General features: G+C 38.9%; 11 protein-coding genes across 30 annotated transcripts in view; 6 read left to right on the top strand and 5 right to left on the bottom strand.

Annotated features, from left to right (window-relative positions):
• Positions 1–250: 250 nt before the first annotated feature.
• On the top strand, positions 251–8,142 carry LOC103696721 (65-kDa microtubule-associated protein 1-like). 4 transcript variants are annotated; one of them, XM_008778423.5, is made up of 12 exons: positions 251–412; positions 1,377–1,479; positions 1,556–1,644; positions 1,727–1,930; positions 3,970–4,227; positions 4,302–4,517; positions 4,766–4,921; positions 5,055–5,366; positions 6,001–6,088; positions 7,059–7,207; positions 7,302–7,639; positions 7,825–8,142. In XM_008778423.5, exons 3-11 carry the CDS (start codon positions 1,573–1,575, stop codon positions 7,614–7,616), a joined length of 1,770 nt encoding a protein of 589 aa, XP_008776645.4. In that variant the 5' UTR covers positions 251–412; positions 1,377–1,479; positions 1,556–1,572; the 3' UTR covers positions 7,617–7,639; positions 7,825–8,142. The 4 variants fall into 4 exon arrangements, with proteins under 4 accessions (XP_008776645.4, XP_088572485.2, XP_017695993.4 ...); XM_088716359.2 differs by having other exon boundaries at positions 255–412; positions 1,539–1,644; XM_017840504.5 differs by lacking the exon at positions 251–412 and adding an exon at positions 415–719.
• Positions 8,143–28,528: 20,386 nt separating this feature from the next.
• On the top strand, positions 28,529–30,777 carry LOC103696722 (mavicyanin-like). Its single transcript, XM_008778424.6, has 2 exons — positions 28,529–28,930; positions 30,239–30,777. The coding sequence occupies exons 1-2, from the start codon at positions 28,723–28,725 to the stop codon at positions 30,586–30,588; spliced, it is 558 nt and encodes a 185-aa protein (XP_008776646.3). The 5' UTR covers positions 28,529–28,722; the 3' UTR covers positions 30,589–30,777.
• Positions 30,778–34,025: 3,248 nt separating this feature from the next.
• LOC103696723 (fumarylacetoacetase) lies at positions 34,026–47,228 on the top strand. Of its 2 annotated transcripts, none has more exons than XM_008778425.6 (14): positions 34,026–34,524; positions 35,348–35,426; positions 36,818–36,876; positions 36,959–37,083; positions 39,524–39,598; positions 42,195–42,270; positions 42,572–42,671; positions 42,762–42,821; positions 42,934–43,004; positions 43,196–43,258; positions 43,457–43,521; positions 45,325–45,421; positions 45,553–45,678; positions 47,030–47,228. In XM_008778425.6, the coding sequence occupies exons 1-14, from the start codon at positions 34,288–34,290 to the stop codon at positions 47,090–47,092; spliced, it is 1,296 nt and encodes a 431-aa protein (XP_008776647.4). In that variant the 5' UTR covers positions 34,026–34,287; the 3' UTR covers positions 47,093–47,228. The 2 variants fall into 2 exon arrangements, 1 of the variants encoding a protein (XP_008776647.4); XR_015975519.2 differs by having other exon boundaries at positions 34,100–34,524; positions 45,524–45,678.
• A 1,120-nt stretch (positions 47,229–48,348) lies between these two features.
• Positions 48,349–53,222, bottom strand: IQD33 (IQ-domain 33). Of its 4 annotated transcripts, XM_088716357.2 has the most exons (7): positions 53,055–53,222; positions 51,972–52,259; positions 51,442–51,645; positions 49,599–49,712; positions 49,146–49,520; positions 48,535–48,692; positions 48,372–48,417 (listed from the first exon to the last, which is right to left on the bottom strand). In XM_088716357.2, the coding sequence occupies exons 1-6, from the start codon at positions 53,136–53,138 to the stop codon at positions 48,558–48,560; spliced, it is 1,200 nt and encodes a 399-aa protein (XP_088572483.2). In that variant the 5' UTR covers positions 53,139–53,222; the 3' UTR covers positions 48,372–48,417; positions 48,535–48,557. The 4 variants fall into 4 exon arrangements, with proteins under 4 accessions (XP_089785107.1, XP_008776653.4, XP_008776651.4 ...); XM_089928981.1 differs by having other exon boundaries at positions 48,349–48,692; positions 53,055–53,221; XM_008778431.6 differs by having other exon boundaries at positions 48,349–48,692; positions 52,761–53,217.
• Positions 53,223–55,001: 1,779 nt separating this feature from the next.
• Positions 55,002–63,825, bottom strand: LOC103696726 (serine/threonine-protein phosphatase PP-X isozyme 2). 2 transcript variants are annotated; one of them, XM_008778432.5, is made up of 8 exons: positions 63,338–63,825; positions 60,087–60,239; positions 57,315–57,377; positions 57,152–57,237; positions 56,997–57,072; positions 56,648–56,916; positions 55,519–55,597; positions 55,002–55,444 (listed from the first exon to the last, which is right to left on the bottom strand). In XM_008778432.5, exons 1-8 carry the CDS (start codon positions 63,476–63,478, stop codon positions 55,394–55,396), a joined length of 918 nt encoding a protein of 305 aa, XP_008776654.1. In that variant the 5' UTR covers positions 63,479–63,825; the 3' UTR covers positions 55,002–55,393. The 2 variants fall into 2 exon arrangements, with proteins under 2 accessions (XP_008776654.1, XP_088572484.1); XM_088716358.1 differs by lacking the exon at positions 60,087–60,239 and having other exon boundaries at positions 63,338–63,722.
• A 1,520-nt stretch (positions 63,826–65,345) lies between these two features.
• On the bottom strand, positions 65,346–70,573 carry LOC148714804 (uncharacterized). The gene is made up of 4 exons (XM_089928160.1): positions 68,151–70,573; positions 66,472–67,247; positions 65,437–66,291; positions 65,346–65,354 (listed from the first exon to the last, which is right to left on the bottom strand). Exons 1-4 carry the CDS (start codon positions 69,241–69,243, stop codon positions 65,346–65,348), a joined length of 2,733 nt encoding a protein of 910 aa, XP_089784286.1. The 5' UTR covers positions 69,244–70,573.
• Positions 70,574–74,385: 3,812 nt separating this feature from the next.
• Positions 74,386–84,039, top strand: TAFII59 (TATA BOX ASSOCIATED FACTOR II 59). The gene is made up of 12 exons (XM_039127343.3): positions 74,386–74,736; positions 74,828–74,914; positions 75,803–75,904; positions 75,994–76,102; positions 78,957–79,063; positions 79,184–79,321; positions 79,406–79,501; positions 79,917–80,041; positions 81,565–81,697; positions 81,774–81,899; positions 82,006–82,117; positions 83,429–84,039. Exons 1-12 carry the CDS (start codon positions 74,611–74,613, stop codon positions 83,800–83,802), a joined length of 1,635 nt encoding a protein of 544 aa, XP_038983271.1. The 5' UTR covers positions 74,386–74,610; the 3' UTR covers positions 83,803–84,039.
• A 251-nt stretch (positions 84,040–84,290) lies between these two features.
• On the bottom strand, positions 84,291–90,422 carry LOC103713553 (cell division protein FtsZ homolog 1, chloroplastic-like). Of its 4 annotated transcripts, XM_026807141.4 has the most exons (7): positions 90,011–90,422; positions 87,314–87,413; positions 86,730–86,959; positions 85,767–85,934; positions 85,404–85,637; positions 84,894–84,997; positions 84,291–84,818 (listed from the first exon to the last, which is right to left on the bottom strand). In XM_026807141.4, exons 1-7 carry the CDS (start codon positions 90,257–90,259, stop codon positions 84,812–84,814), a joined length of 1,092 nt encoding a protein of 363 aa, XP_026662942.4. In that variant the 5' UTR covers positions 90,260–90,422; the 3' UTR covers positions 84,291–84,811. The 4 variants fall into 4 exon arrangements, with proteins under 4 accessions (XP_026662942.4, XP_017699880.4, XP_008798743.4 ...); XM_017844391.5 differs by lacking the exon at positions 84,894–84,997 and having other exon boundaries at positions 85,348–85,637; XM_008800521.6 differs by lacking the exon at positions 84,894–84,997.
• Positions 90,423–91,570: 1,148 nt separating this feature from the next.
• On the top strand, positions 91,571–97,563 carry LOC103713554 (protein FLUORESCENT IN BLUE LIGHT, chloroplastic). Of its 9 annotated transcripts, none has more exons than XR_003386869.4 (6): positions 91,571–91,728; positions 92,558–92,772; positions 94,307–94,466; positions 95,718–96,038; positions 96,873–97,101; positions 97,222–97,563. XR_003386869.4 is itself a non-coding variant. In XM_008800522.5 (5 exons), exons 1-5 carry the CDS (start codon positions 91,641–91,643, stop codon positions 97,422–97,424), a joined length of 987 nt encoding a protein of 328 aa, XP_008798744.1. In that variant the 5' UTR covers positions 91,571–91,640; the 3' UTR covers positions 97,425–97,563. The 9 variants fall into 9 exon arrangements, 7 of the variants coding, with proteins under 7 accessions (XP_008798744.1, XP_089785103.1, XP_089785106.1 ...); XR_015975518.2 differs by having other exon boundaries at positions 96,778–97,101; positions 97,222–97,362; XM_008800522.5 differs by lacking the exon at positions 96,873–97,101.
• A 3,368-nt stretch (positions 97,564–100,931) lies between these two features.
• Positions 100,932–109,619, top strand: LOC149768315 (uncharacterized). Its single transcript, XM_089928159.1, has 2 exons — positions 100,932–104,253; positions 109,102–109,619. The coding sequence occupies exons 1-2, from the start codon at positions 100,932–100,934 to the stop codon at positions 109,617–109,619; spliced, it is 3,840 nt and encodes a 1,279-aa protein (XP_089784285.1).
• Positions 109,620–114,398: 4,779 nt separating this feature from the next.
• The window catches only part of LOC103713556 (DNA topoisomerase 1 beta-like), a 12,164-nt gene continuing 4,666 nt past the window's right edge, over positions 114,399–121,896 (bottom strand). The window contains exons 3-16 of the mRNA XM_039127365.3: positions 121,700–121,894; positions 120,818–120,898; positions 119,765–119,824; positions 119,469–119,563; positions 119,172–119,328; positions 118,719–118,844; positions 116,563–116,643; positions 116,376–116,466; positions 116,156–116,292; positions 115,587–115,655; positions 115,416–115,505; positions 115,217–115,320; positions 114,970–115,138; positions 114,399–114,694 (exon numbers count right to left, since the gene is read on the bottom strand). Coding sequence (XP_038983293.3) covers positions 114,626–114,694; positions 114,970–115,138; positions 115,217–115,320; positions 115,416–115,505; positions 115,587–115,655; positions 116,156–116,292; positions 116,376–116,466; positions 116,563–116,643; positions 118,719–118,844; positions 119,172–119,328; positions 119,469–119,563; positions 119,765–119,824; positions 120,818–120,898; positions 121,700–121,894 — 1,524 coding nt within the window. The 3' untranslated portion in view covers positions 114,399–114,625. The remainder of the gene's footprint in view (positions 114,695–114,969; positions 115,139–115,216; positions 115,321–115,415; positions 115,506–115,586; positions 115,656–116,155; positions 116,293–116,375; positions 116,467–116,562; positions 116,644–118,718; positions 118,845–119,171; positions 119,329–119,468; positions 119,564–119,764; positions 119,825–120,817; positions 120,899–121,699; positions 121,895–121,896) is intronic.

The following is a 121,896-nucleotide window of genomic DNA, read 5'->3' as shown; positions in this document are numbered from 1 at the left end:
TTTAGTATTAGTGTTATGGGGGGCAAAAAGGAAGTATACGGGGAAAAAAAAACCTAAAGGTCGTACGTAGTGGTATCACTTTTCTAGCATTTATTAAACTCTAGGGAGTTATTCGTGAAATAAAAGAAAGAGAGGGAGTTGCATGCAAATTAATGAAGGTAAAGTTTTCATGAAGGTAAGCGTACTGGTAGGTGACCGCATCCACAATTTTCACAGACGGATAAAAGGCCCCACGGAGACAGCTGCATTCGATTGTATTGGTCCCTGGTTTCTCTTCTGTCCTTTGTTGAAGAAAGAAGCAGTGGACTCTCTCTCCTCTCTCTGGGAGGGCGCGGGTGAAGTACCGAGTGGAACACTGGAACCTTCAGATCTCCTCAGAAGTTCTCAAAACGCTAGCGCTCCGGCGCCGCAGGTAAGCCCTCTGTCTCTTTTCCTCGCGTTTCCTTTCACATTTCTTGCTGGAGCTCCCTACTTCTCTGTGATCTCGGGAGGAACGCCGTTCTTTTTGACTTCTTCGCGCTGGAACGGCCTCGATTTGATGGAAATCGGGATCTTGGGCTTTAGGAGTCAGGACTGGGGGGGACTCCCGGTGAATGCGGGTTTCTTGGCCGGATTGATTGTGGTTTGGTAGGAATGAGGGTTTCTTGATGTCTTTCTCTGGTCAAGTGCGCGGACGCTGTGGTTCTTGGCATCGATTCCCTGAGATTGAAACAAACTAGGTGAAAGAAGTGGTTAGCTAGAGAAATCTTGAAGCTTCTAGAGCTGTCACATCATTCTTTCTTCATCCTTTTTCTTCCGCGGGCAAAACTTTGGTGGGCTTGGTGTGGTTTTGAGTTTCCAGGGGTTTAGGGCTTTGGTCTGGTGCCGTCTATGTTTCTCCTTATTTCCCTGTCTTTCTCTACAGGGGCAGCTTAAATTTTGGGATTTTGAGTTGAAATCTTATCTTTTTTGCTTAATATACCCACTTTCTGGAGCAAGAGAGACACAGCTCGTATTGCTGTTGAATTGTTATACGATCATTATGCCTTGACTAAAATCCAACTTTTCCGGCAATATGGTGGTTGTATGTTTAAAAAATAGTTTTTTTTTTTGCAGTTACTTTTCCACGTGGTAGATGTAGTGTGAAATTGTGGATGCTAACTGCACGGGTGATGGTTACCAGTTAACTGATTGGTTATTGCCGTATACTACCCTGGCTAGCCATCTATTCACAAATGCACAATTTTTGTTGAAATTATTAAGATTTTAATGTTATCCTTGCATACCGAAATTTCCCCTACTATCTTAGCACTTGATTCAACTCATGTACGTGGAATACCATTGCATTTGTTTCATCCTGTTGTGATGTAACTCACTGATCTTTTAAATTCTGACAGCACTCTAGCAACTCAGCTGATCTGATATATTTAAGTCCACCAAAAGATAAGTGACAACAACGGCATTTGCTGCATCAATCTCCTGAAGGGCACCGACTTTAAGGTCTGTTTCCTTGATTCACATTCTCTACCATCATGCAACCACAACACATCCAGTTATAGAGTCTTTTTCTGTGTAGATTGTCTTGAGCTACAAATGGCCATCACAGGAACCAAGAATCCATTATTAGGTGAAACCACATGTGGTTCTTTGCTGCAGCAGTTGCAGGTATTTCATTTATTATATGCAACTTTTGCTTTCAATGGAAGAAACAATACAGCGTACTAGATGCATGATCTCTTTGTTTTAGTTAATATGGGATGAGGTTGGTGAGAGCGACGAGGAACGTGACAAAATGCTGCTTCAGCTAGAACAGGAGTGCCTGGATGTTTACAAGAGGAAAGTTGATCAGGCATCAAAATCAAGAGTTCTCCTTCTTCAGGCCTTGGCTGATTCTAGAGTGGAGCTTGCTAGATTTCTTTCTGTGCTTGGAGAAAACTCTTTCATTGACATAGTGAGTTTTTACATTATTACTAATGCTCTAGCAAACATTAACTGTTTAAATGGTGTTTTTATTTCTTGAAGGCCACCTTTAGAAACTTCATGAGATGATTATAACTCACACTTCATTTTGCTATGCCATAATGAAGCATTTGTATGAGCTATCACTTGCTGCTTATGAGTGAGAAATTCTATTTCACCAAGAAAAAATAACTAGAATTAGAACAATAAGAATTTAATTATTTATAGTTGATGTGATTTCTGCTGAAGTTGTCGCTTTATAAAAAATAATAGCTTATGCTTGGAAAAGAAAAACTATTAGTTTCAAGATGTTAATTTTGAATTTTCATAGTTAAGCTTCAGCCTCTCCATATAGACTAAGTTATAATATATTGCATTTTAATTATTGATAATAATTTTATCAAATGCTTCATAGAGATTTGAACTAGGATATATAATTTAAGGTGTAGAGCAGGAGATATATTACCCATTCAGATCATGATTTCAAAAACCCTCGAAGCGGGATGGTATGTTTGGTATCGTACCATTCTAGCACAAAAAATGGCCGAATTACAGGTGTCGAAATGCTGAAACAGCTGTACTAGTATATACCAGATGTATCAGTCCATGCTGGTGTGTATTAGTGTGTACCGGCTGGTACATTTTTTCAATTATTTGGAACATGTTATCATACCAACACTTTATCGTTTCTATGGAAAAATGTTTTAGGCTTTGGTACTAGTATTTAAAACCTTTATTTGAATTTATAATTGAAAACGTTCATGGGGAGGGTGGCTTTTAGTGCAACGGTAAGGTTGCTCTATTGTGACATGGAGGTCACAGGTTTCAAACATGGAAACAACTTCTTCTTGTGCAAGGTAATGTTGCACCCTCCTTGGAACTTGCAACAGCGGGAGCTCAATGCTCATGCACGCCAAAAATATTTGTGGAGAGAAAAAGAGCATACTTTCTCTGTATATAAATATGTTGACTGTGAAAGCCCCTCTTTACCCCTGCCATCCACTATCTCCTTCTTAAATACTTAGACGCGTCTTCTCGTGCGACGTAAGGCTGCACCCTCCCTGGAACCTGCAACAGCGGGAGCTCAATGCTCATGCACATTAAAAATATTTGTGGAGAGAAAAAGAACACACTTTCTCTGTATATAAATATGTTAGACTGTGAAAGCCCCTCTTTACCCCTGCCATCCACTATATCCTCCTTAAATACTTAGACCCACTTCATCCTCCTTAAACACCAAAAAATACCACCTTTGACCACTACTTTTGCTGCCTCCTCATCTTCCTACTTTGTTGTCTATCGACAACTATCCCATCTTCTTCCATTGCTTAGGGCTATTGCCGCCTTCTTAATTCATCTACAACCCACCATTTGCTATTTCAACCATCCAAACATACTGCTTTATCCTTACTCCATTTCTTAAACCTCCTTACTCTATTAGTCAAACCTACCATCCCACTTCTTCCTTGATCCCTTTCACCTGCTGTCCTTGCCCTCTAACCATACTTTCTTGTTCATTTAGCCACCATGACTTGCCCCCAACTCCAGTTTGGTATGTATTTGCTTGTGTGCATGCATTTGAAGGTATGCGTAGCCAGTATACCTTGTATATAAGGATCCGTGTTTTGGGTCTTTTGGAGATGCCGTGTTTAACACTTAAGTATCCCTGAGTAGCTGAAATATTACTGAAGTGCATATTGACATGGAAAGCAACTTTCTACTTGTAGTCAATATAAAGTGCAGTTCACTTCTCTTTGCTGTGCAAGCTCCTCATGCACAGATAAGTGGCTTATCGAGTTCTTGCATTGTTCTATGTGATATTACTAACAATCTGTTTATTAGTGAATCAAAGTAGGAAAACACTGACTGTATTTTAGACAATGTGGTATGTGACTCTGAACGCTATAACATATACATGAAAATAACAAGTTTCTTTTGGAGAATGTAGTTGCAAAAGTTACTTTTATGAGGTCGGTTTTTGTATCGTTGCAAATTAGGTTGCCCTTGATTAAAGTCTTTGGTGTTCTACAGCCCGATAAATCATCTGGCACAATCAAGGAGCAACTAGCAGCTATAGCACCAGCACTGGAACAATTACGCAAGCAGAAAGAGGAGAGAATAAAGGAGTTTGCTGACGTGCTTTCACAAATTCATAAAATACGGGGTGAAATTACTGGAACTTTAAAAATTGGTGAGCAGAAGGGGACACCAGCAGTTGATGAGGAGGATTTGTCCCTGAAGAAGTTGGATGAGTACCACTCTCAACTCCAAGAACTTCAGAAAGAAAAGGTTGCTATAGAAATTGATCATGCTAATTTTGAAACCACTACACCCATACTAACATTTGTGGTGCTTTTTGGCAGAGTGATAGGCTGCATAAGGTTCTTGACTTTGTCAGCACAGTGCATGATCTTTGTGCTGTCCTAGGGATGGATTTCTTCAGTACTATAACTGAGGTTCATCCTAGCTTAAATGATTCTGTTGGCGTGCAGTCCAAGAGCATTAGCAATGATACCTTATCGAAGCTTTCTAAAATGGTCATGGCACTTGAAGAAGATAAGAAAATGAGACTGCAAAAGGTAATTCTTGTTCTGCAATATTATGTTGCTAGTTCTTCAACCATCAACAGGAACTGCATAATATCTGTACAATTGATATAATTGACGACACGAGATCTTTCTGAACAGAAGATGTAGCAACATGTATCACCTAATTATTTTGCGTGCTTGTGTTTATATTTTTTTTAGTCCTCAACTGCGAAATTTTTTGTAATTTTCTTTTTTTTTTTAATGGATGCAACAAGTGATTTTCATTCTTTTCTCCTCAGCTTCAAGAGCTAGCTGCTCGGTTGACTGATCTTTGGAATCTAATGGATACCCTTACGGAGGAGCGGAGTTTGTTCAATCATGTTACTTGTAATATCTCTGCAACAGTGGATGAGGTCATGGTTCCTGGAGCCCTTGCCCTTGATCTGATTGAGCAGGTTGGTCAGTTGCACCAATTTTGAGCTTTTCAAACCATTTAGTTTTTTGTTCCCTGGGTAAATTTTTGAATAAAACGTGAATTCACTTGGCATGCTCTAACTTTTCTTTTTAAAAAACTTTCTTTACACAAAGGCTGAGGTTGAAGTTGAAAGGTTAGATGAACTAAAGGCCAGCAAGATGAAGGAAATAGCTTTGAAGAAACAGACTGAGCTTGAAGACATATATGCTCGTGCTCACATTGAGATAGATTCTGCAGCCGCTCGAGAGAAAATCATGTCTCTAATTGACTCTGAGAATGTCGAGCCTTCAGAATTACTAGCAGACATGGATAATCAGATATTAAAAGCCAAAGAAGAGGCCCTATGCAGAAAAGAAATTTTGGAGAAGATTGAGAAATGGATGTCAGCATGTGAAGAAGAGAGCTGGCTTGAAGACTATAATCGGGTACCGAATTTACTTCTTCTCTAATATAGATTATATGTTCTGAATTCACTTCTCTAATCTAGATTATATTTTATCTTTTTCAACTCTCAGTTCAGTTGGGTTTCTTCCATTGGTGTTGGCTTGTGGAATTTGCGTGTTCAATATTACCATGTGATGGTGATGACGGATAAAGATACTGACCTTGTTAACCTGGATTAACTGTCATACAACTCTTGTTCTTTTAATTGACCTTGTTGGAGATTAATCATCCTAGTCATCTTTCAGCAATAGTTGCTTCCAAACTAATTTTACCAGAAGGGGCATCTTTGCAGCTAGGACCATTAGAATACAAGCTGCTTAAATATTATGTTTATGTATTTTGTGTTCAAAAAGTTGACATATAACTGTTGAATTTCAAACCTCACATGTATGTTCCATGTGCCTTTCTGAAACCTACCCTGCGATGTTTTGCTTGGCCTTGTCATTTGGAAATCATGCATATTTTGGAATTTATTTCAACACTTTGTGAGAAAATTATTAGCACAGAGGATAAACTATCCAGAGAAGAGTCATTTTTCAGGTGCAAATAATTTTCCGAATACATGCATGCGGACCTCCTAATTTAAACCTTCTGATGCTATCCTTTCTTTTTCAGGATGAAAACAGATATAATGCGAGTAGAGGTGCACACTTAAACCTCAAGCGTGCGGAGAAAGCTCGTATATTGGTAAATAAAATTCCAGGTATGTTTAAACAACTTCGTCAAAGTTCCTTAATATCCTTTGCTTGTTAAGACTTGACTTTCAAAGGTACAAAGATCAGCTTTTGTAAATTAACTGGCAAGGTTCACACATATGTATATGTCAAGCACTAGGAGGGGTTGCAGTGCTTGCATGCCCAGCAATATCAGAACAGAACCAGTTCCACTTAAAAATGTGACGCAAAAACATTTACTCTTCTATTCATATCAGGGCCCATTACTTTTAAATACTATCTATTGCTGTACCAGGGTGCCCGCCCTGCTGGCTTTATTAATTTATATTTGTGTGCTTCCAGTCGTAATTTTTAAAATGGGTTGGCTAATGTGACCGCACATGGAGGTTCTTAGGAGCCCACACGCTTAAATGTTACGCTATCAATAATTTTCTCCACCATAATAGCTCTCTCTGGATGCTAGGGAAATAAAGAAAATGACAGTGGCGTCCCAAGTTTAGGCACTCTAGGCACAATTATCGCTTAATAGGAAAAATCAGCTCCCATTCTCTCATTTTTATTTCCTTTGCATTTCCCCCTTCCCCTGCATCCAGCCTGAGTCAGCCAGACTTCTGAAAAGGTGAAATATTTTTAGTATGATAGAATTCAGGAAGTTCAATTGCTAGAGAAATTGTGACGATTGCTTTTTTAAAAATAAATGATATCAAAGTATACCTGTTTCATCATTTTTGAATATACTCTCTGCTGCATTGCACATCAATTTGATACTATAATCATTTTTTGTAGATTCATGGCACTAGATAATCAAAAGCTGAATATGCTACTTAAACATTAAAATTGGATCTGCAATCATGTATTTGATGGTTGACGGAACATTTTATCAACGTTGGGTTTGCAAAAGATGTTTCTTTTCCATGAATTTGCAAGAAAAGTTATACTTGATGGTGGATTAAACATTCTGGCATTGGTGCCTGGCTAAATTTTGGTTTGTGGTTCTAGCTCTTGTCGATACACTGACGGCCAAGACTCGGGCATGGGAGGAGGATCGGGGCACGTCGTTCGTGTATGATGGCGTTCCTCTTCTTGCAATGCTGGATGAGTATACCATGCTAAGGCAGGACAGAGAGGAAGAGAAGCGAAGACTAAGGGTATTTTATTTTGGCCCTTTCATGATCAATTGCAGCTGTCAACCCTACCTCTCTTTTTTAACCTCTCTCCCTTCTTGTGCTACCTAATTTGCAGGACCAGAAGCGGTTCCACGAGCAGCTGAACACGGAACAAGAAGCCTTGTTCGGCTCCAAGCCCAGCCCAGCCAGACCGCTCGGCCCAAAGAAGGTGGTGGGCCCTCGTGGCAATGCTGGAGCATCAAATGGAACCCCTAGCAGGAGGCTTTCTCTCAGCACCCATCACAGTAGCAGCAATGGTGTTCGATCTGCGAGCAGGGATGGGAAGAGGGAAGCTAACCGGCCTTCTGCTCCAGTAAACTACGTAGCCATTGCAAAAGAGGATGCAACCCCTGCTGTGCCCGGCAGCTACCCAGCTCCTGCTTCTCCGTGACATCACGTGGAAACATATATGGGGTAAGTTATTCTTGCTATTCTTATTGTTGCAGTTTGTGTTAGGCTTAATGTGATAAATACTACGGTTGACTTGTCCCACGAAGTTCTATTCTTGATAAATTAATATTAAACGGAGAAGCTTTTATGTGATAAATACTGGTCTTGCGATGCAAATTAATCTTTTGTAATGTTGTCGCTGGTTGTAGATATTTTGTTGAGGCAAAAGGCGGCCGTTCTGTCATTCACTTTGACCTGGGCGACTCCCAAACAAACGGTGTGTTTCACGACTCTTTAGCAGACTCGAGCAAGTGTATTCCGTTGCTGTCTTCACGAGTTCTTGTAGCCAGATTACCTCCACTATGAAGTGGAACGGCCTGTATAATAATAGCGTTGTGGTTCTCTGTTGACCGGGCATTTGATCGTGTAGTTTTCTGTTAAAACAAAATACCCGAAGATCGCTTTCCTTCGTGTCTGAAAACCAAGATGATGGTGGTCGTGAATGACAATCAACATTGCATGCTTGAGCTTCTGGATTTTAAGCTTGCTAGTTAATTGTTTAGCCAACCAGGTCCGAGTCAGGTCATCATGAGCTTAAAAACGTATGATGGCTATCCAACGATGCTTGGATAGGATAGACACAGAGGGATAACGTGGTGGCAATAGGCTGGATGGTTCTGGATCTGGGATTAATTTTGAAGTCTAGAAAATCCAGCAGGGTTGTGCTAAGTTTTTTTATAAAAATCAGGTCTGTTGGGTTATTCAACTCTTTTTTTTTTTTTTGACAAATTCATTCTAATTTTAGCATAAATTCTAATGTTGGTTTGTTGGTCTGCAGTGGAAAAAAAATTATAAATCTTTTTTTCTTTCTACAGGATTTTTATTGGAAAGGTATCTGATTGATATAATCTACTAGAACAGACTGAATCCAATAGAAAACGCAGCCCGATCCAGCTGAGTTCTCTAAACAGGCTTTTAATTGAATTTAATCAAATTCCTAACCTTGACCCCTAGGAGTTAGACCTCATAGCTTAAGCCAGAGGAAAGTACTTCTGGTGCTGTTTGGGGGTATTTGGTAACTTCTCAGTCCCTTGTTTGGTGCTAACTTATTTAGATCCGGTTTGGGGGAGCTTTTGGAGAGCCAAAAAGTACTTTTTGATCCTCCAAAAGTATTTTTAGGTAAAAAAATGGGTTTTGGTAAAATTTTGGAAAAGCTGTTTCAGTTTTTTCGGAAAGCTGAAAACAGCTTTTTGGCATAAGCTTCATTTTGAAGCTTTCTGAAAATATTATTTTCAGCTTTGTCGGGAAGTTCTATTTTCGACCAAAATATCTCCATTTAAAAGTTTCTTTTTTCTTCCAAAAATTTTAATCCCACCGTCTCTTTCTCTCTCACCATCCCTCCTCTCTCTCTCTCTTCCTCTCTATCTCCTTCTCCTCAATGCCGCTAGCTCTCCCTTTTTTTTTTTTTTTTTTGGGAGGCAGCTTGTGGCTGTCCACGGTGGCAGTTACCACGCCGGCCACCCGTGGCCGCACTCCCCAGCCGCCGCTGCGACTTGTCACAGCAAAAAAAAAAGGAAGGGGAGGAAGGGGCCGCCATGGCCGCTGCCTCCCGGACAAGCGCTGCGGCCCGCTGTCCCGGCCCCCTCCCGAGGCCCCTCTCCCCCACGGTCGCCGCGGCCCGCCGTCCCGGCCCCCTCCCGAGCCCCCCTCTCCCCGCGGTCGTCGGGGCCCGCCGTCCCAGTCCCCTCTCGAGCCTCCTCCCGTGGCCGCCGCGGCCTGCCATCTTGGCCGCCACAGCCCGGCCCCCTTCTGGCATCGCCGGCCTCGCGGGAGAAGAAGAAAGGAGAAGAAGGAAAGAGGGGAAGGAAGGAGAAGAAGAGAAGAAAAAAGAAAAAAGAAAAGAAAAAAAAAGAAGAAGAAAAGGAAAGAAAAAAAAGAAGAAAAAAAAAGAGAAAAGGAAAGAAAAAGAAAAAAAAAGAAATAAATAAATATGTATATAAATGAACGAATAAATAAATAAATAAATAAATAAATAAATAAAATAATAAATAAATATATTTCAATGAAATAAAATAATAAATAAATAAAAATATTAATAATTATTTAACTAATTCTTTCACCTAGCTAGAAAATTTGTTAGAGAAATAAATGATCATCAAAAGAGTGAAAAGTTAATGTATACTAATAATTATAATATTTTATACATTTATTATTATATTATACTATAAATATAATATAATATTATATTATGTTATGTTAAATAATTTAATATTATATTAAATTATTATCCTATAGTATACAATGTTATAGTACTATATTATAATAATATTATATTACATTACATTAATATTATACTATATTATATATTTAGGTATTAATATATATTATATTTTATTATGCACTATTGTATAATACTAGTAATGTCCTTTATGGTCATTTTGTCATACAAAAGTACTTTTTTCAGTTAGTTTATCAAACAAATGTTAAAGCGCCACAACACTTTAGAAATGTAGTTAGCAAACAGTAAACAACTTTTTATAAAAGATTTACTTCCAACAGTTCTACTTCTAACGGCTCTACTGCCAACAGCTCTCCCAAACAGGATCTTAGTCTCTAGCAAATGAATAAAACAATAACGTGGCATAAGTCTATGCAAGACTGCCACCACAAGCATAAGTGCGTAAAAAATGCCTCCATTGTTTAAATGGTTTGTCGAGACACTTGCTCCAAGAGATGTGCATACATATTGAGATTGCTTGGCTCCAATTTGGATGATGGTTGGGACTCATTACTCATCAATATTTTGTTACATCTTTGGTTCTCATGACATATTATCTCGATATCCAATTTCTGAATTGTTTCTTACCGTTTGGTTGTCCTCAAAAAGTTGTTAATTCTTTAGAACAGAAACAAAATTAGTTTATTGCCGGCTATAAATTGTAGTAGCTTCACGAGGGGGTGACTTTGAAAGCTTTTTGGGAAAAATTCCGAAAGAAGAAGATTCCTAGTTAGTATTACCCATCAGTTCCATATATAAAAGAAAGAGGCACTTTGGTCCGGATTATGGAGCTCACGGGTTTGGAACTGCTGTGGAGGAAATGAATAAAAGACTTACTTTGTTCCAGATTAAAAGTTTTCTTTTTTTTTTTTGGTATTGATGGGGAACAAAATGGATCGTCCTGCACAAAATAGGAGATCACCCCGTTCCGGCCAAGCAGACCTCAGTACCGACCGCACTACACCTCGGTTCCACTGAGAGCCAGTCCTATATTGGACCTCGCCGAAGGCCAAACCGTCCTCGGCCAGATCTCTCCATTGTTACGACCTGTAGCAGGCGCCTTTGGAGTCTACAACGATGATGCACCCCGGCCAAGTTCGGGGCACTCTATACGACGCGCCCTGGCCCGAACTCGGGGCACCCTGCTGTTCGGACCTCAAAGTCAAGGAGGCTAGGCCGATCTCAGGGCCCGCCAAGTCGACATTGTCAAACATATTGTGGCTCCCAAGTCGGCTCGACCTCAACGCCTAATGAGCCGACCTCACCGAATATTTGTCGTGGCCCCCTATGTTGGCACGGCCTCAGCACCCTTCCAAGCAGGTAAGACCGACCTCGGCCCCCGCCAAAGGCCGAGCTAATCTCGCCCAGTGCATGCTGCGGCCATGCCTTGCAGTAACCTCACCGCGCCATACATTGCTTGATGGCCACGCCCAGACACGTCAATAAAGGACTACGCTTTGCTGCCCCAGTTATGCCTGCTGACAAGGGTCATGCCTTGCGGCACATGCCAGCACCATACCGAGCGCAGGGACAATTGAAACCGTGTGCCTCAAGCAAGCCGTGGCCCACGCCACCTGGTCAGCACCATCTCCTTCCATGATGAGGGCAGGCCATACCTTCACCACCTGGGCACCTCCTTGGAGACTATAAATAGCCCTCTCAGGTAATGCCTAAAAAACTTTTGGCCAACAAATACTCCACGCTAACTTAAGCATCGGAGGGTCCTCACTGGAAACACCGGTGAGGCTTTGTGCAGGTACGTTGATGCACGAGAGGTAGCATCCTTCCTCCGCCTCGATCGGCAGCTTCTCCGACTCCTCCGACATGGTCATCCTCAGGCCAAATTTGAACCACAAAAGGTACATCGGCTACTTACACTAATCTTACATAAGCACAGCTAGCTGAATCACTAGAAAGTAGACTACACAGTGGCGAAAAAAATAAAAGCATACCCAGTCCAGATTAAAAGCCTTCGCCTGCCATATTGTATGGTCCCCTAATCCATATATAATAATAACCACCACAGAGCATCCACCAGCTATGCTCTCCAATGGAATACATGGGTAGAAAAAAAAATTATGATATATACTTTTTAATCCTTGCTGCAGAACCATGTCTAGCGAGGCACATCCACGTGCAGGCTGAAGCCGAAAGAAGCAGCAGCAACATTTTGGAATTGCTGCTGCAGTCGAGCAAGTTTCGGAATCCCAAGGTTTCCCTTCTGCCAAAGATTTTGGAACTGGGAAGTTTAATTAGCTTTTTCCCAAACAAGTCCTCAGTGAATCTTCCTCCCACTTCGATGCCATCATTAAGGCCCTGTTTGGGGAGCTTTTGGAGGGCCAGAAAGCACTTTCTAGCCCTCCAAAAGTACTTTTAGATGAAAAACTGTATTTGGTAAATTTTTTAAAAAGCTGTTTCAGCTTTTGCGGAAAGCTGAAAACAGCTTTTGGGAGGAAGCTCCAATTTGGAGCTTTTGGGAGGAAGCTGTTTTAGCTTTTTCGGAAAGCTATATTTTTGACCAAAATACCCCCATTTAAAAAAAAAATTCCTCCCCCAAAACTGTCTCACCGCCTGTTCCTCTCCCCTCCTGTTCCTCTCCCAACCCACCTCCCAACCCACCCGCACCCCCCCCCCCCCCCGCCGCCCGCCTGTTCCTCTCCCAACCCACCTCCCAACCCACCCGCACCCCCTCCCCCCCCGCACCGCCGCCGCCGCCGCCGTTGCTGTGCCTCCCTCTCCCCCGCCGCCGCACCCCCCCTCTCTCCCACACCGCCGCACCCCCTCCCTCTCCTACGCCGCCGCTGCAGTGCCTCCCTCTCCCCCGCCGCCGCATCCCCTCCCTCTCCCCCGCCGCTGCAGTGCCGCACCCCCTCCCTCTCCCCCGCCGCCGTAGTGCCGCACCCCCTCCGGCGCCGCCGGCCACCGAGACTGCCGCCGGCCATGGCTCGGCCCCCTCCCGCGGCCGTCGCGGCCTGGCCCCCTTCCGGTGCTGCCGGCCGCGCGGGAGGAGAAGAACGGAGAAGGGGGCAGAGGAAGGAAGGAGAAGAAGAGAAGAAAAAAAGAAAAGGAAAAAAAAGAAGAAAAGAAAATAAAATAAATGAAAAGAAAAGAAAAGAATAAATAAATAAATAAATAAATAAATAAATAAATAAATAAATATTTATATAAATGAATGAATGAATGAATGAATGAATAAGATAATAAATAAATACATTTCAATGGATAAAATAATAAATAAATAAATGCATAAATAAAAATATATATACGAATGAACGTATAAATAAATAAATAAAAAGAAAAATAATGAGTGAGTGGCAAATAATCTGATCCTTATGATATTGATAAGTATAGTGAATTTGTCGCCATTGCAAATAGTTAAATAAAGAGATAATCTATTAAACAGATAAATGGTTATTTATTGTTGTATTATACTATAAATATATTATTATATTACATTATATCATAATACATTAATATGTAATGTTAAATAATTTAATATTATGTTATATTATGAGAAATTAATTTATACTAATAATATATTATTTTATACCTTTATTATTGTATTATACTATACATATTATATTATATTACCTTATATCATAATACATTAATATGTTATTTTAAATAATTTAATATTATATTATATTATGAGAAATTAATTAATACTAATAATTATAATATTTTATATCTTTATTATTGTATTATACTATAAATATAATATATATTACATTATATCATAATACATTAATATGTTATGTTAAATAATTTAATATTATGTTATATAATAGAAAATTAATTTACTCTAATAATTATATTACCATTATGCTATGCTATGCAATATCATATTACTATATTATAATAATAATATTTTATATTACAGTAATATTATACTATATCGTATATTATGTATTAATATATGTTATGTTTTATCATGTTCTATTGTATAATACTATGCAATGTCCTTTATGGTAATTTTGTCATATAAAAGTACTTTCTCAGTTTGTTTACCAAACATATGTTAAAGTGCCACAGCACTTTAAAAATATAGTTACCAAACAACAAACAGCTTTTTATAACAGCTCTACTTCAGACAGCTATACTTCCAACAGCTCTACTTCCAACAGCTCTACTGCCAACAGCTCCCCCAAACAGGGCCTAAATACTCTGGGGTTGGGGGGTCGATAAGAAGCAATTAGCTCTAGAAATCGAGTTGTGCTCTGGCCATAGCAATTAAATGTCCCTTTTCCATGCATTGCCAACTTTGTCCTCTTTTCTTTCATTAGAGCTGATCCGTCTATTTCGCCATTTCACGTTTTTCTCTTCTTTTTCCCCCCCTTTTTTGTCCATGATGATTAGATCAGAGGAGTCCTTCAGAACCTGGAACTAGTCTGGGGGAGAGCCCCTATTTGTCAATTAATCTGCTTTTAATTAAGTTATTCTAAATTTCAAAAATTTTCACCATAATTTATCTCCAAGAATTTGACGCTATCTGAAAACTCATATCATTATTTTTTTTTCAATTATTTTCTACCAGATGTAATAATTATTATTATTTTAATACAACAACGTCAAATCACAAAAAGGACTAGATAATGGTGATTTTAAATTTGAAGTACCGTAAAATTCGTGGCAATCTTTAGTTTGAATCTACTATAATAGAATATTGTGTGCGTGCATGCGCGCGCATGTTTTCGGGGGGCGGGGTTGTAGTATTTTTTTTTTGTTGTTGGTATAGCGGCTATTTATATCATTCTAGTATCAGTGCAACCAATAGAATCAGAGCGAGAAGATGATGAAGCAGTGTAGGAGCGGCCCCTTGACAAGACTAGAGAACTTTTTCAGAATGCTGGACAACAAAGGAGGCAACTCAGTTAGCGGCCATATTCGCCTCCCGGTATATGTGCATGCTTGGATGGCGTTACGGTCCTCCACCATCTAAAGAATGTCATACAACAGAGGGTTCTTATCTCCCTATGCCCCCAATCCCGTATCCACTCGATCATCATAGTTGAGTTCCCTTCGATGATGATACGCTCAGTATCCATCACTCGCCTAGCATAAGTGATGTCTTCCAATGCTGCCCTAAGCTACACCCCTGTGGCTGTCAATCCAACGGTGCTTCGCCCCCCAGCAGCAATCAGTCTAGCATTATGACTCCTAATCACAAATCCCACACCTGCTCTGACTCCGTCACCGTAAGCACTACCGTCAAAATTCACCTTGAGATGGCTAGGGGGTGGAGCCTCTCAAGAAACAAGGACGAATCAGGGAGCTATAACAGTAGAGTGGAGGTCCCAGATGTCCCTGGCCATCCTACATGAGGTCTCCAAGGTAGCCCTCGTGAGCTCAATGACCTGGATAAAGGCTCTCTCTACTACACTCCTCAAGGAAACCTACTTGTTTTTAAAGACCTACGTATATCTGTCTAACTATATGTGATACGCCAAGTAGGCACAGGTGATGCCCCACTCTGTCGTCCTCAGGCTTCGCATGGCATCTCTCATTTGGCATAGCAGATCATCAGCATAGCGGATGGATTGAGACATGGGGAACGAGGCCCTCCTCCATATTTGTGCTGCTTGCGGGCATCTACGCAGAACATGACTAATAGACTCCTCCATGTCAGGACACAATCTGCAGATCGGGGCTGTTGCCCAGTAGATACAACCCAAGAGGGGGGGTGAATTGGGTCTTTTAAAACTTTTAAACTACTTCCAGTACTTTTTGATTAATTATGCTAAGTTGTATATATGCGCAATGAAAGTTAAACTTAGCAACAGTTTGATGTATAGAATGTGACTTGATTAAATATGCTTGCAACTAAAGGATGTCCAGATAAGAGTTAAGCAAGCAGTTTATCTAAGTAAGTGAGTGTGTTAGTTAGACAATAAGCAGAAGCATTACAAACACAACAAACATATAGTGGTTCGGTGCACCCCAGCACCTACATCCACTCCCCAAGACTTCTTGGGAATTTCACTATAATCCTACAGATTACAGCCGGTTGTTTTACAAGCTCACAACCCAACTTGTTGTTTTACGAGGTCACAACGAACTCGGTCGGTTTTCCCAGGCTCACCGACTAGAACCTCCCCGATTGTTTTCCCGGGATCACAATCAAACCCTTACACGTTGGTTTTACCCTCGGCTCACCAACAAACCTATCACCGTTGGTTTTTCCCTTTGGCTCACCAACAAACCTTAACACCGTTGGTTTTTCTTTGGCTCACCAACAAACCTTAACCCCTTGATTCAATCCCTTGATTGAATCAAGTTACAAGATATTAAAACAAAGTATAAAACAAAACAAAGCTTCTTAAACAAGTAAATATGACAATATAAACAAATAGAGTAAAGAGAAGCCCTCAAACGAGTTTTGAAGATGGAGGAGCTCGGCTTCTTCTTTACTTGATCCTCCTCTGATTTGGCATGAAGTAGAGGATCCCCGAGGCAGCACACGGATGGAGAGGAAGCTTTCGGATTCACTTGGATGCTCTTCTTCTCTCTATTTCGTTTTGGATGGCCCTTTTGTGCTTATGGGAGATTTCCTTTGTAATCTCTTTGAGATCTCTTTCCTAGATGATCTCTCCCACTTCCATGCATTCTTCCCTAGCTCTCTTCTTGTTTTTATAGCTTTAGATGGAGTGGAAACAAGAATATAGCCGTTAGAGACAAAAATAGAGCCGTTGGAACCAGTCTGCAGCTCCTGACAATATGACCGTTGGGTTTGGAGTCGACTCGCGCGATCAGGAGTCGGCTCGGCTGTAGCAGGAGTCGACTCGAGCTTTTCCGGAGTCGACTCGGCAACTGTTCCAAGTTTGAATTAAAGTTGCCGTCTTGACTGGGAGTCGACTCGACTTAACCCGGAGTCGACTCGCCAACTTCTGGCGCTGACCTGGCAATTTTGGAGTCGGCTCATCCTCTGTAGTCCGTGGATCCAAATTTGAATTTTGTCCACTCGAGTCGACTCGACTGTCCTGGGAGTCGACTCGAATCTCAGAGCCCGAACTCCCGATTCTCTGTCTTTTGGCTCATCCAGTCTTGGAGTCGACTCGAACTTCCTTGGAGTCGACTCGGCTCTCAGTTTCCGAAAGTTGGTCTTCTGCCATCTTAGTGTAGCGCTGCCTTGGAGTCGACTCGAGCTGTCTGGGAGTCGACTCGAATCTCAGAGTCGGAAAACTGATCCTCTGTATTTTGGAGCCGCGCTGCCTTGGAGTCGACTCGACTTGTCTTGGAGTCGACTCGCCTCTCAGAGACGAAAATACCGTCTTCTGTCTTGGGGTTGCGCTGTCTTTGGAGTCGACTCGGACTTTGTGAGAGTCGACTCGAATCTCAGTGTCCAAAAACTGCTTCTCTGAGTTTTTCCTTGTGTACCACTGAGAGTCGACTCTCGCTTTCTTTGGAGTCGACCCGGCAACCATTGGAGTCGACTCGAATTCCTCAGGAGTCGACTCGAAGACTATTCTTTTGAATTTTCCTTTGAATTTGCTCCTCCAATTTGAATCTTTTGAACTTTAAAGTTGGGCCAATGAATTGTAGCTTTCTTCTAACTTTTCTTGAGTGCTTTTGGAGGCCTTCTTGTGTTCTTCCAACTTGCTATGTTCCTTGCAAAATAAATATCTTTCTCCTTGCAACATAAACATTAGTATCTATACTTCAAGGTGTTGTGATCATCAAAATCAATCTATGAATCAATCTTTGGGTCATCAATCTCCCCCTTTTTGATGATGACAAAACTTGGAGTATATGCAATATAAAAGATATTGTTTTCTAGAAGTAATGCATAGCAAAGTTGCATGAAGTAGACAACATGTATATTTAAAACAAAACATACTTCATGATAATGCTTTAGATTTAATCAGCTTAACACAATCAATATATTTCAGTTCAAGCTGATTATCACAAAGCATTATAAGCATATACTTAGATATTTCTCCCCCTTTTTGACAGCATCAAAAAGATAGTGAAACATTAAGCACAAAGATCAGAACACTCAAATATTTCTTTCCCTTACTGTACTCTGGTTTGAATGTTATATTATTGCCAGGATATGAATCATTTAACTCAAGGCAATAATATTGGAATCAGATTAGTGAGCACAGATCAGAGCCAATTAAGATAATTTCAGAGCAGAACACATTGAATGTGATTTCAAGAAGTTTTCTAATTTGATACCACAGATAGTTTTCTAATCAAGTGTAGGTGGAATCTTCCTTAGGTTATGAGTGGAAATCTAACCTCTCTTTAATAATAAGTGTGAAAGCTTGTTCATTTAAGATCTTGTGCCCAATCTATTAAGTATTTTATCAATCATGAGAGCAATTTAATTAATTTTCAGAGTAAAAGATCAAAACTTATATATTTGGAAAAACATATCATCATGTTGGATCATTAATTCTTAATGACTTCAAAGTTCTTTTATGATAATAAGAGCATTGGGGCACAAATACCAAAATATGAGTTTATGCAATTTTTGATACATCTTTGAGCTCTTTTAAAGACTTTCTTTTATTTCTTTAGAAAATAAGTACAATTTGATACATAAAATAATGAATTTGCATAAAATTGAAGTTCCAAAAAAGCAAGCCAATTAGAGCTCATTAATGAAGTTCCAAAAATAGATTTTCTAAGAGATACTCAAGAAAATTTAACACATTATTCTCCCCCGTTTTCATTAAATTAGAGGCTCTTAAGATTTGCAATTTGGTTCAAGAGTGATGCATGAGATATACTAACCAAATAACACGCCTCAAGGTGTATCATACAGATTTTCAGATTTAAATTTCAGATGATACATATTGGAGAGTATTAGAATCACTTTTCATTTAGTGTTCTTTCTCTCTCCTTTAGTTATAGATTTATGCGATTAAGTTCCATAAGACCTCTCCTTCTGAAATTTTCTTTCTCCCCCTCAATTGATCATTCCATTTAAGAGTTTAGAATCCTAAGATAATGTTCAATAAGATTGTCAATCTCAAAAATATATTTCAGCTTATTTTCATAAGACTCAAGGTTTGAGATAAGACAACCTTTATAGAACTCATCTCAAGGAAATTAAAGCATGTCTTGCAATATAAGGAGGTTCATCAAAATCAATCCATAAAATTCAAAGTATGCATCAAAATAAAGTGTCTTTGGGATAGGATACTGAATATCTAAAGCTCCCCCTCAAAAGATGCATTCTTCTTTAATCATTTTAAATTGTTGAATTTCAGATTTTAGTGATAAACATGAATAACACTGAAATTCTGTAATATCGAGAATGTAGAGTAATCTAGTATTATTCCAAAATTTGTAGTAATTACTCTTTCTAATCCTTTACGAACAAGTTATGCTTTCTCTTAATCTTAGAGAAAATGTATAGAAATATTAATCAGAAAATGATTCATTTGAAGCTCAATTTCTTTCAAAAGCATTTGCATTTTCTTTCTTTTAGAGTCATTTGAGTGAACTGAAATATTTCTAGTTTTAAGATCATTCACTCTATTGATGGAAGTCTTTAATAATGTAGGAGAGAAAAACATATAGATGATTATTGAAGTATATCTATTTATAGAACTCAATTTCTTAATTATAGTTTTTCTGCAATGGATACATGAAGCATACTAAATCTTCTTAATATCATTTCTGCAATGGATCTTTCAAAATTATAGTATATCTATTTGTATTTATGTTTAGCACATTATATACCAAGGTTTGAAGGATAGAACAAACTCAATTCATTTTGCCTAAATAGAAATATCCTTCTCTTCTCCTTTTTACAAATTTATTCACCTTTCAGATTTTAACGATGATTGTGAATGACAAATCTGAAATTTTTTTTTAACAATACAAAAAAAATTTATATAGTATTCCAAATATTCAATCAAATTATCCAAGCATGAAGCATTGTAAAACATTGAGAACCCATAAATCAAGACATCATACCATATGCACACTATATTAAGTGTTAAGTCATACATTAAAATAATAAGAACAAGCATGTCAAGGATCAAAATCAATTCTTTTCAAATAAACTCCTCCTATTTAAATATTATCTTGCATTGATTTCATCCTTAAATTATGTTTTCAAGTGAAAAAAAAAAACTTGATTCTTCTTATATACTTTCATTTACTTTGTCTTTCATTTTTACTTTCTTATGCTCTATACTCTATGTGCTCCCTATCCGGTGGAGTTGGGAAGAGGCACGAGGTACTACCACTAGCCTCCCTCTTGTGCCGTCCCTAATATGCCCTACACCGAATAGTTGGGTCAAATAGTGCCGGGTACTACCACTAGCCTCCCCATTGGCACCATCCCTATGATGAGCAATATAGAAAGGTTAAAATGTTTACTTCAAACTCTTCCTGTTTGAGTGTAATTAATTATAGATTTTATCCCTTCCAAATGTGCCGAATATATTATGCTTGTTTTGCTTTTCCTTAAGATTGAAGTACTTGCCTTTGCTCAGATTTTTCATCTCTTGAACGATGTCCATTTTCTTTTCTTTATCTCTCTCTCTTTTTGTTATTCTCAAGTAATCTACATGAAAGAGCAGAATAAAGAAATAATGAAATGTATCGTATAGAGGTATATCATGCAAACACTATTTTCATTATGCCCAAGAATTCGTAGCTTCTCACAAGTCATTCTAAATCAGAGTTTTAATCATATACTTGTGTATTTCATGGTTATGATACAGCCATAGAAATATTTTAGATTGAGCAAACCATGAAACAATTTCTAAACGTATAAGTCAGTCAATACACATATAGACATGATATCAAAAATTAATAATTAAAGAATTTAATCATGCCATAATAAGATTTAAGTTATTGACTTTGCTCAATTAATTTGTGAGAAAGGTATCTAAAATTACCTATTCATTATATGTTCTTCTAGCCAAACTAGATTTCTTATGTGTGAACTTTTGGCTGAAGAAGATCCTCTCTCTTGTTTGCATGTGAATGTTTAGTGTATCTTACATGAAGGTCATTAGTTTCTTTAAGATACAAAGCATTCATCCAACATATATATATTTTTTAATTAGATGACTCAATATGAGATATGACAATAGTTGCATGTTGAGTCACTTTATTCAAGAGATTGCCTAAATATAAGCAAGCACATATCACTTGAACTAAAGAGATAGATTCATTAACCAAGATAGTTCAAGGACAAGCATGTGAGGCAATAGACAGATTTATCAAGGTCAAATCAATTTAGTTTAGATTCTATTTGCTTAAGATAATTATCAATAAGATGTGTTAACTAAGTTTTAATCAACTTATCTTAAACGTTTGTTTCTATCGAAATTCAGATTATGACGTATTTGTTATCGATAAAATATGATTAATTAAAGTTAGATTGAAGTCTTGCACAAGGTCACATAATGAGCATACAATCTGGTCTACTAGCTGTATGATAAAATAATTATTCTATCATGCTTCAATACAGTTTTAAACAATAGATCTACTTTGCTCATCCTTTACAATTTCTACAAGATGGGGTCATAGATATACCTTCTTCACGCCAATCTTCTATAAGACTAACGTTGGTCAATGAAGATCCCCTTTCCTGTTTGTCTTAATTTGGAGTTTGAGAGAAGATGTTAATTCATTCATCATATTTCAAACTCACTTTGCAATATAACTCTTCATTAGTAGAACCAAAAATGATGTCATCAATGTGTGCTATGAGCAAGCAAGATATCATAGATTCTTCTTTTTGATGCATAGATTTATCACTATCTGTCGAAAAGGTTGCTTAAGCTTTTATAACACGCTTTTGATGCTTGCTTCAAATCATATATTGCTTTATCATATTTATAATGAGTGTTTTCAAATATGGTGGTTATTTAACATATATCTTCTTTTTAATGAAATAACCACATAGGAGTGCATTCTACACATTCATTTGATAGAGAATAAAGCTCATTAAGCAAACAAATGATAATGGTGATTTTTACTTTTAATTATGCAAGAAACTTATCAAGATCTATTTCATTTTTTCTTGATTTAGTCTTTTAACAGTCATCACTTTTTCTTCATTAAGAGTATATCTGAAAAATCCAAGTTGGTTCTAATTATTAACAAGTTTTTCAGATTGTTATATGTAAAAGATTAACCATATACATACATAATTTAATTTTAGTATCTTGATAATAAATCATTAGTCTCATAAAGAATAAAATACTTTGATATTTTTGCAACTAAAAACTTTTCATTGAATACTCTATATGCATTGCTTGATGAATGATATCCAAGGATAGACATATCTCTATCAGATTTGGCATTATTTTCATAAGAGCATATCAAGCATAACATGTACGACTGAAAAATATGAAAGATATGCAATGGTTCATTTTTCATTTTTTTTTCAGAAGATCAAAATTTTCATCAGAAATAGATCTAATAGAAATCATATGTATGACAAGCAGTGATGATAGTCTTTTAAAAATTATTTAAGTAGATGACTATCATACATAATTGTCTTTTTCATTTCTTCAAGAATTCTATTAACCCCTTTTTACTTATGATGTCCATGGAGCTGAAATAATTGAATTTAATACTATTTTCTGTATAACCTTAATCTGGATTTTGGTTTTCAACACTGTGCCATGATCTTCACAGTTTGGAAACCTTTTTCATTTGAAACGCTTCTACAAGATTTAGTAAATACAGAAAAATACTTCAGTTTTATTCTCCAAGAACAAGTCCAATGTAAGCTTTTGAAGACTTAGAGATGGAAACAACATCTTTAGATTTAGAAATGATTTTTGTTTGTTTCCTTAGTTAGCATGCATAGCAAAACTTTGACCTTTAAGTAGATAATCTAAGCAAGCCTATGGCAAGGTCTTTTGAGATTAAGTACATACTAGCATGAGTTGATTCTATGTGCCAAGGATGGTTTCTTTAATCTTGGTATTCATAGTGCATATATTCAAAAGCATACCAAGTACACATTATCATATTGATGATCAATAAAAATAATGTCATGGATAAAAATTCTTAATCAAGCATATAGAGGGTTCATAGAGTTATTTTTAATAAATTGTTTAATCATTTAGCAACTTATCCAATAGTGAGTAAAGTATACTATAAAATGAAATGATTTGATTATATTTCCAAAAGTATTTTCTATATCACAAAATTGATCAATACTAGCAATTCATATCAAATATTAAAGCAAAAATAATGATGAGATGCAAGGATTACTGATTTCATTATTATTATTATTTCATTTAAAATTACTTTTCATAAGTATATTTTAAGTTTCATTTTTGATGTGTGTCTAGAGCACCCATTTGTATGAAGGTTCTATTTGTTCCATGGGTATCTTGGCACATCTATGTCTACATCCTCATATTTTCATTTTGGGTACCCAAGCTTGCTTGGGTCCTTGAGAGTTAGGACATATGGTTCCTTTTGGAACCCATATCTGTTTAATAGTAATAACCTTACCATTTGATTTAATTATACTAGAACGATAGGTAAAGTTGTTATTCCCACCCTTTTCATTTTTGAAATAAGTTATCTTATTTAATGGTTTGTTTGGTGAATTAATAACCTTTTTCTCTAAAGATTTATTGTTAAGTAAAGAAGTCAAGCCAAGTTTTGATTTATCATAAGTAACATATTGGCTTTCAAACATCATTTTTAATCGTTCTGAACTTACGGTGAATTTGTTAATAAAAGATTTTAATTGGTTAATTTCTTTACTTAAGTTTTGATTTTCTTTAATTAAGCTATGATTTTTCTGAATCAATTCTTCTGAAAATGACCTTAAGCTTTCTTTTTCAGAATTTAGTTTCTTAAGATTTTTATTCTTTACAGTTAATTTTCTACATTCACTATACAAATCATGAAAAGCATTTAATAATTCATCATAAGAGAATTCTTCTTGAAAATCATTTGAGGTAAGAGTAGATTCAGATTTTACCTTGTCTTCTTGTGCCATAAAGCACAAGTTGGTAACCTCTTGTAGTTCCTTGGAGCTGATATCATCATTGTTGCTCCTAACTTCTATTTTCTTGCTAGACTCTTTCTTGGTCAAGGCTCTCTTCCTTTTTACCTCTTTCTTCCTTTCTTCTTGCTTCCTCTTCTTTTTTGTCTTTAGGAAGCTGATTTGCCTCGGAGTCGACTCGGACCTTATTGGAGTCGACTCGGTGAACTTGAGAGTCGATTCTGAGATACTTGGAGTCGACTCGACTGAGGGAGATTCAACACCCTTTTCTGCAGTCTCATTGTTAGTATATAATTGAAGCACATGTGAGCTAGTCTGAGATTTATCATAAACATTTTCTAAAGTATCCCAGATCTCCTTAGCAGATAAGCATGCAGAAATTTCATTAAAATTTGTTTCTTTAATAGCACAGTATAATATGTTCATAGCATTAGCATTCAACTGTGCTAAGTCCTTTTCATTAAAAGTTTGAGAGAGTGTGTGAAGGTCATTTATTATGATTTTCCATAAGTGATAGTTTTGTGATTGAATAAAAACGCGCATGCGTATTTTCCAATGTGTATAGTTTAAGCCATTAAATAGTGGAGGTGTATCAATTGATTGTCCTTCTCCTAGAAAACTATCTATTTGAGTTGTCATGATCTTTGGCTCTAGTCGGTTAAGACTACAAATAATATTTGAGCACCTGCTCTGATACCACTTGTTGCCCAGTAGATACAACCCAAGAGGGGGGGTGAATTGGGTCTTTTAAAACTTTTAAACTACTTCCAGTACTTTTTGATTAATTATGCTAAGTTGTATATATGCGCAATGAAAGTTAAACTTAGCAACAGTTTGATGTATAGAATGTGACTTGATTAAATATGCTTGCAACTAAAGGATGTCCAGATAAGAGTTAAGCAAGCAGTTTATCTAAGTAAGTGAGTGTGTTAGTTAGACAATAAGCAGAAGCATTACAAACACAACAAACATATAGTGGTTCGGTGCACCCCAGCACCTACATCCACTCCCCAAGACTTCTTGGGAATTTCACTATAATCCTACAGATTACAGCCGGTTGTTTTACAAGCTCACAACCCAACTTGTTGTTTTACGAGGTCACAACGAACTCGGTCGGTTTTCCCAGGCTCACCGACTAGAACCTCCCCGATTGTTTTCCCGGGATCACAATCAAACCCTTACACGTTGGTTTTACCCTCGGCTCACCAACAAACCTATCACCGTTGGTTTTTCCCTTTGGCTCACCAACAAACCTTAACACCGTTGGTTTTTCTTTGGCTCACCAACAAACCTTAACCCCTTGATTCAATCCCTTGATTGAATCAAGTTACAAGATATTAAAACAAAGTATAAAACAAAACAAAGCTTCTTAAACAAGTAAATATGACAATATAAACAAATAGAGTAAAGAGAAGCCCTCAAACGAGTTTTGAAGATGGAGGAGCTCGGCTTCTTCTTTACTTGATCCTCCTCTGATTTGGCATGAAGTAGAGGATCCCCGAGGCAGCACACGGATGGAGAGGAAGCTTTCGGATTCACTTGGATGCTCTTCTTCTCTCTATTTCGTTTTGGATGGCCCTTTTGTGCTTATGGGAGATTTCCTTTGTAATCTCTTTGAGATCTCTTTCCTAGATGATCTCTCCCACTTCCATGCATTCTTCCCTAGCTCTCTTCTTGTTTTTATAGCTTTAGATGGAGTGGAAACAAGAATATAGCCGTTAGAGACAAAAATAGAGCCGTTGGAACCAGTCTGCAGCTCCTGACAATATGACCGTTGGGTTTGGAGTCGACTCGCGCGATCAGGAGTCGGCTCGGCTGTAGCAGGAGTCGACTCGAGCTTTTCCGGAGTCGACTCGGCAACTGTTCCAAGTTTGAATTAAAGTTGCCGTCTTGACTGGGAGTCGACTCGACTTAACCCGGAGTCGACTCGCCAACTTCTGGCGCTGACCTGGCAATTTTGGAGTCGGCTCATCCTCTGTAGTCCGTGGATCCAAATTTGAATTTTGTCCACTCGAGTCGACTCGACTGTCCTGGGAGTCGACTCGAATCTCAGAGCCCGAACTCCCGATTCTCTGTCTTTTGGCTCATCCAGTCTTGGAGTCGACTCGAACTTCCTTGGAGTCGACTCGGCTCTCAGTTTCCGAAAGTTGGTCTTCTGCCATCTTAGTGTAGCGCTGCCTTGGAGTCGACTCGAGCTGTCTGGGAGTCGACTCGAATCTCAGAGTCGGAAAACTGATCCTCTGTATTTTGGAGCCGCGCTGCCTTGGAGTCGACTCGACTTGTCTTGGAGTCGACTCGCCTCTCAGAGACGAAAATACCGTCTTCTGTCTTGGGGTTGCGCTGTCTTTGGAGTCGACTCGGACTTTGTGAGAGTCGACTCGAATCTCAGTGTCCAAAAACTGCTTCTCTGAGTTTTTCCTTGTGTACCACTGAGAGTCGACTCTCGCTTTCTTTGGAGTCGACCCGGCAACCATTGGAGTCGACTCGAATTCCTCAGGAGTCGACTCGAAGACTATTCTTTTGAATTTTCCTTTGAATTTGCTCCTCCAATTTGAATCTTTTGAACTTTAAAGTTGGGCCAATGAATTGTAGCTTTCTTCTAACTTTTCTTGAGTGCTTTTGGAGGCCTTCTTGTGTTCTTCCAACTTGCTATGTTCCTTGCAAAATAAATATCTTTCTCCTTGCAACATAAACATTAGTATCTATACTTCAAGGTGTTGTGATCATCAAAATCAATCTATGAATCAATCTTTGGGTCATCAGGGGCGATCCTGATACCTCTTCCAGCCAACACACTCTTGGTCGGCAAACAACCTCAAGCCACCTTCCATATGAATAAGGCCACTCGGGGTTGAACATGCATCCTCCAAATTCATCCACCGTCCATCTGCTGGGCAACTCCCCCTCCGATTGCCGCCTATAGGTCTGTGGCCCGCACCTTGGCCCTATCTGTGGTTGCCCATACCAATCTGTCCGACGTCCTCCTAGTAGATAGCAAGATATCCAGAATCCTCTCAACTAACTACTCCTCGAAGGCCTCCCTAGTCAGCACCTTGTTCCACCTTCTCTCTCCCGGGATGATATAGTCACTGATTCTGTAGCTCGCCAGCTTTGCTAAATCAATCAAGGTCAGCACTCGATAGAGCGGTTGTTTGGACACCTAGCTATCCTCCAAGACATCAATGGATTGGTCATTGCCAATCACCCATCTAATTTCAGTAAGCACCATCGAGGTATGGGAGCAGATCTCCTTTCAAATGAAGGAGCAGTGACGCCCTACCTGGAAGCTCGTCGCCACTGTATGGGCACCATACTTGGCCCTTAGAAGTGCACTCCACAAACTGTTAGGCTCCAAGATGTACCTGGTCGCATGCCTCGTTACCAGCACCTCCTGTCGCTCTGTGAGTGAATGGATCCTTAGACCCCTCTGTCTGATCGGCTGACGGACCACCTCCCATGCCAACAAGTGAATGCCCCTCTGCCCTCCCATCAACCTAGATGAAGTTCCCTAAACATCTGCTCCAGGGACCTCAACAACGACACCGGCACAACGATGCTCAACAACAAATAAACCGGTATCCAACTGGGGACCGACCGGACCAAGGTCGCTATGCTCATCATTGACAGCGTAACCATCTGCTATCCTTCAAGCCTATGTCTGATACTCATCTCAACGTTGGAGCAGTCTTTGCATCGAAGGCAGTGGTCGGTGATGGGAACTCCCAGATACCTTTAGTGCCCTCCTTCTCTTCCACATCCAATATCTCTTTGATGGATGCTTTCACCTGCGGCTTGGTTTTCAGGCTGAAGTTGATGGTAGACTTGGGCAAATTAACCCACTGATTGGAGGTTGCATAGTACTCCTCAAGAATCCTCTGTATCACCCTTGCTGCTCGCCTCGTAGCCCTCACTAAGAGCATGCAATCATCAGCGAATAGAAGATGCAATATCTGAACAGACGCCAACACCAGTCTATAGGTCTCCAAAATCTGGATCTCCGCAGCACCCCGAAGGGCTCTGGATAGCACATCCGAACATAGGATGAAGAGGCCAAATATTTAATTTTGGGTAAGGTTGGGTTAATCAAACCCAAGAAGGAGACACTCGATTCATAAATCTAGGGTTTACACATCTTTTTCTTGATTTGAACAAGAATTTTTTTTTTTAAAAAAATTCATAGGTCTCTTTCATGAATTTTGTAATGCGCCGGTAATGGATGGGTAGGTACATCGTAATGAGAGAATTTCCAACCGTGGGGAAAGTCAAAAGAAAATATCGGATAGAAAAAAAGAAACCCTAGATCCAATGGCCAGCATCATCCAATCGAGCCATGTCCATAAGAAAACCTAGATCCCGAGGCTTCGGCTCAGGATCAGGACCGACGTGTCTCTATATGAGTTCACCCATCCATAAACAGCTACGGCAGCAACTAGCTATTTTATATCTAATTAAAGGAGTCCACCTTCCAATTTCATTAACGCTAACTGAAACGTGTCCCTTATACTTAAAACAATAACCGCCGAAGACACCCAGAAATTTTGGCCAGAGGTATGTGTGGGGTCCACGCGATAGAATGCGACGGCTCGGGTGTGAACGTGACGCTTGCGATAAATCGTTGGTCTCTTTAGTATTTCTTATAGACCTATACAAATGATAAAGCTTTCTCTGGGCTCTCTCGATGGGTTAGGACTCTGGCCTCTTTCTCGACAAGCTGGGCTCCGTGCCCTGCACCGTTGCACACATAACGAAGAAACCAACACTCTTTTTGGGACTGCAGGTTGTGAAGGGTGGGAGAAGGGAAAGAGACAGAGCCTCTTTCCTTCATTTTCCGTCTTACCTTCTTTCAAAACTCTGTGTCTCTGTCTCTCTCTCTCTCTCTCTGTCATGGCTAGGTTGGTAAGGGGCTATGTTGGTGTTGTTGTTGGAGTGGTGGTGCTAATAGCTATGGGATGTGGAGAGGGAGGAATAAGGAGGTGTGAGGCAGCAGAAGGGGTACTGCACCATGTTGTTGGAGGTGATCAGGGGTGGGATGCTGCTTCTGATATGGCTGCTTGGTCCCTTGACAAGCTCTTCAGGGTTGGAGACAATCTCTGTGAGACTTCTTTTTCTTCCTTCTTCGTTTTCTTTTCCCCCTTCTTCCCCTTCATGTTCTTCTCTAAAATGTAAATGTAGATACATTAGAGTTTTGTTTTCCCAAAAGAAAAAGTTCAAGAAGTTTAAGGATTGTTTTAGTTTCAGATGGAGTAGTTCCATGCCAAAAGGTTCTAAGTTGATTTTGTTGTTTGGTGTCATATGCTCATGCAGCAATACTTGTGGTAGGTTGGTAGGTAGTACTTTGCTATAATCAAATTTCTTCTTAAGTATGATTAGTTTACAATTTACATCTTGTTTTTTAATACTATCCTCTAACTGATGTCATGCCTTGTACTAATACATGCCCTTCATGATTTGTCATTAGATAAAAGATATGCATTTAATGTGCTTTATAGAGAGCAAGGGATGTCATTTTTTTGGTTGCAAAGATATTTCATGAAGTCTCACTTAGTTCAAAGAGAGAGATTTTCTAAGATGCGGAACCATGAATGGGGTGGTTAAAGACTTAAAGGTTCTATCAAACTATCAACAAATATCTTTATATATATATATATATATATATATATATATATATATATATATATATATATATATATATATCGTCATGGGGTCTTCTAATCACGGCCAGTGATTAATTGAAACCATCATAGGAGCAAAGATATCTTGTAGTCAGCAGATGTATTCTGCTAGTGAATTTATGATGCCAATTTATTATAGACATGGTACTGCACGAGGTATATTTAAAGAGCAAGGAGACGAGCACCAGAATTCCATGCTCAGTTGTCCTGCTGTTCCCGCTATCATCCAAAGATCTCTCATCTGCACAAACAAAATAATACATTTAATTTGATTAAAAGCATATCAAATACTTTATTAAAAATTCTTTTTTATTTGTCAAACATGAGGATCTCGTCAGAGTTAACGGCCAAGTTTGGCCCAAGAATTTGGAGGGATTCAGTCCTTCCATTCAAACTTCAAGGATTTGTTTGATTCTAAATCTATAGGCTACAAATGCAAGACTCGAGTATTTGAAAGTTCATCCTAGTTGGTTGGACTCGAATGGCTGCTGACCGAAGAACTGAAGATTTTCAATCTATATTTGAGTGCCCTAGCGAAAGAAAAAAAAATAGAACGCTAAAATGACTTCTAAAAATAGAATAGAAAGATTATTTTCGTTTATTTATTGTTACGTATCAATATATATTCTTTATTTTGCACACTATATGGAGAGGATCCATATCCAACTAATTTATCAAGAATTCAGCCTGATCAATAGCTAATTGATGGTGTTCATATGTCATTGCAGGGTTCACATACCCTGCAGCCCGGGGGAGCATCATGGAGTTAGGGAGCAGCAAAGAATTTGAGTCCTGCGACCTCAGCAACCCAATTAGGATGTACAGTAGTGGGCTCGACCGGGTGAGCCTCGACGCAGCCGGTGCGCGCTACTTCAGTAGCGGCAAGCTCGAGGATTGCCGGAATGGGCTCAAATTGCATGTCCAGGTGGTGCCCCAAGTCGAAGCCGGCGAGCAAGATAAGCAGCTCGTAGGTGCTCAAGAATTGGCATTAGGTCCCCAACCATCTGGCTCAAGCTATATAACAGCATCAACTTTGATCTTGATTGGGCTGATTCTGATCTGTGCTATGGGATTCTAATGGGCTTCAACTCATGTGGGCTGCTGTTCTTGTTTCATCTTTCACTTTTGTGCTTGTGTTTCACTTGGTTCCCAGTGTGCTTGTTTTTGGATGTTAGGAGGATCGTTTGAACATCTTGTGTTTCACTATCCTTGCTAAAGAGTCTTTAATTTGGAGGAAAAAAAGGAGCAACTCCCATGCTTTTAGTCTTTTCGCATAAGTTTATGAAACCTTTTAGGGTGATGATATCTTCCTCCATATCTTTGCTTTGGTTTGTCATTGTATGGATCTTGGATTACATTGTTGAACCCATTCTGGAACTCCCTTTCAGCTCACTCTTATCTTTTGTTTTTATTTCGTTTTGGATTTTGAACAGCATGCATATTTTAGATTCACATACGAAAGAGGCAAATAAGAAACAAGCGAATGAGCATAAAATTGTTAAGCCAACTTTATCTGATCATGATGATCAGGAGTTTGAATCCTCTAAAATTGTTTGTTCATTCATCGGGTGCTTATAATCTATAATGATCCAAAATCTCAGCCAAAAAGACTAGTCAAAAGATATTTTTTGAATTTTTTGGTTCTGTATAAAGAACCGAGATCTTCTCAGTGAATAATCGATGTGGGACTAAATATACGCCTGCACATGTTCTCACATACTTTTTTCATTTAATCTAAGAATTTAAATCCATTCAAATCTAATCACAAGTATCACGATCGGTCCATAGTCAATCTTAATGAGCTCGTGCTGCCGTGTTTTCTAGTCCATATAAGCTCAGGTCAGGTCGGCTCTGGTATTACTTTATAATCATTAAGGACCTCGCACAAAAAGTTTTGGGGTTCCTTAGTTTTAGGTATTTGTCTTGTATAAATACCCAAGAGCTTCTCGACGAATAATCAATGTAGGACTAAATATATGCTACCATGAGGCTTTACATAATCCGATGATCTTTAGGGAGCAACTCGTTATTTTCTCAGAGCAGCCGGACTCTCTCCGACCGTAGCTGCAGCTAAGAGAACAAAAAAAATTTGTCGAAATCCTTCTGTGATCAGATGTCATTAATTTACAGATGGTCTGATAGCTCTACATTTGATACTAATTAGTACTTAAACAGGAATATGTTTCTTTTATTTTCGAGGCATCGCATGTCATAATTAGATTTAAAACAAACACACATCTATGGTTACCGAAATATTCCTCAGACAAAATTGCATTCATTATTCCTATGCTATTACTTTCAGGGAATTGCTCCACCAACACTTAAATCTACATGCCTTCGAGTGACTCAAAGGAGATGCAAATAAGAGATGCACTCTCTAATTCTTTTGGCCTGGATGGAACTAATGAATCCCAGCTGTTTGCCCAACCTCCTTATCTAAATAGATGATAAAATTAAAATTCTTTCCTCCGAATGGATGAAAAGGTTTTAGGAGCAGAGATTAAGCTGAGAGGGCTGGCTCGTGCTCTGAAATTTTCATTTATTTATTTTTTATTTATTCATCAATAAACAGTAAATTATAGGGAGCTTTAGGCAAAATAATCGGCTATACATGAGGCCACTCAATCTATGGCTCTATTAACTTTTCTATAAATATACTTGACTTAAGAGAGCCATGCCGCCGCTAAGTATGTCTCTTAGTTTTATTTTTTTCTCTGATAACTTTTTTGTGTATTCTGAGCTATAAAACATTGGCCGGAGATTTTGTTTTTTGTTTTTTTTGGTAAAAGAATAGGAGGGGAGGGGGAGGGACCAGCCCACCCGCATAGCAGCCCCCCACTAAGCCCCCTTTCCACCAGGAAATATTCGATACAGGTCGCAGGTTTTCGCGTGTCTTTTCCGACCCGTGGGCTCACTCCACTAGGCTCACCGCCTCACGTGTGGGTACGTCATCCAGCACCACCTTGGTACAGATAGAAGGAAAGCATATCTGCTAGGGAGCCATCCAGGCATGGAGCATCCGGTCTTCTAATTTAATCGACGTTCCCGCGTTTCTAATCTGGACAACTCGAGTGGAATTATTGCCCCCTTACTACTAGGTTACCATCTTGGTCGCTTGGCCAGAGGTTTTTGGTTCGCATTTTCTATTCCAGGGACGGCCAGGGATGGAGCCCACTTTTTGGTCGTTCATGAGTGCATCTTCTGACGGTATCTCCTAGACTATGCCCATTTTATTAGATAAAGTTATTCAAATGCTTTTGTAGCCATCATCATTGTTCACCAAATTAACTGAGGGCCACTAGTTATATATATCACCTACCCCAGGGCTGCCGGCGTGCGGGAGTTAGGTTTGAAACTGAGCTGATCGTTTACAAAAATTGCTGAAAACCATCTCAAAAAATTCAGCTCGATTCGGTTTGGTTTATTGTGCCAAAGTTCAATAGATTGGGCAAATGAATCGGACTACAACTAAGCATAAAAATTCTATTTTACATAGGATCGATATTCAATAAATAAATTTAAATACATAAATTTAATTATGTATACATATAATAAAAAATAAGAAATTGAATTATATATATACTTATGATCTGGTTGGGTCTATATATATATATATATATATATATGGGTCGAGTTGAACTGAAAAGATGGATTCGAGCCGGATTCAGCCTTTTTTTTTTTTTTTTTTTTTCTCATGCTCCTAGTGCTAAGCTACCATTATCAATCACCACAAGAAATAAAAACAAAAAAGCAAAAAGAAAAAGTTGAGACTTTAAACTTATTTGTGCTGACATTTAGCTGTCTTCAATATTGTTTTCTATTGGAATATTAAACAGCACTCATGGCACAATTAAGGTCCATGGAGATCAAAGAGCACACACCCATGCGTCAGCAAAAGCTGTCACAAAAAGAAAATGCTTTAAGCATAGATACTTAATAATTTTTTTAAGGTAAAAAAGCAAATATTTAAAAATATTTAACCGAACATTGCCGAAGGCCTATAAATAATGTCGCCATCTATATTAACAATCAAAAGTATAATCAATTTGTAGCTTATAATTTTATCTGTCTCATTCGTACGATATAAACTCTATAAAACACGGCCTTTTAATTTTCAATGCCAATGTCAATAATTATCTTTTTTTTTTTTACCGAGGATGCTTAACGGCGAAACATTTCTTTAAAAGTTAACCATAGTCCTTCAAAATTATTGTGTAAGTTGATAATATTCATCTGTAATTTTTTAAAATATATTTATATGATTAGACTGAAAATCCTATAAAATTAAGCTAGATCTATATCCATAAATATTCCGAAGTAATTTAGAGTGAGCCTATTTGAATTCCATTGGAAGAAAAAAAAAATCTAATACTTACAAATTTTATAAAATTTTCAGCCACCCTCAGAGCTTGGATTAACAATATCATCAAAACCATAAAGCCTGTGTGACTACGAGAGTTTGGGCTATCAACGTCATTCAAACCACATAGACAGTGTGATTAACGCAAATTCGGCGCCTTGGCAAGGATGGGGTAGGTATTCACGTGCGCGGACGACTGATATCCTCACCCACCGTCACAAATTCCACTAATTCACCCCGCTTTCTTATTTATATCTGATAACGTCTCTTCGTCTTGATCCACGCCACAAGAAAGGCGAAGGCGGTCGGAAAGGCGACTCCGAATTTGACCCCCCGCTCTTCTTCTCTCTGAAGCCTATCGCTCTCTCTAACTTCGGAGTTGGGTGTGGTTCTTCGAGGACAGGTTGATAGGTTGCGATGGGGCTCAAATCCTTTGTGGAGGTGCCTCGGGACTCACACTTCCCGCTGGAGAACCTCCCCTTCGGCGTCTTCCGCCCCAAGCCCTCCTCCGCCACCGTCGCTGGCGATTCTGCACCTCCTCCTCCCCCTCGCCCTGGCGTCGCCGTTGGTGATTTCGTCCTCGATCTTTCCGTCATCTCCGCCGCTGGCCTCTTCGACGGCCCCATCCTCAAGAACTCCAAATGCTTCCTCCAGGTGGGCCCTTTCCCTCTCTATGTTCTTGTTCCTCCGTTATACGTTTCTTTTAATCGTTGTGATTGATTCGCTCTGGTCGATTGTCGGTATTTTGGTCGATTGAGTGGTTCTTGTAGTGTCCATACGTCAAATTCCGGTGTAAAAAAGGGTTTGGTGACGTTAAGGGTTGTATCTTTTCATATTCTTGAAGAAATTGGGATTCTTGTGGTTTATGTAAAAAATAATGGGGTTTTGGAGAAAATAACTGCCCGAGCACCAGTTCTTGATCTCTCCTCTTCTGTAATGTCTACTGAGTAAACAATTGATATAACGGCCGTGTTCTACCTGATGAATCGAATAGCATTATTATCTGCCAGTGGGTGTGATAGTTGATCACTGGGCCTTGCTCTATGGAAAGTAAATTGCATGACTAAAATTAAGATTGCTTCCTCTCTTTCTGATTCTTTTAGCTTAAAGGTCTCGGGCTCTTTCAATGAGTATCTTGTGGTTACCTATACATCAAAAGAGATATTTAATTTCTAAAATAACGTTAATGACCAACGAATTTGTAAATAACAATCTCACATCAACTTTAATTGTTATTCTAAAAAAAGAAGAAGATCCACTTTAAGTGTCAGAGTTTGCCATTGTCATTTTTCTTGAGTGCAATGGGTGGTTTCCATCTTCATGCTTAACCAAACATAGACAAAATATATGATGGCAGCATAATTATTTGCTGTAAGTGGCATAGTTATTATGTTTCTGCATATGTTGCATGTGATTTAACTGTAGGTCCGGGTGTTATTGGAAAGCTGATATGGTATCATTTATTGTATTTTACCAGCCTTCTCTTAATATGTTCCTAGAGATGGGACGGCCTGCTTGGAAGGAGGCACGTTCAACTATCCAAAAACTTTTATCAGGTATTATTCATCCCAATGTGCAAATGTCTAATTTGCTGTAGTTCTGTAAAGTACCTCCTTGTGTTTGTGTCACCCAAGGTCCGCCGTACCGGTACCGGTCGGCGTACCGGTGGCCGGCCGGACCGGTACGGTACCGGTTCGGTCCGGTACGTACCGGCCGGTACGCGGTGGTTTCAAAAACCACAGCATGCGGCGCTGTGGTTCTTAAAAAAAAAAATAATCGTACCGGTGCGAACCGGCCGGTTCGCACCGGTACGAGGCCGGTACCGGCCGGTACGGCCTCCTTACCGGCCGGTACGGGCCCGAACCGGCCGGTACGCACCCGTACCGGCCGGTTCGGATAAAAAACCGAAAAATACCGGTTTTTTATCCGATCCGGTACCGGTCCACGGCCGGACCGGTACGGGCCGGTACGACATTCCATGGTGTCACCACCTTTTATTATGACCAGTGTTTTATTGACCCTTCTGACAGCTTCCCTCAATATCATGGTAATTTCCCTTTGCTGAACCTATTAGTTGAAAGGCATGCTGGCATTCAACTATAGCCATTGCCTCAGAAACCAAGGCATGTGGGAATCACTTTACCTTCAACTATGAAACTTGCAACACTGATTTGTTATCACTTTTGATGATTAGCCAACTAAATCTTGGCTATGAATGCATCCAGTAAATTTGAAAGAAGTGCAGATCCCTTATTCAAATGATACTGATTAGTGTTTTTTCTTTTGAGTAGAAGGGATAATATTTATTAACGTTATTTCCAATAAATTTTCTATTATGAATATGCAGAATGAGCCCCTTGACAGTTTCAAGGTATTCCATCATATATTCCAGACTGTAAATGTGCTGCTACACCAAGCTCAATTATATAACTTGTTGTCAGTCTGTTTCATTTATTTCATTTGAATTTTAATTGTGTCTTCAGTCTTATCGGACAACATAAATTTCTCATCTCTTCTATAGCATTTATGTTATGTTTTGCCTCTCTATTTGGTCAAGCAACCGATAGAGACAACTGAAGGCACTGTATTGTACCAACGAAGTATGCAGCATGTGACTTAGTTACAGTGAAAGACACAAATATGAAATACATGGGAAGTGCTTATTGTATTATCAGTTGTAAGACTACTTAAAAGTGTTCTGAGTTATATCAGAACTGCATAAAATAAACTTTAAGAATATTCCTTAACATGCAAGTTAAATATGATCGAAGTGATGGACGTATTCTTTCTTTTAAGTGATCGTGCATTTTTATTTTCTCATATTGGTTTACGGGTTTAACAAAAGACATAGTTAGCTAATTCCAACCCACCCAGCCACCCCAAGCTAGGTTTTCGTATATTTGGTAATTCTAAATTTTTAATGTACCCACACTTTTTTCCTATGCAGCTGATGAGCCAACTTTACGTGACAATGCTAGTTTAAGGGAAAAGTCCCTTTTGCCAATGGTGGGTTTCTTCTGTGGATCGGATTTTGTAGTTCAAAATTTATTTGCTAAATGAAATGCTAATGCCATCTTTGAACGCACAGATTGAGGTACAGATGCTTCTGCCAGCTGTAATAGGGGACTATACAGATTTTTTTTCATCCATGCATCATGCTAAGAATTGTGGGACCATATTTCGAGGGCCAGAGAATCCAATTCCACTAAACTGGTACCTTTCATTCATTTTAAATCTGTTTAAATAATTATTTTTCATTGCATGCGTATGATATCATGTTATTTAAAATAAGATTGGCCATGGCATAGTATTTTCACCCATATTACTAGGAGCATTGATGACCAAATAGTGAGCAATGATATTGTCCACAATATTGTGTACACGTTGCAACATATACATTTCGAATATGTGGCCCATAAATGTATAATTTTGTTTATGGATATTACTGTGTACATAAATGGTACCTTTATTTGCTTCAAGTGTTGTGTTATGCTCCTTGGCTGCAGACTCTGTATGCGATATCCAACTTCATCCTTATGCGAATTTAGCACTCTCTACTTGCTAGTTAGCCCTTGACCTTCATGAAAGCTTACCTAACATGGAGGATTGACCGCTAGCAGAACATCTCTTTCATTTGATCAAAATGCTGTGATTAGAGAACCATAGTTGTCACATCATGAGGGGTTATCTTGTTTGCGTATATCAAAAATTAAGTACTTGAAACATTAGTTGGTAGTCGACATGCTTCATTAATGTACCACTTGCTCTTTCTATTCTTCCTAGTTCTACCATACATCCTCCTGTACATTTTCATTTCTACCGCAGCCATCCTGTTTGCTTGAACTATAGTACATCATTAGACTTAATATTGGTGCCACAAAAGGAGAGTAATGAGGTAGCGGACTGGCTGTCCTAGGGGCTTAGATCACAGCAGCACCCAATGCTATGGTTAGGTCATTTTCTCAGGCTTGTTATCGAGATGGCCGTTGTTGATATTGGTGCAGTTTTGTTTCACAGGATTGCTAGGGTGTAACTGCTCTGAGTTATCAGAAAAAAAATGGTCTCATAAAAAAAAATCCTTGAGTCTCAGATGTGTGGATCAAGCATATGATTCTTTGTAAGCACTCAATGACTTCATTCACTCTCTCTAGTTCTACCTAATATGTCTTTGTTGTCTCTCCATTTTTCTGCATAAACATTTGAAGTTAACTGACATCACAAACTATGTTATTTCTTGGTCATCAATTTGCTTGGAACCTTATATCTAATAAATTCTTAGCAAAATGTATAGTTAGATTTTTTTTACTAACTTGTAGACTCTTAGCATCTAATTCTTTCCACCACAAGACACCTAATTCTAATGTTAACCTTGTTCTATTAATTAACATTATGTCATCTTAACCATTGCAAAGAGATCCATGCTCGACATCTACTTTGGGTGTTGTGTCGTGGTGATCAAATTCTGCTTGTGATTAATACTCCTTGTTCATGCATGACTGCATTAACTATTTAATGTACCTTTTAAGTATATCCTTGTTTTATGCCCAATTGACCACTAAATTTCTGATTTATGGTGGTTTATTATATGGTTTCTTGAGTCGATAAAGATTGCAGATGCTCTTATTATTTGCTAAATCTTGATGTAATCATAAGGTCAAGTTAAAATTGTCATTTTTTAAGAGTTCCTTCTTCATAACTTCATATTGTGGTTGTGGCTCATATCTTTAATTCCATGTTAGTTGTTGGAGTTTTGTACATCACCTCTTTTCAGGTTTTGTTCGTAGTGCCACCCTATTTTATGGCAATCCACTTTGTTGACCTGTTACAGGTTATCATTACATTGTTATCTAGATATCTGACAATTACATGAGCAGTTATTTGGATATTGTTGCAAACTGCTTTTTGCAGGTAAAAGAGGAGCGGATTATGAATAAAGGGAGTGACATCAGAATTCTTCCCTTTATTCTTAGTGTACAATAATTTTTCTCAAATCATTTGCAGTTTGCCATTTTTTCAAGATCTCATTTAGTAAGCTAGCGAACTAGACTGGCCTAAGTTATTGCATTATTTTCCATATTTATTTGGATTTGTCCTCAAAGCTTTGGCCCTTTGTACCCTCTTCAACAGTTATCTCTATTCCACTTGTACAAATTGAAAAATAAAAGAGATATCAAAATTATTTTTCTTAGTGATGTGAAAAATAATCTCTTATAATTGATTCTGTGTCTATTTTGCAACCATTCCCGAAAGCTCTAATGTAACATCTAAAAAAGGCATTGACTATTTTTAAGTCAGCTGCAACCACTTTATTATCTAGATTATCATCCAGGTTTTTCAATGCATATACACAAACATTTTTTTTTTCAACTATTATTTTTCTAATGATTTTTTGATTTATTTAACCTTGATCTTAGCAAGCAATTCTGTCTGGAAGATGCATTTGCATCTGAAAAATTCCTTTTGCTTGTATCACCTGTATTGTGTGCCTCCTAATTCTAATGCAATCCTGCTGCAATTCAGTCTTTAGTTTAGAGACCCTGCTTTACACCTTGAAAATTCTTTACATTTGTGTGGCATGCTACATATATACTTATGACTTTCTACATGTTCTGAGCCCATTATTTTCCATAATTTTAATTGGGTGCAATTTCAGGTTTCACCTTCCTATAGCTTATCATGGACGGGCATCATCTGTAGTAATCTCTGGATCAGATATTATTCGTCCAAGGTGCACATTTTTTGAACGGAATCTTCTAGTTGCTTTTCAGATGTTTCTTTTAATGTCCTTTAAGAACTTAAATTGCATTCAATATGGCCAACCTGGAAATTGTTCCAGAGCATTTACCTTTGTTGATTTTGTTTTTTTGTTTAGTGAATTTGAAATGGAACGTAGTTTTCCATTGCCAATGTTTTAAATGATGTAATGATTTAATTCCCAAAGGATGTCTCATTTTCTTTTGGTCACCGGCCTTCATGCAGAAAAAACATGCACTGCAAATGCAGTGTCTGTATCTAGCATTTAAAGTTTTTGATGATCTCTTTGTTTTGTCTCAATTCAGAAATAGGACAAACTGTCATTTCAGTCATATTGCAGTAATTTCTGAGATTTTTTTTCCCAATCCATACCAGAGTTTACATTTTTTTCGATCCATTCTATTCATCCGGTAATGCTCTAACTGTCTTCCATGAGCCCTAAACATTATGATCGCCAAAATCCTCCTTGCTTTCATTTTCTTCTGGTTTCTTTTTCAAAAAGTTCTAACCTCAGGCATTCAATAGCAAATTCAGAGATTCTTCTGTGGCTGGATTACTGAATTTGTATTTTCCTTTTTGCCCAGAATCTTATAGAACTAACTTAGAGGTTCCTTCATCAACAATATTCAAAACTGAATCAGCACATATCTATACATTATAAGGACGTATGGATGTGTCTTAAATTGTGCACTTCTTGTTAGACCAGCTGCACCCTGTCTTAGCTGATAACTAATATGACCCTTAATATCATATTAGTCCTAGTGCCTTGCTTTAGAAGTGCCAAACACTCTGACATGGAGTGATGATATTGTCATGGATTGACAGTACATAGTTTCGAGGAGTGTCGTGGAATTTCCAATATCCTAGATGTTTTGTATGCCAAGAAACCCTAGGTAATATTTTTTTAAAGCAGGAGTGATATTTCAGCTTTTGTAAATTGAATGGATTTGCTATATGCTTTTTGGGTTAATTTTTTTTATTAGTAGGATATATCCGTAAAAATCCTCTTGAAGTAATTGTTGTAATTTTATTAAATTCTGAAAACTTCATCCATTTTCTTTCTGTGATACATAAGAACCAGCTAAGCCTGCCTTTCTTTCTTCATTTCTTTCGCAATAAGATTAGAATTTGTTTGCTTTTCTTAATCTTCTTTTTTTTAAAAAAAAACGTTACAACACGTTCTAGTAATGCATATTCCTGTCAGTTGATAGAGAGGGGAAAAAGAAAGGAAGAAAACATGAGGGTTGGAATCCATCTTTAACTAACACTATATGATTAGTATTTGTCAACTTATTTCTTTCTTAAAGTGCCTGAAGGGATTTCTTTCCCTCATGAGTAGTGCCACATGCTCTGTTTACTTTGAAAACATGTGCCACCCTCTAAATCTTCTCACTTTAGTGAGGTGGGGCCAGCCCATCTTACTTCCTTTTAGTTTAGAGTGCATAAACCACATGTTAAAGCAAGGACTTATTTAACAACTTCTGTCTATTGAGTAGATCTTCTTGTGGACTGACCTACCTGGTGGCACTTAAATATGTTCCACGCAGATATTGGAATATGTTGACGAATCGAAACATGTCTTCTATAAAACATGATAGATTCACTTACTATTGTTATTTGTCTTCCCTTGCCTACTTCCATCGACAATAGGTATTCCATCTGTATTGCATCACTTTCTGCCAGACTTCTCTCCTTGTTTTAGTAAACTTGGAATTATTATGAAGTTAACTACCGAGTAACATTGCCAGTCTGACATAATTTGATTATCACAAATGGCAATTTGGTACCATGTTGTTATCTTGTTACTGAAAATGTCATTATATTATAAGCTTCTCTAAAAGAATGGAAAGTTAAATTCAGTTTCATTTTGCATATTGCCCTATGGATAAATAATTAACTAAACTATGAGACTTGCTGCTTATATGCGTTGACAAAGGAAAGTGGTAGAGGATCCGCACACTAAAGGCACTTTTTAAAATAATAAAAAAAGTTTTGCAGTGCAGCAGGATTTTAGTGGTGGATTGCAAGTGGCAGAAATTTGCAATAATGTTGCTATCAGCAAAAATCTCTCTTGCATTGTTTATCTATTGATAATCTGGAGCCTTATAGCACTCTAGATATGCAAGTCAATCTCTATATGCAAGTACATGTTTCCGTACTTCTTTAGAAGACAAGATTGGAACACTTGTCAAAATACACTTTTTGAGACTAGCTTCCTTGGAGATCCATTTTGCCCTCTCATGGAAAGGGATATTGTTATAGATAACACGGGCACCTTTATAGATTATATGTGCATTTGCTCTCAGATTCAGCTGTAGCTTCATAGTAATTTGTTTGAGGAGGAGGTTTAAGATGTATGAATCACGTCTGTTTTGAAGGATCTTTGAAATTTAATCACAGAATCACTTCAATAGCAATGTGCACTAGCTTCTCATCAACCCTGATTTTATGTTAGGTGGTTAATTACTTTATTTTTGGCAACACATTTATTCTTGAATGAATTTAGTGATAGTTAGCTAGGGGAATATACCATCTGATATTTATCTAAGTTTTTTTTAATCTTTGGTCAGAGGTCAAGGTCATCCAATGGGAAATTCCCCTCCTTATTTTGGGCCCTCACAAAAGCTGGATTTTGAGCTTGAAATGGTTAGTTTTAATGAGTTTGTTTGTTAAATATTTCCTCAAGTATCCAGATGAATGAAATGATCATTACACTATGAACTCTTATTTGATTTTTCCCCCCTTCAATGTTATATATATTTTAAGTTTTACATTCAGTTCTTGCTGCCCCTTAAAGCATTCAACTCTTAACTATTGAATGATTATAGACAGCTTCCATATTGGCCCATCATTTTTTTGGTTTTGCATGAATATTCCACCATTTCATATGCATTTAGATATAATTATTCAGATGCAGATCATCATATAATTGTGATATTGCTTCCAGGCTGCTATTGTTGGTCCAGGAAATGAGCTGGGCAAACCTGTGGATGTTAATAAGGCAGCAGATCATATTTTCGGACTTGTACTGATGAATGATTGGAGTGGTAATTACTATTTCCCTTTCTTGTTGTCCAAGTTGCTGTTAGTTCATGGCTCCCACTTTGTATAACCAATTAATTAGAGATATTTAACAGCCAGGGATATCCAAGCATGGGAATATGTGCCTCTTGGACCTTTCTTGGGAAAGAGCTTCGGTAGAGAATCTTGCCCTTTAATTTGCAGCAAATTGCACTTTTGATTCTGCACTTGTTACAGTTCACTAAATTTAAATAATAAGAGTCCCATGATCATTCCCAATCGTTTCAGGTACGACAATATCCCCTTGGATTGTGACTCTAGATGCTCTAGAAGCTTTTGTTTGCGATGCTCCTAAACAGGTGGCTAGATCTCTCGATTATTTTAGGTCCTATAGTACTAGGAATGTCTTTTTCCTTGCAGCTTAAGAGGAGTTACTTTTCTTACCTTGTCATCTAAGTCAATTGTATATAGCTTCTTATTACTGAAGTATTTCAAAAAAGAAATTTTTAAGAGGAAAAAGTAGTTAGAGCTAATTTGTGATAAATTGCAGGAGCCTCAGCCTTTGTCATACTTAGCAGAAAAAAAGCATCTAAACTATGACATACCTCTAGAGGTATGTATTTCTTATCCATCTTACTGGTCAGTTCAATCGGTTCTAATAATGATGCATGCTTTTGTTTGCCTACTGTTTTCAGCATCCTCTATCAAAATTTCTTATCTTGAATAGAAGATAATTACACTGTACTCAATTCATTGGTCTGATGCAGTAAAATTACTTCATTTATTGATAACATTATATTCTTGCTGCAAGGTTTGGATTAAACCCGCTGGGCATGAACATCCATCAATTGTCACAAAGAGTAACTTTAAACATCTGTAAGAATTCTGACACTAAGTATATTTGCAGAGACTGCTTTCAAATCATGAAGTCATTCATCTTTACAAGCTTCTCTTTCTCCTTTCTTAGTAAATCATTATTTTTTCCACCTTAGCATCTGATTTTCAAGTATATCAACAATTAAATGTTGTCCTTTAATGTTGAGTACCAAATTATGTAAATCTGACTAATTATTTGATGCAATTAATTTAACTGTTTTTCACTCTTTCTACTAGTTGTGGTGCCTGATGCAATCCCAGGTTAGCATATCAAATTTAGGAAATAAAAAATTTATTAAAGTTTTAATAGTACAAACTGAATTGGTTTTGCACTTGTCAACATGAACAAATGATATTTCTTATCACATAGTCATTACTTCAAGAAAAGTTCAGCTTAAGAGATACTTAATTTAGGTATGTCTTGTTCAACTATTGAACCCATGGAATGTGAAACCGTTCCAAGCCGTGCCGGCGGCGGACCGGGACGGTTCTGGCATTCAAAATGGTAAATCGGCAGGTGGGGGGAGAGGGAGAAGGAAAGAGAGGAAGATAGAGAGGGGGGGGGGGGGGGGGGAGGGAAGAAGGGCCGGAGTGGGGGGCTCCGCCTCCGGACCCCTGGGGGGGGGGGGGGGGGAGGGAAGAAGGCCAGAGTGGGGGGCTCCGCCTCCCGGGGGGGGGGGGGGGGGGGGAGGGAAGAAGGGCCAGAGTGGGGGGCTCCGCCTCCAGACCCCTGTTCTGAACGAAACAGGGGTCAGGAGGTGGAGCCCCCTGCTCCGGCCCTCTGGCGAAGCTCTCTGGTGGCCCTTTGCCGAAGCCCTCTAGCGGCTTCCGGCAGTCCTCTATCTCCCTTCCTCCCCCCCTCTCTTTTTCTCTCTCCCGTTCTCTTTCTCCTGCTCCCTCGCTCTCAATATTAAAAGTTCATCTTCCAGCTATCATACGAAAGGAACAAATGCCTCTCCACTAATTATAATATTATTTATAGGACTGTAATGATGGGTTTAGGATTTCTGGTTTTGTTTTATGGACAGTCATCATCATGTAAACCCTTTAATCTGTGCAAGATCAGGAATCAAATTTTGAGTCGGTGGTTTATAAAGAGTTTCTGTCGGCATCATATTAGATCAGAAAAAACAGTTTAATGACATCACGATTGAGTTTAGGAGTTTGGAAATCTTTGTATACGAACATGATGGACAGTAATTATCTCTTCTTTGTGAGAACTTGTACAGATCCGAACTGACAACTCATATAACTTATCCTTCAAATGCTGGGTTGCCTTTGTTGTACTCTTGGTATCTTTCTTGTTTTTTTATTAAAAATCATTTCTATTTTTAAAACTATGGAACCCATCTTAATCTTGGTTTTTAAAGCTCATAACCAAAGCCTTCACTGAAAAATAGGAAGGCTCTAAAAAATTTCAAGCAGCCAGAAATTTTGGCAATTGGCAAACCTTAGCTTTTATTCCTAACTTCTGGAAAATTAGGTAGATCTAACTGTTCTCTACGTCTAGTAACATCAAAGATATAAATGGTATAGATTTCTTCTTCATATGTTAACCCTTCATAGCACCAAGCTATTAAATTGTCAATATCAGGAAGGCAGGATCCCTAAACAGTTACACAACCCTCTCTCTGCGCCAAATCTCTCTTTTGCCACTGGTAGTATGTAATTAAAATTTTATTGGACCTTAATTTACAAACTTATATATGTCATTTTCCTTCTGTTTCCTTGTCATACACTTACTAAGAAAGCAGTGGTTGTTTTAGCACATAATATATGAATTTTCTGTGCCATGTTTTCCAGGTATTGGACAATAACACAGCAATTAGCACATCACACTATCAATGGCTGCAACTTAAGGCCTGGTGATTTGCTGGGAACTGGGACCATCAGCGGATCTGTATGTAAAAAAAATTGATTATTTCATACAGAAATTATCAATCGATGAGAAGTTCTTTTCCCTTTCTAAACTATTACTAATACACTTTTGCTTCTTTGATAGAAATCTTTTTGACTGTATTGATCTATTAGGAACCAGAATCTTTGGGATGCTTGCTGGAGTTAACATGGAATGCGCAGAGGTCACTTACCTTAAATGGTTCAGATCGAAAATTTTTAGAAGATGGTGATGAAGTCATTTTTACTGCTTGTTGCAAGGTCCAAACTCATGGAACTTCATTTTCCTTGACAATCTCAGTTAAATTTGCATTTCTGTTATCCTTTGTTACTTCATGTGTGATTTACAATTTGCCATCTCGTATGATTGCTTTCTTTGGTATTCTACTTTTGAAGTCCTTTAGTTCATTTAGACATAGTCCAACAGCATGTCTCTGCAGAAGCTGCTGAATGCATCTTAAATAGTAGGATACTGGAATTAGAGAAGCGAAAGGTAACCCAAATATGGTACTAGAAAAATTATAAATAGCTAGAGGATTACCTGCAATTATCTTTAACATATATATTACAATACAAGGAGAAAACTAATTATTGATATACCCATGAAGTGCATTGCCTACGTGCATAACAAGTATTGGAAAAGCATCTAAGCTAATATCTGTTAGGTCATGTGTAAATTATTAAAATAAAGAGGTTGTATAATTGATTCCTGCTGGTAATACATGATTTCATCATTTCCTTAATGCACAATAAGCCTAATAACAAATTTTCAGCCGCTTTTTGTAAGTAATGTGTTCAATGTTACACGTGTGAAGTGTGCATCAACGCAACTGCAGAACCTTATTCCTCAAATTCTTCTGCTATTTAACATAAGTCTTATGCTGCATAAAGTCATCTTTTGCCTCCATTGAATATAACAGAGCGATCAGATTAATCCTTTCATCGTTTGAATGATATTGGTGATCCATATTATGGAGTAGTTAATTTCAACCAGGTGAAAATGTGGAAATGTGTTGCATGACTGCTTTTGTCAAGATGATGATCTTATTTTGGTTTTCATCCTGCCGATAATCTATCTTCTGGCCTTTTTTATCTCTTTGCCTTGAAATCCCTTTCTTTCAGTTTACAGTATTTCATGTTGCATATATTATCTTTTTCATACAGATTCTTCCTGGCATGGTCCTCTTTCCAGGTTCCCTGGGATTATTGTTTAGGTTTTTCTGTTTCATTACAGTCCATGTTCCAGGAAATTTTTTTTCTTTTTTGTAATCACCGAGTCAGATATGGAAACTATGGTGCCACCTTGAGTGATTGCTTCTTTCTTCTCATTTTCTTTCCCCCCTTTCAGAGAACCTGCTTGAATTGCTTTTCTTGATCACGACCCTTTTGAGATCGTTGATTTCATTAATCACATTCTCAATTATTGATATTAGTTAATAACAGTTTACATGTGATGTGTCTTGTTAGGCTTTTGGTTCCTTTGGGGCTTTGTTTTACTGGAGCTGAAATCTCTGTACAACCAGAGTCATATCTTTTGTGTTCATGGAAGTATGGAACTGCTGCTAGTTTTCCTAGTTTTTGATGACCATGGCAATTGGTGGTTTATTTGCAGGGGAAAGACTTCAATGTTGGATTTGGAACATGCACAGGGAAGGTCCTGCCGGCTCTCCCGTGAGACAAAGCTGGAGATGAAAATCTTATTTGAATGCAACTTTCAGTGTTGTTGCTGTCTGTTAAAGCTGTCATATCATCAACCCACCAATAATGATTATACATCAAAAATTTAAAAAAAGGATCTGAATTTTCTACTAGCATCGCTGTTGCAGTTTGTACGTTGTTAAGATAATTGACTTTGTCCATGAGCAATCTGGGGAATCATTATAATGTGAAGATTGCAAAGAAAGAATCAGAGTTTTGTGCAGCGATGGAAGGACCATAGGGTTCTGTGTGATGTTAACATCTGTGGTTTCAACAATTGTGGGTGTCATGTATCTGATTGGCTTGAACCTAGGCTTCTCTGGATGCTTGGCCACCATATCCCTGTCACTTTTCCACACAAAATGGAAGTTGGTTTAGGATTGGTAGGAATTCAGAGAGGTTAAAATGGGTGGGTTAGAAATTATATTCTTAGAAGTTTTAAGTCGGAGGTGCTAGATGCTGCAGATTTTTTCGAGTAAAGATTAAGTAAATTATGAAGCGTTTCATGAGCTAATATCTTAAAGGGGTGGAATATTGCAGCAGGTGTTTCTTTTATCTCTTTTAAAGGATATTATGAGACCTTTGAGCAAGTTCTTGGAATTTGCATCATTAGGATGATGGTTGAAGTTGCACCGAGCAAAAATAAACTAAATTATGAAAGATTTAATTAGTTAATCTTTTGTGTAGCATCTGGTTAGGGAATAAATGTTGATGGAATAAAGAAAAGTTATTTGGATAAGTTTGAAGGAATAAAGACTGTGGAATAAGAGTTTTCTGTATTTTGTTACATGGATAAGTTTGAGGATTATTCTGTTGTTGTTGTTTGGTTGGAAGAAGAAGTTGAGGAGATACAACGGATTTTTTTTATCCCCCCCAAAACTGCTTGTCTATCATTTGAGAAAAAAATGGCTAATTATGATGAATAATATTAATTAGTCATAATAATATCATTCAACCATAATTAATAATATTTAGTAATTTAATAGTATATGTAATTATTAATAATATTATTATTTAAATATTAAAAATTTATAATAAAATAATGTTATTCCATCTGATCGAGTAATTGGAAGGGAAAGGAGGCCTCCCATAATGAATAGTGTGATTTTAGGTAGGAGGGCCGTCCGATGCTCAAGATCACAAGAACAAACATCAAACACAAATTTTTTACAAGAACAATTATTGAAGAATAGCTCGTGCTATTCTTTCCTAGATCCGTAACCAGAAGACTTCAAACCAAAACTTAGTACAGCATCTTTGGACAATTCCCTGAAGTGCTTGCTTTCGTTGTAGGTGAATAAACTAGGTACACAAAAGCTGATATAAGCCTAGTAGCTTCAGATAGATTCCATGGAATACTACTATGCTAGCAATGAGTCATTGAAACCATCAAAGAACGGAACAGAAATAAACCACTACCTTAAATTCACCTCCCCAGAAAATTATATACAACTGTTCATCCAGTAGTCTGAGGGAACTTGAGAAGCTTCTGCATGTAGCTCCACTTTGTTCTTTGGTTGCACTTGCTTGCATCTCTTCTCCTTCTCAACTTCTTTCAAAGAGTCCCTCTCGCTTACCTGGCAGTAGTATTAAGCAATCAAATCCACACAGCTCTCATTAATTATGCTGTAATTTAATGACTTTGTCTCTTGATAACATTGAAACTTCCAAAAGCATTCTAGGCCCAAGTTTGGCATTCTGGAATAAGATGTCTAGATGGAAACACTAAAATTCAGCGACAATCTGAAGTATTAACAGCAAATTTAGAAAATATTGGACAAATAAATATAGAAAGAAAAATTAGAATGTAAACGTTATTGAAATTTCTGTAGGGTTTGATGCAAAAGTAAACATGGAGGACAACCACAATGATAATCAAAAGTACCACAAATAACAACAGCAAATAAGCGAATAACATTGAATCTGAATAATCTACTTCGTTGGAAATGCGACTAAAAACTTAATAAATGACTTCTTGAGAATTTTTCAATGGTTTTGAGATTGTTTTCACCATGCAAACAATTACTCACCTTGCTTGACCGTGTCATATAATTATAATCCGGCACTGTTCTTCTTCGCAACATACTTCTTGTGGCCTTCTTCCTGCTTTTAACTGGTCTGTAGCCATCTCTAGGTGTCTGAGGTGTGGTAGAACTATCAAAGTTCACAGATACATCATTAGAACCACAACTTTCCTTTTCCTCAATGGCTACGTCCAATCTCTTCTTGATCATTGCTGATCTCTGGTAAGTGGAAATGGAATCAAAGTGCTTGTTCAAACAGTCCTCTGCCAAGGAATTTTCTGGCATGCGGGTGGCCATCCATCTCTCGAGCCAGCTCCATCCCATGTTGGGCTCCTTTGAATCAGACTGGGTTGATTTCTTTTTGGCAGAGCAAGTTCTCAGCTGTTTATGGATCAATTCACTCAAAGTTACTTCAGGATTAATTTGACTCTAGCTATTGATCATATTATCCTTGTGTACCTGCTGAGAGAAGGCATAGGCTAGAGCTCTCTCACGTCTTGTTGTTGCTTCAAGTCTGTTTTGGATTTTTAATTTCAATACATTGCTACTGACAGTGCTATTATCCCACTTTTCCTGCAATTGAAATATTACATTTGCATGCTAATGCTTGATCTAGAGTTTGTTTTCTGTATTGATTTGAAATACTGAAGAACAGAATCAGTGTTTTAGTTGAATGGTTAAACAAAGTGTGGGTCAAGAAAAGCTGGTAGATCAAATAGGTAAGAGAATAAAATCAACAATGCAGATCCCATGTTTCAACAAGTATTGAGCTTAATCGAATTTAAATGTAGGATTTATACTTCCTTTTTTCTTTTTTAGTATTCAATTATATTCTCAACTTGCCAAGTGACACTGCTTAAGAGTTTGGTACTTGACTAAGGAAGATTCGAATCAGTCTGAGATTTTGTTGTAAAAGATTAATTAAAAACCGTGAAATAAATCCAGATGAGTGAAGGTGATTCCAAATTGATATGCCTTCTTGTTTACACAGATACAATTAATAAACTCATTCTAGAACACCACCAATAGTAGATCTTTTGTTACTATAAATGTTAAATATTATCTTATAGCTAACTAGGTGCACCTTTTTTTTTTTCTTGCTATTATCTGAATGTGATCCCTGCATTTCAAACATGTGAGATCTGAAATTAACTTCCCTATCTGAGCCACCATTGTCAATGAAAACATCAAATATATTAAGAAACCTACAAACAGCACATGAATATTAAAAAAAAAAATAGCTTGAACAATAATTTTCTTAGACTGGGTATCACAGTCCAAAGTACACTATTTGCTACAAGAAATGCTAAGCAGCAAACAGTAGTAGTATCTTCTCAAATGTTCTGGCAAGTGAAGAAGTTGAATTACATCATGCATGACATTTGTTTTCCGGTTTATATGTGTTCCAAGATAGTTCTCTCGGCCATACTATCCCCCACAGAGATATATCTGAAGCTTTACCATTAAATGAGGTTAATACAGGGGTAAAGAAAGAAAGAGTTAATGCTGACAAAGATGCATCAGTCGGTGGCCTGAGAGCTCTTTGATATGAACCAACAAAATCTTCTTTATGTGTTTAAGTCAATATCAAGTAAAAAAAATTCTGGCCAGTAAACCTTGAAATTCTGTTTCTCATTTCAAAAAAAAAATCTTAGAATAAACTGCCACAGTAATTCTATGCAAATATGACTAATCACAAACCAATAAATCTTGCCGAGTTTAAGAGAAACATAAATCATCATGTGCTCTAGTCATCATCAGATTAGTTTAAACAATTTAGACATTCTCATGGGCTGTCATCTGAATCCTTGCTCAAACCCCTAGTAACTTGCGACACAATGTCTTTTCTTCTGTGACTGAAAGATTTACATATGGAAAACCCTCATAATACATAAACAATTTCCTAGGATAAAAAGCACCTCTGCTGCTTGCCACCAACAAGAAGATATGACTGAAGGGTGACAATTTACAGGAACATCAAGAATATGCTCTCATGTGGTCGCACACTAAATATTCACAGATGCAAAAACACAAGCAGGGGAAGTGCAGAGGGTAGTCAGATGGCATGCTGACCCATGACAAACTGTAATATATGTTTCTGTTATAGGCACTGCTGTGTAGATCAATCATGTGACTCCAAGAACTAGATTCTAAGTTCAAAGTATCATATATTATCAAGTTGCAGCACGAAGCTATTATGGTAGTGTAAACCCATTTGTTTTATGGAAGAAAAAACTATGGAACTAAAAGTGGCTTTTAGATGGAAAAACCAGTTCATCATATCCAGGAAAAGGGTCATTACCTTCACCCTGTATACCTGTGTCTGAGCTTTGTGCTGCACCTTGTGCGGAATTATGACACTCTTCTCTTGAAGACTAAGATTTTTAACAGAATCTCCTACTTGGGCTTCAGTGGATGCAGCCGCCCATGCCCCACTTGGATTCTCGGATCCTTCAATATGATCTCCTTCACATGATTTTCTGATTTCTTCATATAACTGCCTTGCCTGAAATCAGGTAACTGAAGTGGCCGTAAGCTATCATTAACTTCATGGAATTGAGAAGGGGAAGGATATACTAATTCACAATACTACATGCTATTCTAAAGCTATAGACCATTTCAGCAACAATTTCCCTTCACAAAACTAACCATAAAGGCATTTTTTAACAGGGACTTCCATTGAAGCAGCCCATTCAAAAGGATGGTCAAAATCGATGGACTTGCATTGGAGAACCAATGAAATGTATCTCTATCTAGCCCCTTAGAATTACTCTGGCAGCATCATCATCAGAAGTCTAAAAAGAAATGTGGAGAAAGTTTGAAGTAAAAAACCATGAAGCCTCTGAAAGCTGATTGGATGAAGACAGCTGCATCTTCTGGACTCAACAACGTTGCAGGTGAGTTCCCTTCTTTCGTACTTGCTTCTTCATGCTCTTCTAATTGGAATCCTGGAGGACTCTCTTCATCTCTTGAAGTTTCTATCAAATGCTGCGTCGCGGTTGCTTCAGAACCCTCAACAGAGGATAAATCATCCTCTGCTGGAGATGAATTGAATTCATCTCCACAAAGGTAGTGTCTGACCGAACACCACCGAGTCTTATCTACTCCAAAATTCCTCTCCTGCTGAAATCAGAGTACTTTAGCTAGCATCCATCTATCTATAGTCAATTAACCAAAGAATTAAAGAATCATGAATTAAAGTCTGTCACCCCAAGATTTCAAGGGTATAATGAGCCATTTTAAATTAAAAACTAAATCAAAATTATGCTGACAATTCAAAAAAAAAAAGAAGGAAAAATTGCAGTTGCAGACAAAATATTTCACAGAGAAGATATAATATAATACTCATAGAAAGAAGGAGGGATCTACAAAAATGTAGTAGGCTTGCCACCGAGTAGCCCAAAAATTGAAGATGCAGAATATTACAAGGATAAGTTAAAAAAAAAAAAAACAAAAATCCTGACTGGAGAATAAAGGCTTAAACAACACCAAAAGTGGGAAAGATCCAGCTATAACTTACACAACTACTTTAGTGAACATCAAATAAAGGAAAATAAAAATTCCAAGGAGAATCAGCCCAATAAATGCAATATATCCAACACTTTGGATCAGAAAAACTACATTGCTATTGCGTATGCTCGAAGAAGATCGAGTCTTCAAGAAGACTCTCCTCACCAGACCCCCAGACAGACCCATACCCGAAGAGAATTCTCATACGAGTCCCCTCCAACTCTACTTAGCCTCCCTTAAACATCTTATACCAGAGGAGAAGAAATTAAGCTCGAAAACGTGGAGGAACGCCTAACTTTGCGCTCAATCTACAGTAGTATGCTTAAACTCTGAGACAGCTCCCCCCTTAAATAACCACAACCGCCTACACCAAACACCAAAGAACTTTGCGCGGAGGCACTTCACTTGATTGGAAGAGGACACATTGTCGAGCAGTATGTGCGTCCATGTGCGCTCATTGGAGGTGGAGGGGCGCGAGGGAAATGCCATGTGTTAGTTTGGTAGGTGGCGGAGCTTTAGAGCTGGACTCGGCCATTGTTGAGCCCCACGACGTGAAAAGAGAAAGAACAGGGGTAGGAAAAGGAGGGGGCCCTCTCCATGTACGCTGAAAGCTCTTGCACATGGCCAGCTAAACTCCACCTGCCAGGTCTTGCTTGCTATTGGGTATAGGCATATTCCTTTTCTCCTCAACATCACCCCTCCTTTTTAAACACGAATTGTTTTCCACGCAACCTATTTTTCAAGATTAAATTTTTCTTCCATCCATTCAAATTCTAGAGATGTTTTGGCATACCGAGTATCAGTATATCACCAATACCGAGTGTCGGTACCAAATCAGTATGGTACGGTATGTCCTGTACCGTTCGGTTCGAATCGGTACCGCATTCCATAATTTTTACAATCTCTGCAAGATGGTTGATGTGTTAGTAGCGAATTAGTAAAGGTAAGTGCGAGCAGGTCAAAAAATTAACAAAGAGAAGGATGGAATAACTTGAGGTCATCCACCACAAGAGTGGCTGAGAGAATTTATTGTGTTTAGGGCTTGCAGGGATCTGGAACAGTTGTTTCCGGGCAGCATGGATTGTGTTGAGATCGCTGGCAGAAGTCTTTGTTCAGTGAGGCCACAGGCTGGAAAAAAAAAAGGGAAAATCAGATTCTCCACAGCAGTACCATCAAACGTTTGTTTGAATGGTACTATCAAAGGGTGTCGGCCCTCCCAGACTCTACTGAGTTTCGGTTCGGCGAGCGGTGACTTGGTTTGTCCAGGACCTGAGCTCTAGCCTGGACCGGGTCAGTAAAGACCACCGAATGAGAATAGCCCCTCCTAGCCTTTTTAAAAAAAAAATCATACAGTCACAATATAACCTTTCAAATCAGTTCTTTTCCCCTAGTTTACTATAGTTCTACCCTGCAAGATCTGCTTTTGATAAGACTAAAAGAAAAATCATACAGTCATATTAGAACCTTTCAAAACAGTTCTTTTCTCCTAGTTTAATATGGTTCTACACTGCAAGATCTGCTTTTTGATACCATAGATACATGTAAATCAGACTTGTAATATTTATTTAGCAAGCACGTGAGTGTCTGATGCTTGAGATTGGACAGTATAAGCTTGTAAGTGCTGCCCTATCAGATTTCAAGCTCATCCTTTTTCCCCCTTTTCACTTCATGCAAATCCAAATGAATAACTCAACAGATTGAAACTCCAACACATAATTGCTTAAGAAATAGCATGAAAAAGCTTTGGAGTTTCTCGAGTTCATATTCAAGATCATCCTTTTCCCCCACTTTTCACTTCATGCGGACCAAAATGAAAACTTCACAACAGAAGCAAACCCGGAAAAGCTTTGGAACTTCTTGAGTTCGTAGGCTTTCCCAGCTTTAACCTCATACAAGAAATCTGCAGGTAAGCTATGAAACAACAGAAACTGGACTTATGGAAACCAAACTTTCCAGCGGACAAACCCCAGTGCATTTTTCACAGCTGAACGATCTCATTGCTCAACTGAGTTCTTAAATGTTCATCATTATAACTAGTAAATGCCTGAAACCAAAGAGATGGCAAGTTGTTCAATGATCGCATCTAAGAAATAAATGGCATCAACTCTTGCACTGCAAGAGCAGAAATTGCAGCCCAGAACATTTGTGAAAGGCACTTGTTTCAGCTGTGATTGTTAAGAACAGCAAAAAAAGTTGAACCTGTATTGTGGCAACTACAGTACTGTACTCACATGGATGATATCCTAGAGTATCCTGTTCGCATCTATTGTGGAATGAATCTGAAATCAGTGGGGTGTAAATCAACTAAGTTTTAACTAAAACAAGTATAAAATCACCCCAGCAAGATCAAACTTTGGATCTCTAATCTCTTTTGGATATGTTAAGTGATGCAACACAAATAAAAACACCTCTACAACATTTAGATTGTTGAAATTCAGAATGGCTACCTCCAATATACTTGCCGCCTTTCCACCACAATGTAGAAAAGGATGGAAAACCAGGAGCCATTAGTGTATATTCTTCTAACCAAACAGGATTCATATTCGTACACAAGGCAAAACACACTGGAAAACCAACCAGTTCAAAACAATTTACATTCCGAGAGCACCTCTCAACTATGGATAGTTGGACTCTTAAGTCTTCCATGCAACAGTACAGTTTGTAAGAGCTCACTGCAGCAATTAGAATCTGACAAACTTGTGTACCACCAACTGAAACAGGGTGGTGAGGACATAAGCTCAATATCAGAGGAAGTAATCAGGGGCTGGTTTCTTAGAAGGAACTCCTCTTGCTTCCTGCATGAAAAATGTGCATTTTAGCAATGATCAATTGAGTATAAATATTGATGAAGAAAGTCAGGGACACAAACATGTGGTGCGGCGTCAAACACACGAAACTGGCTGTCCAGGTTCTCATCCAGCTCAAGGATGGCCGCCACATTACCACATCTGAAAAACGTTCATAAAGGAAAAGGCATGGTTCAGGGAGAATTAAACTGTGAGCATATAGACATACCTATCACCAATAGTCTCCCGTTCTTCACAGTCCACTCCACGCCTACCATGATGCTAAAGGTGGTGTATTTTGAACAACAATACAAGCTAAAGTACTTGTTGAATGAGACAGACAATTTTTTAAGCAAGATCTTTTAAATTCTGTGCTGCTTTGAACTTTGAATGGTTCATACATTTGGTTAACAGAGGCATAATTTCATTAAGGGAGCACCTCTCTGACTCAACATGAGGTTGAACAAGTGATGGGCCATATCTGATTTTCTCCAGTTCAACTGCCAATTTATTGGTAAATCATTAGCTACATTAAATGAAAATTTTGTGATACCGGATATAACAAGGATAGGTTAGCAGAGTTTCTTTACTAAACCCAGCTATGAACTTCAGGATTAACATATGGGAATTAGGATTGAAATATCGGTATAAAAGGTTAAGATGTAGTTCAGGAGACCTGTTATTTTTTTAATAAAATCCAAGTATAAACAAAATATGGTCAGAATGTGATTTGGACAAGCAAGATTAACAGCCAATTCTAGAATTTTGTTTCCATTCAAATTTGCTGGAATGCATCACAATAAAGCAATCCATTCCCATGCTGACTGATGGATATAAGACAAAAGCTGAACTTTAACCAGTAATATTCATGCAGGGGAGTCGAAGGTTCGCTAATAAATCTCAGGATGCAACATCATATCAAGACCAAGAATGACAGCTTTCCATCATGCCTAATTTAACTGGTTGGTCCATTTGGCTTTTAAAAACAGTGGATCCAAGATAACCCTTGCAGCAACATGACTTACGAGATCAAGAAAAGGCTACTATATACTAAAGAAAAGGACCAAGGATTCATCAGTTAACATTTTCTATTTGTTAAAGATAAAATAATGTTTCAAATTTTGCCGATGGACAGTTATTCCTGTAATCTATTTTCATGTGGCAAGGATAAACAGTTTAATCAATTTTTGAAGATAAACATTTAACAAGTACCTGTAACAGTAATTTGGAGCAGACCAGACTGTTACAATCTGCTTATTAAACATCCATTTATATCCTTCCATCACTAGTTGATGTGCCCGACATATGTAATCAATATTGTTTGTGTGGTTAAAGGATGTAACCACATTTCCACCAAACAGGAAGCCAGCACCCCGAGGACTCAAACCCCAACCATCAACAACATCTTCTGGATCTGACCACAGAAGATCACACATAGCCCCATCATGAGGCACTTCCTGCTTCCGGTCTATTGTTCTAATCTGTCGAACAGAATATTATCTCTGTTGATGATTGAGAGCTTCAGTAAATAATAAAAACAGTTGGAAAATATATAGCTGACCTGATCTAATGTCGAAATGGCAGGAGATAGCCCCCCATGGACACTAAAAATTTTGTTCTCAATGAGTGCTGATAGACTGGACAAAGGAATCAAGGACATGTTATAACAATTAACATTGTCCAGAAACACTAAAAATAAAATCTGGAGGAGGTTACCTTAAGAAGTCAAATATTTCTGTGCAATATCTCCATACATTTACTGACCCATATTTGCGGAGACACTCATCATAGAATCCATAAACCTGATTAGAAGGAACATTAGTGTTCTTTTTGACAGGAAAATTTAGGATATGTTATAACACAACTATAAGATAACAACCTGTGTGATCTGCCGGCTCTCATGATTTCCTCGGATGAGAGTTATACGGTCTGGATACCTAACCTGCACAGATTCGGGAAAATTGGCTGGAGCTGATTCAAAAGCTAATAGAATCCTGGAAAATTACACTATAGCCACAAGCAGATAATAGATTACAATAGAGGACTACCCTTTTGCTGTATGTATGCTAGCATAAAGTTTATGCAATGGCAATCATAATACTAATTGGGTTCAAACTAGTAAGTCACTTCAACAATCGGTCAGTCATCCTTGCAAATTAAAAGCATGAGATGGAAGCAACAAACTCTGGAAGTAATTAACATAAATTCTTGAAAATTCCATGGATCAACTTGAGGGGAACAACATAATGAGCTTTTGGTGCTCATCCGCTGGCTTTTTGTTCCTCTGTTGACTGGTTTTATACATTATCTTCTACCATTGGATGTTTATGACATCAAATAGCTTGAGAAAATGATGATGCAATGTGAAAACAATCAATATCACACAAGATAGTCTTGAATTGGCTGGATTCTTCAGAATCATGATACAAGTACCTTTACTTCGATTTGTTGGTACCTCAACAATGCATATCTTGTTCAATCTTTCTAATTTGTGAATGTTGGAAGAGGGAGAAAGAAAAACTTTTCTACTTTGTTTTTGAGAGTCCAAAAAATTTACTGCTGGTGGTGAGCATATGATAAATCCATAGGCAATTTGGTGGAAATAAAAAAGCTGATGGTGGATCAACAGACAGATAACAAACAGTTACCATGGAGGTTAACAGATGTGAAGAAAGTGTACACCATCAACTAAAAAGAGAATCATATAAAGACAAACCATATAAATGCGGTGAGTGACAACTATTTGTTAAAATTCATTAAAAAGACTAAAAAAAGGTTCAATAGAAAGTTGCATTATGTAAGTCCTAAAGAACTCAAAGGTTGGCTCTTGAATATTAGAAGCACTTACCTAGAAATATGTATTTAATGCAGATTAATTACTCATCAGGAACTAGCTCTACCTCACTACATTAGTCAAGAGCACGTAATTTATATTGGGTTTGCCACTTTTTCTAACTAAAACATAATAGCCCAGGAAACCAGTCTCCTAGCTAATGCGATAAGGCAATTCATTCCATGCATGTTTTGGACAATGTTTCCAAAATTAATAAATTGTTTCAAATATGATAATTATTAGCAAGAAAGATCATAATTAGTAAAAGGTTGTGCTAGAAGGATATCTTAGATTGGTTTATAATTTTTTTTTTCAGAAACCTTCTTCTTTTGTTTAAAATCAGAAAAATGAATTCTTATTTGAACTTGAATATAGTAAGTGATGCAATGACAAAACACAACTTGGACTTCCATCTCTATCCTGAAATTTATTGGGGGCCAACCAGCACCCAAGTACTGAAATAGATGACCCTTCAGTCCTAATATGAATTACTTAAGAGACAGGGATTTGCCAAGTTGCATTTCTATAATTTCAGAAGTGTGGAAGTATGCATATTGTACATCTATGTATATGTCTAACACATATCGCATGCCAGAAATAAGTAAAAATAAGATGTTACCTAGTTTCAGTTATTTCCACTTTTGGCCTGTGTTTTGCACCTTAGCAAACAGCAACTACTGATTAAATATAAATAGGATTAGTAAAACTAAGTCTCTAAGATAGGTTAAAATCAATTTCACCAAGGAAGCTCTGGTGCAACTCCGTATGATAACTCTGGAGGTGAACTTTCAGGCCAACAGGCAGAGATTCCTTGTTGAGAGTGTAGATTTTTCATGTAATTTTTCATATGGAAATATCAGAATCAGGTGCTTCTTAATTTTTTGACTTCTATGAACCTTGCTTATTTTTTCTCATTATAGAGCACATAGTTTTTTCATATGGAAATAGCAGAATCATGTAATTTTTCATTTGGAAATAGAAGAATCAGGTGCTTCTAAATTTTCAAACTTCTATGAGCCTTGCTTAATTTTCTCATGATAGAACACAAATATTTTTCTGTTACAGTATTAGGGATGTTTTGTTCCGTGTCCTTCAAGATAGTCAGGTCTAGATTCTGGATTTTTCACTTTTCTATAATTAAATTTCTCAACAGATGATATTTTTAGGTTAACTCCATGTAAAACTTTAAAAGAAAAGCCTATGCAATGTTTAGAGTGCAATTGTTCGTTGGTAAGACCACCCTATCTTTGTTGGCTTTAGTACAATAATTCTATTAGCCTCAGATAAATCCCATTAAGCCCTTGCCTGATGTTTAGAGTCTAAGTTTTTAAAGAAGATAGGCAGGATGCCCCTGGTTGTCCAGTTTATCACTCTTCTGTCACAATGAAATTATGTAGGAAGAAGCCCTCTTCAAATTGTAATTTGGCATTTGCAGTCTTCTTTGTGCTTCCAAAAATCAGAGAAATTTTTTGCAATGTGAACCCTTCTATAATACTGGATCAATTGTTTGTAGTAATACTCACCCAAAAGTATGAGATTAAATCTATAAGATTGACTCATCAAAAGGATGAGAGCACAAAGGCCTTTAATTTAATAAATACCACAAGCATAATATGCATTACAAACTGCCAGCCTCCATGAAGCTACTGCCTGGAAGTTGCAGTGACATGAGCCAATAATTAGGACGAGTTTTAAAAACAAGAGCAATCAATAGCATGGTACTAACCTCAACACAAACAAAGAAGCTAGACATGTAAAGGGATATAATCTCAATTTTCTGAAAAGAAGAAAAAAAGAAGTGCTTCCTGATATCATTACCTTCAACGCTAGCAAAAGCAGAAATGTTTCGACAGAATAAAACCCTCGGTCAACAAAATCCCCTAGAAACAAGTAATTAGTCTTTGGACAGTCGCCCCCAACTTTGAATAATTCTTTCATATCATAAAACTGTCCATGAATGTCTCCACATATCTGGAAATAATATGGAAAAAACTATTAAACAGTGAGGATATATGAACCCCATCTCATTTTAGAGTTTATCAAAAACACACACACACACACACACATATGAACTAATTGACACATCAAGACATGATCCTTAGGTATGTAATGAATAGATTTCCCAAGGAACTCTAAAAGGACCTATGTACAAGCTCCCAAATAACATGAGGAATTGGTGATTGAAAATGTAAATACTCGCATGTAATGATTGGCCAACATTTCTGAGGGTGGCTCTTGAACCTCAAACATTCTCCACCAATCTCAGTAGCTTCTTCAAACACTTGAGCATGCACAAAGTACTCAGAAACCAACTTCCAACATAGATATAGAAGCTTGTTGAATTAATGTTGAAAAAGACATGCCACTTACAAAAGGAAATCAAAGAAGGCTCAGGAAGCCACATCCAACAAATAAAGAAAAGGGCACTTTAAGGCTCCAATAAGTCCTTTTTTTATAGTTGATCAGCATCAACAAGATGAGATGAGAAGAAAGTGGACAATAACATCTGTTAGTCTTGGATAACCAGAAAATAGGGAAAGCAATTGCCCCTCTCAGAAGAAGGCATGAGAGGGAAAATCGAGACAAGAAGAAGAAGAAGAAACTATTATAATGATAAAGATGATAACAATGGCAAGAAAAGAATTGTACAGAGAAGAATCAGAAGATGAAAATGATGAAGAAGGAACAAAGAAAAAGGAAAAGAAGAATAGGAAAAGAGAAAAGCAATTGGATAATCAACCACATAATTTAATGTACTCCTTTTTGCTGCAATAATTTCCAAGAGATATTTATCTCATAACTAGAATGCACTTCATGGCTCTTTGCCACTACATTATGACTCTTTGAGATACTCTTGGTATACATTTACCCTCAAAGGAGGACATATTCTCCACTTCTTACTTAAGCACATCCACAGAAATATGAATCAAAAGAAGAAAACTGTACCCTTCCACCAAATAGTTTTATTATGTCCCACTAACACTGTGTCTAAGTAAAATTTCTTACATGTGTTGAAACTACTAATATTAGATTCTTCCTTGGCCGGTCCACATTTCACCTGTAAATATAGCTAGAGGTCCATTTTAAAGTAGGCGAGAGAACAACATTAAAGTTTGAAAGGATGTATCTAAGGAATGCGAGTGTTATTTAATTGTCTTTGCGTTGACGGTTGACCACAATCCTCTAGGAATAGTGCGTGAAATAGGTTAAACAAGTATTATAAGTTCTTTTGTTCTTATGTACGATGATGAATTCGAAGAGAGAGTGTTCAGGCTTTCTCTTTAAGAGATAAGGGAGAAAATCAGTTAAGTTAAAAAAAAAAAAAAAATAGAGTTTGTGTTCCATACACATGGTAATTACTTTGTTAGATAAATTTATAGCTTGTTTCTAAAGAGGGTAAACCAACTCACCTAGTACAAGAAAATATGGAACCACTATGGATGATACAAATTACATGCATGCGTTTGAAAAGTAATTTTGAACAAGACATTAACTAGAGAAGATAATAATCCTCTAGAGAGGATTGTGAATATTGAGGGCAAGTTCTTGTCCATAGGATCCATGACAAAACTATATCTCACTTCAATGTTATGATTAAGATGACACTTTTTACATCACCAGCTATCCAAGGCTGCTGTTTGCTTACCTCTAATGTTGTGCACCAGTGAATGATTGCAAGTAATTACAATTCTCTAAGTCAGGAGTGACAAGTAGAATCTTAAAACCACCTCCTACCTAAATTTTAGGAAGAAGTCTCAAAATATTAAACCCGTCATATTTTGAGAAGATACAGCAAATTCGCTGGACTTTAAGATAGACATTATTATATTTTTTTTTCGGTTTGCATCAGATGTCCTTAATGGCTCTTCCATTGGGCCAATTTTATTGTTCACTCCGCTCATCTCTTTTACCATACAAAATTCAAGCTTATGATTTCAACTTTTTTTTTCCTTGAGTATGGACATTAAGGAGTAAGATTTAACATGATTAGGAACACATATAGATTGATAAACTAGACAGGGGGGGTTCAAGGCATCTTATCCTAAGCATGTGATATAACATGAACAAAGGGTAGCTTCAGGTTTTGAGTTAAAAAGGATGGTGAATGGGGAAAACTTCAGTATGATTTCTGGGATTAACGTAATGTCTATAAAGGAAAAATAAAATTAAATAAAATCTTGATGGAAAAATAAAATAAAATCTTGATGAAAAAAAAATGAAGTCGTTTAAAGATGGTGATGAAGACATGCTTCCTGACCAAACCTAACTTTATGTCAGATCTGAGCAACAAGCTATACAGCTAATAAATATAAACACTCTATGACTATGAGAGCCCATGCAGGTGTGTAGTTAGTTCCACATCCGTTGTGCACCGAAAAAATCTTGGATATTTATGCAGATCCAAAAAACCTAAATAATACCTTCCAGCTAGTCTTTTTGGGATTGTTATAAATAATATCAGAGATGAGTAGGTTTATGGTCCACGTAGACTAGGAGATACGGCAACATAGATTATATTGGGGTTAATCATGGTCTATTGTGTTTAAATTATGGGATGACTTTGGGTACTTTCTAGGGTCAAGATATCCAAATAATAACTTCAGATTAGTCTTTTTCTTGGGTAGGTCCTCGGTTGTTACAACTACAACCATGAAATATTTTCAGCAAAACATCAACTGAAATGAGACAAACAATAAGGGGTGTATAATAAATGCAGTCACACACCACTCCCATAACATACCATTGAATTCAAGAAACGCAATCCACAATCTCAGGCTTAATTTGTAAAACCTGTGTACTCTATGAAAAGCGCGTTCCATAAAAAGTCCCATTTAAAAAAAAAAGTAAAAGAAACCCTAAAGATGCCATATTTAATGGGAAAAACCGCTCGAAAAGCAAAACCTAGAGGCACGTTCGATCAGTCTAAAGAGATTCAAACCAACACTATATCAGAAAAGGGCAGCATGCATCAGAGAGCAATTCTAAATGACGTAAAACAGTATGAAAATAAGAGGGATCCCCTGCAAGAAAGGGGAAAAGAGGTGGGGGAAGGAGGGAGAGACTCTTACGGTGACGGGGGCGTCGACCCTCTGGACGTTGCTCTCCTCGACAAGGATCTCCATGGCCTTTAGGCATAGCGCCTTCACCTCCGACTCTTTGAGCGGCTCGCATCGCTTCAGCTGTTCTATTTGCCGATCCAAGTCCGACATGGCTCTCTCTCTCGCTCTCTCGCCCTCGCCCGCTCTCGCTCTCTCGGCGGCCTCGCTCAGAGGCTCCGAGGAGATGCCGCTGCGGCTCCGGGTGAGCCGGTGACGGGAGATTATTTATAGCATCTCTGCAGCCGACGGTGATGGGATCCAGCTTACTCCGGTGTCCTCACCGCACTCTTTCGCTGGCGCGGTAGTGCGGTGACGTTACCTCCGGCCTCTCTCCTTTCCGCTTGCTGATAGGCCTGCCGGCTTGAGAACGGAAGATGGGCCTGGGGAAGTCTGGGTTTGAGGCGGCTGGGAGGTTGGACCCTGAGAAGTTGGATTTCAAAATCCTACCTTTTCCTCCTGGACCCAAATTTTGCAAGTTAGTGGAAATAATAAGAAAAAGTGTCTCTCTCTCTCTCTCATTAGAAAATAATAAGTCTCATAGAGTCAAAGTGCTTTGGTCAACTTTTCCTCTCTCCAGCCCACAGAATACTCCGAAGTGACAGGCCAAATAAGAAACCGCCTAGTCTATAGCCCCATTAGCTTTTCTGAATACATACCTACTCGAAAGTCCCTTGCACTTCATTTATTCGCCAAGAAGTTGAAAAAAATAAAATTCAATAAATTATGAAACTAAATTTTTATATTTGATTTTCTTGAACTCGAAAAGATCCAAAAAAAAAGTCATAGAAAAAGTGTTTAAAAGATGACCGGGTGGTTTAGAACCGTTCTTTACCTCTTAAATTGTAAATTAAAAATCCTTTTATCCATTATAAATGATAAAAATTAATTTAGCTTGATTTTACCACTATGCAAGTAATGAGAGCCTTACAGAATTCTAAGCATATAACCGATCTCTGAGCTTTACATCCAAGTATAAATTGGATCTCTTGGTTGTATGGCTACTAAACACCAAGTTATCTAATTCCATGTTACACCAAGTTAAAATATTATAAATTGTGCAGTACATCTAAACACGAAGCAGACTCTCTTGCTTGGTCATATTTATGATGGAATGATTAACTTAATAAATTATAAATCATACCTTGATTTGCTAAATCCATTGGGATTAAACTTTGGAATGCGTGCACAGCCTCGATTACCGATGATCTGAACAAAGATTAGCGAGAGATCTTCTGGAGAGAGAGCCCATAATGCGTGCTTTAGAGAAGGGGTCTAACAGGCTATTTATAGCCCTCTCCAGGGACCAAACGCTGCAGGTGGTTACATCCGTGAAGAGTCACCCCCCATCAAGGTAACCCTTCACTACTGTGAAAATACCTTAATGCCCTTGTGATTATCAGGATTTACGAAATTCAAGGGACACTTGTCAAATGTGGGTTTTAATTAAACGAGATCAGGGTTTAATTAAAACGGGATCCAACATTCTCCCACTTGGACCATATTGACGTCATTTGTCAATGTGGGCCACAACTTGACGAGATCCCAACATTCTCCCACTTGGACCATATTGACAAGTGAAATATCCTTAGCACTTGAATTTTATAATCTGTATACGCGTGTTCTTTCTATCCTGATATCAATTTGGGCAAACTTTATGTTTGATTACTTTGAGAATAATAATACGAACCATGGCGGAAATAACACCTATTTGATCGGCGTATAACCTTCCATGATTACTATATTACTAAACCATCATAACCAAAACCCTTATGAATGAACTTCTCATAAAATTCATTCTTTGGTCACAATTTCTGCTACCTTAGTATGCATAAACCATATGAATTCATTAAAGCAGAAAATACAATATATGTGATTTACAACCATCTAAAATGTGCACAATAATACATCAATTAATTTGCACAGAAAAGTCCCATTTGACTGACATGCTCCTTATGCAATCCCGGGGTTATTGCTTTGGTCAAAGGATCTGCCAACATAAGCACAGTATTGATGTATTGAACTGAAACTTTATGGTCATCACATTTTTTTTTTATAACAAGATATTTCACCTCCATGTGCTTATTTCCATTGGATATCTTGTTATTCTTTATTGAGGAAACTGCTGCTAAATTATCACAATATAACTTTATGGGCCTTGAAATAGTGTCCACGATCTGTAGGCCTGCGATAAAGTTCCTCAACCAAATAGCCTGTGTAACTGCATCATAGCATGCTAATAACTCAGCCTCCATTGTTGAAGCAGCTGTCATTTTTTGCTTCGAACTCTTCCACGAGACTGCACCACCAGCTAGTAGAAAGATATAACCTGATGTTGATTTTCTACTATCTGGACATCCCGCAAAGTCTGAGTCTGAGTATCCAACTATCTCCAAAAGATCGGATTTGTTGTATGTGAGCATATGATCTTGAGTTCCTTGAAGATATCTCAATACTTTCTTTGCAGCTCTCCAATGTTCCATTCCTGGATTAGCTTGAAATCTCCCCAGTAATCCCACAACATATGCTATATCAGGTCTGGTACAGACTTGAGCATACATTAAAGTCCCAACTAGTGAAGCATATGGAAATGTTTTCATATGCTCCCTTTCAATTTCATTCCTCGGAGATTGTGATTGGCTCAACTTTTCACCTTTAGTAATAGGCACTGGGCTTGGTTTGGAATTTTCCATACCAAATCTCTCCAACATTTTCTTAATGTAGGCTTTTTGAGATAGACAAACTTTTCCCTTAGATCTATCTCTATGAACCTCAATGCCGATGACATATGAGGCTTCACCCATATCCTTCATATCAAAATTACTGGAGAGAAATTGCTTAGTCTCTCTAAGCAATGCCAAATCACTGCTAGCAAGCAAAATGTCATCTACATATAGGACTAGAAAAATAAATCGACTCCCACTGATCTTAAGATAAATACATCTATCAACAACGTTTTCTACAAAGCCAAATGTAGAAATGACGTTATTGAACTTAAGATACCACTGTCGGGATGATTGCTTGAGTCCATATATAGACTTATTTAGCTTGCAAACTTTTTGACTCTGACCTTCTGAAACAAAACCTTCAGGTTGTTTCATGTAAACTTCTTCCTCTAAATCTCCATTAAGAAATGCAGTTCTCACATCCATTTGGTGCAGCTCTAAGTCAAAATGAGCCACCAAAGCCATAATTATCCTTAAAGAATCCTTCTTTGAAACTGGAGAGAAGGTTTCATGATAATCAATACCCTCCTTTTGAGTAAATCCTTTGGCAACAAGTCTGGCCTTATGTCGCTCTACCTTGCCTTTGGAGTCTCTTTTGGTTTTAAAAACCCATTTGCAGCGTACTGCAGTAGCCCCAGGAGGTAGTTCAACAAGATTCCAAACATTGTTTTTAGCCATAGAATCTATCTCATCTTTCATAGCATCTAGCCATTTGGAGGAATTTACTGAATTTATGGCTTGTGAGAAATTTATTGGATCATCTATATTTCCAATGTCATAATCATTTTCTTGAAGGTATACTATGTAATCTGGTGGAATTGGAGATCTCCTTACCCTTGATGACCTTCTTAAAGTTCCTTCTTGATCCACTGGTTCTATAGGTGGAGCAACATTTTCAGTGATAACTGGCACAGATTCAAGTGGTACATTAAAAGTAGACTCATCCTCCTCCAAACCATTATTAATGATAGGTAGAGGAATCATTGGCTGCTTATTTGAATCTTGCATACCATACAGAGTTTGCTGTTCCTCAAAATTAATTTCTTGAGGTGTTATACTCCCACTGATTTGGTCATTTTCAAGGAATCTAGCATTTCTTGTCTCCACAATCCTCAAAGTATGATTAGGACAATAAAATCTGTATCCCTTGGACTTTTCTGGATAACCGATAAAATAACAACTAATGGTTCTAAAGTCCAACTTTTTCTCTTGTGGGTTGTACACCCTTGCCTCAGCTTGACACCCCCAAATATGTAGATGTCTTAAACTAGGTTTCCTACCTGTCCAAACTTCATAGGGTGTTTTTGGGACAGCTTTAGTAGGAACCCTGTTTAGAATATACGCAGCGGTTTTTAAGGCATCACCCCACAGAGAAATTGGGAGAGTTGAGTGACTAATCATACTTCTTACCATCTCCATTAATGTTCGGTTTCTTCTTTCCGCAACTCCATTTTGATCAGGACTACCAGGCATAGTGTATTGTGCAACTATACCTTGCTCTTGAAGAAATCGAGCAAATGGACCTAAATGTTGTCCAGTTTCAGTATACCTACCGTAGTATTCACCACCTCTATCTGATCTCACAACTTTAATCTTTTTATTAAGTTGTAACTCTACCTCTGTTTTGAAAAGCTTAAATGCATTTAATGCCTCAGCCTTATCGTACAACAAGTAGAGATACCCATAGCGTGAGTAATCATCAATAAAGGTGATAAAATATTTATGACCAGTAAAACATGGGATCGAAAAAGGCCCACATATATCTGTATGTATGAGATCCAATAAATTTGTACTTCTAATGGCACCTTTCTTAAACTTGTTAGTCTGCTTTCCCTTGATGCAGTCTAAACAAGTTTCAAAATCACCATAGTCAAGAGTTGGTAAAATTCCATCATTTACTAATCTCTTGATTCTTTTTATGGAGATATGGCCTAATCTTCGGTGCCATAACATAGAAGAATTTTCATTTATTAGGCTACGTTTTAATCCATAATGATCTTTATTTTGCAGGGATAAAAGGGATAGCTCAAAGGATGTATCAAGGTCTAATTTAAATAAACCATCCTCTAATAAGCAATTACCAACAATAATATTATTCAAGGAAAGGTTTACAAATGACCGTCCAAATGAAACGGTATATCCAAAAGAAACAAGTTTTGAAATAGATATTAGGTTTCTAGAAAATCCAGGTACATAAAAGGTATTTTCTAGGTACAAAATATGGCCAGTCTTTAAGGTCAATTTGAACGTTCCAACAGCTTCCACATATGAACGCATCTTATTTCCCATTATGATGCTTCGCTCACTTTCCGTTGGAATTCTTTTGTTCAACAATCCCTGCAAAGTTTTACATATATGGATAGTAGCACCAGAGTCAATCCACCATGTGTTATGAGGTACATCAATAAAATTTGATTCATAACACACTAAGGAAAGAAAAGTACCTTTCTTTTCGAGCCATTTCTTGTACTTGATGCAGTCCTTTTTCAAATGTCCCTGTTTCTTACAGAAGAAGCACTTTATTTGCCTTTTGTCAGTCACTTTGGCTGACACTTTCATTTTCTTCTTCTTAACAGGAATATGATGACTGGTACCGCCGACCTCTTTATGTCCTTTTCCCTTATGAGAGGTGAGATAAACACTCTCTTGCCTCTCTTGTTTTATTCTCTGCTCCTCATCAACACACATGGCTAGAAGTTGATTCATAGTCCATTTTTCTGTATGTGTGTTGTATGAGATCTTAAATGGTGCATACTCCATAGGCAGAGAATTAAGGACAAAGTGTACAAGAAAAGTTTTTGACATGTCTACTTCCAATGATTTTAATTGGGCAGCGATGTCACGTAATTCCATAATGTGCTCGCGTATGCCACCATTATCATTATACTTTAAGGAAGCAAACCTTGATATTAAGGTGCTGGCTAGGGCTTTCTTTGAACTCACAAATTGCTCTTCTACTGCTGTTAAGAATTCTTTTGCAGTTTTGCAATCTGGAATTGAGCCCCTTATCTTTCTGGAGATATGATTTTGTATGAGTAAAAGACTTAAGCGGTTTGACCGCTCCCACCTCTCATACAACTTTTTCTCCTCTGGCGTAGTTTCCTCCGTGGGGACAGGTGGCATGTCCTCACGAAGTGCCAGATCAATATCCATGCACCCTAAAGTAAATGTCAGCCTTTCTTTCCATTCCGAGAAATTTGAACCATTAAGTATTGGGATGCATGATGTAGATTGTGAAAAAACTGTCGGAAACAAAGCTGCAAAACATATGCTTACTATCAATATGCATGCTATAATTACGCTAAAACCTTATCTAAATCACTAACCCATATTAGCAATTTAGTGAGTAAATCAAAATTAACTTTACATGATTTACCCCTTTACGATAAAACTAATGCATTAAGTATGATATTTAATGAACTTTATATATCTAGTTGAAAAAATCCAAAGAATAACAGCTAGATCAGCTCCAGATCGGTGGTGGAGCACTAGGCTCACTTAAGTACCAGCCTTTCTTAGGCACGTATGCCTTTTTGACAAGCTTTTCTTAGACACCGTTATTCAATGGATAAAATTTTACTAGATATTGTTCAATGTTAATGAAGAATTCAAGGCCTTTGGGCAACAAGATTTCATCATAAATATCATACTAATAACATTATTTCATCCCACCATTAACTTTGTATAATGATTTTCCTTTGGGGCCGGTTCATTATATATGATGCAACTATTCAATTTCATGAGATGATGATAAAAAGACTCTTTATTGATTAAATTAAACTAAAGCATTCTAAAATTTATGGGATGCTTTGGCTCGTCACCACAAATATGCAAAAATTTAATCATTTATATGTCTTTTCCTACATAAGATGCTTTGGCTCGTCTCATGCATATATCATCCTTTTATCATGAAAAATATGAATAATTTAAATAATCATGTATCATCATAAGAAAGCATATAAATTGATCAATTATGCAATAAATTCATTACATGGAGTAATATATAATTGTCAAAGTACTGTTCTGTAATGAAACTTTAGCAAAGGGACCACATAAAAATATTTTAGGACCCTTTTGATAATTCAACTTTCGGCTGGGGACCATATATGAATTTCAGAAGCCCCTTTTTCAGAATAACATATTGTCAGGGGTTTAACTGTAAAAGGTCCAATTTAAGCCAAAAGGATTTAGATTTCGGGTTGCGGGGCGAAGCCCAATAACCCGAAACCTGTTAAGCCCTTCACCTCCCTCTTTTTTTTTTTTAATTAATTAACCGGATTCGGGTTGCGGGTTTAGAAAACCCGAAACCCAACACTATTCATCTTCCCCAAACGAAAAGAGGAGAAGGGGGCCAAAACCAGTGGCCCCTTCTCTCCTAAACGACGGCGGCGCAACCGCCACCGCCGGCCGTAGGCACGGCTGCAGGCCGCGGGGCGGCCACAAGGCGGGGCCGGAGGCCGGGGTCGGCCGCGGAGGCCGCGGGGTTCGGCCGCAGGGTGCGGCCGCTGCCCGCGGTCGCGGGCCGCAGGGGCGTCGGCCGGGCACCGTGGCAGCGGCCGGCGCCGCTGGCAGCGGCCGGCGCCGCTTAGCGGCGGGCCGCAGGCCATGGCGGCCGATTTTTTTTTTTTTCTTCTTTGCCCGCGATGGCCATGGCGGGTTGCAGCCGCTGCTGGCTCGCCGAGGGGCGGGCCGTAGCGGCGGCCGGGGACGCGGTGGCTGGACGGTGGCCCTGTTGGCCACCGGTTAGGACGGGGAGGGCCGCGACCGAGACCCGCCGCAGTGGTGGCCATGGCAGCGGCTCTCCCTTCCTCATTTTTCTTGATTCGAGGTGAAAGGAGGGGAATAGGAGATGAAGTATTTAGTCCCACATCGGTCAGAGAAAATTTTTTCATATGTGTAAATAACATCGGGGTCCTACGTATTTCCGTCCAGCGAACCAAACGGGTATGATTTATTTTGGAATCCTATCCACCCGCTCTGATACCATTGATGGAATGATTAACTTAATAAATTATAAATCATACCTTGATTTGCTAAATCCATTGGGATTAAACTTTGGAATGCGTGCGCAGCCTCGATCACCGATGATCTGAACAAAGATTAGCGAGAGATCTTCTGGAGAGAGAGCCCTTAATGCGTGCTTTAGAGAAGGGGTCTAACAGGCTATTTATAGCCCTCTCCAGGGACCAAACGCTGCAGGTGGTTATATCCGTGAAGAGTCATCCCCCATCAAGGTAACCCTTCACTACTGTGAAAATACCTTAATGCCCTTGTGATTATCAGGATTTACGAAATTCAAGGGACACTTGTCAAATGTGGGTTTTAATTAAACGGGATCAGGGTTTAATTAAAACGGGATCCAACAATTTAATCAACTAGAGAATTGGAAGATTCATTGGTTGATGGATTGGCTAAAAACTATTTAATGAATTGATGATGAGATGATACTTTTCCTATGCACCTCTCCTTCTATACCGTTGATCATTTGAATCCTTTTCGCAGCATGCAATGCAAGTATACTGTTGAAAGAGGAGAAAGAGAAAAGTAATTTATATTTCTGTCTATTTATTACAATGTATTGGAGCAGTCTTTATATAGATTATAAACTAGGATGCTAGCGAAGTTTAGTAAGACCGACTGAGTTTGGCACAATCAATCACAAATCAATCAAAGTGAAATTTAGTAAGGCCAACTAAGTTTGGCAGAATCAATCACAAATCAATCAAGGTCCTAATCAATCATATAATTTTAACATCTTCCCTCAAACTCAAGGTGGTAAAGATGCCAGAAGGATGGGCTTTGGTGATGACATTTGCAAACTGATCAGCCATAGAAACTGGATCACGAACGTACCGAAAAACTGACGTACTAGATGAAGAGTAGGAGTAGGAGCTGCTAGGATTTAGAGCGAGATCACACCTGCTAAATTTACCTTCTCCAAACTTCTGACGATACGGTTTGACGCGCTACTGCTAGGGTTTGGAGCGAGATCGTGCTTGCCAAGTTTACTTGCCAAGCTTCTGACAGTACAGTTTGACGCACTGCTAAAGTTTGGAGCGAGACCGCGCCTGCCAAGTTTATCCACCGAACTTCTGACAGTACGATTTGACGTGCTCCTGCTGGAATTTGGAGAGAGACTGCGTCTGCCAAGTTTACCCACCAAGCTTTTGACGGTACGGTTTGACGCGCTGCTGCTAGGGTTTGGAGTGAGACCGCGCCTGCCAAGTTTACCTGCCAAATTTCTATCAGTACAGTTTGATGCGCTGCTACTAAAATTTGGAGCGAGACCGCGCTTGCCAAGTTTACCTGCCAAGCTTTTGATAGTATGGTTTGACGCGCTGCTACTGGAGTTTGAGGCGAGACCGTGCCTGCCAAGTTTATCCCCCAAGCTTCTGAAGGTACGATTTGACACGCTTTCTGCTGGAGTGGAGCAAGACCGTGCCTGCCAATTTTATCCGCCAAGCTTCTGACGATACGGTTTAACGCGCTGCTGCTGGGGTTTGGAGCGAGACCGCGCCTGCCAAGTTTATCGCCAATCTTCTGACGGTATGACTTGACGCACTGCTACTGAAATTTGGATCGAGACGTGACGATACGATTTGGCGCACGTCACCGCCGCCTCCATGGAGGAACATGAGCACCAGAAGCATGGTGCCTTGGAAGAGCGGACACACAACCCAAACTTGTGAGCCCTCCACAAAGCAAAAGCCTCCCATGGATTTTTTTTCTCCAACAAATAATAGAAAGATAACAAAAAATAATTAAAGAGAAAAAGAAGAAAGAAGGCTATGATTTTTTCAGGATCTCGATGAGAAGGAGGCTTTGAAAGCTGCTGAGGCCGGAGCCTCGGCTACCCCCCAAACGAGGTAGAAAAAACAGAGGATCTACGAGCGACGACGATCACAGAAATGAGACGGAAGAGAGGACGGCAGCAAGTTACATAATCGGTGCCTCGATACCATGTCGAAAGAGGAGAAAGAGAGAAGTGATTTGTATTTCTGCTTATCTATTACAATGTATTGGAGCAGCCTTTATATAGATTATAGTCTAAGAGGCTAACGAAGTTTGGTAAGGCTGACTAAGTTTAACACAATCAATTACAAATCAATTAAGGTGAAATTTAGTAAAACCAACTAAGTTTAGCACAATCAATCATAAATCAATTAAGGTCCTAATCAATTATATGATTTTAACATATACAATGCAATGCAAATCCAATTCAGCTAAGCATGGGTTTATTCCATGTAGATCAATACAATTGTAGCATGATTTGTTACTTCAAGTGCTATTCAATTTAAGTTCGAATCAATACAGTATACAACCAATATGCGGGTATATCACATTTGTCATTACTATTCTACTAGATCTATAACAAGAGCAAAGAGTAAAAGTATATCTAGCATGTCTAGAGCTAGCTAGGTTACGAAACCTCTCAACCATGGAACTAAGAGAGTTCCCTCATGTTTTTTTTTAACAAATATTGTTTTGTACCTCCACCACGCTAAGATACACAGCTATTTGCCCATCAGCAAGGCAGTCTATACATATTCTTTCTTTAATAAAATATTAAAATTGAGCACACATGGGTGATAATTTTTTGTCATTTTGCTCAAAATCTTTCATAAAACTGTTACCTATTGTACTTATGTTTATCTCTTTTTTTTTTTTAAACTCCAGCCAAACAAAAGCATATTTTTCTCGTTTGCTTTTCAGAAAAAAAAGAGAGCAAAGTATGGTTAGCAGAAAAACAAAAATATATTTTTTGTTTGGTTAGAATTTTTAAAAAAAATACAAAAATAAAATTTCAAAAAAATAAAATTTTTATATTTTATGAAGAAAGTTAAGAATATAAAGAAACTACTTTTTTGTGGGTTGAAAATTAAGAGTTTTTTTTTCCAAAAATACTCTTAAGCTATTAAAATTTATAAGTAAGATTTTTTTTCTGTATTAAATATATAATAGATATTTTACATAATATTTTAGAAAAATAAATGCTTAACCAAATATAAATTATTTTATAGTATATTATTTTTTAATGATCAATTAAATATACTAAAATTATTTTTTGCCAAATAAAAATAGAAAAGTAGAGAAATAATTAGAGATAGAGAATTTTTGAAATGCGAGTGGCACTAATAAATGCTCGCTCATACCACGGCCGCCGGACACCTTTCAACCCGGCTCCAGATCCAGACCCGACCCGTCAAGGAAATAAGGTTTAGATCCAGAATTCGGATCGTACAACCAAACCCAGCTTGCCCCGGATCCGAGTCAAAACGAACCAGGGTCCGACTCGGCATCAAACGTGGGCTCTGACCTCCTCCGCTCCAGGACTGCTCTACTCCGCTACCGCTATAAATATCCGCTCTTCCGCTTCCTCGGCATACGGTCGAACACCTCCCGTGCGTCCGCGTCGCCGGAGGGAAGCCTATTCGAAGAGCACCGGACCAATAGGAGCCCCCCACGCCTCAAGAGAGCTTACCTTGGGACGAGAGAAAGAAGAGAAGAGGCGGGAGGGCGATGAGCATCGTTCCAAAGGAGACGATCGAGGTCATCGCGCAGAGCATCGGCATCGCCAACCTCTCCACTGATGTCGCCCTCGCTCTCGCCCCCGACGTCGAGTACCGCCTCCGTGAGATCATGCAGGTACGAGAGCGCCCCTCCCTTAACCTCGAGGTGCTTCGCTTCGTGTTTGATTAGCTCATGGTCCGCGGACTCTTCGAATTGAGGGTTGCAGGAGGCGATCAAGTGTATGCGCCACTCGAAGCGGACGGTCTTGACGGCGGACGATGTGGACAGCGCACTTAGTCTGAGGAACGTGGAGGTGAGTTTCTGTCGGAGTTGTAGGTTGCGAACAGTTTGATTTTGCTGGAAAGATGGAATTTTTTTGGGCTTTAACTCGGTTTATAGGGTTTTTAATTACATGGGTTTGGTTGTTTGGTGCTCTACTTGAAAAACTAGATTTGCTGCTTATAAAAATCCAGAATTGGAATTGTTAGTTGTAAAGCTTGATTCTTATTTGATTTGTGATATAGTTGGAATGTGGTTCGTACTAGAAATTTGGAGTTGCTTCTGAAAGCAAGCAGAGAGAGAGAGAAAGAGAGAGAGAGAGAGGGGAGCAGAAAACGAGGAGGAAGAGGACAAAACAGAAAGTTGAATTTTTGAGACGGCAAGACGTAAATGATTTAGTTTCTAAAAATATAGTTCTTTATCTAGATGTATGTTTTATGATCAAGAAGGGTATTTATAGATTCTGGGTTGTGATTTGTATCATTGCTCGAGAAAGCTAAAGGATTATTTACGATTATGTTTAGTTTCTTGTATAACTTTGCATGTAAACTCAGTTCTTGTGGTTAATATGTCAATAGTGGCGCTCAGTTTTGGACTTTAAAAATGGAAGGATGCCCATAGTTTAGTTATTTATTTTTCTCTTTCCCTCAGGAGTCGAGTCCTGATGTGGGTTATGGTGTTTACACTGTATAGGCTTTTTTTTTTCTTCCACAGGAGCATCATAGTTTACATTTTTGTAGTTCAATGTGCTTTTTGAAACCCACAATTTGTTGTTTTCCGAAGATGCATACTTGATTTATAATTTGTATTCTGGTATCTCATTTTAACTAGGTAGTATCCTTCCATTTAATGCTGTTAACTTTTGCCCCTTAGTTTGCAAATGAACTTTCTTGTGCTTACAAATCTAATTTTCCTCATCCAGCCTCTTTATGGATTTGCATCTGGGGATCCTTTGCGGTTTAAAAGGGCTGTAGGGCATAAGGATCTGTTCTACATTGATGACAAAGATGTGGACTTAAAGGATGTAAGAACTACCCTTAGCAAGGATATTTTCCTGATGTCTTTCGAACTACCTTCTGCACATGTATAATTTTTGTGGTCTGTTATCATCAGGTGATCAATGCACCTCTACCTAAAGCACCACTTGATTCTGGAGTAGTGGCTCACTGGCTAGCTATTGAAGGGGTGCAACCTGCAATTCCCGAAAATGCTCCTGTGGAAGGTCTGATTTCATGTTACACATGATAGTAATAATATTCTCTTGTTTGCACAGGTTGTTTAATTATCTTGAATGTTAGAAGTTATTGGCAACGCAGTGTTTTATCTTTGCTTGTTCGCCACCACAGCCTAACGGCCCTAACCCCTAAGCTCTTTCTTTCAAACCATATTGGGCTAGCACAGGCTTAAGTATCAATTCCCCTACTTCATATGAGGTTTTATATTTTGTCAAGATCTGTGGCTTCACATCCTGTTGGCTACATTCTTTTCGGTTGTCCATTTTCACCTTAATTGATAGTCATGGCCTATGCAATTGATCCTACATCTTTCCGTCAATGCCAAAACTACCTGCTTGAGAACGGGCCACATGGTCCTTCAACTCAAGGCTCAGTAACGGCCAAAAATCATTTTATTTCAGAAGTTTAAATTTTGACACATTAAAAGCAAATTTATACTCTAGCAGCCTAAAAAGTTTATACTGCATACACCATGGAAGTGATTGTCTGATAGCCAGTTCAACATGCTAAGCAAAATTCAAAATGTTTGGTAGAGGATCTGTTTCTGCATAAAAAACTGAACACAAAAGAGGGAGGAGTCATGGGCTGAGAGATCTCCAAGGGGCACACCACAGTGTGTGTGTGTGTGTGTGTTGAGGTTGGGGAGGGTGACTTTGTGCAGAAAATCAAGGTCAGGGATGCTCCAACAAGGCACGGCAGTAGTGCTTAGGAAGGACGAGGTGAGGGAAAGCTGCGGAGGTTAGGGAGGCTAAGGTGAGGTGAGGTATAGAGCGATGGTGCTTGAGGAGGCTGGGACAAGGTTGAATGGCAGATGTAGCACCATGGAGGTAGAAAGGAGGATGAAGGAGAGGAGAGGATGGAAGAGAAAGGGAAGGATGTGTCATGGGTGGGTGGAGGCAGAGAAGAGAATGAAAGAGATTGGTTGGAGTGGTGTAGGGTATTTTGGGTTAATGAAGTTGTTTTGAATGGATGGTTGTGATGCCATCTTGTTAAAGTTGTTATTTTCTATTAAAAGGTTAAATAATTAACTCACTCATTTGCCATGGGTTCACTACTCTTGTTTTTGTTCCTGAGAGAGCAAGAGCTTCAATCAAGAGAATACAGATGCTTTTTAAAATAATATTTATGTATTTATTAGGGGCTCAGATTTGCATTAAAATAGCAAAAGATATTATATACATATATCACTGTATTGTTACATATTTATGCACTTATATTGTTATATATAAAAACAGAACATAATATACTATATTAGTAATTTGGGCTTTGGGCTTCTTAGACTAATATCTGCTCCATTTAGTTTTTGCAGAAAGATACAGTCCAAATCAGTTCCCCATTCAAAGGACAAGATTGATATTTTCAAATTAACCTTTTGAGGTTCAGTTGAGTTTATTATGGTCTTATCTGGTTGGTTTGTTCCTAAGAGATCAATGCCCAAATTGATTAGAGTTCAAATTTTGATTTGGGAGCCATATTCAACCATGAGTCTCAAATTCACATACAGTTGTGTTAGCTGCCCGACTGACTCGAAGCCCTAGACCTGCCTTTAATGAAGTTTCTTAGAAACAGACTAATGATGCTATGTGGAAGAACTTTTTGGAACATACTAATGATGCTATATGGAAGATTATTTTTTTTTTTAATCTTGAGTTACTAGACGTACTTTCTGTTTTTCAAAATGAAAAAGTATCATAACTACTCAACTGTTTTGGAAAGATGCAAGTGAAACAAACAATTTTTTTGTTGAAAATCTGGAAAACAGAAAAGGAAGCATAACCAAGGATTGGGGTGCCAGTTTCGGAACATGTACCAGTATCCAACTGGTTCAGTGTTCTGTACAGTCCAGCAAGGTTTGCAATCTCGGACCTATTGAGTGTTGCTATTGAGGTATGTACCATACCGGCACTCGGTACGGGTGTACTGGTTGGGCTCCAATGGGGGATCTGGTACTGAGATGAACCTTGCGGCACAAGTGGCATACCAAGTATAGGTTTGCTATCAATACAAGTCGGTATGCCCAATACTGACTGATACGCTCCCCTAAGCAATTTTTGAGCATAGCCTTATGGGACCTCGCATTAACCTTGACTTGTAACTTGGTGCTAGAAAGAAATCAAGTTTACTGTCAAGTTCAAACTGGTAGAACTCCACCAGCATCAGCTAATTTTGAAGTAGATTTATAAGCATTAAAGTTCTTTGTAATCGCTAACATTTGTAGCAGGATCAACTGCATATGCTTTGAAAATGTAAGGCCAGAATATATTCTTTCAGTGATTGCTAACTTGACTTTGGAGATGGTCCATTGAGAGCTTTGTATGTCTTATCTGGCATAGTTTTCTGAATACGCAAATCTTTGTAGTTGGACCTCATCTGGGTTATTTAAATATACTGTCCATTTGAAATTATTGTTCAGTAGGCTGTGATGCATCCTTGCCTGAAGTATATTGTTACTGTGTTTTTTTTCTGCCCTGCAGTTGTCTTGTATCAACTTATTGCATCATTTTAACTAATGTCAGAAGTTACTCTTTTCTGCAATCTGGAATTTGTGTCTCTAACCACACATAAGTTACTATCTCAAGCATTTCTTTCTTCATTGTAAGCCTTCATTATAATTTAAATACCTGAGTCCTGATATTATGAAAGTATGAAAAAAAATCTGTTAAGACGAAAGTGAATAGTCCTTTGTCCATTTCCATTGTCTTCTAATAGCTGCCCATCTGCCTATTGTTCCTTTCCTGATTCACCAGTTCTTGGTTTGATGTTGTTGCTTTTTTCATGGGTATCTGTTCTTCTAAATGTTACCTGCTTATTTATTCTTTTATATATTCCTTTTTTTCCCAGCAATTGTAGCCCCATCAGAGAATAAAAGATCTGAGCACGGCAAAGAAGATGGACTTCCTGTTGATATTAAGCTCCCTGTTAAACATGTATTATCAAGAGAACTTCAGGTGATATTCCCAAATCTCATGGCTTGATGTTTTGGTCATATTAATCATTTCATTGGTTACAAAACTTTTCTGAAAGTTTGTTTATGATGAGGATGTTTATTCTTTCTCTTGATTTTGCAGCTCTACTTTGATAAAATCACGGAGCTTATTGTAAGTAGGTCAGATTCAATCCTTTTTAAAGAAGCTTTAGAGAGTTTAGCAACAGATTCAGGGCTTCATCCGCTGGTTCCATATTTTTCATACTTCATTGCAGATGAGGTCAAGTTTTTTGATATCTTGTTCGGTTGGATATAACAATGAGTTTGATCTTCTCCATGTTAATATACTTTTTTCGGCTTGCAGGTCACCCGGAGTTTAAATGATCTGCCCCTTTTGTTTGCTCTAATGCGTGTTGTCCGAAGCCTTCTCCGGAATCCACACATTCATATAGAGCCTTATGTAAGCTCTTTAGTATGAAAACTCTGCTGTTAACTTTAAATGCATGTGTTTCTATGATTGCTTTTCACATACAGATAAACATACATATGATTGCTTATTTCATTCTGGTGATATTCCATTTATTTAGTTTGATGTCAAAGGCTATGATATTTTATCTTTAGAAAAGAAAACAAAGTCCCCCCCCCCCACAAACACATACACACACACACACACAAAAAAGGAAGAAGGCTCTGACTCAACTTACCAATTCAATACATTATACTGCACAAAACATTATGCTGTGACTTGTTATTGAGATATTTCTTCCTGCAGAGTCCAATTCAACTGACCAATTCAATACATTTTGCTGTAAAAAACATCATATTTTCATTTCTTATCTTGATGTTTGTCTAATGAGCATCATTTACTTCTTCAGTTGCATCAGTTGATGCCATCAATGATAACATGCATTGTTGCCAAACGGTTGGGGCATAGGATTGCAGATAACCACTGGGAACTAAGAGACTTTGCTGCAAATTTAGTAGCTTCAGTGTGCAGAAGGTGAGAATGCTGCTGTCTGTGCAAAATTTCATCTTTGCATCTTAACATGGATACTACTTTTGAGACCCAGCTGTAGGGTGAGGTGTTTAGGTTTGACTTGAGTATTCTGTCATGGTCATCAGTATGTGGGAGAAATATCTGGTTGTTATTGTGGGTTCTGCCTGGAGTAAGAACCTAATCTCCTTGATGAGTGATTTTATGTATCTTCAAATCAAGTCATGGAGGCTTTCAACTGGAATTCATTCTGAAAGTTGGTTCATCGATCACTCACTGTAGGAATTTGTTTACTCTTTGGGCACAAGTATGAGTAATTCAGTCATACTGATTTTCTTTAGTCTACTGGCTGCACAGATTTCTTGATGTTAAAAAAGAAATGTTTTAGATGGTTTTGGAATATTATATTAGAAGGGGCATGCACAGGTTTGGGGATATAGTTATTTTAGTATTGGCTCTTTTAAGTATTACTCTATCTATATAGTTCTGTAATATTGCTCTTATGAAAAAAATACTGGTGGAGGACCCTTCAGATCCGTGAGCATAGTTTGCACAGTGATTTGTTCCTGTTGTTGCTTTCAGCCTCCTTTTTCTCACAGCCTGCACTAGTTGGTTGACACTTGGCTTTGGTAGTGAACTATTATGGTCGAAAACTAATATCTTAAGATTAGACCCCTAACGTTAGACATGGGCAAGGAGCATCTATGAGATAATGGACATGTTCTTGCTACTGGACTGTTGCTGATGACTGCTGCTGTGGTTGGTTCTAAGAGGCATATCGATCATGCAATCTCATTATGTCTTGCTGGTAGATAGGGGCTTGAGATGACACTTTTGCCAAAAGATTGGGAGGATGAATATCTTCATAAACTTAAACCTATTCACTGTCTAGCCTTGAACAATTGAGTTATTGATGCCATTGGAAGACAAATTATGTTCCTATGTTGACCACTGATTGTTGGCTTCATACCTCAAAGAAACTAGAAATCTTTCTAGCATACTCATTCAAACTCCTCTCTGGATCTTTATGCTTACTGGGAATGGATGTTGAAGGACCCTTTGCAGTTTTATGATGTTGTAAGATGGTCAACTCATCAAAGTTTTCTGCATAGCTCAACCACTCTCTTTTTCTTCCTTTTGGGTAAACAATAGCTCGACAACTCAAACTGAAGAGTTACTACTTTGCGTGCTTTTCTGCATGTCAGCTAGTAATTTACACTACATCAAGTTCCATTTTACATCACATCAAATTCTACTGGGAAGCTGCAGTTCTAATTATTAATGTTATATAAAAGTAGATGGGGATAGTTAAGCATCCCTTGTAGGCCTTTACTATTAAGCAGCAGCTGCAGCCTTTCTGTCATATAGTTGAAACTTTTGGAGGCTTGCTAGGCTTCTATCATTCGCTGACCTGTATTTAAACAGCTAGGTCATAATGAATTATGTTTGAACATTTTCCGGGTATTGAGAACCTCGATTTTCATCTCTTTGAGCTCTAAGTTTAATTCAGTTCAAAATATGTTCTGCAGATTTGGTCATGTGTATCACAATCTTCAATATCGGTTGACTAGAACTCTTCTCAATGCTTTTCTGGATCCATCTAAAGCTATGACACAACATTACGGTGCCATTCAAGGGCTTGCTGCATTGGGACCCAGTGTGGTATTTTCTGTTCAACTTTCTTGTGACACTGTTCTTTTTTCATTATCTAATTACTTTATGCATTTCAACTTGCTAGGTTCGTGTTCTCATTCTACCACAGCTGGAGACGTATATGCAGCTTTTAGAGCCAGAGATGCAACTAGAGAAGCAGAAGAATGAGATGAAGAGGAAAGAAGCTTGGCATGTCTATGGTGCCTTGCTGGTCTGCTCCATTAACTTATATTTCTCTGTTGTACTGATATTACAATTTGTGTCAAAATACTGGAGACCTAGATGCTATAATGTTTCTGCTGGAATGCATTTTCTAGTGCGCTGCTGGTAAATGTCTGTATGAACGGGTCAAGTTGTTCCCTTCTTTGCTTCATCCACCAACACGTCAATTTTGGAGGAGTAATGGAAGAGTTGCAACTAAAATGCCAAGTAAGTTTGCTTTGGACTAGTTCTTAGATCAGTATTCCAGTCACCGCATTCTCATTATTTTAAGTTTTCACTCTACTAGAGCAATCACTTTAGATGTGTTGTAATCACCTCGTATTGCTTTTTGGCTCTCCTTGTTTTAAGCAGCTGACTGTATATTTTGAAAAGTACCTGACTGAAGTAGGGGGATTATATTTGGCAAAAAATACTGAGAGTATTGGCAAAAAGTTTATTTCTAGGAGCTGTTTGATGATGAATGTGCTATAGAAATATACCTAGGCAACTCCAAGGAGCATGTAGTAACAAAGACAGCCTTGGCCGTAAACAGTAAGATGCTAAGAGCAAACAAAATAACTTTTAGGTATCAACAATTATGAGGGAAGCTAGGTTCATGCTGTTATTTAGTTCAGCTAGATCTTGAACTTAAAGGTAAATATCAAATAACTGTATAAGTGTTTTGAACCATTTAATGCTAATAATGGTATACAAATTGCAGCAGCTATCATGGAATATCAATTGGCTACACTGTTTTAGTTGCATGATATGGCACAAAAACTTTTAGAAAAATAAGAATTTGGAATGCAGTGCATGCGTCTCAAATAAGCACACTTGCATGCAGAGATGTATGCTTGTATTTGTGCATAAAAGCTTTTCAATTAAGATATTTGTAGCATAAGTATGTGTTGTCAGTTGTTAATGAACTTTCTCATATCTAGGGTGTTTACATTGAGTTGGGTGATATAAAATTTAATGAACTGTACAAGTGTTGCTAGTTACATTCTATTTTGGGAATGAGCTAGTCCAAGAGGAGGACCATGACATCCTCTGAATGTACCAGTTGCTTGACTCTGGAAATAAATGTGTCCTTAGTCTGGTTTTTTGTTCCTGTTGACCTCATTTAAAAGCATATTTTGACCTCATTTAAAAGCATATTTTTGTGGCTCCCCATGTTCCAATAAAATAACATTATGGCGTTCTGATTTAAACAATTGTTGCTTGATGAATTTTGCAATTACTTTGTTTTCTTGATTATGTTGCATTTTCAATGGCATACACCGACAGGGACACATTGAACCATGACTAGCTCAACCCAGTCAGTTCTGGATAGTTTAGTTTGGAACTCCGAGAAATTGTATGTCAAGTGAAGAAAGTTGCTGAACGTTTCAGATAGTAACTAAAAGTTTATGGAAAATAACTCTTCCCCTTAGGTCATAATTTAGAATCCAGTCAGTTTTCTTTTATAAACTGTTGAGGTATATGCGTCTGTATTACAAGTTATTAACTAGGTGAATGCTTGGCTCTTTGTATATTCAGATAAACGCAAGGCAAGTAGCAGTCACTTGCTGCAGCAGCCAGCCCTCAAAAAACTTGCATCTGATGGCACAGCGGGTTCAATCCCTCCCATTTCCATGACAACCAGCATGCAAGCGGCAGCAGACGGGTTTCCAACTCCAAGTGAGTCTGGCATTAGGCCATCCTCTTCCACAGGGCAGTTATCCAATGAGAGCATCTCTGGTGGAAGCAGAAAGGAAAAGAGTGGTGGCAAAGCTCCAACGCCATCCACTGTCTTGGCCCAAGCTTGGAAGGAGGACTTGGATGCGGGCCATCTCATGGCATCTCTATTTGAGTTGTTTGGTGAAGGCATTTTCTCATTCATTCAGCCAGTAGAAATGTCATTCTTTCTGTAATCAACAGTTTGATAGGTTTCGAACCAAGTAGCTGACATCATGGGAGTTGTAACCCGGAAACAGTATTCAGGTTATATGTGCCTTGATGCAAAAAAGTATGGCTCAGCCTGTAAGGTGTTCCTGCTGTATCCTAAGTGCATATTTTGTCTGACTCAGGGTTTGTATCCCAGCTGCATCATTCGACAAATTCAGAGATCACAACTTATGAGGTTAATGTTATGATTCGTACTTTGTTTATTGTTGGGAAGCACACAGATACTAATTTTATTGGCTCTAGGTTTTTTTTTTTGTTGTAAGCCAGATCTTCCTTTTCCAATATGCTTTCGATTCATGGTAGCTTATTTCATTGGATGGCCAAATTCCACCCCCAACCCAAATGCATCATACGTCAGTCTACACGCTAGTTGTTAGATCTCTCAAACAAGGTGTACCTACATCCATCCACCATCTACACTAAAATAGGAAAAGTCAAGCACTTGCACTGAATATTGTTGTGAAGTACTCCACTGGTAGCATAAACCAAACCTTATCATCCAGTTCCAGTTAGACTGTTATTTACTAATTACACCATTAAAATGGAAAAAATAAGGAAAATTCGAAGGGACCGTGGGATCGAAATAGTTCTTTTTCTTGTCTTTCGAGCATAAAAACAGAAAACAAACTAAAAAAACACAACAAAATGAAGGCGAATGCAACCGACCGTTCTGGAACGCTGCATTAGTTGCCTTCTGCAGCAAAACGAAGGTTGCCGAAGAGATAAATACTCAGAAGAACAGCTTCCGGGGCATTGAGGGCACTGGAGATGAGTTGGCCACAGTGTCAGGGGGGGGAGACCCACCTTTGTTTTCTCGGGCATCAACAAATTTTGCTGGGTCTGGGTTCGTCAAGAGGGTTTTCTGAAAAGACTGGGAGAAGCCCGTAGCAATTATCGTTACGTGGATTTCACCAGTGTAGCGGTCATCAACAACGGCTCCAAATATTATATTCGCAGAAGGATCTGCCAGGCTAGTTACAACCTGTAAAAACCAGCATAAACATGAGATGATTAAGAGACAAAAACAAAGTCATTTGGGCAGCACAGACAAGCTAACATGGTGAGATTTAGAGATAGAGCCTGATATCGTAGAACTCCTGAAAAAGGGTCTGGCACCAACGTAAGTACATGCTGTATCCATGAACCATGCAATGTATTCTTCTGCTGGTACATATATGCATACATAAATGTATCATTACATTCATGTACGTGAACATCTATAGTTGTGCATAATTATATTAAAAAGGAAAAAAAAAACAAAATTTAAGGTTTTTATAATTGGTAACCAGGTATTCTGTTAGTATACTTAGAAAATATGAAATCATTGAAATAGCGAACATTATTGCTTAAATTCAAACTACGTCAAACTGAACCTTATCTTTTTAATTGGTCAAAGCATGCTTAATGCAGGCATAATGCACAATCTGAGTATGGACCAACAATCTGGTTTTCAGTATCAAACATGGAAAGTAAGCGAAATGCTGGGAATCATGAGAGAGAAATCAACTAACTTCTGTACACACTATGAAGAAAGGTTCATGTGCAGGTCAAGTAAGATATGAAGCACCTGGGACACTCTGTTTACTTCTTGCAAGGTTATATCCTTTCCCCCAGTTATATTGTACACAACCCCAGTAGCAGATTCAATCGATGACCCAATTAGGGGGGCAAGGGTTGCTTGTTCAGCAGCTTCTTGTGCCCTGTTTTTACTAGAGGAAACACCAACACCAAGCATGGCAGTTCCAGAGTTCTTCATGACAGCTTTCACATCAGCAAAATCAACATTTACAAGTCCAGGAATCTGCAAATTTTTGAAAATGATTTCAAAATCAACATTTACATGAGCAACGGTAGTATATACCATTGCTCTGTCACTGATCAATAAACAGCCCCCTCCTCCACCCAAGGGTTGCTGCCAAACAGCACTCACCGTTATGATGTCAGATATCCCTTGCACCCCTTGGCGTAAAACATCATCAGCAAGAAGAAACGCATCCTGAAGAGGCATATGCTCATCAACGACATCCAACAACCGATCATTTGGAATTATTATAAGAGTATCAACGCTCTTTTGTAACTTCTCAATAGCCTCCAGTGCCTGCAAATGGAGAAACCACAAATCAAGGCTTTCGATACTCATAAAAGTATGTCAAGAAGAGAGAGGTTGGAGGACAGCTACTTGAGGTCCATATGTCATAGCAGCAGGGTGTAATGCAGAGTAGTATTCGTTACAATAAGTTTATCCATAACTCATAAAGCACATCTATTATAAGATGCCTAAATTAGTACCATAGAAGTTCTATATGGGAAATAGAACAATTTTTTAAACCAAATATTATGTAGTCAGAATGTGCTGTTCACCAAAACTTAATCCAGACATTGCATTCAAGCATATCACATCTTAACACATACATAGGGCAAGATTCAACTTAAGGCACCTGAAAAGGATATAAAACTCTGCAATCAATTATCCAAAGGAAGATTCTGCTCTTCATGAAATAAAATGATGCACGGTAACAGTTGGATAGAAGTAATCCATACTGGCACTATGTGAGGGCTTTCTGATGGCACAGGTCTTTTATCGGCATTTTTCAAGAATTTTTCTCAGCATATTCACCTTTCAGTAAATTGTTCAGGACACTCAAATTTGCTTGCATCACAGCTTATATGTAGATGGGCTTATGATCCGCAGCTTTTGTAAAACTCACTCAGTCACCTTCTTGATATCACACTAGCATGAATAAATGTAACCTAGTGATATTTGGAAAAGACAAAAGATACTCAATCCCCCTCCAAAAAATGATAATATAAATGAAGAAAGTCTCACATCCAAGGAACTGTTCACAAAGGGTGCACAACATGTACAAGGTGAAAAGAATATTCTGAGACTTGCCTGTGAGGAACGTTTCCGCCCTTCAAAGCTGAACGGATAAGTGACCACACCAACAGTCAGATAACCAGCTTCCTTTGATACCTGGGCAACAACTGGAGCGGCACCAGATCCTGTGCCTCCACCCATACCAGCTGTTATGAAAACGAGGTCTGAGTCCTTGAGAGCATTGGCAATAGCTTCTTTGGATTCCTCGGCAGCTTGCTCTCCTAGAAGAGGATTTCCACCAGTACCTGCGTTTTTGAGAAAAATAAATCTAGTGACAGCGTGATACTAATAAAAAGTGCACGGCTTTTATCAATTAAAGAAGTGTTAGAATTTGTTTCTTCAATCTAACTTCTTAAATTCACTTTGTTGGTCTGTTCATGCTGGTGGGCAACTGATAGCAAACATTGGATAGATGACTATTCTGTTTTAGAAAAGGATTATAACATGCTTTAGCAAGTCCAAGTAATTGTATTAATAAACGAGACTGGCAAAAATTTAAATCCCATACAACACATTTACAGATATACTGCAGCATATATGAATTTGGTAGGTGCAATTACTTCTTTATTGTAGTTTGAAAATAGGGTAGAGTGCCTGACCTAAACCACGAGTCAAAAGCTCTCCAATTTGTAGCGGATTCTTTGCCTGTGAATGTAGTAGAGCCTGGGAATCGGTGTTTATTGCATAAAATTCAACTCCCTAACATAGCACGAAATTGATATAAGTATTCTATGATTAAGCTAAACACAATTGTCATATAAGACAATTAGATATATGAATAGAAGTATCAAGAATCACAACAGTTATTCCAAATGCCGTCATAACTGTTGAAATATAGGCATATTTAACCAAACAATTATGATAGAAAACCGAGAAATATTAGCTCTGCTGTGAAAAGATAGACCTTACAAAAATACTCCAAGTTGGTCCTGTCCAATAGGCAGTTATATTTTACATCGTATATACAAGCACATAATTTTAAACAATATGTAACCGCAAATAGAAAAGTATTTTTTCAGAATATGTGATGCTTTAAACCATAAATTATATGAAAAAAGCTACAAATCAATTGCTAACCATCTATAAAGCAAATAAATTTTATGTAGTCATCATCCTATCTGGTTCACCAATAGTAACTCAAAAGCAGGAGGATGCAACAGATAGAATGATGAGCAAAATTGTAGACAGAGATTATTTAGATTAGCTAAACCCACATGCCAGCAAGTTGTGAACATAAGGAAAATAGAACTAGTATAACAAAAGATTCCCTTGAGTACTGAGAAAAAACTCTCCTTTAGTCTAGACAACAATGATAGGAACATCATTAATTACAAAAGTCTTCAAAAATAGATTATGTAACCTAAAATAATAATGAAGATTATGTATGTATGCATATATGAAAGAATGTAATTCAGAAGAGGTGGTTTACAGAGATTTAGAAACAGGAAATAAGAATGACCTATTAATATAAGTAAAGCACAATTACATTGCAGAAGAAGACAGGTAAGAACAAATGAAGGAATAGGCTATAGCATAGCTATTACTAGCAAGAGTTTTGGTTCTGCCCAATACAATAATTAATCATAGAAATTACCACAGCATCCAGCTGTCAACTAAATCAAATTATTCTATCACACACCATATGTTAGATTAACAAGTTGTTGCTAATATTATTCCAAGAGGAGATTAATGATTAAGCACACCTAAGGGTTGCATGCGGAAACACAAGAACCAAAATTCTAGGAGCAACCAACTTCATATCAAAAGAGAACGAAAAAGCAGGCCCTTCTTTGTGCCACTAATATTTTCTGACATGTGAAGGCTGTGGATTAGAGATGAATAAGCAAGTCTGTTTCATTAGACTGATGGTCCCATTTTTTTTGGAGCAAAGAGACAAAAAGACAATATAGACAAGCCAAATTGGTAGCTAAGGGATTTATGAAGGCTCCAACTTTTTTTTTTTGAATTTGTTTCCTCTTTCTCTTTCCTCCTTTAATTTTTAAGTTGAAATTTTTTTAATTGTCTCCCTTAATAAGAATTAAAGGGTTCTCCTATCCTTTTCTCCCAAGAAAAATAAGAAATATAGATTTTTCTAAATTTAGCAACATTATGAGCATTTGAATTTTGTCAATCTATAACCAATAGAAAGTAAGAAATTTACAAGACCAAAAGCTAATACACCAGAAAAAATAAAGAAATAAAATGCAAACAGTAAAACTTTATTCGAAAAACAACTTCCCCACTACAATTCCTTTGTCTCAAATACCAATCATGACCAAACAACAACATAACACAAACACCCACCTCCAGTATATATTCAGTTCTACACACTTTTTAGAAATTCAAGCACAGAACATCTTGGGAAAAAGCCAAGAAACTGAGATGCTCATTCAATCTCCTACTCCCCTTGGCTTTAAAAGGAAATATATCAAAGACAACTACCAAACGCAGGATTAAAATTTGGGATGGAAACCAAAATGGTAGCGATTCTAAAGGTCTCATACTAGTAGAGGATGCGAATCCAATTGATTGGTTAGACTATCTGTTACAATGACCCAAGGCATATCCGCTTGGATTTCATAAATAACATACAAAACTAACTACTGATTGTATCATTTATGCCTTAATGGATCTTCATAGTCATTTCATGCATTGTATTTGAACTTCAGCTTAAATTTTCATTGACTTTTTGTGTGCAAAATTAGACTATATACATTATAACACACAATCATACAATGTAAATCCCTAGGCCTTTAACATAACCTACTTTGAACTCAATTCAAAATGAAACTTGACCAAGTTCAGTAACACCATATATGACTTAATCAGAACCGACAAATATGTTTATTTAATAATGTATTATACATTTCATGTAAGGAACACATTATTATTGCTTCATGATTACATGAATATACCGATTTAGAATGAAGTAGTATACAATGTCAGACCCATAAATACAACTTTCTGCATTTTTAAGGCAAGAATAGCAAGAAAAAGCTCTCAAAAACCTGAACAAAACCTCATTTCAAAATCAAGATTCACAAAAATAACACGATGTTTCGCCAGACGACTTCTATTATTTGATGAGAGCATTATAAAATACAAGATAAAACAATTAAATTCCCTTTTGAAGGCAAGAAGAGACCGAAACACCCACAAGAACTTGAAAAAAAAACACATTTTGAAAAAAATATAAAAAAAAACAACGCCGTGGAGTATCAAGGAAAAAAAAAACTCGAAGGAGATCACAACTTGGAAGAGAACAGCGCAGAAAAAGAAGAAAAAAAGAGCTCGACCTGCAGTCCACTGCCAATCATGCGATTGACAGCATTGTTCCCGCCCCCTCCGACGCCGACCACCTTAATCCTAGCCGAGTCCACTGGGGCGGAGGAATAGGAGCATCGCACGGTGGAGCCCCCTCGCCAACGGAAGGCCCTCCTCCGGCCCACCCGAGCGAGCCCACGCGGGGAGGGCGCGATTCGGAGAGAAGAAAGAGAGGCCAAATGGGTTGGATTCGAGAGCTGAAGCGAAGGAGAAGCAGCCATTGGAGGACCGGAGACTCGACGAGAGGGAAATCGATGACGAAATGAGATCCGGCCTTTAGGGTTTTGGAGGTTTTGGGATTTTATCTTCTCTTCTTGTCTTGTCTAGTTTTTTTTTTTCTCTCTTTTTTTTTTTTTTCCTCCTTTCCTCTTCTTCTTTTGCCCCTTTTTTAAATGTAATCCCCCGTAAAAACTTAGTAATGCTACAGCGCCAGAAACTTTTTTTTTTATTACCCTCCACGTCCTTGAAAGATTAGACTGCTTGAAGAGCAAAAATGACATCGCCAATACCCATCATTAACTTTGCTTAATTTGGGCATTATAATATCCATCATTCTTTTGGTTAGAAGCTGTGCCTTGCAAATGCACTTTGCATGCATATGATATGTAAAATTAATGCATGCTAAGATCCAATAAACTTAGGAAAAATCGATTATTATAAGCATTTAAATTTTGACAAATAATTAGAGATGAACTTTTTTTACTATGTTTTATGTTTATGGGAGAATATTTATAGTGAAAAATACATGTATGTAACTAAAATAAATAACTTATAATGATAAAATTATGTAGAAAATTATATAAGAGAATTTGTTTCCTTTTTTATAAAATATAAAAGTCCAAAGTTATTTTAGTAGGAGAGTAAATATCATCATATATTTTCTTAAAAAAAATATATGCACATGAGATAAGAAAGAGACGTAAACAAAAATTGCCCCAACTTAACAAATTTAGACCCAATAAAAATTTGAGAGACTAAGTCGCTAAGCAAATGAATTAAATCGATCTTAATTATCAATTAAAAAAATAAAAGCATAAATAATTAAAGTTAGATTTATAATGACAATATAACAGCTCTTTCAATTATCTATCATTTATCTTAATCCACCAATTATCATCGATATTTTTTTTTTTTATAGACCATGCTCAATAAATTAAAACTTAAGATTATCTCCACTAATCCCTCCATATGTAGCCATGTTCAGATTTTATGATAAAGATGGAAAATTTTCGAAGCAACCCCTCGGATTTGTCTGTGTTTCACATAAATCAATTATGTTTGAAAAATTCTAAATTTAAAAGTATTTGTTGTTTCAATGTAATCCTTCTGTCCATCTCTTACCATGCGTGTGCCTGCATTGTAATAAAATGTAACTTGTAACTGAAACCTTTTAGAGCATGGATGGGTGCCCATGAAACAAGAAGGATAGAGTGAAAAGGTCAAAAGATAATTTCCTTGGAGATATACCCTGTTAAGATTATTATTATTATTAGTTTAATGTTCTTTGTGGGTTACGGGTATTTGTTAAGGTCCCTGTCTCGGGTGACCACACCCATATAAGCGTCCGCGGCGTCCAGCCAGAACTCTTATCCTCTGGAGGCCATGGCGGGGCTGCTCCGTTGCTTCCCTTCGCCGCCGCGCCTGAAGCCCACCGTGGTTCTCCGGCGGTTCGGTGGAGTCCTTACGTCTGGTTAGTAAACTAGGGTTCTTCGGTTTTTGTGTAGTTCCCTTCAATTCGATCCAAGGTATAAATATAAGTCCCTGCGCCCTTGATTTTTTTCAAAGAATGGCCTTTGCGTCGGAGTTTTGGTAACAGTTTTGAGGATCTAGGTGGATGGAAGGCACTTCAGGCAGAATAAATGTTGCGTTTTTTTTTTTTTTGCTGGTTTTAGCTTAAAATACTGATACATTTGCTTGGATTTTCATCTCAGCAGTCGTTGCTTTTGAAATTTGCTTGGTAGAAGTAGAGATTGAGGAAGAAGTATGGAAAGGAGAAGGGGAACTTGGAAGCCACCAAGGGGAACAGAAAAAGCATAGTTAACTAAGTTGATGTAGCTAATATTTTGTGTCATGGATGTAACTTTTCCTACATATATGGGTCTAGTCACTTGAATCCTAGTAACATCAGTCGATCTCAACCTTGGAAGATTGCATTGATGAAAATTTTAATTCATTATAAAGTGTTCCCTTGAAATTAGTCAGATGGTCTTGTAACTCTCTCTCTCTCTCTCTCTCTCTCTCTGAGGAAATAGAACATTTTTTTTGAAAAATCAGTGTGGTTTTCTGCATGCAACAAACAAGATAACATTGTCTAAGGGCCATCCTCATCTCTTCATGCCCCACCCTTTGACATGAGAGATTCTAGTAAGGAGTCTTATCTTTCAAGATTAAAGAAAAGATACACTTATCTATATGATTTGAAGCATGTTGAACGGACCCATGCAAACTCATATACCTTCCTATTTTACTGTTTTACATGCTGTGCTTGACTTTGCTGATACCAAAAAAGATTTCATCAGAAAAAATGGTGCCTCTCGCATTTAGAAAGGAAAAGGTAGCAGTGTTTTCAATTTGCGTTCGGGCATCCGAGAAATACCAAATCCCATCAAGCAGCATGTTCACATACTGTACCGGAGATGTTTTTCCAGTGGCTAATTCAAAGGAAGTTTATGATGATGATGGGAAAATACCTGATCTTTGCCATGCCATGATGAAATACAAATCCAAGCATCAGGTATGATGGTGAGTCGCACGTGTTTCATTATCATTCTTGCTAATTATATGCTTTATACTTCTCATGCACACAGACACTTCAAAGCTTTAAGAGGAAGCAAAAATTGTCAGCAGGTCTTAACATTATCAAAATCCTATCGATGTTAAATTTCCAAAACAAAACTCAAGAGTACCAAAAAGAAGCTTACTTTTGGTGAGGTGGTTTCTCATAATAGTGCCTTGAGTATTTACATAAATTACCTACACAAACATATAATTGCATGTGCATCAATTCCCAAAGACTGTGTTTCTACTGGATCTGTAAATGTTTTTGTTCAAAAATGCGTACTATTTTTATAACTTGTAAGATGTTCCAGATCATAGGGGCCTGTTTGGATGTCAGGTCAAATTATCTGGCGATATGATCTGCTTTTTGTGAAAAAATGTTTAGAAAAGAAATGAGCAGATTAAGAAGTATTTAGGTTTGACAGAAGCCACTAAATCAATTATCCTAAATTTTTACAGATGTTTTCTTTTTAATTGAATGTTTTATCCAAAAATAGTTGATCAGAAGTCTTATTGGCCACCCGCAGATTGACAAACCTTTTAATTTTTCCTCTGCAAGATCACCTTTGCTTGAGAACTCCTAATGTGGGGGATAATATCATATGGATAATGTGGTTGACGATCAACAGGCCCTAAATGTTGCTTGTGTGCCAAAGAAAAGCTTTGGTTTCTTCTAATAATATTTTGGAGCATTTGTATGAGCTGAAGTTTCTTTCCAATTGGCTAATGTGGATAATTCTTGGGTCAAAAAAATGCAAAGCTAACATCCATAAAAGTTCTATGAAAACTAATATGGACCAGTAAAGACTTAAATCCTTCTCTGATAGTCATCCATGAGCCTTAGATGCTGTAAAAGGAGCCTATTCACCTTCAGAGAGGGAAGTAACATCCAGAACTGGAACTCGTAAATTTCTTAAATTTTATCTAGAGGCATATTTCGGCTACTAAGTTTACAGGGTTGTAAAAAAATGACGTAAATAGTTCTTTATGGAATGCATTCATAAGAATTGATAGGATGCATTGTAAATAAATGATGTAAATAGTTCGCTTGCATCACCCCAATTGTTCCATTACATTAGATAAGAAATCTTACCTCACAGAACCAAAGACTTTCTAGGTCCTTTAGACATGTCTTAATTCTGACCACCTTATCTCAAGAGACCAGGTCATTTCAATAGCAAATCACAAGTCCAATGATTGTTCCATGTTCAACAAGAGACATACTGTTATGTGTGGATCAATGTTTCAATGGCTTTTATATATGAATCGTACAGGAATATTGTGACCTGTAAAATCTACGTTCCCCACATGTTGGTTCTGTTACTTGTATTTGCATTGTTTTTCTCCAGCAATCAGTACCCTGTGACTATATGCTTCTCTCCATTCACTTATACATTCTTCTTATTTTGGTAACACGTAAACTTCTTTTCTTTTAATGGCTTCTTCATGAGGTGATATCATTTTGCCATTTTCTTCATTGTGTTTTACAGAAAGTTGTGTCACTCAACTTCCTGAGAGCATTTGCTCTCACAAATTCATTGATGCTCATTCTGCCTTCTAAAGGTTTGGCAGAAACATGCGAGGCCGATAATTCATTTTTCAACATGCCTCTGCTGTTTGCAATAGCCATGATAGGGGCTACTGTTGGGGGTAAGATGATCTCATAAATCTTTTAGTAAAAACATGGATTTACACTGCATCAAATTTTGAATCTTCAATAGGTTCTTTGATTTTTCAGTTTGTCTAATACACTAGCTTGATTAGTTCTTCTGGGATTATTGTACAAAATCAATGGAGGATTGCAAGGCACTCTTACATCCAAAGCCATAGCTATCATGCGTTGAAGATATGCCCAGCATTTGGTCTGCTAACCATCTAAGTTGCTTCTCCAATGTCTCTAGACAGTTTGGTTAATGCTTTTTTAGGGTTTTCGTCCTTTCCATCCTAGGCTACAAACTATAAGTTTCCTTGAGAACTCCAGTAGAAGTTGCAATTGTAGATTTTATCTTCCCTCTTTAAGATTAACCATCAGGGAGCAATTGATGTGCTTCAAAGACTTGAAGATTAAACATTCTTATGGTTACATGAATAAGTCTTATTTCGTTCATTTGGGGTTGGCTTTATATTCCCCATCACTTTTTCATTCTAAGAAGGTGCTACAGCTTCTGCTAATGTGAGCTTTCACAAGTTCTTTCTGTAACATCTGTCTGCAATTTCTCAAGTCTTCCCTTCTGAATCCTATTTTAGGGCTTCTTTTCTGGTTTATACTTTACACTGTCCAAGCCTCGAGTACTTGTCATCTCTCTCTCTCTTTCTCTCTCTGACAAATGATTCAATCGCATCTAGAATTGCCATTATGCATGATTGGTTCACTTGTTTATTGGTTTGAAAAGCAATGCACTTGCTGCTTCAACCATGTGATCCTAAGATTATTAAGCCTTTAATTGTTGTTGCTCTTTGTCTATGCTTAACCATAATCATAACCATTTAGCCTTTTCCCAACTAGTTAGTGTCTGCTTTATTTATCCTCATCCATCAAGTATTCCTATTTAGGATTACCTCTGATGCTATTCCAAGTTTTTCCATATCCTTGTTTATAACCTACTTCCATGTTACTTAGGTCATCCTCTCTGTTTCTTACCACCTTCAATACAAGCCAAAGTTCCTCTCTTTATTTGAGCCTTGTCAAATCTTCATTGCACATGTCCATACCATCTCAATCGAACATATAAGCATGAATTTGAAGGAGGACTTATTTCATCTACATGGGCATCCATCCTTCAAAGTTATCTATCAAATATTCCTATAACTTTTCTCTTGTACTAATCAATGATAAGCAAAATCTACATAACACAGACAAGTAGTGATTTTTCCTGTGCTATCTGAATGTTTATTTTCTAGGACTTCTTGCACGGCAAAGAAGAGGTGAACTCAAGCGATTGAATGATCAGCTACGCCAGATTAATGCGGCACTAAGAAGACAAGCAAAGATAGAATCCTATGCTCCTAACTTGAGCTATGCACCAGTTGGTAGTAGGATGGCAGAATCAGAAGTCATTGTTGATCCTAGGAAGGAGCAGTTAATTAGCAATCTGAGAACTGGGAAAAACTATCTGAGAAGTCAAGATCCAGAAAAGGCGTTTGCAGAGTTTAAGGCTGCTCTTGAACTTGCACAAGCTTTGGGAGATTACGTTGAGGAGAAGAAGGCAGCCCGAGGATTAGGTTGGTTTTCTTTGATATCTGAGTCACTTGTTTTTTAAAAATTTTAATTATTCAAAATTAGAAAGCATCTTTTATTTAAAACTTTCTCATATATTTCAGAATTAACCACATTCTTTTTTATTTTTGAAATTAACTATAGTATCCTAGTCCTTCAAAATATCACTGACCTTTGAGAAAACTAATTATTGATTAGACAAAGTCTTTTTTGTGATATAGACATCCACTTTTCTCTTTAGAACTTACCTTGGTTAGGAATGAATAGCAAAATAGAATGTAGGATACCGACCCCAGGGGAAATAAGGATTCTTTTTTGATGGTTTACTCGTGGAAAGTGTTGGTTATGCAACCATTTTACAAATGATGAATCTTGTGCTTCGGCTGGTTGACGCCTCCTTTAGACTGGCAGCCATTTCTTCAAGTTTAAATAATGTCAATATCTAACATAACATACTGTAAGTCTCAAAACTGGTTAATTTTACCCTATTGTTACTCAACTACCCATCTGCCAGTGCTTTAAAACAGATCTCCACATTTGGCATTCTTGTCATTCACGAAGCATCTCTTAGTCACTGACCACATAACATTAATGACACCCTCGGCGGACACTTAGAGAAGCACAGGGCTAGGTTGTTATATCCGTTGAGTCCAAGTAAATTGGAACTACCATGCTTGAACCACATATAGCATTATGCAATCTGTTTGGTAGGGTTAACCTGGGAAATTACTGTTTTCATAACAGGAGAAGTGTATAAAGCTTGAAGAGACAGCATAATAATAGATTGTAGATTCCAGAATGCATTAAATTGTGAAACCATCTAAACATGGATATCTCAGGAGCAAGTTGTTGCTAAACATCTGCAATCGCTATTGGTGTGATCACATCATTCCAGAGCGTTGAGGAATAAATTTGGACCAGAGTCCAATTTTATTATCTGTAAACAAATTTGGACGCTGCGCTTTCTCAGCAAGCAGTGTGGGCAAGCCAGCTCCGAAATAGTACTCCTTGCAGTTACAGTGCATTGCAGTGCGATGATAGCCACTTGATAGAAGTTTACTGGCTTCGGTGAGTCAGGAATTTAGTCACCATGCTAAATGAACGACTATTGCCACCAAACTGTAAGCATGCAACACCTGAGGTGATCTGATATGTTATTTTTTGATCGACCAATTTATGTTCTTTCAGGGGCATCTCTACAGAGACAGGGGAAGTACAGGGAAGCCATAAAGTACCATTCCTTGGTTTTGGATATATCCAAGAGAGTAGGAGAGGATTCTGGCATCACGGAAGCTTATGGAGCAATAGCTGACTGCTACACGGAGCTTGGAGAACTCGAGCAAGCAGGAAAGTTCTATGACAAGTACATTGCAAGATTAGAAAATGACTGACGATGCTTAATCTACCTCGTCTTTCTTCTTTTAATTTAATTGTAAAACCATTAGTGGAGATCCACTTAAGATTTGAGATGGTTGCCTGTATATACGGAACTTTTCTTTTCTTCAATGCTGAATACTTCGCTAGCTTCAATTTTTTGTGCATCGAGCCAACATTATGGACAGGTCATGATGACAGTAATTACGTGTCCACCTCAAATTTTTTCGACAAGTATCAAACACTTTCCTCGTTTCTGCCACAATTACATAATCTTCATGTGGCTGGTATTAGTTCTCAGATTTCTTATGGAGGAATCCTTTACAAATAGTCTATTTCAACTTTTGAAGGTGAAAGGCCTGGATGGTGACGATGACACTAGATCAGATATGGATACAAGAGCTGCATTTTGTGGCACGAAGCTTTACTTTGATTTCCATTTGCAACATAATGGGATAAAGATACATCCACAATATTTTGGGCAGACAACCATCTTACCTAGAGCAGTTCTGGTCGCTAGAAAGTAAAAGGAAGCCGAAAAGTTTTTGATGAGCATAGCAACAAAATTTCTTCAGTTTTTTTTGAAAAAAAAGAAAAAAAATATGCCAATACTGGCAATACATCCGAGCCTTTACACAATTAATTGAAACCCAATAGTATAAGACAAATATCTTACACTATAGAAAATGTCCTTCATTATAAAATAAACTTTTTTAAGCATTTTAAAAGTTATTAATAATGAACATGGTAGTTCAACATATGCAACTAAAGTAGATATTGTGTAAATTTAGTTCAAAAAATTCCTAGCAAAAAAATTCGGGAAATAAAAACACGAAAAACAGGATTTTATATTATCATGATTTTTCCCCCATCAACTTTCCTTCATACTGTGATGGCAAATGCGTGCCCTTCAGCTGCTCTTCTTGAGTCTGTCAGTCCTATGGGTGGCAAAACATGATCCGACGCGCCAACCCGACTCGTGTTCGACCCGCCATAAATAGGTTTGGATTTAGCCTCAACAGGTTCAGGCCGTAAACAGATTGACCCATTTAAACTGTTTATTAATTGGGTCGGATACATATTTTAGTTATTTGACCCGTTTAACCTATAAATATTAAATAATTTCTTAATCCGTATCCGATATCCCTTACGAATCACAGCCACAGTTTCCCCCTTTCAGTCTTTTCTTTGTTCATCATCACCTGCAAACCCTTGGAAGTCTCTCCCCCACATGGGAATCCTAGCTGGTGCGGGCACCAGAATCCAGAAAAGACTCCAATCAATTAACTCAAAGTCACTGTGGCTTTGATCGAGTCCTGTAAATAAATTCAATAAGTCAGAAAGCAAGCCTCAATAAGTCAGAAAGCAAGCCAAGTCAGGACATGTTGCATGTTTCTACCACCACCTTTGCACACCCTTGGAGCACCACCTCGGCATCCACATCAACATCAGCTGGCCACCTCACCACCACTCCAACCAATGGAAGCACGCCAACCAGGATGAAGTCAAGCATAAGGAGCCGACCACATCATCTCATCAAAGAAACCAATGCAACGTCATGCCACCTCATCAGAAGAACCAATCACCATGCCACCTCATACAAGTTGACACGTCACCAAAATTCAAAGTCCAAGAGGTCGGCCACAATTTAAATGCAAGAAAATTTCAAATGGGAGCCAACAACTTTTCAAATCCTCCCCCTTAAAGCCGGCCAACTTTCTTTCCTTTTCTCTAGCAACCAAGCCTTCAAATGTGGAGCGCCATTCATTATGTGTTTAAATTTCAAATCATGAGGAAAGTCTATAAATACCTCCTCATGATATCTTGTAATTTCAATTGATGAATGAATAAAAAGTGCTTCTTTCTTCCTTAGCAATCTTGCTTTGTTACCTTGAGAGAAGGTTGGGCGTGAGGCCCTTGTTCCAAGTTGGGCGTGAGGCCCTAAAGCCACTACCACATCCACCGCTGCCCTACCTCCTCTCGCCTCCTTTTTCTTTTGTGATTTCCATTCCCCTCTCACGCCAAAGTTCTAATCCCTATTTCTTTGCAGGTCCTTAAAGTACTCCATGTCATTGGGTCAATTATCCTTCCAAACCAATAGCAAAAGGGCCCTGTTGCAACGGAAGATGAAGCTTGGTCATCCAATCATCAACCTTCGAGAGTGAGATCAAGGATCCTCCTCCAAAAAAATTTCAGAAGTTCAATGTTTGGTAAACCTCAACTCTAGGTCTGATTTATTGAAGGAAGTGTCCTAATCAAGTGGTTTCTCAACCACAACGGTCCATTCTTCTAAGTCCTAAATGAATTAGTACATGCGGGTAACTAGTCTTAAAATTACTATGCTCATGTTAATGTTTTCTTATCCCATATGTGACTGAATTTTCTGCTGCTATTAGGCTAGTTAATCAACATAACTTACTGATAATCCTTATGTTTAAATCCCTCGCATTCATCCCGCATCATTTTTGGTATCAGAGCAAGGTTAATTAGGACACGCACATTGATTATGCTGAAATTCTGCACTTGCTGAAATTTCTGCACTTTCCTGAAATCCATTGATGCCAAAATCCTAGTTTGCATGCCTTATTAAGTTTATAAATTAAATCTGAATATTTCAAATTTTAATTCCGAATTTTAGTTATTAAAGTTGAGATCTGATCTCCACAAATTTAGGATTTGAAGTTAACAATTTCAAAGTTAAATTTGAAATTCTAGGTTTGGGCTCCAAATCTGAAATTTCCAAATCTAAAATTTCCAAATCTGAAATTTCCAATATGACTTTTGCATTCGAATTTCAAAACTTGAAATTTTGAAATATTAGATCTGAAATCCAAATTTGAAATTCAAAATTCGAAATTAAAAATGGGAACTTAAATTGAAACAAAAAAAAAATTTGAGATTCAAAATTTAAATTTGAAATTTAAACTTAAAATTTGAAATTTGAAATTCAAAAGCTGAAAACTAAAATTCAAATCTGAAATTCAAAATTCAAAAGTTTAAATTCGAAATTTGAAATTTGAAATTTTAAATCTCAACTTGTGTGGACATTTAAAATAGTTGCATCCATCATAAATCATATTAAGGGCACTCTAATTGCAACATAAGGGAAGGATTTCATCACCTTTCCTTAGCCCAAAACAACCACCCTCATAAATCTAGAACCTAAGCCTAATTTAAAACTCAACTAGCCAACTTAACTTAGAAACCACAACGAGTCTTTAGGCTAATTGAATTTGGCTAATTCCTTGCTGTCTAGAAAAGTTCCGATCAGGGTCGTGGCTACCATCTTATCTGCCCAGCCCCGTTAAGCGGTTGGTGTCAGCTAAGTATGGTTAATGGCAGTTACACGAACTCTTGGTCCAACTGGCCTGGGCAAGTGGTGAACCAATTTTGATTAGATAAGTCTTTGATTTAGATTTAGCAAACCCTAGCATAGGCTAGTCATTTTGTTTTGTCTTGAGCCTTGTATGACAACTAGATCAGGATCACCCTACAACCCATCACATACACAACCCATTGAAGCCATGGACCCCAATCTTGAGACCATCCTAAGGACTATGACTGAGCAGTTCAAACAATTGAACAATAGGTTTGATCAAGTTGAGGAGAGGCTAGGAACCCTAGAGGAAAATCAACAGACCCGCGTGGAACCTGAATTGACACCCCAACCCCATCGCCACCTTTTCACTCCTGAACATAATCAGCGACGACCACAACAGGATCATGTAGACCAGGATGAACGAGCCCTTAGGAGTATCAGACTTGATGCACCCTCCTTCGAAGGAAGTCTAGACCCTAAGGTATACATTGATTGGGAAAATGACATGGATCAATATTTTGAGTGGTATGAAATGTCGGAAGAAAGAAAATTCAAATTTGCCAAGCTTAGGTTGACACGACATGCAAGGTTATACTGGGGAAATATTGAGAGGATCACTAGGCAAAGAGAAGAACTACCTATCAATACATGGAGACAGATGAAAATTAAGCTAAGAGAGAAATACGTCCCATTATCCTACGAACAGAGGTTACTAGATCAATGGCAAAGATTAAATCAAGGAGGGAAAACTGTATCTGAATACATTGCCAAATTTGATGAGTTCGCTATGAGGTGCAACATAGTCGAGTCAGAAGCCGTAACCCTATCTAGGTTTAGAGCTGGTCTTAAGGAGGACATTCAAAGGGAATTGTTCTTAAGGGAAATTCATGATTTAGACCAAGCCTACCAGATTGCCAGAGACTGCGAACGATTCCAGAGGGGACCCATTTTTCGACGACCTGAACCCAATAGGATTAGCAACCCTGGAAGCAGGCCAAACCCAAGTTCAAACCCATCACACAGACCTAATCCTATCACTCCACAGGCTCGTAGGGACGACAAAGGAAAAGCCCCTGAAGGTAGAAAGGAAAACAATGTTCCTTGTTTTAGGTGTCATAAAATAGGACATTATGCAAGCCAATGCCCCACTAGAGCGTTACACATAGGAGAAGTAGAAGAAGAAGATCCTGAGACCCTAGAGAATTATGGAGAAGAAGTCTACGAAGCAGAGACCAATTTGGTAGATGAATATGAAGAAGAGGAAGAAATCATTGAGACGTCTGAATTTCTAGGAGTTGTGAGATGTATATTGACCCAGGCTAAAGAACAAGAAGATTGGCGTAGGACCAACATCCTACAAACCTTTATCAAAATAGGAGAAAAAGCCTGCAAAATCATCTTAGATAGTGGAAGCTGTGTCAATGCCATATCAACCAACACCATCAAGAGTTTAGGGTTGCCTACCGTACCCCATCCCAATCCCTATAAGGTATCTTGGATAAATTCGACCTCAATACCCATTAAACTTAGATGCCAAGTCCAGATACAATTCCAATCCTATCAGGAGAAGGTATGGTGTGATGTCCTTCCTATGGGAGTAAGTAGCATTATCCTAGGCAGACCATGGCTATACGATCATGATGCTACCCTGTTTGGACGATCAAATTCATGTTCCTTCAATCATAATGGAAAGAAAATTGTAGTTCACCCTACCCCACCTAAGGACAACATTAAGAGGGGAGCTAGTAGTAGTCTGAAGGAAAAGAAACCTGGATTGAACCTAATCAATGCTAAGGAATTAGAGCAAGAGATCAATGAAGGTTCACCCATTTGGATGTTGGCTGTTAAGGAGACCCTGGACCAAACCCCAGTAGCACACCCTCAAGAAGTGGTTGAAATCTTAGAGGAGTTCAAAGATGTATTTCCTAAAGATCTTCCTGACAACCTACCACCTTTAAGGGACATTCAGCATGCCATAGACCTAGTTCCAGGAGCCACCTTGCCCAATCTACCCCATTATAGGATGAATCCTTCAGAGCACCAAGAATTGCAAAAGCAAGTTGGCGAGTTACTTAGGAAAGGGTTCATTAGGGAGAGTTTAAGTCCTTGTGCAGTACCTGCCCTTCTGACCCCTAAGAAAGATGGCACTTGGAGAATGTGTGTAGATAGTCGTGCCATCAATAAGATTACCGTCAAATACCGTTTTCCTATTCCCCGTCTAGACGACATGTTAGATATGATGGCCGGAGCCACGGTATTCTCCAAAATCGATCTTAAGAGTGGCTATCATCAAGTAAGAATTAGGCCGGGGGATGAATGGAAAACCGCCTTTAAGACTAAGGACGGCTTATTTGAATGGGTAGTGATGCCTTTCGGTTTATCCAACGCACCTAGTACCTTTATGAGGATCATGACCCAAGTTTTAAGGACATTCATTGGAAAGTTTGTAGTGGTCTATTTCGATGACATTCTTATATATAGCAAAACAAAAGATGACCACTTAAATCACCTTAGACAAGTTTGTCAATCACTTAGACAAGATAGCCTCTATGCTAATCGAAAGAAATGTGAATTCATGACACATAGGACTATCTTTTTAGGATTTGTCGTGACCACTGAAGGAGTATCTGCCGATCCCGAAAAAGTCAAATCCATAATCGAGTGGCCAGTACCCAAAAACATTCATGACGTTCGTAGCTTTCATGGTCTAGCCACATTCTACAGGAGATTCATTAGAGGATTCAGCACAATTGTCGCCCCCATTACTGATTGCCTTAAGAGAGGAAATTTTGAGTGGACCAAGGCAGCTGAAAAGGCCTTTAGAGAGATTAAGGACAAGATGACACAAGCACCTATATTGAGATTACCCGACTTTTCCAAAGTTTTCGAGGTTGCCTGTGATGCATCAGGAGTCGGGATTGGAGGCGTTCTAAGTCAGGAAAACCACCCAGTAGCATTCTTTAGTGAGAAATTAAACGATGCCAAGCTAAGGTATTCTACCTACGATAGAGAGTTGTATGCAGTGGTCCAAGCCCTAAGGTACTGGAGACACTACCTTCTGCCACTAGAGTTTGTCCTATACTCCGATCATGAAGCCCTACGTTTCCTCAACTCTCAGAAAAAGTTGAACCCTAGACATGCGAAATGGGTAGAGTACATCCAGGCCTATACCTTCGTCCTGAAACATAAGGCTGGAAAAGAAAATCGTGTTGCCGACGCCCTTAGTAGACGATCTATGCTCCTCACTTCTGTTAGTACCGAAGTCATAGGTTTTGAAAGGCTCAAGGAGGAGTATGAACATTGCCCCGACTTTAAGGAAACCTACCAATCAATCCGTCAAGGACCCTCGAGCCAATTTTCCGATTTTACCATTCACGACGGATTCCTCTTCAAAGGAAATAAGTTGTGCATTCCCCGTACCTCCACCCGAGACTTTCTAGTTTGGGAAATCCACGCAGGAGGCCTAGCTGGTCATTTTGGTAGGAACAAAACCATCTTAGAAGTTGAAGACCTGTTCTTTTGGCCAGGTCTAAAGAAAAACGTTGCCCAAATAGTAGCCCGATGTCGAACCTGCACCACAGCAAAGCAACAACGACAAAACACCGGTCTATACACTCCCCTACCAGTCCCCGAATGCCCTTGGCAAGATATTAGCATGGACTTTGTGTTAGGATTACCCAAAACCCTGAGAAAACATGATTCAGTATATGTCGTGGTAGACCGATTCTCCAAAATGGCACATTTCATACCTTGTTCCCAGACTTATGATGCCTCAAAAATAGCTAAACTTTTTCTAAATGAAGTGGTTAGGCTACATGGTTTACCCAAGACCATCGTATCAGATAGAGACGTTAAGTTCACTAGCTATTTCTGGAAGACCCTTTGGCATATGCTAGGAACCAAACTCAAATTCTCCACTGCCTACCACCCTCAAACTGATGGTCAGACCGAAGTCGTTAATCGGAGTCTAGGGAACTTATTGAGATGCCTTGTCGGTGACAACCTAGGAAACTGGGATCTCCTATTATCACGCGCTGAATTCGCTTATAACAGCTCAGTCAATAGATCCACAGGAAAGAGTCCCTTTGAGATTGTCCATGGATATAAACCTAGGAAACCTGTAGATCTTATTCCATTACCCTCACATGCACGAGTCTCAGAGACAGCAGAATCATATGCACAACATGTCAGGGATTTACATAATGAAATCAGTAAGAAAATTGACATGAGTAACAAAGCTTATGCGCAAGCAGCTAATCGTCACAAACGGGCTAAGGAATTCATTGAAGGAGACTATGTAATGATTAGACTAAAACCTGAAAGGTTTCCCCCGGGAACTATGAAAAAATTGCATGCCCGCAGTGCAGGTCCATTTAGGATATTAAAGAAAATTGAACCTAACGCTTATGTGGTTGACTTACCCCTTGATTTTGGTATTAGCTCGACCTTCAACATCTCAGACCTTATAGAGTATAAGGGACCAACATTGATACCTAGTGAGCCTTTTGATCATGCTCCGATTGAGAGTGAACCCACACCTGAGTGCCCTCCAGCCACATTTCCAGAATCGAGAGATAGGGTTGAACATGTTTTGGATGATCAAGCTATCACCACCCGGAACAAAGGGTACCAACGCTATTTGGTTCACTGGGAGGGTCGACCAAAATCTGATGATTCATGGATTACTCGAGAGGACCTACAGAGACTTAACCCAGATCTCCTAGAAAAGTACCACAGCCAAACCAACCCCTGTTCGACAGAGTCGAATTCTTCCCACCCCGGGAGAATTGGTGCGGGCACCAGAATCCAGAAAAGACTCCAATCAATTAACTCAAGGTCACTGTGGCTTTGATCGAGTCCTGTAAATAAATTCAATAAGTCAGAAAGCAAGCCTCAATAAGTCAGAAAGCAAGCCAAGTCAGGACATGTTGCATGTTTCTACCACCACCTTTGCACACCCTTGGAGCACCACCTCGGCATCCACATCAACATCAGCTGGCCACCTCACCACCACTCCAACCAATGGAAGCACGCCAACCAGGATGAAGTCAAGCATAAGGAGCCGACCACATCATCTCATCAAAGAAACCAATGCAACGTCATGCCACCTCATCAGAAGAACCAATCACCATGCCACCTCATACAAGTTGACACGTCACCCAAATTCAAAGTCCAAGAGGTCGGCCACAATTTAAATGCAAGAAAATTTCAAATGGGAGCCAACAACTTTTCAAATCCTCCCCCTTAAAGCCGGCCAACTTTCTTTCCTTTTCTCTAGCAACCAAGCCTTCAAATGTGGAGCGCCATTCATTATGTGTTTAAATTTCAAATCATGAGGAAAGTCTATAAATACCTCCTCATGATATCTTGTAATTTCAATTGATGAATGAATAAAAAGTGCTTCTTTCTTCCTTAGCAATCTTGCTTTGTCACCTTGAGAGAAGGTTGGGCGTGAGGCCCTTGTTCCAAGTTGGGCGTGAGGCCCTAAAGCCACTACCACATCCACCGCTGCCCTACCTCCTCTCGCCTCCTTTTTCTTTTGTGATTTCCATTCTCCTCTCACGCCAAAGTTCTAATCCCTATTTCTTTGCAGGTCCTTAAAGTACTCCATGTCATTGGGTCAATTATCCTTCCAAACCAATAGCAAAAGGGCCCTGTTGCAACGGAAGATGAAGCTTGGTCATCCAATCATCAACCTTCGAGAGTGAGATCAAGGATCCTCCTCCAAAAAAATTTCAGAAGTTCAATGTTTGGTAAACCTCAACTCTAGGTCTGATTTATTGAAGGAAGTGTCCTAATCAAGTGGTTTCTCAACCACAACGGTCCATTCTTCTAAGTCCTAAATGAATTAGTACATGCGGGTAACTAGTCTTGAAATTACTATGCTCATGTTAATGTTTTCTTATCCCATATGTGACTGAATTTTCTGCTGCTATTAGGCTAGTTAATCAACATAACTTACTGATAATCCTTATGTTTAAATCCCTCGCATTCATCCCGCATCACTAGCTCTCCGATCCTTCCAAAGAGGCGATCGAATCATTTTTTTTATCATCGAATCTTTGATCGGAACCCATCGCGGCGCCCGATCGGCGCTCTTGTCGTCGTCGCTCGAGTCTCTCCGGATTTCTTGTCTTCCTTGCCGGCGAGATAGGGTTTGGAGAATCCGAAAAATATAGGATTTTTCAGGCATGAGGTTGGATGGATGAAGGATGTCGGAGCTCCGTAGCGGAGAGCGAAAGGGGCGAGCGCGGGCAAACCCGATAGTCCAGGCCGAGAGGCCGACCGCCGCTAGGAGGAGTAGAGCGCCAAGGAAAAAGGCCGAGAGTCTCTCCAAATTTATTCTCTTCCTCGTCTGTCGAGCAGAGGGAAGAGATCAAGTTTCTGGAGGGCGGGGGCAAGGTTGGAGGGTTGGTTAGGGACGAGATCAAGGAAGGGGTCGGCGAAAGGAAGATGGATGACGGCGATAGCGGAGCGAGGAGCGCAAATAAGCTCCCCGGTGGGGAGGACAAGGGAAGCACAGCAACGACGCCCCTTCCGCAAAAGGTCGGCCTCTTTTTCTTCTGGTTATTTACTCATTTACAGTAAAATTTGATTAAACGGGTCTGAAAGCATAAACCTGAATCTGACTGACCTGTTTATTAAATAGGTTAAACGGATCGGGTCGGGTTACCTATTTATTAAACAGGTCAAGTTCAGGTTGTAATTTTTGACCTATTTATTAAACAGATCGGGTTCGGGTTTATGCTTTGCTAACCCGATCTGCATCTGACCTAACCCGTTTATGTCCGACCCGACCCGATTGCCACCTCTAGTCAGCCCGTAAGGGGACAGCTTGGTGCGACGGATGAGGAATTTTCTCAAACATCTAGTGAACAGCAGATGGGTGACGATAGGGCCGAAAAGGAGAAGATGGCAGGGCCGAAAAGGAGAAGGAGATAACCAAGCCTCCAAGAGGCGGTGAGGTCGGCTCAATGCCAGAGGAGGCTGGGACCGCTCCATCGTGAGTAGAGGTGGCCGAAGGTCCGTCGCGGGAAATGGTCTAGACCAGCCACAAGATCTCGACAGTGGAAGTAGAGGTTGTCCAGAGATACTTCACCGGAGTGCTAGAAGTTTCACCGAAGAGACTAAAGAAGGCGAGGCGGAGCTGGAGCTCTATAGCGGTGATTGTGAGGGGTTTGGGTAGAAGAATCCCGGCGGAAAGGGTTGGTCGGGAGTTGAGCTCGAAAGGGAAGCTCGACTACGAGGTTGAGGCTTTCTCAATGGTTGAGGACTACCTTGTCGTATGGTTCAAGAGGGAGGAGGATTGGGAGCCGGGGATTGCAAATGAGCCATGCCTGGTTGCTCACTAGCTCTTGGCCATGGAGCGCTGGCAGGCCGACTTCATCCTTGGGGTGAAGAAGGTCAACAGGTTTATGGTTTGGGTCCAGTTTCCAGGATTACCATTGGAGTTCTAGAAGAAGGACTCGATCATGGAGGTGGCAGCGGCGGCCGGCCAACCGATTGCGTACCGAGGAACGTCCGAGGATGGGGTATGCAACAGCCCAAGTAGAGGTGAATACAAGTCTTCCTCTCTGGTCGGGCATGTTTATCAGAGGCTTGAGCGACAAATTCTGGCAAGCTTTTGTTTATGAAAGCCTGCTGGAGATGTGCTACAGTTGTGGCCTCATTGGGCATGGAGAGGGGGAATGTCGGTCGGCTTCATCGGCTTGAGACGAGGGGGTTGAAGGGGGGGCCGGGTGTTTCGAACGTCAGGGATTTCGGGACATAGGGTTAGCCAGAGAGAAGGAGGTTCGGGGGTGGCAGCTGCTGTGTCTTCAACCCGTGGCTCACCACTAATCGAATTCGAGTGCTGAAGCTGGCTGCGGTGGGGGGCAGGGCAAGGACTAAGGCTGAGGAGCCAGCCGGTAAGGCAGTGGGGTAGGCATCTGAGAAGGCTAGGAAAAATCCATACGAGGCCAAAACGGCTCCGCCAGTTTTATCATTGGACCTAGAGGGATGGCAGAAGCCGACGAAGGTCGCTCGGCAAAAATCGTCAGCGACTACAGCTGTGGGGGTAGTTTGGTAGCGGTAGGGGTGGTGGCGAGTGGACTCGAGCGAGTTGCCGGGGTGAATGCGGGGCCGGGTGAGTCCACTGGCCAGGTCCATTCGGGAGGCCTGGTAGATGGAGTGAATGGGGGCCGCACCAACAGGGCGCTCCGACCCAGGTGTGCTGAAGAGAGCCCGAAGCCCGCCTAAGTTGGGCTTGGCTCCTGGGCTGGGGAAGATGGGGCTTGGGTTGGACATTCACGGGCCTAGCCTAGGCGCGGCGGGCCGTGGGAAACCGGCTCGCTTCGGCCGATGAGGGTAGACTTCTAAGCCATTGTCTGGGCTAGGCAAAGATTTGGGTCGTGCCAATTTGGGTGCCCACAAGAAGAAGACAGGTGTGGACCAGGCCTCGTCTTCGGCTTCAGTGACTGGGTTTCGGAGCTCGATCCAGGAGAGGATGGATTCCGGATCAGGAGAGATTGCAGGGGATTTGGAGCCAAGGAGGGGATGCAATCGGCTGCATGCGCGAAGCTCCTCCCCATCCCCATCGCCTAGGTCGGCATCACAGTCCCCTCATGCAGTTGGTGATGGCAAGGCAGAGGAGCTGAAGCCGATGATGGGCGCCCTAGCTTCTATTCCGATAGCGGCCATGAGGATTTCGGTGACTGAGGCGGAGACAAGTCCATCGGGAGAGAAGACGATGGGCGATGAGATCACTAGGGAGAGTTCGGATCGTGGTTTGGAAGAACAGCTACCCCAGAATCTAAAAAAGATGGAGGCAGGGACTCTTGGCATAGTTGGCACATTTGGAGCCAAAGTGGGTGCCACAGTGAAGGCGGGGGTGCCAGTTCAAGCTGGAGCCTAGCATGAGTGGGTCTTCTAGCATCTAAGAAGGGTGTTATTGGAGCCAAGGGTGGCTAGCATGGGGGAAAGGAAGTCAATTGGTGGGATGGGGGTAGGGCCCAAGAGGAGGGCCGCAATCCCGGAATGAAAGAATGAGAATACTACTATAGAATTGCCGAGGGTTGGAAAGCCATCCTTCGTCCCGATTTTTCAGAGGTTGGTCCAGCTTCACAACCTAAAGGTTTGCATCCTTTTTGAAACTCGGCTATCTGGGCGGAGTTTGCAACAGGCTAGGAACTCCTTGCCGAGGGGGTGGGGATCTTATGCTGTGGAATCTCGAGGTTTGTCAGGTAGTTACAGTGATTTCTAAGGGTGATGGGGTGCTATGGGTCCTAGCAACTATGTATGCCAGCACGGAATTCAAAGAGAGGAGGGTGTTATGGGAGGAAGTCACGAAGTTGTCACAGCAGGGGCAACACTTGATGGTGGCGGGGGATCTCAATGTCATAGATGGCCTGCAAGAAAAGCTGGGAGGAAAGACCTTCATCAATAAAAGGAAGGTCAGGAAATTCTAAAACTTTATTGTTGGGAATGGCTTGATTGACCTTGGTTTTGTTGGCCCGAGATTCACATAGTACAACAACTGGAAGGGACATGCTAACGTTTGAGAGAGGCTTGATAGAGTGTTTGCCATGGCAGGATGGATCCAAAGCTTTCTGGACTACCGGGTGAACTATCTTCCTCGCATTCCTTTGAACCATTGCCCGATACTGATGAGTACTTCAGCCCCAGCTCCTTATCATTGTCCATTTAGATTCGAAAAGTTTCGATTAACATATCCTAGATCATGGGAGATTGTTCGGGAGGCATGGTGGTTGCCAGTACGGGAGGAGGCTATGTACAAAGTGTCCCGTAAGCTAGAGATTATCAAGTGAAGGCTGCAGCGGTGGAATCGAAAAGAGGTGGGGAATATCTTTAGGAAGATGGAGGAGGTTAAGAAGGTCATAGCTAAGCTGCAGTCGCAGTAGGAGCAAAGGGGGAGATTAACTTAAGAGGAGATGGGGGAGCTTAGGAGCCAACTATCTCTGCATGATTCTCTTCTTCGGCAGCAGAAGGTCCTTATGAAAGTAGAAGTCCAGAATATAGTAGATCAGGGAGAGAGACCGGAACACCAGGTTCTTTCATCAGTCGATGATCATCTGGAGACAGAGAAACAGAATCAAAGTCACCAGAGAAGCTGATGGTCAGATTACAGAGGACCCGGATGCCACCAGGTGGATTTTTGAACAGTTTTTTTATGCTAGATAGACGGATCAGGTGAGGAGTGGGAGCCCGCAAGTTGTGCAACCCCCATTGACCAGGGTCTCAAAGGATGAGAATGCTATGCTGACTAGGCCGATCACTATCGAGGAGATCCAGGAGGCGTTTTAGTCCCTAGCTGAGGATAAGGCCTTGGGGCCAAATGGTTTCCTCCTTATTTTCTTCGAGAGGTACTGACTAGTGATTAGACGGGATGTGATTGAGGCCATTCAGCAGTTCTTTAGTATAGCGCGATATCGGCGGACTAGAAGATGACGTTTGTCACCCTGATCCTGAAGAGACAGGATGCCACGGGGCCGTGCCACTACCGAGCTATCAATCTGTGCACCACCTTGTACAAGGCTACAACAAAGGTACTAGTGGCCAAATTGAGATGCATCTTATTGAGACTCATCAGTCCGGAGCAGGAAGCCTTCATTGGGGATCGGTGCATCTCTGACAATATTCTCATTACCCAGGAGTTTATGTATGACCTCCAAAAAGCCTTGAGCCGTAGGAGCCTTATGGGAATCAAGCTAGCATCAGATGCAAGCTTGAGGGGTGGCAGATGGGAGCATTTTCGATGATGGGTAGGGTGATTTTGGTGTGGTTGGTTCTTATCTTGATCCTCATCTATTTGTTATCAAACAAAATTGTGCCAGTGTCGCTTTTGAGGTCTCTAGAGCAGTCATTCAGAAACTTCATTTGGGGCAGACAAGAGGGCAGAAGGAGCATTCACTTGGTGGCATGGGATGTAATCTACCAGCCGGTCAGATAGGGTGGCTTGGGGATCCAGTCCTTGGTGGCAAGGCTGGAGGCGATGGTGGCGAGGCACATGGCTAGATATATACTGGAACCTGACAGTCTGTGGTGTGCTCTATTGAAAACCAAGTGTGGAGCTCACACGATGGCGGCGGAATTCTAGGCTGGGCGTCGGTGTTCCTTCATTTGGAGGGAGATCTGTTCTTACGCTCCGATGGTGCTTGCTCCAGTCAAGTGGGCTGTTAGTGATGGTCGGTCCATTGGTGTCCTGGAGGAAGTTGGGTATTCGAGCAACCGCTATGTCGAGTATCGACCCTAGTGGATTCGGCGAGGTTGGAGGATTGCAAAGTCAGCGATCTAGAGCAGCATTAATCTAGAGCAGTGCTGCCTTTCTCTGGCCCCAGGCTAGAGAACGATGGAGTGGGGAATTACATATGCCTACTTGGCATATCAAAGTTGGACAGGAATGCCCAAATTTTCAAAGACAAGTGGGTGCCACTGATGAATGTAGTGGAGAGAGCCATTCTTTAGGCTGCTAAGTTTACCTGGGCCACTATGGCGGCTTCATCTGGAATGGCTAAGGACATCTAGAATCCTTGCTCTGCTGATATAGCGCCTAGGCACGTCCTTGTCTTTTGAAAGCCCCCACCCTCTAGCCATCTCAAAGTAAACTTCGATGGTAGTATTACTGGTGATAGAGATAGAGCATGTGTGGGTTTTGTAATCAAAAGTCACGACTCACGGATAATTGCTGGCGGAGGGCGAAGCACCGATGAGTTGATAGCTATAGGGACAAAGCTCAAGGTAGCATGGAAGGGCATTACCTATGCGAGACGGAGGCTGAAGGCGGAGTGCATCATCATCGAGAAGGACTCGGCCACGGTGATCAATTGGATACGAGAGAAGGGGTGGAGGGAGGATGGGAGCACTCTACTCTGCGACATCAGCCGGATGATGGGAGACTGCAGTGCCTTTCAGGCAGTGCATGTGTATTAGAAGGCGAACAGGGTCCTATTCGCCTCCTATGCTGCACATTAGTTCGGAGAGGTCATTTGGACACACCAGCAAGTTCCTCTTGCACCGTTGTGCCAGATTATCTCTCTTGAATCAGTTGGCTGCACCTACACTAAAGTAGAGTGAGAAGCCATTGTATAAAAAAAAAATTGTGAGCATATACAGGCTGAAAAAACTCTCTCTGGTACAAACTAAGATCGTCCCTGAGACCATGAGACCCACAAGCCACAGGCCTATCGATATGAGTACAGAGCCCAATGACTTCTTATCAAACAATATAGCCTAGTGACCGGGAATTAAAGCCCGCTAGCTTCGATATCTTGTCATCTTGGCATTGACAATAAGGTTTCAACATAGCTATGGTCGGCATGCTCACCTGGGCTAAGACAGTAGGCAAAAGAGACTCGGTCCAACTGATATGTTAGTCAAGCCAATTACAAAACATCAAATTGTTTAATGAATCTTCCTTTTCTTGTTGATTTGTAGTTCAATAATGTCCGGTCAGCGGCTTCCATGAAGAGAACCCTCTGACAATCACCACCATTAGATGCCTGGTTACAGGAGCGGCCCAATACATTTGGGGCCTAAGGCGAATCCAATGAATGAGGCCTCTTTTTTTTAATAATAATTTTTTTTAATAAGTATAAAATACTTAAAAAAAATAATATCAAAATAGATAGCTATTAAGTACACTACTTCAACAAAGATACATGAATCTAACAAAGATCGACAAGAAGTCTTTTCAATTTAATATAATTTTTGAATGGAAGCACGAAAAAGTAATTACCCTAAAAGAAGGGCCATGAAACTGATTAAATAACGGAGATAATGCTTGGCAATACTGTTTACCATGTCAATCAAGAATAGGAAAAGGTTATCCCACGGCATTTCATGGTCAAGGTAAAGAAAAGAATTTGTCTAGAAAGGGACCTCTCTATAAGAGAAAGTAGGGGCATTATGGGAAATTCACTCCATCTAATTAATAAAAGTGCCATCCCGCCATCCCACCATCTCCCGTTCAAGTGAGTACCCAAGCGGCAACTGCAACATCACAACGCAGCAGCCATTCAACCCCCTCCCTCATTTTCTCTCTCTACCACCCAAGAGGGGAGAAGAAACAGAGAGGAGAAAATAAAAGAATCTCCACCCTCCAAGAAGTCCATCTCCAATCCCCCTATCTTTCTTGCTGATGGCCCAGCTGGATCAACAGTAATGTGAGGGAAGGAAAACCAAGACCAAAACCAGAAAAGAGAAGGGATGAAAGATAAGAGTAGCTTCAGCATGCGCATCAAGCCAACCAAATCCCTCCTTTCTCTTTCTCTCCATCCAAAACAAAACTACTGTCCCCAACTTCCCAAATTGCCCCTCTGCAGGCCAGGAATCTCTCCACCTCCCTTTCATCAAGGGGGAAGACAGCTCCTGTTCCCGTTTTATATGGGGCCTTTGCTTCCCTTTGGTCACAGACGCAAGGAACTTCCCCCCATCTATCTATCTTCCTCTCTCTCTCCCTCCCTCCCTTCCTCCCGGAGACCTTCCTTTTCGGTCTCTTAAGGCTCGGGCCGGCCCTGCCTAGTTGTAACTTTACAGCACGTAGACCACATCCGCCGTAACATTTCAAATTGTTAGACGAGAATTGTGCAAATTATTTATCTCATTGCATTAGCTCACAACTGCAAATCAATGTCGAAGAATGACAATCCTTGAAGCAATGTGTTTAAGAAACAAATTTCCAATAACAAGAACTCAATTTCTCAACTAATTTGAATTGTAGTACATTTGAAAGAAGTTCCTACAAGTAATGCCGGAGGCTTCTCGACGCGACGAGCGTAGAAAAACATGATCTTACAACATTATATTTTTTCCCCATCTAAATAAAATTAATTTAAGACAGCTGCCAGGAGGCATTTCTCCATCTTAGTGCAAGAAAAATGAAGTACGCCAATAACTGATCTGTTAGAATCTGAAGCTGGGGTCGACGTCCATTGCCCAAGCAAATTTCCCAAGTAATGACTTGTTAAATATCTAATAGGAAAAACAGAGAATTAGCTAAAACCATCAGCAAATGTTTAGTGGAATTTGTTACAGGAAAAAATATTAGAAGAAACAGGGAAAGAATAAAAAATATACTTATTTTGGACATATAGTAAGAAGGAAAATCTTAACTTGAAAAAAAGTGAACAAATAATCACAAGAAATTGAACAAAATTAAAAGTAGCGTGCAATTAAACAGTGAAGAACGAGCTTCGCAATGACATTAAAGAGATCAGTAATAAGTCAGTCTAGGAGGAGAGTTTGACCTTCTCAATTGGAACTTCATGGCGCTTGCACCATGCAACCGATATCCTAGGATCCAGGTAGTTGATCTTTGATGTACCCAAAGCTACTGTCTTCAAATCTTCTTTTATCTTTTTGTCCAATTCCATCTTCTCTATCTTTGCATCAATCTGAGCAATCTTCTTCTCTAACCTGCAAGATGATTAATGTAAGATGGCATGGTAATTTTTTGAAATTTCAAAAGCTTAAGATTCATCGTGAGCTCTTTACGCTTCAGGGGACAAGTTCCGCTTTGTCTTCCCTTCTCGATCTTTTAATGGGGGCTTCCCTTTCCTTGCCCTACTCAAATCCACCTTCAATTCCTCCCTTTGGGTCTGTAAACATCACATCATCAAGCACAAGGAATATTTTAGTGAAAAAATACAGGAGTTGACAAGGAAAGAAGATTGTGCATAAAGCAGCATAATACCTTTAAGTCCATTATCTTTTCATTCAATCTTGACATCTGGGCATCATGAGACTTGGAGACACTGCGTTGATGATTACATATGATTGCTACCTGTTTTGCAGAGGTATCTATCAATCACAGAATTCATGTTTAAACTTATCACTGAATGGACAAAATAAGTATGATCATCACCTCTTTGTTTGCATGCTGATAAACAGCAATTTTTTCTGGAAGAGTACCCTCCTTGGTTTCCTTATTCAACTGTCGCCAAATGCCAATATCAAATCAGACAAACAACATTATTTGTCAGTCACAGCATTGTGATAAATGGGCAACGATAATGAATTTGGGAGGGAAAAAAATCATACACGTAAATGAAAAACATAATTTGACCTACAATGCATACAACCCACACCATTTAAACACTAGGACATAGCTTAACCTTCAATCTGATAAAATTTAGTCTCATCCATACTTTATTTTTTTAATAAAGATGAAAGTTTAAATATCAAAAAAATAAAGCTGAAAGCTTAGTAATACAGATATATGAACATTGAGAATTCTATTCAGGAAAAACTAACTTCTGCAAAGCATACTTTCTGGATTCACATATACGCTCAAAATAGTTTCCTAATTGAAAGCATTATGAAGACAAGAGTTTATACAAGTGATGGCTCCTCAGGCTCATCGAGCAAAAACTTAAAAAGCATAAAAACAAAATATTCACATATGGGAGGAAAATCATTGATGTTAATACTCACAATGTCATCCAAAGTAATGGAAGCATTGAATGTACGAAAAACTTTTGCAGTAAGACCAGGCATGAGTTCCTTCAGATGAGCATTAAGCTTACTTGTATCCAGCAAGTCAAAGAGATCTTCTCCATCACTTTTTCTTGCTAATGAATTACAAGCAAAAATTAGCAACTGAACATATGGGATACAAATAAAAGGACAAAAATTAAACATATAATGCAGTCACCAGTCCGGAATTCTCCAATTGCTTTATAGACAGGTAGCTCAACCTCCACAGTATTGAAATATCTAATAGAATCTTTACCAAGGAAGTCGAACTGGGTTAAAAAAAAAAAAGAAAAACAAGCAATGTTAAATATCCAAGCAGAGAATGAATGAGCCAGAGCTAAAAATATTTCGAAAAAAAAATCTACCTGCAACTTATTTGGAGGGATCAAAACAACATTCTCCACTTTCAAAGTGCAGCAACCAACAGTATCAGCCTCATCATCATCCTGCATAAGATGTAGTCAGCAACAGATACACAGGTAACTCGTTAATACATGATGCAACTGAACTGTATTGCTTCTGCCGGATGATATACGTGACACTAAGCACACCAGCAATTGTCAGGACAAAGGGAGAAGCTATGAATATCAAGGAAAATCTATGAAAACATAACTGAAAAGCTGTCTTGGAACTCCAGAAAAGCTGTGAAGCACACAATTGACTTTCTAAAATACCAACCTAAAAAGACGAGCAGGTACTCTGTATGGATGCTGGTGGTCCATATGAAACAACAGGCTATCACATAACTGACAAGTTGTCCTGGGAACTCCAGAAAAACTGTGAAGCACACAATTTATGTTTCTAAAATACAAACCTAAAAGGATGAGTAGGTAGTAGTACTCTATATGGATGGCGGTGGTCCATAGGAAACAGATTTCAGCTGTCTATCAGCAGTGGCCATGACTGCCAGATTTTTTGTGTATATAAGCAAAGCAGGAAGGACTAGCACAACATCTAATGCATGATAATAGAACCAAAAACAGAAAGGTTAGAAAAAATAACTGAAAGCTTGACCAGTTAGAGCTCTGTGCAATTGCAGTGTCACAATCAATGATAAGACATGCTAATCACCAAACATTTTCATGCATATCACAAAACTTGTTGAACTGAAGCTTTAGTGGACATAATGGCCAGAAGAGATCACAAACAACACACCATAACCTGAAACTTCATATATTATATAGATGCAAGAATGGGTGTCCTATAAGAACCAAGCTTATTAAAAATTCTGCGTTCCAATTCTTGTGAATATGAAATAGGGTTTACTTTCAAACAACTAAAATATATTATAAAATATTTAACTTTATTGTGTAAATATTATAATTGAATTGTGATTTATTAGAGTTCACTGGATAGACTTGCGATGCAATCAACTAGGCACAAACATCTCAGACAACACATACATATACAGAGCATGATATTTAATAGAAAATTTAAACTGTAAAATGGTGATAGGACATGGATAAATCATATACATGTATTCAAGAAGGAAGGCAACCGCGCTAGCAAGCTTTATTGCAGTTAAAAGTTCAACTGAAGGTGTCATATCACATGGGGAAAAAATGCTCATCCATATACAGATTTAGAATTTTGTTAACCAATGAAAGCATAGACATCCACAAGGGGAAGTAGATATTGTTAATGTTTCACATATGGGACAATTGTTGTTAGCTGAATATTAACATTGAGAAAAATATGGTATGAGTGGATAGGAGTGTCAGCTTGGTGTCAGACACCACATCATGGATGGAAGCAACGAAGCCTATCCTGAATTGCATGGTTCGGGGTGTACCAAACTATACCAGATGGACTGGCACTGTTCTGCCCCTCGGTTCGAGAATTCCGGTGAGAAAAGGGGAGAGGATGAAGAAGAGAGAGGAAGAGAGAGGAGGGAGGGAGAGAGAGGGAGAGAGGGAGAGGGAGGCCGAGAGGTAGGGAAGGAAAGAGAGGGTTCGAAAGCCTTCATCTCTTCCGGTATTGGTTGCCCGCACGGGTCTCCGCTGTTTCGAAATAAAACAGGGGCACCGCCCCTTTTCTTCTTTTTTTTTTTTGCAATTTCTTACATAAAGTCGGCAAAAAAAAATATGGTCGGAGCCCTTGTTTCATTTCAAAACAAGGTCGACCCTTGCGGGCAACCAGTACCGAAGGAGATGAGGGCTTTCGAGCCCTCTCTCTCTCTCCCCCCCCCCCCCTTCTCCCAGCCTCTCTCCCCCTCCCTCTCTCTCTCCCTCTCTTTTCCCTCTCTCCTTCGCACTCTGCCCTCCCTCGCCAACTCTAATTGTGTTGGTACGGCCCGGAACAAAATGGCACAATACCATACCGTATTGTACAATCAAACAACCGGTATGGGTCCCGGTACCGACACAACCAACCTTGGATGGAAGAAGTGACCAAAAAATCATATGGAAAAGTTAAGCAAATAAGAGTATAAATAGCTTTTCCCAAGTAATACAACTGCTAAAAAAGAAAACCAAATATCTGATGTAGCAGAGATGAAAAAAATCAGATCATATGTTGTGACCTTCTCATTGCCTGCCCTAAGCGCTAGCTTATCGATAAGGTAAGTGGCCACAGCTATTTGCCGCTTTGTAGCATCTTTACTAGTAAAATCCCTTGTATAATTTGCACGAATATTATGAATGTAATCCTGCACAAAGAGTTACACATGATAAGCAATACAAGTACCAAAGAACACCAATGCATGAGGAAGATTAATGAAAAAAACTAAAAATAATAAGTATATGACCCCCAAAACCCTCCCACCCAGCCACCACCAATCACCAAAACTTGTCTGAGCAATACAAGTACCAAAGAACACCAATGCATGAGGAAGATTACTGAAAAACACTAGAAAAAAAAAATAAGTATATGACCCCCAAAACCCTCCCACCCAGCCACCACCAATCACCAAAACTTGTCTGTAATGCATGTTGCTTCAAAAGCACCAACAAGAGCATACAATTTAATAGCGTACCTTCAACAGTCTGGCTTTCTCATATTTTTCTTTGTCACTTTGTCCCTTCAATGTGCTGCTTGCTGCCAAAAATACATATTTAAACTCTTTCGGATTTATTGGATCATTCCAAAATGCTAACCATGTAACAGTATTCTCATGTTTTACTTCCTTCCACCTGCAAAAGTACTTCAAATGGTTAAACATCTCCAAGGAAGGCCACTATTTGCTAATTTATAGGTATTTTGCACAAGCTTTAACAACAAACTATATCCAGTCTCATGCCATCTCATTATCCATTTGTCAGTTGTACGTCACCTTTCACCAGGTACCGGACATTCCGGAATCGGTGCACCTTTACCGATATTGATTGTAATATCACTTGGCCGAATGCGTTTTTTCAGCTTTCCCATCTGGCATCATGATTAATGCATATCATTTAATAAAGATAGGCGCAAGACATCAAACTAATGATGACTTAACATGTTCTTAGTAGTTACAATAAAAAGAAAACAGAAAACAAAGTAATTGCCAGTTCTAGTCAGAACGCTGGTTTGAGCTTAACATGTTCTAACTCCTAACTATTCTTTCAATAAATTATATTGGAATAGAACCTTTGGATGCTCTCCACGGCCTCGAAACAATCCTGGTGGTTCAACTCTGAAATTCCCCACCTGAAAGGGATGTTATGGTCAAGTTCACCACATAAGACATTAGGAAATGAAGAAAGAAAATCGATGCCACAGAACTTCAACGTTTGTATCAACCACAAATGACACGTAATATTAAATCAGGCCTCACTGAAAAATGCATAATCAAGCATCACTACTTTGAAATAGCATAGGCCCTATCTTACAAATGAAATCGACGAATAACATACATATCATAACTTCTGAATCATTTAGAGCTAAAATCAAGAAATGCAGAGGAAACCTGAATGCCACCAGATTTATGGATATACCAAGACGAACCAGAGTCACCAACCTCCCTCCCTCTCTCGGAGGAAAGTTACTTCATATGTTGATCCAGAGAACATCAGTCATCTTGCATCTTGTATGAGTTAATGCATTATAAAATGACAAATAGAAGCCAACAGCATCAGCAGAAAAAGTAAATTCTTGTATATGTTTGCTTTATATGCCAAAGATCAGGAAAAACTAAGATTATATGCCAAAGATCAGGAAAAACCAAAATTATATGCCCTGCCAGCACATGCGCATGCATATTTTGGTCTAAATGCTAGGCTTTTGTAACTTGAAATGATGAGATATCTAAGTTTTTAATCCATTAAATGTAAGAGCAAAGAAATATACAAGAAATACAGGAAGCTGTCAAGAAAAATTTATGTCGAGAAACCAAAAGTTAGTGGATATCTTCAAAACAAATGCATAATTTAACATTATCAGATTGTTAAACACAATGATATGCAATCAACAGTTAGCATACTAACAAACAAGCTACCTTTCAACTCCCCCCCCCCCCCAACCCCCCCACCCCCAAAACGGCCCGAAAGAAAAAAAAACAGAGGTCAAAAGCTTGATACTTATGAAAATTGGTTTGGGTCAAATTGAAGAATGAAGTCTTTAGGACTAACTTAAGCTATTGGTGTGCAAACACCAAAACAATAATGATAAGAATGTGTTAGCTAAACCTATGTCAGAAGTTACCTTCTCTTTTACACCATCAACAATAGCCCACATGTATTTCTCCTCTTGCTTCAATTTTTCTTCTTTTAAGGCCTTCTTCTCCTATACAAGAAACAAAGCTTCAGTCAGGCACAGATACTGAGTAATTAAATTTTAGATATTTATTGCTTCGGAATGCAGGATTTGAGGAAAAGACGCTTTCTCGGATTTTGATGAGTTTATCAGTAATGTTTAATTATATCTAGGATTTTTGGATAAACAACTCAATACATTAAATGAAATACACTAGAAGAAGTATCAAGTGATAAGTCATTTTTTTATGATAGTATTACTGCTAAATAAAGAAAACAAATATTCCTAATAGCACTGATCAATCATGTCTGAAATTCATAAATGATGGTAAATTGCATCAATGAAGAGGGCAAGAAAACAGGCACTATTATTACTGAGATACTAAAAAAAAATTTTTGAAAACTAGAGCCAAATTTAGAAGGGATCGTGCTTGAGCAAAAGCAATATGAGCTGATCTCTGTAGCACTGGGTTGACCAGATGACATCACAGATAGAATCTACATATTCAATAGACTGGATTCGCTTCCCACGGAAGACTTGTGGGCATTACCCCTCTTGCAGTTAGGTAACATGACTGAATTGCAACCCCATATCTTTAATAAAAAAGTAAAATTGCATTCCTACACTTATAAACTTGAACACAAAAGCATGCAGATTACTCATGCAGTATATGCAGAGAAAATATTTTGCATGTGCCCAAGCATATAACTAATTTTTACTGGCATTAGATTATTTTAAGTCCAATTTGGCAAAATATCCATTATCAAAGTACACCAGCATATCAAATTTTTAAGCTGCTCAGATTTTATGGTGGATGGCAGCAGGACTTACCTCGGCACTCATCTGTTTTTTCTTCTCCTTCTCTCTCAGATGCCATTCATAGATTGGAGTAAAATCACAGAGTTCAAATTTTTTAATGACATGACTTTTACCCAGTATTTGTTTCCAGTCATTCCAAAAATTCTCAATGAATTTTGGCTTGGTGGCGTAATCTGTGTCCTTCATAACTGCAAACATCGTTGCAACCT

Source organism: Phoenix dactylifera, chromosome 2, assembly GCF_051530095.1.
Source record: "Phoenix dactylifera cultivar Ajwa chromosome 2, Ajwa_hap1_PhDact_Kaust_v1.1, whole genome shotgun sequence".
Lineage (NCBI taxonomy): Eukaryota > Viridiplantae > Streptophyta > Magnoliopsida > Arecales > Arecaceae > Phoenix > Phoenix dactylifera.
Note: the sequence above shows the minus strand (reverse complement) of the source record. Positions and strands in the feature narration are given on the sequence as shown.

What these genes read in the sequence shown, in the direction of transcription:
- LOC148714804 (XM_089928160.1), bottom strand. Translation starts at nt 69,243, where the DNA reads ATGGATATTGATCTGGCACTTCGTGAGGACATGCCACCTGTCCCCACG. An exon ending in TAATTGCTTATTAGAGGATG is followed by an intron (nt 67,248 to 68,150) that starts GTTTATTTAAAT and finishes TCGGTTATCCAG; the next exon opens with AAAAGTCCAAGGGATACAGA. An exon ending in ATGGAGATTTAGAGGAAGAA is followed by an intron (nt 66,292 to 66,471) that starts GTTTACATGAAA and finishes ATTTATCTTAAG; the next exon opens with ATCAGTGGGAGTCGATTTAT.
- LOC149768315 (XM_089928159.1), top strand. Translation starts at nt 100,932, where the DNA reads ATGGACCCCAATCTTGAGACCATCCTAAGGACTATGACTGAGCAGTTC. An exon ending in AGACCTGTTCTTTTGGCCAG is followed by an intron (nt 104,254 to 109,101) that starts GTCTAAAGAAAA and finishes TGTCTGGGCTAG; the next exon opens with GCAAAGATTTGGGTCGTGCC.
- LOC103713554 (XM_008800522.5), top strand. Translation starts at nt 91,641, where the DNA reads ATGGCGGGGCTGCTCCGTTGCTTCCCTTCGCCGCCGCGCCTGAAGCCC. An exon ending in CGGTGGAGTCCTTACGTCTG is followed by an intron (nt 91,729 to 92,557) that starts GTTAGTAAACTA and finishes AGATTTCATCAG; the next exon opens with AAAAAATGGTGCCTCTCGCA. An exon ending in GAAGGCAGCCCGAGGATTAG is followed by an intron (nt 96,039 to 97,221) that starts GTTGGTTTTCTT and finishes ATGTTCTTTCAG; the next exon opens with GGGCATCTCTACAGAGACAG.
- LOC103696723 (XM_008778425.6), top strand. Translation starts at nt 34,288, where the DNA reads ATGGGGCTCAAATCCTTTGTGGAGGTGCCTCGGGACTCACACTTCCCG. An exon ending in TATCCAAAAACTTTTATCAG is followed by an intron (nt 35,427 to 36,817) that starts GTATTATTCATC and finishes TTTCCTATGCAG; the next exon opens with CTGATGAGCCAACTTTACGT. An exon ending in CTGGGACCATCAGCGGATCT is followed by an intron (nt 45,422 to 45,552) that starts GTATGTAAAAAA and finishes TTGATCTATTAG; the next exon opens with GAACCAGAATCTTTGGGATG.
- TAFII59 (XM_039127343.3), top strand. Translation starts at nt 74,611, where the DNA reads ATGAGCATCGTTCCAAAGGAGACGATCGAGGTCATCGCGCAGAGCATC. An exon ending in AAGATGTGGACTTAAAGGAT is followed by an intron (nt 75,905 to 75,993) that starts GTAAGAACTACC and finishes TGTTATCATCAG; the next exon opens with GTGATCAATGCACCTCTACC. An exon ending in AGTTGCAACTAAAATGCCAA is followed by an intron (nt 82,118 to 83,428) that starts GTAAGTTTGCTT and finishes TTGTATATTCAG; the next exon opens with ATAAACGCAAGGCAAGTAGC.
- LOC103696726 (XM_008778432.5), bottom strand. Translation starts at nt 63,478, where the DNA reads ATGTCGGACTTGGATCGGCAAATAGAACAGCTGAAGCGATGCGAGCCG. An exon ending in GGGTCGACGCCCCCGTCACC is followed by an intron (nt 60,240 to 63,337) that starts GTAAGAGTCTCT and finishes TATTATTTCCAG; the next exon opens with ATATGTGGAGACATTCATGG. An exon ending in TGCTTTTGCTAGCGTTGAAG is followed by an intron (nt 57,378 to 60,086) that starts GTAATGATATCA and finishes GAATCTGTGCAG; the next exon opens with GTTAGGTATCCAGACCGTAT.
- LOC103696722 (XM_008778424.6), top strand. Translation starts at nt 28,723, where the DNA reads ATGGCTAGGTTGGTAAGGGGCTATGTTGGTGTTGTTGTTGGAGTGGTG. An exon ending in CAGGGTTGGAGACAATCTCT is followed by an intron (nt 28,931 to 30,238) that starts GTGAGACTTCTT and finishes ATGTCATTGCAG; the next exon opens with GGTTCACATACCCTGCAGCC.
- LOC103696721 (XM_008778423.5), top strand. Translation starts at nt 1,573, where the DNA reads ATGGCCATCACAGGAACCAAGAATCCATTATTAGGTGAAACCACATGT. An exon ending in AAAACTCTTTCATTGACATA is followed by an intron (nt 1,931 to 3,969) that starts GTGAGTTTTTAC and finishes GGTGTTCTACAG; the next exon opens with CCCGATAAATCATCTGGCAC. An exon ending in AAGAACTTCAGAAAGAAAAG is followed by an intron (nt 4,228 to 4,301) that starts GTTGCTATAGAA and finishes GCTTTTTGGCAG; the next exon opens with AGTGATAGGCTGCATAAGGT.
- LOC103713553 (XM_008800521.6), bottom strand. Translation starts at nt 90,259, where the DNA reads ATGGCTGCTTCTCCTTCGCTTCAGCTCTCGAATCCAACCCATTTGGCC. An exon ending in TGATTGGCAGTGGACTGCAG is followed by an intron (nt 87,414 to 90,010) that starts GTCGAGCTCTTT and finishes GTGCTATGTTAG; the next exon opens with GGAGTTGAATTTTATGCAAT. An exon ending in GGCGGAAACGTTCCTCACAG is followed by an intron (nt 85,935 to 86,729) that starts GCAAGTCTCAGA and finishes CTCCATTTGCAG; the next exon opens with GCACTGGAGGCTATTGAGAA.
- IQD33 (XM_088716357.2), bottom strand. Translation starts at nt 53,138, where the DNA reads ATGGCATTTCCCTCGCGCCCCTCCACCTCCAATGAGCGCACATGGACG. An exon ending in CCTATGCCTTCTCTCAGCAG is followed by an intron (nt 49,521 to 49,598) that starts GTACACAAGGAT and finishes ATCCATAAACAG; the next exon opens with CTGAGAACTTGCTCTGCCAA. An exon ending in ATATGACACGGTCAAGCAAG is followed by an intron (nt 48,693 to 49,145) that starts GTGAGTAATTGT and finishes TACTACTGCCAG; the next exon opens with GTAAGCGAGAGGGACTCTTT.